The sequence below is a fragment of the Oryzias latipes genome, chromosome 12 (assembly GCF_053564925.1).
Source record: "Oryzias latipes strain Hd-rR chromosome 12, Olatipes_Hd-rR_3.1".
In the NCBI taxonomy this organism is placed as follows: domain Eukaryota; kingdom Metazoa; phylum Chordata; class Actinopteri; order Beloniformes; family Adrianichthyidae; genus Oryzias; species Oryzias latipes.
Window position 1 is genome coordinate 11,544,971 of NC_136248.1, and position 143,722 is coordinate 11,688,692.

Sequence of the window (143,722 nt, forward strand, 5' to 3'; positions counted from 1 at the left end):
AAACGCACTCAAAAAGCAAAGATCTCACCTAAAGTTCAAAAAAGAGCTGTTGTTTTTTTGTCACATTTCAAGTTCAAAAGTTAAAACAGTCAGAATTTGAGACAAAATGCTTTTTTGACACTTTTAGTACTTTTGAGTAACAAAATGATTTTTGAAACCAAAACACACTCAAAAAGCAAAGATCTCACCTAAAGTTAAAAAAAAGCTGTAGTTTTTGGTCACATTTCAAGTTCAAAAGACAAAACAGTCAGAATTTTAGCCAAAATGCTTTTTTGACACTTTTAGTACTTTTGAGTGACAAAATGATTTTTGTAACCAAAACGCACTCAAAATGCAAAGATCTCATATGTAGTTTAAAAAACTCCTTTTTTTTGGTCACATTTCAAGTTGAAGTGTCAAAACAGTCAGAATTTTAGCCAAAATGCTTTTTTGACACTTTTAATACTTTTGAGTGACAAAATGATTTTTGAAACCTAAACGCACTTAAAAAGCAAAGATCTCACCTAAAGTTCAAAAAAGAGCTGTTGTTTTTTTGTCACATTTCAAGTTCAAAAGTTAAAACAGTCAGAATTTGAGACAAAATGCTTTTTTGACACTTTTAGTACTTTTGAGTAACAAAATGATTTTTGAAACCAAAACACACTCAAAAAGCAAAGATCTCACCTAAAGTTCAAAAAAGAGCTGTTGTTTTTTTGTCACATTTCAAGTTCAAAAGTTAAAACAGTCAGAATTTGAGACAAAATGCTTTTTTGACACTTTTAGTACTTTTGAGTAACAAAATGATTTTTGAAACCAAAACACACTCAAAAAGCAAAGATCTCACCTAAAGTTCAAAAAAGAGCTGTTGTTTTTGGTCACATTTCAAGTTCAAAAGACAAAACAGTCAGAATTTGAGCCAAAATGCTTTTTTGACACTTTTAGTACTTTTGAGTAACAAAATGATTTTTGAAACCAAAACGCACTCAAAAGATAAAGATTTGATGCGTATTTCAAAAAAAGTGTTGTTTTTTGGTCACATTTCAAGTTGAAAAGTCAAAACTGTTCAAATCTGAGCCAAAAGGCAAAAATCTCACCTGTAGTTCAAAAAAGAGCTGTTTTTTGGTCACATTTTGAGTTCAAAAGTCAAAACAGTCAGAATTTGAGCCAAAATGCTTTTTTGACTCTTATACCACTTTTGAGTGACAGAATGATTTTTGAAAACAAAACGCACTCAAAGCAAAAGATCTCATATGTAGTTTCAAAAAAGTGTTGTTATTTGGTCATATTTCAGGTTGAAATGTCAAAAGAGTAAAATTTGAGTGAAAAATGCATGTTTTCCACACTTTTGGCACTTTTAAGTGACAAAAATGCTTTTTTGACAGTTTAAGCACTTTTTAGTGACAAAATGATTTTTGAACACAAAACACACTCAAAGATAAAGATTTGATGTGTAGTTCAAAAAAGTGTTGTTTTTTGGTCACATTTCAAGTTGGTCAATTAAAAACTGTTAGAATTTGAGCCAAGAGCCAAAAATCTCATTTTTTAGTTTAAAAAAGTGCTGTTTTTTGGTCACATTTCAGGTTGAAAAGTCAAAACAGTCAGAATTTGAGCCAAAATGCTTTTTTGACACTTTTAATACTTTTGAGTAACAAAATGATTTTTGAAACCAAAACGCACTCAAAAAGCAAAGATCTCACCTAAAGTTCAAAAAAGAGCTGTTGTTTTTTTGTCACATTTCAAGTTCAAAAGTTAAAACAGTCAGAATTTGAGACAAAATGCTTTTTTGACACTTTTAGTACTTTTGAGTAACAAAATGATTTTTGAAACCAAAACACACTCAAAAAGCAAAGATCTCACCTAAAGTTAAAAAAAAAAGCTGTAGTTTTTGGTCACATTTCAAGTTCAAAAGACAAAACAGTCAGAATTTGAGCCAAAATGCTTTTTTGACACTTTTAGTACTTTTGAGTAACAAAATGATTTTTGTAACCAAAACGCACTCAAAATGCAAAGATCTCATATGTAATTTAAAAAACTCCTTTTTTTTGGTCACATTTCAAGTTGAAGTGTCAAAACAGTCAGAATTTTAGCCAAAATGCTTTTTTGACACTTTTAATACTTTTGAGTGACAAAATGATTTTTGAAACCTAAACGCACTTAAAAAGCAAAGATCTCACCTAAAGTTCAAAAAAGAGCTGTTGTTTTTTTGTCACATTTCAAGTTCAAAAGTTAAAACAGTCAGAATTTGAGACAAAATGCTTTTTTGTCACTTTTAGTACTTTTGAGTAACAAAATGATTTTTGTAACCAAAACGCACTCAAAATGCAAAGATCTCATATGTAGTTTAAAAAACTCCTTTTTTTTGGTCACATTTCAAGTTGAAGTGTCAAAACAGTCAGAATTTTAGCCAAAATGCTTTTTTGACACTTTTAATACTTTTGAGTGACAAAATGATTTTTGAAACCAAAACACACTCAAAAAGCAAAGATCTCACCTAAAGTTCAAAAAAGAGCTGTTGTTTTTGGTCACATTTCAAGTTCAAAAGACAAAACAGTCAGAATTTGAGCCAAAATGCTTTTTTGACACTTTTAGTACTTTTGAGTAACAAAATGATTTTTGAAACCAAAACGCACTCAAAAGATAAAGATTTGATGCGTATTTCAAAAAAAGTGTTGTTTTTTGGTCACATTTCAAGTTGAAAAGTCAAAACTGTTCAAATTTGAGCCAAAAGGCAAAAATCTCATCTGTAGTTCAAAAAAGAGCTGTTTTTTGGTCACATTTTGAGTTCAAAAGTCAAAACAGTCAGAATTTGAGCCAAAATGCTTTTTTGACTCTTATACCACTTTTGAGTGACAGAATGATTTTTGAAAACAAAACGCACTCAAAAGCAAAAGATCTCATATGTAGTTTCAAAAAAGTGTTGTTATTTGGTCATATTTCAGGTTGAAATGTCAAAAGAGTAAAATTTGAGTGAAAAATGCATGTTTTCCACACTTTTGGCACTTTTAAGTGACAAAAATGCTTTTTTGACAGTTTAAGCACTTTTTAGTGACAAAATGATTTTTGAACACAAAACACACTCAAAGATAAAGATTTGATGTGTAGTTCAAAAAAGTGTTGTTTTTTGGTCACATTTCAAGTTGGTCAGTCAAAACTGTTAGAATTTGAGCCAAAAGCCAAAAATCTCATTTTTTTGTTTAAAAAAGTGCTGTTTTTTGGTCACATTTCAGGTTGAAAAGTCAAAACAGTCAGAATTTGAGCCAAAATGCTTTTTTGACACTTTTAATACTTTTGAGTAACATAATGATTTTTTAAACCAAAACGCACTCAAAAAGCAAAGATCTCACCTAAAGTTCAAAAAAGAGCTGTTGTTTTTTTGTCACATTTCAAGTTCAAAAGTTAAAACAGTCAGAATTTGAGACAAAATGCTTTTTTGACACTTTTAGTACTTTTGAGTAACAAAATGATTTTTGAAACCAAAACACACTCAAAAAGCAAAGATCTCACCTAAAGTTAAAAAAAAGCTGTAGTTTTTGGTCACATTTCAAGTTCAAAAGACAAAACAGTCAGAATTTGAGCAAAATGCTTTTTTGACACTTTTAGTACTTTTAAGTAACAAAATGATTTTTGAAACCAAAACGCACTCAAAAGATAAATATTTGATGTGTATTTCAAAAAAAGTGTTGTTTTTTGGTCACATTTCAAGTTGAAAAGTCAAAACTGTTCAAATTTGAACCAAAAGGCAAAAATCTCATCTGTAGTTCAAAAAAGAGCTGTTATTTGGTCACATTTCAAGTTTAAAAGTCAAAACAGTCAGAATTTTAGCCAAAATGCTTTTTTGACACTTTTAGTACTTTTGAGTGACAAAATGATTTTTGAAACCAAAACACACTCAAAAAGCAAGGATCTCACCTAAAGTTCAAAAAAGAGCTGTTGTTTTTGGTCACATTTCAAGTTCAAAAGTCAAAACAGTCAGAATTTGAGCCAAAATGCTTTTTTGACACTTTCAGTACTTTTGAGTAACAAAATGATTTTTGAAACCAAAACGCACTCAAAATGCAAAGATCTCATATGTAGTTTAAAAAACTCCTTTTTTTGGTCACATTTCAAGTTGAAGTGTCAAAACAGTCAGAATTTTAGCCAAAATGCTTTTTTGACACTTTTAATACTTTTGAGTGACAAAATGATTTTTGAAACCTAAACACACTTAAAAAGCAAAGATCTCACCTAAAGTTCAAAAAAGAGCCGTTGTTTTTGGTCACATTTCAAGTTCAAAAGTCAAAACAGTCAGAATTTGAGCCAAAATGCTTTTTTGACACTTTTAGTACTTTTGAGTAACAAAATGATTTTTGAAACCAAAACGCACTCAAAAGATAAAGATTTGATGTGTATTTCAAAAAAAGTGTTGTTTTTTGGTCACATTTCAAGTTGGTCAGTCAAAACTGTCAGAATTTGAGCCAAAAGGCAAAAATCTCATCTGTAGTTTAAAAAAGTGCTGTTTTTTGGTCACATTTCAGGTTTAGAAGTCAAAACAGTCAGAATTTGAGCCAAAATGCTTTTTTGACACTTTTAGTACTTTTGAGTAACAAAATGATTTTTGAAACCAAAACGCACTCAAAAGATAAAGATTTGATGTGTATTTCAAAAAAAGTGTTGTTTTTTGGTCACATTTCAAGTTGGTCAGTCAAAACTGTCAGAATTTGAGCCAAAAGGCAAAAATCTCATCTGTAGTTCAAAAAAGAGCTGTTTTTTGGTCACATTTTGAGTTCAAAAGTCAAAACAGTCAGAATTTGAGCCAAAATGCTTTTTTGACTCTTATACCACTTTTGAGTGACAGAATGATTTTTGAAAACAAAACGCACTCAAAGCAAAAGATCTCATATGTAGTTTCAAAAAAGTGTTGTTATTTGGTCATATTTCAGGTTGAAATGTCAAAAGAGTAAAATTTGAGTGAAAAATGCATGTTTTCCACACTTTTGGCACTTTTAAGTGACAAAAATGCTTTTTTGACAGTTTAAGCACTTTTTAGTGACAAAATGATTTTTGAACACAAAACACACTCAAAGATAAAGATTTGATGTGTAGTTCAAAAAAGTGTTGTTTTTTGGTCACATTTCAAGTTGGTCAATTAAAAACTGTTAGAATTTGAGCCAAGAGCCAAAAATCTCATTTTTTAGTTTAAAAAAGTGCTGTTTTTTGGTCACATTTCAGGTTGAAAAGTCAAAACAGTCAGAATTTGAGCCAAAATGCTTTTTTGACACTTTTAATACTTTTGAGTAACAAAATGATTTTTGAAACCAAAACACACTCAAAAAGCAAAGATCTCACCTAAAGTTCAAAAAAGAGCTGTTGTTTTTGGTCACATTTCAAGTTCAAAAGACAAAACAGTCAGAATTTGAGCCAAAATGCTTTTTTGACACTTTTAGTACTTTTGAGTAACAAAATGATTTTTGAAACCAAAACGCACTCAAAAGATAAAGATTTGATGCGTATTTCAAAAAAAGTGTTGTTTTTTGGTCACATTTCAAGTTGAAAAGTCAAAACTGTTCAAATTTGAGCCAAAAGGCAAAAATCTCATCTGTAGTTCAAAAAAGAGCTGTTTTTTGGTCACATTTTGAGTTCAAAAGTCAAAACAGTCAGAATTTGAGCCAAAATGCTTTTTTGACTCTTATACCACTTTTGAGTGACAGAATGATTTTTGAAAACAAAACGCACTCAAAAGCAAAAGATCTCATATGTAGTTTCAAAAAAGTGTTGTTATTTGGTCATATTTCAGGTTGAAATGTCAAAAGAGTAAAATTTGAGTGAAAAATGCATGTTTTCCACACTTTTGGCACTTTTAAGTGACAAAAATGCTTTTTTGACAGTTTAAGCACTTTTTAGTGACAAAATGATTTTTGAACACAAAACACACTCAAAGATAAAGATTTGATGTGTAGTTCAAAAAAGTGTTGTTTTTTGGTCACATTTCAAGTTGGTCAGTCAAAACTGTTAGAATTTGAGCCAAAAGCCAAAAATCTCATTTTTTTGTTTAAAAAAGTGCTGTTTTTTGGTCACATTTCAGGTTGAAAAGTCAAAACAGTCAGAATTTGAGCCAAAATGCTTTTTTGACACTTTTAATACTTTTGAGTAACATAATGATTTTTGAAACCAAAACGCACTCAAAAAGCAAAGATCTCACCTAAAGTTCAAAAAAGAGCTGTTGTTTTTTTGTCACATTTCAAGTTTAAAAGTCAAAACAGTCAGAATTTTAGCCAAAATGCTTTTTTGACACTTTTAGTACTTTTGAGTGACAAAATGATTTTTGAAACCAAAACACACTCAAAAAGCAAGGATCTCACCTAAAGTTCAAAAAAGAGCTGTTGTTTTTGGTCACATTTCAAGTTCAAAAGTCAAAACAGTCAGAATTTGAGCCAAAATGCTTTTTTGACACTTTCAGTACTTTTGAGTAACAAAATGATTTTTGAAACCAAAACGCACTCAAAATGCAAAGATCTCATATGTAGTTTAAAAAACTCCTTTTTTTGGTCACATTTCAAGTTGAAGTGTCAAAACAGTCAGAATTTTAGCCAAAATGCTTTTTTGACACTTTTAATACTTTTGAGTGACAAAATGATTTTTGAAACCTAAACGCACTTAAAAAGCAAAGATCTCACCTAAAGTTCAAAAAAGAGCTGTTGTTTTTGGTCACATTTCAAGTTCAAAAGTCAAAACAGTCAGAATTTGAGCCAAAATGCTTTTTTTACTCTTATAGCACTTTTGAGTGACAGAATAATTTTTGAAAACAAAACGCACTCAAAAGCAAAAGATCTCATTTGTAGTTAAAAAATGTGTTGTTATTTGGTCATATTTCAAGTTGAAATGTCAAGAGTAAAATTTGAGCCAAAATGCTTTTTCTCCACACTTTTGGCACTTTTAAGTGACAAAAATGCTTTTTTGACAGTTTTAGCACTTTTCAGTGACAAAATGATTTTTGAACACAAAACACATTCAAAGCCAAAAATCTCATTTGTAGTTTAAAAAAGTGCTGTTTTTTGGTCACATTTCAGGTTGAAAAGTCAAAACAGTCAGAATTTGAGCCAAAATGCTTTTTTGACTCTTATGGCACTTTTGAGTGACAGAATGATTTTTGAAAACAAAACGCACTCAAAAGCAAAAGATCTCATTTGTAGTTCAAAAAAGTGTTGTTATTTGGTCATATTTCAGGTTGAAATGTCAAAAGAGTAAAATTTGAGTGAAATATGCATGTTTTCCACACTTTTGGCACTTTTAAGTGACAAAAATGCTTTTTTGACAGTTTTAGCACTTTTTAGTGACAAAATGATTTTTGAACACAAAACACACTCAAAGATAAAGATTTGATGTGTAGTTCAAAAAAGTGTTGTTTTTTGGTCACATTTCAAGTTAGTCAGTCAAAACTGTTAGAATTTGAGCAAAAAGCCAAAAATCTCATTTGTAGTTTAAAAAAGTGTTGTTTTTTGGTCACATTTCAGGTTGAAAAGTCAAAACAGTCAGAATTTGAGCCAAAATGCTTTTTTGACTCTTATAGCACTTTTGAGTGAAAAAAATGTTTTTTCGACACATTTGGCCCTTTTGAGTTATAAGATGATTTTTGAGCTCAAATACACTCAAAGATAAAGATTTGATATTTAGTTCAAAAAAGTGTTGTTTTTTGGTCACATTTCAAGTTGGTCAGTCAAAACGGTTAGAATTTGAGCCAAAAATCTCATTTGTAGTTTAAAAAAGTGCTGTTTTTTGGTCACATTTTAAGCTGAAAAGTCAATACAGTCAGAATTTGAGCCAAAATGCTTTTTTGACTCTTATAGCAATTTTGAGTGAAAAAAAAGCTTTTTTGACACATTTGACACTTTTGAGTGATAAAATCCTTTTTGAGCTCGAATGCACCCAAAAGCCAAAAATCTCATTTTTTAGTTTAAAAAAGTGCTGTTTTTTGGTCACATTTCAGGTTCAAAAGTCAAAACAGTCAGAATTTGAGCCAAAATGCTTTTTTCACACTTTTAGTACTTTTGAGTAACAAAATGATTTTTGAAACCAAAACGCACTCAAAATGCAAAGATCTCATATGTAGTTTAAAAAACTGCTGTTTTTTGGTCACATTTTAAGTTGAAGTGTCAAAACAGTCAGAATTTGAGCCAAAATGCTTTTTTCACACTTTTAGTGCTTTTGAGTGACAAAATGAATTTTGAAACCAAAACACACTCAAAAAGCAAGGATCTCACCTAAAGTTCCAAAAAGAGCTGTTGTTTTTGGTCACATTTCAAGTTCAAAAGTCAAAACAGTCAGAATTTGAGCCAAAATGCTTTTTTTTACACTTTTAGCACTTTTGAGTAACAAAATGATTTTTGAAACCAAAACGCACTCAAAAGATAAAGATTTGATGTGTATTTCAAAAAAGTGTTTTTTTTTTTGTTCACATTTCAAGTTGACAGTCAAAACTGTTCAGATTTGAGCCAAAAGGCAAAAATCTCATCTGTAATTCAAAAAAGAGCTGTTTTTTGGTCACATTTCGAGTTCAAAAGTCAAAACAGTCAGAATTTGAGCCAAAATGCTTTTTTGACACTTTTAGTGTTTTTGAGTAACAAAATGATTTTTGAAACCAAAACGCACTCAAAATGCAAAGATCTCATATGTAGTTTAAAAAACTGCTGTTTTTTGGTCACATTTCAAGTTGAAGTGTCAAAACAGTAAGAATTTGAGCCAAAATGCTTTTTTGACTCTTTCAGTACTTTTGAGTGACAGAATGATTTTTGAAAACAAAACGCACTCAAAAGCAAAAGATCTCATTTGTAGTTCAAAAAAGTTTTGTTATTTGGTCATATTTCAAGTTGAAATGTCAAAAGAGTAAAATTTGAGTGAAAAATGCTTTTTTTCCTCACTTTTGGCACTTTTAAGTGACAAAAATGCTTTTTTGACAGTTTTAGCACTTTTGAGTTATAAGATGATTTTTGAGCTCAAATACACTCAAAGATAAAGATTTGATATTTAATTCAAAAAAGTGTTGTTTTTTGGTCACATTTCAAGTTGGTCAGTCAAAACGGTTAGAATTTGAGCCAAAATGTTTTTTTGACACTTTTAGTACTTTTGAGTGTCAGAATGATTTTTGAAAACAAAACGCACTCAAAAGCAAAAGGTCTCATTTGTAGTTCAAAAAATGTTGTTATTTGGTCATATTTTAAGTTGAAAAGTCAAAAGAGAAAAATTTGAGTGAAAAATGCTTTTTTCCCACACTTTTGGCACTTTTAAGTGACAAAAATGCTTTTTTGACAGTTTTAGCACTTTTCAGTGACAAAATGATTGTTGAACACAAAACACACTCAAAGATAAAGATTTGATGTGTAGTTCAAAAAAGTGTTGTTTTTTGGTCACATTTCGAGTTGGTCAGTCAAAACTGTTAGAATTTGAGCCAAAAGCCCAAAATCTCATTTGTAGTTTAAAAAAGTGTTGTTTTTTGGTCACATTTCAGGTTGAAAAGTCAAAACAGTCAGAATTTAAGCCAAAATGCTTTTTTTACTCTTATAGCACTTTTGAGTGACAGAATAATTTTTGAAAACAAAACGCACTCAAAAGCAAAAGATCTCATTTGTAGTTCAAAAAAGTGTTGTTTTTTGGTCACATTTCAAGTTGGTCAGTCAAAACTGTTAGAATTTGAGCCAAAAGCCAAAAATCTCATTTTTTAGTTTAAAAAAGTGCTGTTTTTTGGTCACATTTCAGGTTGAAAAGTCAAAACTGTCAGAATTTGAGCCAAAATGTTTTTTTTGACTCTTATAGCACTTTTGAGTGACAGAATGATTTTTGAAAACAAAACGCACTCAAAAGCAAAAGATCTCATTTATAGTTCAAAGAAGTGTTGTTATTTGGTCATATTTCAAGTTAAAATGTCAAAAGAGTAAAATTTGAGTGAAAAATGCTTTTTTTCCTCACTTTTGGCACTTTTAAGTGACAAAAATGCTTTTTTGACAGTTTTAGCACTTTTGAGTTATAAGATGATTTTTGAGCTCAAATACACTCAAAGATAAAGATTTGATATTTAGTTCAAAAAAGTGTTGTTTTTTGGTCACATTTCAAGTTGGTCAGTCAAAACGGTTAGAATTTGAGCCAAAATGTTTTTTTGACACTTTTAGTACTTTTGAGTGTCAGAATGATTTTTGAAAACAAAACGCACTCAAAAGCAAAAGATCTCATTTGTAGTTCAAAAAATGTTGTTATTTGGTCATATTTTAAGTTGAAAAGTCAAAAGAGAAAAATTTGAGTGAAAAATGCTTTTTTCCCACACTTTTGGCACTTTTAAGTGACAAAAATGCTTTTTTGACAGTTTTAGCACTTTTCAGTGACAAAATGATTGTTGAACACGAAACACACTCAAAGATAAATATTTGATGTGTAGTTCAAAAAAGTGTTGTTTTTTGGTCACATTTCGAGTTGGTCAGTCAAAACTGTTAGAATTTGAGCCAAAAGCCAAAAATCTCATTTGTAGTTTAAAAAAGTGTTGTTTTTTGGTCACATTTCAGGTTGAAAAGTCAAAACTGTCAGAATTTGAGCAAAAATGTTTTTTTGACTCTTATAGCACTTTTGAGTGACAGAATGATTTTTGAAAACAAAACGCACTCAAAAGCAAAAGATCTCATTTGTAGTTCAGAAAAGTGTTGTTATTTGGTCATATTTCAAGTTGAAATGTCAAAAGAGTAAAATATGAGTGAAAAATGCTTTTTTTCCACTTTTCTGGCACTTTTAAGTGACAAAAATGCTTTTTTGACGGTTTTAGCACTTTTCAGTGACAAAATGATTTTTGAACACAAAACACACTCAAAGATAAAGATTTGAAGTGTAGTTCAAAAAAGTGTTGTTTTTTGGTCACATTTCAAGTTGGTCAGTCAAAACTGTTAGAATTTGAGCCAAAAGCCAAAAATCTCATTTGTAGTTTAAAAAAGATCTGTTTTTTGGTCACATTTCAAGATGAAAAGTCAAAACTGTCAGAATTTAAGCCAAAATGCTTTTTTTACTCTTATAGCACTTTTGAGTGACAGAATAATTTTTGAAAACAAAACGCACTCAAAAGCAAAAGATCTCATTTGTAGTTCAAAAAAGTGTTGTTATTTGGTCATATTTCAAGTTGAAATGTCAAAAGAGTAAAATTTGAGCCAAAATGCTTTTTTTCCACACTTTTGGCACTTTTAAGTGACAAAAATGCTTTTTCTCCACACTTTTGGCACTTTTAAGTGACAAAAATGCTTTTTTGACAGTTTTAGCACTTTTCAGTGACAAAATGATTTTTGAACACAAAACACATTCAAAGCCAAAAAACTCATTTCTAGTTTAAAAAATTGCTGTTTTTTGGTCACATTTCAAGTTGGTCAGTCAAAACGGATAGAATTTGAGCCAAAAGCCAAAAATCTCATTTGTAGTTTAAAAAGTGCTGTTTTTTGGTCACATTTCAGGATGAAAAGTCAAAACAGTCAGAATTTGAGCCAAAATGTTTTTTTTGACCCTTATAGTATAGCACTTTTGAGGGAAAAAAATGCTTTTTTGACACATTTGACACTTTTGAGTGATAAAATCCTTTTTGAGCGCAAATGCACTCAAAAGGCAAAAATCTCATTTGTAGTTCAAAAAAAGAACTGGTTTCTGGTCACATTTCAAGTTGAGAAGTCAAAACAGTCAGAATTTGAGCCAAAATGTTTTTTTGGACACTTTTAGTACTTTTGAGTGACAAAATTCTTTTTTAAAACAAAACGCACTCAAAAGCAAAAGATCTCATTTGTAGTTCAAAAAAGTGTTGTTATTTGGTCATATTTCAAGTTGAAAAGTCAAAAGAGTAAAATTTCAGTGAAAAATGCTTTTTTCCCACACTTTTGGCACTTTTAAGTGATAAAAATGCTTTTTTGACAGTTTTAGCACTTTTCAGTGACAAAATGATTTTTGAACACAAAACACACTCAAAGATAAAGATTTGATGTGTAGTTCAAAAAAGTGTTGTTTTTTGGTCACATTTCAAGTTGGTCAGTCAAAACTGTTAGAATTTGAGCAAAAAGCCAAAAATCTCATTTGTAGTTTAAAAAAGTGTTGTTTTTTGGTCATATTTCAGGTTGAAATGTCAAAACAGTCAGAATTTGAGCCAAAATGCTTTTTTGACTCTTATAGCACTTTTGAGTGAAAAAAATGCTTTTTCGACACATTTGGCCCTTTTGAGTTATAAGATGATTTTTGAGCTCAAATACAATCAAAGATAAAGATTTGATATTTAGTTCAAAAAAGTGTTGTTTTTTGGTCACATTTCAAATTGGTCAGTCAAAACGGTTAGAATTTGAGCCAAAAATCTCATTTGTAGTTTAAAAAAGTGCTGTTTTTTGGTCACATTTCAGGTAGAAAAGTCAAAACAGTCAGAATTTGAGCCAAAATGCTTTTTTGACACTTATAGCACTTTTGAGTGAAATAAATGCTTTTTCGACACATTTGGCCCTTTTGAGTTATAAGACGATTTTTGAGCTCAAATACACTCAAAGATAAAGATTTGATATTTAGTTCAAAAAAGTGCTGTTTTCGGTCACATTTCAAGTTGAAAAGTCAAAACGGTTAGAATTTGAGCCAAAAATCTCATTTGTAGTTTAAAAATGTGCTGTTTTTTGGTCACATTTCAAGATGAAAAGTCAAAACAGTCAGAATTTGAGCCAAAATGTTTTTTTGACACTTTTATTACTTTTGAGTGACAAAATTATTTTTGAAAACAAAACGCACTCAAAAGCAAAAGATCTCATTTGTATTCAAAAAAGTGTTGTTATTTGGTCATATTTCAATTTGAAAGGTCAAAAGAGTAAAATTTGAGTGAAAAATGCTTTTTTTCCACACTTTTGGCACTTTTGAGTGAAAAAAATGCTTTTTTGACAGTTTTAGCACTTTTCAGTGACAAAATGATTTTTGAACACAAAACACACTCAAAGATAAAGATTTGATATTTAGTTCAAAAAAGTGTTGTTTTTTGGTCACATTTAAAGTTGGTCCATCAAAACGGTTAGAATTTGAGCCAAAAATCTCATTTGTAGTTTAAAAAAGGTCTGTTTTTTGGTCACATTTCAGGTTGAAAAGTCAAAACAGTCAGAATTTGAGCCAAAATGCTTTTTTGACTCTTATAGCACTTTTGATTGAAAAAAATGCTTTTTCGACACATTTGGCAATTTTGAGTTATAAGATGATTTTTGAGCTCAAATACACTCAAAGATAAAGATTTGATATTTAGTTCAAAAAAGTGTTGTTTTTTGGTCACATTTCAAGTTGGTCAGTCAAAACTGTTACAATTTGAGCCAAAAATCTCATTTGTAGTTTAAAAATGTGCTGTTTTTTGGTCACATTTCAAGATGAAAAGTCAAAACAGTCAGAATTTGAGCCAAAATGTTTTTTTGACACTTTTAGTACTTTTGAGTCACAAATTTATTTTTTAAAACAAAACGCACTCAAAAGCAAAAGATCTCATTTGTATTCAAAAAAGTGTTGTTATTTGGTCATATTTCAAGTTGAAAGGTCAAAAGAGTAAAATTTGAGTGAAAAATGCTTTTTTTCCACACTTTTGGCACTTTTGAGTGAAAAAAATGCTTTTTTGACAGTTTTAGCACTTTTCAGTGACAAAATGATTTTTGAACACAAAACACACTCAAAGATAAAGATTTGATATTTAGTTCAAAAAAGTGTTGTTTTTTGGTCACATTTCAAGTTGGTCCGTCAAAACGGTTAGAATTTGAGCCAAAAATCTCATTTGTAGTTTAAAAAGTGCTGTTTTTTGGTCACATTTCAGGTTGAAAAGTCAAAACAGTCAGAATTTGAGCCAAAATGCTTTTTTGACTCTTATAGCACTTTTGAGTGAAAAAAATGCTTTTCGACACATTTGGCCCTTTTGAGTTATATGATGATTTTTGAGCTCAAATACAATCAAAGATAAAGATTTGATATTTAGTTCAAAAAAGTGTAGTTTTTTGGTCACATTTCAAGTTGGTCAGTTAAAAAGGTTAGAATTTGAGCCAAAAATCTCATTTGTAGTTTAAAAAAGTGCTGTTTTTTTGGTCACATTTTAAGTTGAAAAGTCAATACAGTCAGAATTTGAGCCAAAATGCTTTTTTGACTCTTATAGCAATTTTGAGTGAAAAAAAATGCTCTTTTGACACATTTGACACTTTTGAGTGATAAAATCCTTTTGGAGCTCAAATGCACTCAAAAGGCAAAAATCTCATTTGTAGTTCAAAAAAGGTCTGGTTTCTGGTCACATTTCAATTTGAGAAGTCAAAACAGTCAGAATTTGAGCCAAAATGCATTTTGACAATTTTTGGTACTTTTGAGTGACAAAATTATTTTTGAAAACAAAACACACTCAAAAGCTAAAGATCTCATTTGTAGTTCATTAAAGTGTTGTTTTTTGGTCACATTTCAAGATGAAAAGTAAAAAACTGTCAGAATTTGAGCCAAAATGTTTTTTTGACACTTTTAGTACTTTTGAGTGACAGAATGATTTTTGAAAACAAAACGCACTCAAAAGCAAAAGATCTCATTTGTAGTTCAAAAAAGTGTTGTTATTTGGTCATATTTCAAGTTGAAAAGTCAAAAGAGTAAAATTTGAGTGAAAAATGCTTTTTTTCCACACTTTTGGCACTTTTAGGTGACAAAAATGCTTTTTTGACAGTTTTAGCACTTTTCAGTGACAAAATGATTTTTGAACAGAAAACACACTCAAAGATAAAGTTTTGATATTTAGTTCAAAAAAGTGTTGTTTTTTGGTCACATTTCAAGTTGGTCCGTCAAAACGGTTAGAATTTGAGCCAAAAATCTCATTTGTAGTTTAAAAAAGTTCTGTTTTTTGGTCACATTTCAGGTTGAAAAGTCAAAACAGTCAGAATTTGAGCCAAAATGCTTTTTTGACTCTTATAGCACTTTTGAGTGAAAAAAATGCTTTTTCGACACATTTTGTCATGATTTCACAAGGGTGAGGAACCCAGATGCTGCAACCCAGAAGGAAGACAGGTAAGTGGATGAGGAGAAAGGATTTATTGTTTTGTCCAGATGTGAAGATGGCTGGTTTGAAGAGTGTCCCGATTAGATGTGGCTGTGGCGTGGCTGGAGGGTCTTGAAGCGGTTAGCGGTTGCCGAGGGTTTCCGTTCTCCTGAGGCGTAGAATGGAAGGTCCGTGCTGCCGTCACTGGTGAGCGGTAGGATCCTGAGACAAGGAAAAAAGAATTAGTCAGAGTCAGAGCCAGAGACTTGGAACAAAGCTGTAACGAGGCTAGAACCAGAACAGTCACCATAAGTGGTAACAAACTGGCGTCGAGTAGTGGCGTTGGATCTCCTTTTGAATCCACAGAAGATGATGAGGAGAGTGATGGCAGCTGGTGGCAATCAGGAACATCAGGGCAGAGCTGGAGGGGGGAGGAGACCGCCAGGCACCATGACAGTACCCCCCCCTCAACGACCGCCTCCTGGCGGTCCGGGACACCGATCCGGGTGGGCACGGAAAAAGTCCGCAATGAGGTAACGGTCCAGGATCAGGGAACGGGAGACCCAAGAGCGTTCCTCCGGACCGTAGCCCTCCCAATCCACGAGGAACTGGTGGCCGCGACCCCGGCGGCGGACATCCAAAATCCGACTGACCGTATAAGCCGGGGCGCCGTCGATGAGCCGGGCGGGTGGAGGGGTCGCGGATGGCGGGCAAAGCGCGCTGTCAACGACAGGCTTGACCTGAGAGATGTGAAAGGTGGGATGGACTTTGAGAGCTGCCGGGAGGCGGAGGCGGACACAGGTAGGATTGATGACTTTTTCCACAGTATAGGGACCGACGAAGCGGGGGGCGAGCTTGCGGGAGGTGGCCTGAATAGGAATGTTACGGGATGACAACCAGACTTTCTGACCAGGGTGATACGTAGGACCCACCATACGATGACGGTTGGCCGTACGGCGATTGTTCTCCCTTGTCCGGAGCAGAGCAGCCTTGGTCTGATGCCAGATGCTCTGGCATCGGCGGAGATGGTCCTGAACAGAGGGGACAGCGAGGTCTAACTCGTGGGAAGGAAACAGCGGAGGTGGGAATCCCAGAGCAGCCTCGAACGGGGACAGGCCTGTGGCAGAAGAGGGGTGAGTGTTGTGCGCATATTCGGCCCAAACTAGATACCTGGACCAGTCAGAGGAGTTCCGGTCGGCGAGACAACGCAGTGATGTTTCGAGCTCTTGGTTAGCTCTTTCAGCTTGGCCGTTAGATTGGGGATGATAGCCTGAGGACAGGCTGACTGTGGCCCCCAAGGCTCCACAGAAAGCTTTCCAAACCTGGGAGACAAACTGGGGGCCCCGATCTGAGACAATGTCCACAGGAATACCATGGTGACGGAATACATGCTAGACCAGGATCTCAGTGGTTTTGGTGGCCGTGGGCAACTGTGGGAGCGGGATGAAAAGGACAAATTTAGAGAAGCGGTCTATGACCGTGAGGACGACCGTGTTTCCCTGAGAAGGAGGGAGACCGGTTACAAAGTCCAGGGCAATGTGAGACCAAGGACGCCCGGGAGTGGACAGCGGATGGAGGAGACCAGACGGTGGTGAGTTGGAGGTCTTGGAGCGGGCACAGGTGGTACAGGCAGCCACATACTCCTTAACGTCCTTAGTCATGGAGGGCCAGAAAAAACGCCGACGGAGGAGGCAGAGAGTCCTGGTGACCCCGCCGTGACAGGCAATACGTGAGGCGTGGGCCCAGGTGATGACGTCGGACCTGAGAGATCGGGGTACATAAAGTGTTCCATCAGGAGGTTCTGGGTGATCGGGTTCCTCACCTTGAGCTTGCATCACTTTATTCTCAATGTCCCAGGTAACGTTTCCAACGATGCAGGTGGAGGGAATGATGGGGGTCGTGGTGCCGTCCTGGTCATCAGAGGAGCAGTATTTCCGTGAGAGGGCGTCGGGCTTAATATTGCGGCTTCCTGGTCTGTAGGTTATGGTGAAATTGAAACGATCAAAGAACAGGCACCAGCGGGCTTGACGGGAATTCAGTCTCTTGGCGGAGCGAATGTATGAAAGGTTCCTGTGATCAGTCCAAACAATAAACGGATGAACCGCACCCTCCAGCCAGTGACGCCATTCTTCCAGCGCTAATTTAATAGCGAGAAGTTCACGGTTCCCCACATCATAGTTGCGCTCTGCAGGGGACAGTTTCTTAGAAAAGAAAGCGCAGGGCTTCAATTTGCCGGAGGACTCTTCCCTCTGAGATAATACAGCCCCGACGCCTGAGTCGGAGGCGTCAACCTCGACCACGAATTGTCTAGCTGGGTCGGGTTGTATTAGTATGGGGGCGGTAACGAAGAGGTTCTTGAGAGTGTCAAAAGCTTCTTGGGCATCCGAGTTCCATTGGTAGGCCCGAACAGTGGAAGTGAGTCGCGTAAGGGGAGCCGCGATGGAGCTGTAATTTCTAATAAACCGCCTATAGAAATTAGCGAACCCCAAAAATTGCTGAAGTTTCTTACGCGTGGTAGGGGGTTCCCACTTGGAGACAGCCTCGATTTTAGCGGGGTCGGGTCGAATGCTACCTGCCTCGAAGATGTACCCTAAGAAGGGGACGACGGTGGAATGAAACAAACATTTTTCGGCTTTGACAAAAAGCTGATTTTCAGACAATCGTTGGAGTACCTGACGAACGTGGTTACTGTGCTGATCAGGATGTTTAGAGTAGATCAGTATGTCGTCAAGGTAGACAAAACGAAGCGGTTGATAAAGTCCCGTAGGATGTCGTTTATGAGGCGCTGGAACACGGCAGGAGCGTTTGTTAACCCGAATGGCATGACGAGATACTCATAATGACCGAGAGGAGTTTTGAAAGCGGTTTTCCATTCATCACCCTCCTTGACCCATACGAGATGATAAGCATTTCGTAGGTCAAGCTTGGAAAAGATACGGGCCTCCTGAATCGAATCAAAGACAGAGCTGATGAGCGGAAGGGAATACTTGTCTTTAACCGTGATCTGATTTAGTTCTCGATAATCTATGCACGGTCAGAGGGTTTTGTCCTTCTTCTCGACAAAAAAAACCCCCGCACCGACAGGGGAGGAAGAAGGACAAATGTGCCCCGAGGAAAGTGCCTCTTGAATGTAAACCTCCATAGCGGCTTTCTCGGGGCCAGAGAGATTGAACAGCCTACTCTTAGGGAGAGGAGCGCCGTCCAATAAAGTGATTGAACAGTCGTAAGGCCGGTGGGGAGGTAAGGCACCGGCCTTAACTTTGCTGAAAACGGTGTGAAGATCGTGGTAGCAACTAGGCACGTTAGACAGATCGATCTCCTCAGGAGATTTAACGGAGGCAGAATTTGCGGGTGGAACAGCGGATTGCAAACAGTTAGCGAGGCAGAACTCGCTCCAACCAATAATGCGACGATGGACCCAATCAAATTGGGGGTTGTGGTGACGAAGCCAAGAGAACCCCAGAATAATGGGGTTCTGGGGGGTTTGAGTTACGAAGAACCGGGCGAGTTCTTTATGATTACCAGAAGTAATTAATAACACCGGTTTCGTACGGTGAGTAATAACCAAAAGGTGTTGACCCGCCAACCCAGCGGCTCTAATAGGGGAAGGAAGGGACTCTGTAGGCAGGGACAGGTGAGTAACCAGGCTGTGATCTATAAGATTCTGTTCAGCGCCGGAGTCAATCAAAGCGTGGAGATCCAGAGTTTCAGAAACATGACTTAACTTGATAGGTATGCGGAGAAAATCTTTAGAAGATGACATGACATGACCCGCCCGCGGCCTGTCCTCTAGCGGGGGGTTTTGGAGTTTAAACGCAGGCTACATTGGTGTACCTGGTGTCCTGGTTTGCCTCTCCTCTGCGGAAAGCTTGGAGTGTCCAATCTGCATGGGCTCGTCGGTCTGACTGCGAGAGGTTTCAGACTGGGTTATAGGAAAAATGTGTGCCGCCGTACCTTGTGGTGGATTAGCAGGACTTCTGCGTGGAGGCTGAGGTCTTTCATGCTGTCGTTCACGTAAGCGGGTGTCCGAACGGAGAGCCGCCGTGACGAGCTCCTCAAAAGAGTGGGTTTCTGGTTGCGAACACAGGTGGTCCTTAATGACTTCATTTAAAGACTGATAGAAGACCCCTCTTAATGCTGGATCCGTCCAGCTGGCTTCCACCGCCAGGCACCGTGACAGTATCCCCCCCTCAACCACCGCCTTGAGGCGGTGGTTGAGGTGAGGCGGTCTCCTCCCCCCTCCAGCTCTGCCCTGATGTTCCTGATTGCCACCAGCTGCCATCACTCTCCTCATCATCTTCTGTGGATTCAAAAGGAGATCCAACGCCACTACTCGACCGCCAGGCACCGTGACACATTTGGCCCTTTTGAGTCATAAGATGATTTTTGAGCTCAAATACACTCAAAGATAAAGATTTGATATTTAGTTCAAAAAAGTGTTGTTTTTGGTCACATTTCAAGTTGAAAAGTCAAAACAGTCAGAATTTGAGCCAAAATGCTTTTTTGACTCTTATAGCACTTTTGAGTGAAAAAAATGCTTTTCGACACATTTGGCCCTTTTGAGTTATATGATGATTTTTGAGCTCAAATACAATCAAAGATAAAGATTTGATATTTAGTTCAAAAAAGTGTTGTTTTTTGGTCACATTTCAAGTTGGTCAGTCAAAACGGATAGAATTTGAGCCAAAAATCTCATTTGTAGTTTAAAAAGTGCTGTTTTTTGGTCACATTTCAGGATGAAAAGTCAAAACAGTCAGAATTTGAGCCAAAATGCATTTTTACACTTTTAGTACTTTTGAGTGACAAAATTATTTTTGAAAACAAAATGCACTCAAAAGCTAAAGATCTCATTTGTAGTTATTAAAGTGTTGTTTTTTGGTCACATTTCAAGATGAAAAGTCAAAACTGTCAGAATTTGAGCCAAAATGTTTTTTTGACACTTTTAGTACTTTTGAGTGACAGAATGATTTTTGAAAACAAAACGCACTCAAAAGCAAAAGATCTCATTTGTAGTTCAAAAAAGTGTTGTTATTTGGTCATATTTCAAGTTGAAAGGTCAAAGGAATAAAATTTGAGTGAAAAATGCTTTTTTTCCACACTTTTGGCACTTTTAAGTGACAAAAATGCTTTTTTGACAGTTTTAGCACTTTCCAGTGACAAAATGATTTTTGAACACAAAACACACTCAAAGATAAAGATTTGATATTTAGTTCAAAAAAGTGTTGTTTTTTGGTCACATTTCAAGTTGGTCCGTCAAAACGGTTAGAATTTGAGCCAAAAATCTCATTTGTAGTTTAAAAAAGTGCTGTTTTTTGGTCACATTTCAAGATGAAAAGTCAAAACAGTCAGAATTTGAGCCAAAATGTTTTTTTGACACTTTTAGTACTTTTGAGTGACAGAATGATTTTTGAAAACAAATCGCACTCAAAAGCAAAAGATCTCATTTGTAGTTCAAAAAAGTGTTGTTATTTGGTCATATTTAAAGTTGAAAGGTCAAAAAAGTAAAATTTGAGTGAAAAATGCTTTTTTTCCACACTTTTGGCACTTTTAAGTGACAAAAATGCTTTTTTGACAGTTTTAGCACTTTTCAGTGACAAAATGATTTTTGAACACAAAACACACTCAAAGATAAAGATTTGATATTTAGTTCAAAAAAGTGTTGTTTTTTGGTCACATTTCAAGTTGGTCCTTCAAAACGGTTAGAATTTGAGCCAAAAATCTCATTTGTAGTTTGAAAAAGTGCTGTTTTTTGGTCACATTTCAGGTTGAAAAGTCAAAACAGTCAGAATTTGAGCCAAAATGCTTTTTTGACTCTTATAGCAATTTTGAGTGAAAAAAAATGCTTTTTTGACACATTTGACACTTTTGAGTGATAAGATGATTTTTGAGCTCAAATACACTCAAAGATAAAGATTTGATATTTAGTTAAAAAAAGTGCTGTTTTTGGTCACATTTCAAGTTGAAAAGTCAAAACAGTCAGAATTTGAGCCAAAAGCCAAAAATCTCATTTGTAGTTTAAAAATGTGCTGTTTTTTGGTCACATTTCAAGATGAAAAGTCAAAACAGTCAGAATTTGAGCCAAAATGTTTTTTTGACACTTTTAGTACTTTTCAGTGACAAAATGATTTTTGAACACAAAACACACTCAAAGATAAAGATTTGATATTTAGTTCAAAAAAGTGTTGTTTTTTGGTCACATTTCAAGTTGGTCCGTCAAAACGGTTAGAATTTGAGCCAAAAATCTCATTTGTAGTTTAAAAAAGTTCTGTTTTTTGGTCACATTTCAGGTTGAAAAGTCAAAACAGTCAGAATTTGAGCCAAAATGCTTTTTTGACTCTTATAGCACTTTTGAGTGAAAAAAATGCTTTTTCGACGCATTTGGCCCTTTTGAGTTATAAGATGATTTTTGAGCTCAAATACACTCAAAGATAAAGATTTGATATTTAGTTCAAAAAAGTGCTGTTTTTCGTCACATTTCAAGTTGAAAAGTCAAAACAGTCAGAATTTGAGCCAAAATGCTTTTTTGACTCTTATAGCACTTTTGAGTGAAAAAAATGCTTTTTCGACACATTTGAAACTTTTGAGTGATATGATGATTTTTGAGCTCAAATACACTCAAAGATAAAGTTTTGATATTTAGTTCAAAAAAGTGCTGTTTTTGTTCACATTTCAAGTTGGTCAGTCAAAACGGTTAGAATTTGAGCTAAAAATCTCATTTGTAGTTTAAAAAAGTGCTGTTTTTTGGTAACATTTCAGGTTGAAAAGTCAAAACAGTCAGAATTTGAGCCAAAATGCTTTTTTGACTCCCATAGCACTTTTGAGTAAAAAAAATGCTTTTTCGACACATTTGGCCCTTTTGAGTTATAAGATGATTTTTGAGCTCAAATACAATCAAAGATAAAGATTTGATATTTAGTTCAAAAAAGTGTTGTTTTTTGGTCACATTTCAAGTTGGTCAGTCAAAACTGTTAGATTTTGAGCCAAAAATCTCATTTTTAGTTTAAAAAAGTGCTGTTTTTTGGTCACATTTCAAGTTGAAAATTCAAAACAGCCAGAATTTGAGCTAAAATATTACTGTTCTCCTTCCATCTGTAACACCAAACATGAACACACACTGTTAGATTTCCATGAATATCACCACATGTTTTGTTTGGGAACTATTTTGTGCAGCGCAACGTTACATGTCTGTATAAACAAAGGTGGAGCCTCCTGCCCGGCGTTCTTCATGGGTATCATGCTCCATGGCCACCAGAAAGGTGACAAAGTATCTGCAGTCTGTTTATTACTGAGCAATGTTTAATATTCTGAGAAGATGTCTGTACCAGAGAGCACAGGTGAAGCCTCACATGCAGCTAGAGAGCAGAGGAATATACGCGCAACCCCAACACACGTGTGCTCCTTCCTCCTAGTCCTACACACGCAGCGCGCTCACACAGTCACAGTCAATCTACAACACCTATATAGGCTATATAGTTAGTTCATTAGTTAGATAGGTAGTAGTAGTTCAATCGATTCGGCAATATATCGCAATACGTCATTTGGCAATACTTGTATCGATTCAAAATGCTGCCAGATCGATATTTATTTAATTATTTCTGAGTGCCTTTCAGTGTCTGACTCTTGTTGTCCACTTCACCCTCCGACCGCTAGTTGGCAGCAGAGCACACGGAGCCTCTTTGAGCAGCTCTACTCTGCACAAGACCAAGGGAAGACTGCAGCCAGAGGCAGCTTGTTCTGTTGTTATGAGACATGAACTATTTAGCTTTTACTTGGAATGGATACAAAACAGAAACTCTGAGCCATGTTGCTGCCAGTAAGATATGAAAACGTGGATTTCTGTGCTTCTTAGCGGCTCAGATAAATAAGATAGACAATGACGCACGGCAGCAGCTAATAGGCTAATGCGCTTAGCATCTGCTAACATGCTAGCAAAGCGGGCTAAAGTTCTGCAGAACCTCCCTGCAATAGATTCTAGTTTAGGGACATGATGGATCAGAGGGATGTGTACAATGCTCTGAAAAAGGCTGACATTGTGGTGATCAGCGTTACTAGTTTACTTCCGTGTGTGAGAAGCATGCCTGCAAAGGTGCAACAGAGCAGATATGTAAACAAAGCCCCTTTTTTGTCACATTCAAGCAACTTTCCTTCGTTCTGTCATGCTGCTTCATCATCACACTTTCTTGTTTCCGGAAAGAATCAGTGTGTGTCCCCCACCCTTTATTTTTAAAGCACCATTCAGGCTCCTGAACTGTTTAAAAGCACTAGAGAAGCTACATTAATGCTGAAAATAAACATTTTATTTCCCCAATAGAAACTTATTGGTTAAGGCTCATTCATTCTTTGTTTTTTCTTACACTGAAAGAAAAATATATATTTTTTAAATCAGACAATGTTGACTGTTCCCTTTCTATATTTTAACTTACCAAAATAAAAGCACTATGAATTTGCTTTGGTAAACGCAACTTATTTATGAGGTACAATTGCAGTGCTCAACATTGTGATCATTAAACTGAATTTGACCATTTTATTAAAGTGGAAGACGTTAAAATTCAGGTTGAGTTTTTTCAAAGTCATATTTAAAAAAACAGAAAACATGTTTCGGTAAAATATCGGGATACGTATCGTATCGCAGGGCGCGTATCGGGATACGCATCGTATCGCCAGACTCTTGCCAATACACACCCCTATTTAACACTGTCCATATAACCTAACCTGACAGAATCAATTTTAAAAGGATTTATGCTAGAGTAACAAGCAAACAAGTGTTTTCTATTATCACTTTAAAAAGTTATAATAAATAAATCCGTTGGGTAGTTAGCTGCTGTAGGAAAATATAATCTGTCGCTTTGAGATTACTTTCCTTGTTGCATGTTCAAAAAAGTCGAGAAGGAGAAACCACGGAACTCGGCCGGATTAAAGATTAAGACATTTATTTCCCTAACAATATTTCTAAAAACAGAGTAAAACAAAATATAACAGATATCTGGTTTCCCAAAGTTTCAGAGCTTGCACAGCGCCAAATTACAAACGTCTTAACGTGTCAGCCTGTTGGGAACAGCGAAAGTTCTTCCGTCCAGCTGTTTTAACATCTCGGTTTCAGCCTCCTCCTTCGTAACAAAGCATGGCGTCCAGACTCCTCCTCTGGATGCTCGGATTGGCTGGCAGGGAGCCTGCCTACTTCTGTCAGTCCATATTAGGAGTCAGCATCTGTTTCCCGCGTCTGAAGTCACCTCCCAGACTGACATGGTCCCGCAACCAAATGGCTCCCTAGGTGGCCCCCCCATCTGGCCGGATCTTCTTAACATACAGTAGACAATACACCTTTGTTCCCCACACGGGAGCAGATGCCTGTGGCGATTCCCAGGGATGGAAATCAGTCTCAGAGTCAAAACAGCCGGCCTTAACTTTGCTGAAAACGGTGTGAAGATCGTGGTAGCAACTAGGCACGTTAGACAGATCGATCTCCTCAGGAGATTTAACGGAGGCAGAATTTGCGGGTGGAACAGCGGATTGCAAACAGTTAGCGAGGCAGAACTCGCTCCAACCAATAATGCGACGATGGACCCAATCAAATTGGGGGTTGTGGTGACGAAGCCAAGAGAACCCCAGAATAATGGGGTTCTGGGGGGTTTGAGTTACGAAGAACCGGGCGAGTTCTTTATGATTACCAGAAGTAATTAATAACACCGGTTTCGTACGGTGAGTAATAACCAAAAGGTGTTGACCCGCCAACCCAGCGGCTCTAATAGGGGAAGGAAGGGACTCTGTAGGCAGGGACAGGTGAGTAACCAGGCTGTGATCTATAAGATTCTGTTCAGCGCCGGAGTCAATCAAAGCGTGGAGATCCAGAGTTTCAGAAACATGACTTAACTTGATAGGTATGCGGAGAAAATCTTTAGAAGATGACATGACATGACCCGCCCGCGGCCTGTCCTCTAGCGGGGGGTTTTGGAGTTTAAACGCAGGCTACATTGGTGTACCTGGTGTCCTGGTTTGCCTCTCCTCTGCGGAAAGCTTGGAGTGTCCAATCTGCATGGGCTCGTCGGTCTGACTGCGAGAGGTTTCAGACTGGGTTATAGGAAAAATGTGTGCCGCCGTACCTTGTGGTGGATTAGCAGGACTTCTGCGTGGAGGCTGAGATCTTTCATGCTGTCGTTCACGTAAGCGGGTGTCCGAACGGAGAGCCGCCGTGACGAGCTCCTCAAAAGAGTGGGTTTCTGGTTGCGAACACAGGTGGTCCTTAATGACTTCATTTAAAGACTGATAGAAGACCCCTCTTAATGCTGGATCCGTCCAGCTGGCTTCCACCGCCAGGCACCGTGACAGTATCCCCCCCTCAACCACCGCCTTGAGGCGGTGGTTGAGGTGAGGCGGTCTCCTCCCCCCTCCAGCTCTGCCCTGATGTTCCTGATTGCCACCAGCTGCCATCACTCTCCTCATCATCTTCTGTGGATTCAAAAGGAGATCCAACGCCACTACTCGACCGCCAGGCACCGTGACACATTTGGCCCTTTTGAGTCATAAGATGATTTTTGAGCTCAAATACACTCAAAGATAAAGATTTGATATTTAGTTCAAAAAAGTGTTGTTTTTGGTCACATTTCAAGTTGAAAAGTCAAAACAGTCAGAATTTGAGCCAAAATGCTTTTTTGACTCTTATAGCACTTTTGAGTGAAAAAAATGCTTTTCGACACATTTGGCCCTTTTGAGTTATATGATGATTTTTGAGCTCAAATACAATCAAAGATAAAGATTTGATATTTAGTTCAAAAAAGTGTTGTTTTTTGGTCACATTTCAAGTTGGTCAGTCAAAACGGATAGAATTTGAGCCAAAAATCTCATTTGTAGTTTAAAAAGTGCTGTTTTTTGGTCACATTTCAGGATGAAAAGTCAAAACAGTCAGAATTTGAGCCAAAATGCATTTTTACACTTTTAGTACTTTTGAGTGACAAAATTATTTTTGAAAACAAAATGCACTCAAAAGCTAAAGATCTCATTTGTAGTTATTAAAGTGTTGTTTTTTGGTCACATTTCAAGATGAAAAGTCAAAACTGTCAGAATTTGAGCCAAAATGTTTTTTTGACACTTTTAGTACTTTTGAGTGACAGAATGATTTTTGAAAACAAAATGCACTCAAAAGCAAAAGATCTCATTTGTAGTTCAAAAAAGTGTTGTTATTTGGTCATATTTCAAGTTGAAAGGTCAAAGGAATAAAATTTGAGTGAAAAATGCCTTTTTTCCACACTTTTGGCACTTTTAAGTGACAAAAATGCTTTTTTGACAGTTTTAGCACTTTTTGGTGACAAAATGATTTTTGAACACAAAACACACTCAAAGATAAAGATTTGATATTTAGTTCAAAAAAGTGTTGTTTTTTGGTCACATTTCAAGTTGGTCCGTCAAAACGGTTAGAATTTGAGCCAAAAATCTCATTTGTAGTTTAAAAAAGTGCTGTTTTTTGGTCACATTTCAAGATGAAAAGTCAAAACAGTCAGAATTTGAGCCAAAATGTTTTTTTGACACTTTTAGTACTTTTGAGTGACAGAATGATTTTTGAAAACAAATCGCACTCAAAAGCAAAAGATCTCATTTGTAGTTCAAAAAAGTGTTGTTATTTGGTCATATTTAAAGTTGAAAGGTCAAAAAAGTAAAATTTGAGTGAAAAATGCTTTTTTTCCACACTTTTGGCACTTTTAAGTGACAAAAATGCTTTTTTGACAGTTTTAGCACTTTTCAGTGACAAAATGATTTTTGAACACAAAACACACTCAAAGATAAAGATTTGATATTTAGTTCAAAAAAGTGTTGTTTTTTGGTCACATTTCAAGTTGGTCCTTCAAAACGGTTAGAATTTGAGCCAAAAATCTCATTTGTAGTTTGAAAAAGTGCTGTTTTTTGGTCACATTTCAGGTTGAAAAGTCAAAACAGTCAGAATTTGAGCCAAAATGCTTTTTTGACTCTTATAGCAATTTTGAGTGAAAAAAAAATGCTTTTTTGACACATTTGACACTTTTGAGTGATAAAATCCTTTTTGAGCTCAAATGCACTCAAAAGGCAAAAATCTCATTTGTAGTTCAAAAAAGGTCTGGTTTCTGGTCACATTTCAAGTTGAGAAGTCAAAACAGTCAGAATTTGAGCCAAAATGCTTTTTTGACTCTTATAGCACTTTTGAGTGAAAAAAATGCTTTTTCGACACATTTGAAACTTTTGAGTTATAAGATGATTTTTGAGCTCAAATACACTCAAAGATAAAGATTTGATATTTAGTTAAAAAAAGTGCTGTTTTTGGTCACATTTCAAGTTGAAAAGTCAAAACAGTCAGAATTTGAGCCAAAAGCCAAAAATCTCATTTGTAGTTTAAAAATGTGCTGTTTTTTGGTCACATTTCAAGATGAAAAGTCAAAACAGTCAGAATTTGAGCCAAAATGTTTTTTTGACACTTTTAGTACTTTTCAGTGACAAAATGATTTTTGAACACAAAACACACTCAAAGATAAAGATTTGATATTTAGTTCAAAAAAGTGTTGTTTTTTGGTCACATTTCAAGTTGGTCCGTCAAAACGGTTAGAATTTGAGCCAAAAATCTCATTTGTAGTTTAAAAAAGTTCTGTTTTTTGGTCACATTTCAGGTTGAAAAGTCAAAACAGTCAGAATTTGAGCCAAAATGCTTTTTTGACTCTTATAGCACTTTTGAGTGAAAAAAATGCTTTTTCGACGCATTTGGCCCTTTTGAGTTATAAGATGATTTTTGAGCTCAAATACACTCAAAGATAAAGATTTGATATTTAGTTCAAAAAAGTGCTGTTTTTCGTCACATTTCAAGTTGAAAAGTCAAAACAGTCAGAATTTGAGCCAAAATGCTTTTTTGACTCTTATAGCACTTTTGAGTGAAAAAAATGCTTTTTCGACACATTTGAAACTTTTGAGTGATATGATGATTTTTGAGCTCAAATACACTCAAAGATAAAGTTTTGATATTTAGTTCAAAAAAGTGCTGTTTTTGTTCACATTTCAAGTTGGTCAGTCAAAACGGTTAGAATTTGAGCTAAAAATCTCATTTGTAGTTTAAAAAAGTGCTGTTTTTTGGTAACATTTCAGGTTGAAAAGTCAAAACAGTCAGAATTTGAGCCAAAATGCTTTTTTGACTCCCATAGCACTTTTGAGTAAAAAAAAATGCTTTTTCGACACATTTGGCCCTTTTGAGTTATAAGATGATTTTTGAGCTCAAATACAATCAAAGATAAAGATTTGATATTTAGTTCAAAAAAGTGTTGTTTTTTGGTCACATTTCAAGTTGGTCAGTCAAAACTGTTAGAATTTGAGCCAAAAATCTCATTTTTAGTTTAAAAAAGTGCTGTTTTTTGGTCACATTTCAAGTTGAAAATTCAAAACAGCCAGAATTTGAGCTAAAATATTACTGTTCTCCTTCCATCTGTAACACCAAACATGAACACACACTGTTAGATTTCCATGAATATCACCACATGTTTTGTTTGGGAACTATTTTGTGCAGCGCAACGTTACATGTCTGTATAAACAAAGGTGGAGCCTCCTGCCCGGCGTTCTTCATGGGTATCATGCTCCATGGCCACCAGAAAGGTGACAAAGTATCTGCAGTCTGTTTATTACTGAGCAATGTTTAATATTCTGAGAAGATGTCTGTACCAGAGAGCACAGGTGAAGCCTCACATGCAGCTAGAGAGCAGAGGAATATACGCGCAACCCCAACACACGTGTGCTCCTTCCTCCTAGTCCTACACACGCAGCGCGCTCACACAGTCACAGTCAATCTACAACACCTATATAGGCTATATAGTTAGTTCATTAGTTAGATAGGTAGTAGTAGTTCAATCGATTCGGCAATATATCGCAATACGTCATTTGGCAATACTTGTATCGATTCAAAATGCTGCCAGATCGATATTTATTTAATTATTTCTGAGTGCCTTTCAGTGTCTGACTCTTGTTGTCCACTTCACCCTCCGACCGCTAGTTGGCAGCAGAGCACACGGAGCCTCTTTGAGCAGCTCTACTCTGCACAAGACCAAGGGAAGACTGCAGCCAGAGGCAGCTTGTTCTGTTGTTATGAGACATGAACTATTTAGCTTTTACTTGGAATGGATACAAAACAGAAACTCTGAGCCATGTTGCTGCCAGTAAGATATGAAAACGTGGATTTCTGTGCTTCTTAGCGGCTCAGATAAATAAGATAGACAATGACGCACGGCAGCAGCTAATAGGCTAATGCGCTTAGCATCTGCTAACATGCTAGCAAAGCGGGCTAAAGTTCTGCAGAACCTCCCTGCAATAGATTCTAGTTTAGGGACATGATGGATCAGAGGGATGTGTACAATGCTCTGAAAAAGGCTGACATTGTGGTGATCAGCGTTACTAGTTTACTTCCGTGTGTGAGAAGCATGCCTGCAAAGGTGCAACAGAGCAGATATGTAAACAAAGCCCCTTTTTTGTCACATTCAAGCAACTTTCCTTCGTTCTGTCATGCTGCTTCATCATCACACTTTCTTGTTTCTGGAAAGAATCAGTGTGTGTCCCCCACCCTTTATTTTTAAAGCACCATTCAGGCTCCTGAACTGTTTAAAAGCACTAGAGAAGCTACATTAATGCTGAAAATAAACATTTTATTTCCCCAATAGAAACTTATTGGTTAAGGCTCATTCATTCTTTGTTTTTTCTTACACTGAAAGAAAAATATATATTTTTTAAATCAGACAATGTTGACTGTTCCCTTTCTATATTTTAACTTACCAAAATAAAAGCACTATGAATTTGCTTTGGTAAACGCAACTTATTTATGAGGTACAATTGCAGTGCTCAACATTGTGATCATTAAACTGAATTTGACCATTTTATTAAAGTGGAAGACGTTAAAATTCAGGTTGAGTTTTTTCAAAGTCATATTTAAAAAAACAGAAAACATGTTTCGGTAAAATATCGGGATACGTATCGTATCGCAGGGCGCGTATCGGGATACGCATCGTATCGCCAGACTCTTGCCAATACACACCCCTATTTAACACTGTCCATATAACCTAACCTGACAGAATCAATTTTAAAAGGATTTATGCTAGAGTAACAAGCAAACAAGTGTTTTCTATTATCACTTTAAAAAGTTATAATAAATAAATCCGTTGGGTAGTTAGCTGCTGTAGGAAAATATAATCTGTCGCTTTGAGATTACTTTCCTTGTTGCATGTTCAAAAAAGTCGAGAAGGAGAAACCACGGAACTCGGCCGGATTAAAGATTAAGACATTTATTTCCCTAACAATATTTCTAAAAACAGAGTAAAACAAAATATAACAGATATCTGGTTTCCCAAAGTTTCAGAGCTTGCACAGCGCCAAATTACAAACGTCTTAACGTGTCAGCCTGTTGGGAACAGCGAAAGTTCTTCCGTCCAGCTGTTTTAACATCTCGGTTTCAGCCTCCTCCTTCGTAACAAAGCATGGCGTCCAGACTCCTCCTCTGGATGCTCGGATTGGCTGGCAGGGAGCCTGCCTACTTCTGTCAGTCCATATTAGGAGTCAGCATCTGTTTCCCGCGTCTGAAGTCACCTCCCAGACTGACATGGTCCCGCAACCAAATGGCTCCCTAGGTGGCCCCCCCATGTGGCCGGATCTTCTTAACATACAGTAGACAATACACCTTTGTTCCCCACACGGGAGCAGATGCCTGTGGCGATTCCCAGGGATGGAAATCAGTCTCAGAGATGATTGATTTATGATCCAAGTCAGACCTACAACCAAATGGCCTCAGAAGATCAAAGACCGTTTTCTCCTGCAGGGGGTTGAGTTTGCAGCTCCAGCATCACAACCTCTTTACATATGCAATTATCAGGAAGTCCCTTTTAATTGAAATCGCTGGAACACACACACAGTAAACCTGAAAGAAAACCTTCAATGAAATAAAGATAAGATAAAAGCCTAGGAGAAATAAGGACCACAAAAAATAAATTCCTTCACTGCTCAGCCCAGTGGAAATTTCAGAATAAAAGCATTTCCATTGCAGCTTTACTTCCGTTGTGAGTTAATGTGTTGTGAGTTATTGTGTTGTATTGTGAGTTAATGTGTTGTGTTATGAGTTAATGTGTTGTGTTGTGAGATAATGTGTTGTGTTGTGAGTTATTGTGTTGTGAGTTATTGTGTTGTGTTGTGAGTTAATGTGTTGTGTTGTGAGTTATTGTGTTGTGAGTTAATGTGTTGTGTTGTGAGTTATTGTGTTGTGTTGTGAGGTGTTGTGTTGTGAGTTAATGTGTTGTGAGTTATTGTGTTGTGAGTTAATCTGTTGTGTTGTGGGTTATTGTGTTGTGAGTTAATCTGTTGTGTTTTGAGTTAATGTGTTGGGTTGTGAGTTATTGTGTTGTGAATTAATGTGTTGTGTTGTGAGTTATTGTGTTGTGTTGTGAGTTAATGTGTTGTGTTGTGAGTTATTGTGTTGTGAGTTAATGTGTTGTGTTGTGAGTTATTGTGTTGTGTTGTGAGGTGTTGTGTTGTGAGTTAATGTGTTGTGAGTTATTGTGTTGTGAGTTAATCTGTTGTGTTGTGGGTTATTGTGTTGTGAGTTAATCTGTTGTGTTGTGAGTTAATGTGTTGGGTTATGAGTTATTGTGTTGTGAATTAATGTGTTGTGTTGTGAGTTATTGTGTTGTGTTGTGAGTTAATGTGTTGTGTTGTGAGTTATTGTGTTGTGAGTTAATGTGTTGTATTGTGAGTTAATGTGTTGTGTTATGAGTTAATGTGTTGTGTTGTGAGATAATGTGTTGTGTTGTGAGTTATTGTGTTGTGAGTTATTGTGTTGTGTTGTGAGTTAATGTGTTGTGTTGTGAGTTATTGTGTTGTGAGTTAATGTGTTGTGTTGTGAGTTATTGTGTTGTGTTGTGAGGTGTTGTGTTGTGAGTTAATGTGTTGTGAGTTATTGTGTTGTGAGTTAATCTGTTGTGTTGTGGGTTATTGTGTTGTGAGTTAATCTGTTGTGTTTTGAGTTAATGTGTTGGGTTGTGAGTTATTGTGTTGTGAATTAATGTGTTGTGTTGTGAGTTATTGTGTTGTGTTGTGAGTTAATGTGTTGTGTTGTGAGTTATTGTGTTGTGAGTTAATGTGTTGTGTTGTGAGTTATTGTGTTGTGTTGTGAGGTGTTGTGTTGTGAGTTAATGTGTTGTGAGTTATTGTGTTGTGAGTTAATCTGTTGTGTTGTGGGTTATTGTGTTGTGAGTTAATCTGTTGTGTTGTGAGTTAATGTGTTGGGTTGTGAGTTATTGTGTTGTGAATTAATGTGTTGTGTTGTGAGTTATGGTGTTGTGTGGTAAGTTAATGTGTTGTGTTGTGAGTTAATGTGTTGCGTGGTTAGTTAATGTGTTGTGTTGTGAGTTAATGTGTTGCGTGGTTAGTTAATGTGTTGTGTTGTGAGTTAATGTGTTGTGTGATAAGTTAATGTGTTGTGTTGTGACCCTTCTGGGCCACCGTATAAACCTCTGTTGTAGAATGAGGACGTGTGCTTCTGAAAGCACGCACCTGTGTGTGTAAAGGGAGCCACGTGCAGCAGAGGCAGTGAGAGCGAGCGCCGACTAGAGACAGTGACAGACGCCGTGGGAGAGAAGGAGAAAACAGTCTGAGTGCGGTGATGAGGTCATCGTCACAGCCCTTCTCGCAGGCCACAGAAAATGACATGGCCTGCCACATTTCGCCCGCGGACTTGAGTTTGGCACATGTGACCTAAAAAGTCATGTAGTTTATTTGGCAGACAAATATGAAGGGTCTTTATAAATAAAAACACTAAAAATCACCAAATGACACAGTTTCGGGACTGTGACACGATATTTCTGACTTTTATTAATGTTTGTCTCTAACATTGATGAACCAATGTCTTTTTATCTTTTAGTGAACAAAACCAGCGTCCTCATGATCCTGTCAGCCAGATAGGGCTGTTTTCCACCCATTTGGGCGGTTATGGTTCTAAATTTGCGGGTAAAAATGACTTTAGGCGGGTAGGCATAATTTGGACGGTTTTAGGGTCAGTTCAGCGTTTTTTTTTTTTTCTCATGAAAATATAGTAGCGGACTAAGTTACGCTGTGTGGCTGCTGGAGTTCTATGCACTGGAGCTCCGTGAACACACCAGGAAGAGACGCTTAATGGGCTGGGGTCTGTCATATAACCTGTTGTTCAAGGGGTGCCGCCCTGCCTGCCTCTTAGAAATTGTATTTTTTGACCCAGGGGTCGGGAACCTACGGCTCGCATGCCATATATAGCTCTTTTGATGGTCACATGTGATTCGCAGACAAATCTTTAATTATAAAATATTTTTTTCATTAGACCAGTCCAGGGGTGCTCATTACGTCGATTGCGATCGACGGGTCGATCTTCAAGGACATGAGAGTGAATCGCAGGCCAGCAAAGATAAATTAAAATAAATGTACTTCTAAAAAATCCACCAGCCAATCAAAATCCTCACCGAGAAGTACGGGACTTGATTGACATCCAGAACGGCCAATCGGACATCCTCTGATACATACGTCAATGCAGACGCATGTTTAAATTCACCAAGCACACATTCTGTCATCAGAAAGTCGCTTTCTGCCCCACGGCACGTCATGTACCCGGCAGAAGACCACTCCGAACAACCAGAGTGTTTATTGAAGCCGCCCCGCATGTGTCCTCCTGCTACCGGCTCTGCACTTCTCACCCGATAAATACGAGCTCATTTAGGAAGTTGTTATTTTCTGTGGCACGCACTTCGTACGGAGCCATCAGCGCTTTGGAAATGCCATGCTCCCCCCATTGCACGGTTAACAGAGCATGACAACGATCAACGAACACCCGCATGAAGCTGAAACTCACCACGTATCAACCGGTCTAGACCATCAGCAAAACCACGCAGCACCAGAAGTCATATTAATGCTAAGAAATACTCATCATTTATTAGCAACAGCAGAGCAATGTTATTAAAAAGAATCTACAGACTTATTGTACTTTAAAAGTGTTGAAATTACATCAAATGCACACATTCACTTGTATATTTCGTTTTAAACATAATGTAGCAGACTGAGTTTAACTGGCTGGCTGTTGTTGGGTCGCGTTATAAGTTACGGAGTTCATTGAATGCATCATGCAGAGATCTGATTGGCCCTCAGTTCTGTCGCTCAGCCTGTCGATGGGGAGTTTGGACCAATGGGGTTCAGCTATGGGCCAAATAAGGGAAATGGGAGGGAGAATATAAAGTTAGGAAAAACGCTATCGTCTCGGCGGGAGAGACTGAGGAGTTGCTGAATTAATTTTACGGCGTTTGTTGCAGGTCTACAGTAACCAGAATAAAGAACCCTAAAATAGGTTAAGTCTCCGTGCCTCAGTGTGGAAAAGGGACACTACATTATTTTATGGCTCTTTCGAAATTACATTTAAAAATATGTGTTGTTTATGGCTCTCATGGCCAAAAAGGTTCCCGACCCCTGCTTTAACCCTTGTGCTATCCTATGGGGTCAATATGACCACTTACGTATTATCCCTACCATGACAAAAGTGGAGAGGATTTCATGTTATCCATGGACACCAGGGAAGATCACAAATCATTGAAGAAAAAAGTTCAAGTTCTTATGGGGACTAGATGACCCCACTCCCAATGTTAAAGTGCCAAAGATAGCACAAAAAGTTAAAGCTTGACACTGCAGCCAGGTGTAGAAAGAGCTACCAGCTAATGTTTTTAGCCTGATAGCTACACGGAGCAGTGTCTGTCTGTGTCCGTCTTACAATGCATGGAAGACACGGAGAATGTGGAGAGATCAGGTTTATTATTTTAAAGAGTTCTACATGGTATTCGTTTTTCCATGTTTGAGTTCATACGATCATCTGAGAGAAAGTCTCAGCTTCAACTCCCGCAGTGAAAGCTGCGTCTTAATCTGATGCCCGTGTTTCAATCTCTCTGACAGAGTTTGAAGCCAAAGCGGCTCCCTTGCCTATACACCCCCCAACCTGCTTTTCCTCTCTACCTGTTCACCTGTTCACACATCCTTTGCAGCAGCAAGTTTTTTCCTGCGCCCTTCAATGTATTCTACACAGAGAGCGCAAAATACGATCATCATAGCAGCGGGTTGACATGATAGTTGGGGCGCCCTAGCGCAAATATCATTAATTTTACGCGGAAACTGCTAGGGAAAAGAGAAAACATACAGAGTGGGTAAACACGCCGCTCCCTGAGTTCATCCTGCCCGCGCTCACGTTTTGATGTAAAAGCACCACAACATTCTCAGACAGAACACAGTAGTTATTTTACAAAACTACAGACAGCCGCATCACAGGGATGAGAGAGCCACATGCCCACCTGATCTAGGGTCTACCCGACTACACAGAGGAAATATTCAATACAATACTCATTTTATGATAAGTCTGAACTATCTTTTATTTTGAAAAATCGTTTACTTTATATATATATATATATATATACACATATATATATATATATATATATATATATATATATATATATATATATATATATATATATATATATATATATATATATATATATATATATATATATATATATATATATGGGGGCGTGTGTGTGCCCCCCCTCCCCCGTTTTCGGCTGGAAAACTGTGACATTATCTGGTAGCACTGCCGTCAGCCAATCAGTAGGTCGCACCTGCAGCCACTAAAAGCCCTTAGCAGCAATCAGGAGTCATCTTCTACAGAGTCCTTCAACGCTGTGCTCTGCTTAACGCTCGAACGCTTGTCTCACCAAGTCCAGGAAGTAACGCTGACCGTTTCGGATCCGCGCAAATGCAAACGAGGAACGGCAACGTGGCTGCTATGGACAAGCGGGTGGACCTGGGCTCGCTCTTCTGCATGATCGGACGGCACGGTCCCGCCGTGGCTGTGGCCGTGATGGCCGTGGTGTCCGTGCTGGCGGGGCTCATCATCTACAGGAACGTGAAGGGGAAGCGGAGGAAGGCTGCCGACGGTGACGCTGGCGGGGTCCCAGACTGTACATCGCTACGGTATCAGGAATCGAACCCGTCGGAGTCGTGCGGCCGGTCAACAGGTAAAACCCAATCTGCGGAGTTTTAAGTCAGATTTAGCATTAATCTGATTAATAAAAGGGCTAGAAGTCAAAACACCAAGTGCTATACATAATGTAGGTCAAAGCTTTCATTATGACACATGACATTTAAAGATAGTTTTCTAAATGGACATGTTTAGAAATCTAACCTGAATTCTTATCACCTTACAGAAAGTAACTGACTTGTAACTCATGTTCTCCAGTAAAATCAATAAAGGTTGACAAAGCAGGATGAATCATGACTTTATTTCAGTGGTCGTGCTATAAAGGTGACTTTGATTTTATGTTTATATATATTATATGACCTTAATACTCAAAAGGAACTTTTTTTAACTTAAATTGATTTTTTTTTTCTCCCCACTGGGATTTCTAACTTGCTTTTCATCCTTAGTGATTTTTTTTAATTTTTAATTTTTTTTTTTTTTTTTTTTTTTTTTTTTTGGCTTCAGTCCTATAAATTTTTTTTTGCCATGTTGAGATTAAACGCATAGCCTTGTTTAACTATGGCACTAATGTTCTGAAGGCATTTTTCAAATAGAATTTTTTTCCCCATAAACCATTTGCACAAAAAGTGCTAAACCCAACCCTGGGGTTGTGTGTAAATTTATTTCCCACATAGTGCATTTGCCATGTTGTAGAGCAGTCCAAATGTACAATTCAAAAGTCCAGTGCCCTAGAAATGTCCCAGAAATCTCTGCGAAAAAGCTACTTTTGAGAGGTAGACAGATGTTGGTTTGCCTCATTGTGGAAATGTTTGCAGGGGTGAAGAGTTGACTGCGCGAAAGTGTTTAGCTTTGCTGACCATTAGCAAAGGTGTGTGTGTGTGTGTTGAGCAATGAAAGGAACATTGCTCAACATTTGTATTTATTTTTTATTCAGAGCAATAGACCGACTGTCTAACGCACATTTGGAGTGTCAATCTGTGCCCTAAAACCAGGAACCTGTGCTTCCTCCATTAAGTGCGAGAGGTGTGTGGTTTTATTGTAGCATTGTTGGGCCTCCTTGAATGGTGGAAGGTGATCTATGGATGAAATGCGCGTGTGATTATGTGTATACGTATGTGTGTATGTGTATATATGTATATATAAAAACATACACACATACAACTATTGTGGTCAATGAAAAAAATAAATATAAAAAACTACAAGTAGTACATTAAAGCAGCAGAGCAAAAGATTTGGGTTTTGTAGCAAACTGTGCTTGATGTTATACTAAACATATGCCCCCCTTTCTCTATGTAGATGTCAGCAAAGAGGACTTGTCAAATTCTGAAGAAGCCCATCTGCCTGAAATCCACTGCAGCATCAGGAATCGTCGTACTGTTTGTCACAAGGAAACTTTGCTTCACCACCCGACTGAGAAGGTCTCTGCTCATGAAGAGATGCATACCTCAACACTGTCACAGAGGTTTCGCAGCATGATGGAGCCATCCTTGCAAGATTCTGACAAGACTCTAAAAGATGATTGGATGACAGCAGATGTAGCAAGTTGTGGCCATGTTGAAGATGAGCTGAGACCTTCAAAACCTATGATTGGTGGGCCTCACCAGGATCAAAGTGAGGTGCGTTAAATCCTAATAGTTTTAACTTTATTATTGCTTCTTTAACAAACAATATAAATACAGGGTCTCAGGTTTAAAAATTGAATTCCCCCCCCCCCCCCCCCCAAGTCTCATTTTGTCAAAGTTACTCTAACAATGCTTCTGCTTAATTTAAAAGAAACATTTTCTTCAATTGCATACACTTATTTCAACATTTGCCTTCTTTTGCTAATATACTTTTGCCAAACATGAAAAGTTTCAGTGGATTAGAAATTAATATTGGTGCTGCAAATCAGCCATCAACATTTTTGTTACATCGCATTTTTCTTATTAGCCTTGCACAAAACTTTATTTACTTGCCAAAATTGGACACATTTCTTTTGTCCTGTCTCTAGGTGCCAAAATCACAGGAAGATGAGATTTTGGAGATGTTTGTCTGGGATGCGGAAACCAGTCAGGAAAAAGTTCTGTCCCCTATGACGACGACCAGTTCCAGTGTCTCTGACACTGGAACCGGTCACTGTCAAAACATTGAAAAGAGTCAAGAAACTGATCAAATGTTACATGATGCCAAAACAAGCAGAGAAAGTGATTTGAAAGAGTTGGCCTGTGATGCTGATGTGGTCAACTCATGCCATCAAAGGTCAACTGAAAACGTGGCACTCTCTGGAACTGATCTCTATCCAAGCTTTGAAGAGCAGACCAATGCTGAAAACACATTATTTGATGGTGATAAAATTGCAGGAGAGATAAGGAAAGATGCTAGTAATACATCTGGGACTTGTTTGTCAATGCAACACATTAATGGCAGAGAGCAGAACGTGATGGACCAGTTTGGAGAGGGTGAAATTCTCACAATTGAGCTGAAACAAGGTGGCATTAAAAAAGTTGAAAACGGAGAGAACACTGGAGCAGTGAAAGCTAACAATGGAAAAACTGAAATTAGCATCAGGGAGGCAACTATGGACACTGAGTGGATGGTGGATGATGAGGAAGCTCATCCCTGGGTAAACCTTTCTGATCATATAGTAGTCAAACATGTACAAACTAACCACAGGTGCTGCTCTTCTCTGTCTGAAATTGAGTTATCCTCTGACAATGAAGTGAAACAAACCAACACACTCTACTTTGTGGGTGGAAATGGAGAAAAGAGTAACAAAGTTGTTGCAGTCCAGCCAATGTCCCAATTTGTCGATGTAACCTTCCACATCCACTATGTTACCCAGTCCCTGTACCAGAAAGTGGCAATCACAGGAAATCAGCAGGAGCTGGGTAACTGGAAAGGATTCGTTCCACTAGAAAAAACCAAGGATGGACACTGGGCCACAGTGGTCAGCCTGCCTGCAGAGAGCCATGTGGAGTGGAAGTTCGTGGTGGTGGATAAAGGAGAGGTGTGCCGTTGGGAGGAGTGCGGCAACCGCCTGTTGGAAACGGGCTCTGGAGATGACCTGCTTATACAAAAATGGTGGGGTTTCTTGTAAAAGCTGATTCCAAGGAAAATGCTAAAAAAAAAGCCTGAAGAAAGAGAGAAGGATGTGCAATAAGCTTTGGCACTGCATACTAGACCATGTACTAATGAATTAGGATGTGTTTATGGGATAAGGTAAAAGTGGTGGTTAATTTTTGGTAAAATTTCACAATGTGCATTACAATTTTGATAAATTTCCAAACTTCAGCAAAACCTAGTTATAGTTGTATATCAGTATTTTTATGAAATTCAGATAATTTTTACACAATTCCAATCTGAGCTGTAAAGCGTAAAAGTAGACTTCAAAAAGAAAAGAGACATTTAAATTACATATTCATGTGTTTGCCCCCCCCCCCCAAAAAAAAGAAAAAATGTTCTAACATAATTCAAATTGCCTACTTTGAGATTACATCTTAGAATCCCAAAGCCTTGATTGATGCCAATCTTATTTGGCTATGCCAGAAATTAAATGCTAAATTGCCTATAGTTGAATTTTAAAGTCTATGGAGGATAAACGCACATACTTAACTTTTTAAGCAATAATTAATGTAATAATTCTGTATACTGTATTTTTACTTCAGGTATTTTTTGACAGCAAATACTCTGAGTGCTGCTTTCTTCCTATTGGCCTGCATGCTGGACTGTCCTGTCATTACGTAAAAGGTGCCTTTTTAAACAGAATTCTGTGTAATTCAAGTTTCTAACTTTTGTCTTTACGACCATAGAAAGTTATTTGTTCTGTATAGTGTCTGTAGAACTAATTGATTTAATGTCCAAAAAATGTTCAAATAAAGTAATATTTCAAGAATTGCATTAATTCGTGCTGATAACTTTTTGTGGCAGTTATTGACGTAGCTTTCTAAATTTTGGTAATTACCATCTTGTAATGGAGTTGCACCTTTTCGGTGATGTGTAGAACCTCATGTTAGACACATTTGTGTCAGCCCGTCACAAAAAGTCAATCAAAAATATTGCGAGAAAGGGGAGGTTGCAAGGCACCAATCTAGGTGAGCGCAGTTGGAAATTTAATGCTGTGCTGACTGTGACCATGATGCCTGTGAAACGATGCATTGTGGGAAACTGTCTTGTCAGTTCTTGTAGTTGAGTGAAGAACAGAAACTGCTGGTGCTCAATGAAGAAAATCTGTATTTTGTAACTTCTTGCAAATAGTGAATCACTGATGAAAAAATGACTGGTTTCTTTAAAAAAAAAAAATCCATAATTGAAATTAACATCACTAAGATTACTTTACCATTAGAAATTATTTTACTTGAAACATTTAATCCTTTTGATTACTAATGATAATTTTAGCTTTAATGCTAAACATTAGACATATTTGCATTTATGCAACTAAAGGAATTCATATGCACAGAAATTACAAGTCACTTGTGGTTGTTTTATTGTTGCCTTTAAAAGTTAACTTCAATATTATTTATTTCTAAGGGACCGTGCACTTTTAAAGCATTACCGCAATGAGGCAGAAGTAACCCAGCAGCTATTTGTCATCTGTTGTCCCTGGACAGTTGTTAAAATTGTCTACCTACAAAGCTAAAAAGAACAATTGAATATATCAATTAAAAAGGATATATAAGAAAATACTATTATAAGACGAATATTTACGGAGCCCGTGACCCGTAGAAAAATAAATTTGTTCCCACAAAATAATATTCTGATATACATTTGTCCTGTTGAATTTTTATGAACCTTAGTGACACATTGGTTGGGATGCAATATGGGAAATGCGTCATGCATGATGGGATACGTATGCAGTGATGAAAGTCTTCCGGGAATTCTCGGAAATCCGGTTTTTTGAGCAAACCGATCGTATCTTTCGGGAAATAAAGACCTGATCTCTATGGACAAATCGCTTTCCGGATGAAAAAAATGTCTGAAATCTGCAAATTTTTGCTTTATTTTCTATATTTCTCCGTGGATCGCTTTCTCTATGGGCGCGGCTATCTTGTCTTCGTCTTCCCGGCTTATTGACCAATGACAAGATGTTTTAGTTTCTTTTGGGTGAGAAATGAACTTTCTCTCTGAACTGATGCTTTATTCAACACATCGGGACGATCAGCAATATGTATATATCGCCGAATCTTGACTGCAGCGGTGGTGCTGCGCGACGCGGACTATGTTACGTGATGTAGTCCGCTTTTTGTGAGAAAAGCGATCCAAATCGAAAAAAAAAAAAAGAATTAAGGACTAAAATCTGGTTAATATGTATTGCTTTTGTAACTGACCATGGTATAAAACATGCTTATACATTGTTTGAAATTGCCATTTATGTCAAGTCTGTGAATGGTTTGTATGTACCATTTGTAGTAGTTTGTTAAATATGGTCTGGGATCTTCATTTCTTTGATCAGTGCCCCTTTTGACCAGGAGAAACCCCCCTTGTAGATTTTCTTGATCTGACTGCAGAATAACCGACCACATTGATCAAAACTGAAACATTTGAATACATTTCTCTAATTTATTTGTATTTCCTAATTACCATGATTTAGTTCGGTTTTCCTCAAAAACATTATTAACATTAATTATAATTATAAGTATTTGGTGGTTTGGACCCACACTCCCTTAAAAGTATTGGCGTTAAAGAATTGATGTATTATGTTATAGAAAGATAGTTTAAAGCAGATCCCATATTTTGATGTACTTATAGTTTGAGAAAACAGTATTCCTAAAGCAGAAATCGTTCAAATAAATGAGGTACTTTCATAGAATATCATAGTTACTGGTGTTCTTTTTGCTATTTGGGGCTTTGATGTTCCTATATTTTAGCAATTGTATGTTTTGCAGCTTTTAGGAAAAGCTTAGATTGTAGGATTGTGTTACTTTTAGCAATTATCCAAATTCTTTTGTAGGACCAGCAAGTCCTTAATAGCAAGTTTGAAGGGTTTGAATGACAAATCATGATGCTGCAATTAGTCTTAGTTTCTTGATTAAGAAGTGAATAACTAGCTGTCAGAATGTACTAGAATTAATCTAAGACCATGTATTTTTCAAAACTTTCGCTCCGCACCCGCCATATCGCTCAAAGAAAAGTTGAGGGATTTTTTCCTTGCCTGACTTTCATCACTGCGTATGAAGCATGTAGCCTTTGGATGTAAACTGACTGCTAACGAGTATGTTAATAAAAGACACGTTACCTTAGTACGTCCTGTTCGACCCTAAAGTACAGCATGCCATTCTGCATCGGCTCTCCGTTTGCCAGCCAGCCAGCTGCCCGGGTTGCTGGATCAGAAGCAAAAGAGGCCGGGAATAGCTCGCTCAGCGGCCAGGCGCCTTTCCCTTCCCCCCCGCCTGCAGCCGCCTGGTCTTGCCCATGGTCCAGGCGAGGCGCAGCTTCATCTCAAACACGCCTAGTCTTCCCTTTTTATGTTGCAGTTCACTTTCACGGTCTTTTTTCACGGTCTGATTTTGTTAGTGTGATTATGCTGCCTTCCCCCCCCCCCCAAACAACGCACCCTGTTCTGTGGCCTGATTTGCTGGAGACCTTATCAGTTAATCTCCGTCCCCTGTCTCCTATAGATACGTGCAGCTCTCTAGATCTACATAAATATTTGATTGCGATTAGATCTTTTATTTCATTCTATAAATACTAGACTAATTTTTCTATTTGCACTTTGAGAGTTTAAACAAGAGCTAAAAATGTGAAAGTGCTGATGTCTATCTGAGAAAAGTGGATAAAGTGTGTAGATCTTCTAAAGTGTTCATCTTCTACCGTTTATTCACTTGTGACGTCATGGGGCTGCTGGAGCCTATCCTGGCCACTTGTGGGCGAAGGCTGGGGACACCCTGGACAGGTCGCCAGTCTGTTGCAGGGTCCCAATTCAGATCACATTCTGTGATTGATTTGTACATCAATTTTTGCAAAAGTTCAGATGTTGGTTGACGTCATGAAATGTGAGGCACCAACGAGGACTGAAAGCTGCTGTCTCAGAGATTGAGTCATCTTTCTTAAGGGTAGGAAAGGAGCTGCAAAAATAATTCCTATTTCATATAAAATGTCTTCTTAAGTGTGCCAAAGGTAACATCATATACATGGATATAGTGTACGCTGAAAGCCTTAAGAAAAGCATGATATAGGTTCTTTAAATGGCTTTTCAACACCCGCAAAATCATGTTTTTAACACTTTTTGGGGGCCATTTTATTCACGAGGGAGGTCAATTAAGCTTAAAATTGAATTTCTGAGTATTTCTTTATTCAGATCATTGTGAATCTGGAGCAGACGAAAAATGACATCCCAAAAAGCTTGTTGATATCTAAAAGTTACTTTTGCAAGCTCCCTGCTCCGCTCCATTCTGATCCATCCACTTGTGGACAACTAGATCCACTTTCATCTTTGTTTCCTCGACTAACTTGGCATCAAAACTGTACAGCTGAATAGCTCCAATATTGCTGCCATTTTTGTTGCATCTGTAATGTTAGGCTGGGGGAGTGAAGGGCTGTAAGATAAAGAGAGGGATGATGGGAAATAAGGGCAGGCTTACTTCCCACCAAGAACTCCCCCCACATCTCTGCGACAAATTTCTAATAAACTCACGGCGCTCTGCTGAAACCATGTCCTAGAAAATGACAGTTTTTTTTATTTTGGCAAAAATTGCATGATCATAATTAAAAGACCACTGGGACTGCAGTTACAAGAGATCAAAAGATGATCAGAGTGGAACTTCCAGTCGTTTAAGTAAGATTCAAATTAGGTTTTGCGCAATAATTACTTGTAAAGATGTATTCAGAAAAGCAATCAAGATACTTTAGAAACAGCTCTAAAGTAAATCTCTCATATTGTATTGTTTCTTCATTGTTGCATGTATAATCTGATCCCCTGTTTCTGTCTGTTGGTCCAGAACAAACGTTTGACCCTTGTTCCTGGATATTGACCCAAACAGAAATCAATCAAATGTGTTCTCAGTCATTTGACCCATTTCAGACTGTGTCAATCTAGTGTCCACGTAGGAGTCACATGATTTTTCTGCCCCCTCTTTCAAAACATGACGGTTCAAAGAACCTTTGTAAATAATAACTCTCGAACTCACTTTCCACCGATATATGGAACATGGACTACTTTCCTCCGATTATACTCTTTTCATAATTTTTTTTTCATTCCTTTTATTCCTGTAATTGTGCTTCATGTTTTATTCTTCACTTGTAAGGCGACCTTGGGTACTAAGAAAGGTGACATATAAATAAAATATATCATAGCTATTAAGAGCCAAACAAGTACATTTATAAATCATTTTGTGTGGGAATATGAATTTGGTAAATATTTTATTTATTGTTATTGTAATTGGAAATTTAGGTTGGCATTAAAAAACCTTTTTCTTTTCTCTCTCCAAATTTTGGGTCTTTTTTTGGTGGATGTGTGTTATACCATGGTCTGGGTGAATGCACGCTTCTGATTGGCTTTGTCTTTTTCTCATGCGGGAATTGGGAGTTCGACTCCATGGCATACACATCGGTTTCTTCATGTTTGGTATCTTTTTCTTTTAAAAATATCAAAACGGCCTTTTTTGGTCGCAGACAATAAAGAAAGGTTCGACGTCAAATTACCAATCACTTGATTCCAGTTTAAAAATTGTGAAAAACCCATGGATGAACAAACCTTTCATGATAATCCAATGTCTACATCCATCCCCAAGTGGATTTTATTGCTTTCCCTGTTAAGGTACAAATGCTGGCAGTTGGTACAGTGGAATGGTTAAGCCCTTACAAAGTTTTTTCTGGAAGTGACCGGAGTTTGTATCCCGCAGTTAGAGCTTTTTTTTTTTTAAATACATAGTTACATTACATTAGGCATTAAAAACAAGCTTTTTTTTCATGTGAACATCTAATTTAAAACAACAACCCTTGAGTTAATAACCAAGGGTTTTCCGATGAATAAAAATACAAGTGAAGTGTAAACTGCCATCACCACTGGAGCTCATAAGAAGTTGTAGTGTTGTTTGGTTAAGAAAGACTGCTCAGTACAGTCTGTTAAACCATTAGTTTAATAGTGTTTTAAAATAGATGTTAGATCCTAAATAGATGTAAAAGTCCCCCTCCGATGAAAATCATGTTTTGGAATTTTTGACATGCATGTGTGGCATTTTTCTTCTGAAAGAGAACAAATAAATCATTTCATTTTTGCAATTCTGAGTATTTCTCCTTTTAATTTGCTGTCAATCAAACCGTCGCAAAGATGCTCTGTTTGAATTATCGAAATTTTTGGATGTCACGACGGCTCATTAATTTTCAATATCCTCCCTGTTCTGCCCCGCCCAGCATGCACAACCTCAGGTGCGGGAGAGGAGAAGATGGCCCAATGCTTGCATTGCCTGCACGTATATAATCCTTGTGCTATCTTAGGTGACCCAAACTTGCATTGACGTGTTATCCCTACCATGACAAAGGTGGATAAAGGTGGAAAGATTTCATGTAATCCATGGACACCAGTGAGGTTCACAAATCGTGGAAGAAAAAAGGTTCAGCGCACTGTCTGGTGCACATGTGTCAAACTCAAGGCCCGCGGGCGAAATGTGGCCCGCCATGTCATTTTCTGTGGCCCGCGAGAAGGGCTGTGACGATGACCTCATCATTTTTTTTTAAGTTCTACATATGGTGCGTGATTGGAACTATAATAAACACATTAAACACATTCATCTTTGCTGATAATTTACTTTTTCTGATAGTCCTGTGTTCAGACTTTCCTTCTTTCTTTCAGACTGTTCTCTCCTTCTCTCCCACGGCGCCTGTCACTGTCTCTAGTTGACGCGCTCTCACTGCCTCTGCTGCACGTGGCACGCGGCTCCCTTTACACACACAGGCGCGCGCTTTCAGAAGCACACATCCTTATTCTACAACAGAAGTTTCCATCTCGCCAGGAAATACAACAAATGTACTGCGTTCTAATTATTAATTTCCATTGTATTCATTTCCATTACAAGCTGCGTGCGTTCTTGAGTGTGCGACACGGCCGCCCGCCCGGAAGATCTTGTGTGTGTGCGTGTGTGTGTGTGGGGGGGGGGTATTACTGTTCTCCTTCACCAAACATGAACACACACTGTTAGATTTCCATGAATATCACTACATGTTTTGTTTGGGAACTATTTTGTGCAGCGCAACGTTACTTGTCTGTATAAACAAAGGCAGAGCCTCCTGCCCGGCGTTCTTAATGGGTGTCAGGCTCAATGGCTACCAGAAAGGTGACAAAGTATCTGCAGTCTGTTTATTACTGAGCAATATATAATATTCTGAGAAGATGTCTGTACCAGAGAGCACAGGTGAAGCCTCACATGCAGCTAGAGAGCAGAAGAATATACACGCACACCCAACACACGTGTGCTCCTTCCTCCTAGTCCTACACACGCAGCGCGCTCTCACAGTCACAGTCAATCTACAACACCTATATAGGCTATACCAGTGTTTTTCAACCAGTGTGCCGCGGCACACTAGTGTGCCGTGGGAGATGGTCAAGTGTGCCGTGAGAAATTGCCCTCATTAACTGATCTAAAAGCAATTACCATCTCCAGGAAATCAGCTCTTTGTTCATCCAAACAGGCCCTGATAAAACACTGAGAAGTTAAGAATATAAAATATAACAAAATTATTTTTTCTTTGTGTTTATTTGATTCTATTAAAGACATTTTGATAAGAATAAGGGGATACCGCGATTTAGCTGCAGCTATAACTGTGTAAGGAAAGTCCCGCCCCTTTAACTGTCTCCACCAATCATTCTTGAAGGCTTAATCACATGTCATCAGTCTGACCAATCAGAAGTGGTTAAAGTATTCACTTCCTTGTTTCGATTTAGCGCAAAAAAGTCTCTCTGTTCTAACAAAAATACCAGCTAAAGCTCGTCTTTAGCGGTGTAGCTTTCCATATAATCTGGTATCAGACTGGAACAAGTGAACAAAACCATGAAGCTCAAAGACGCTGGTCTTTCTGCGGTCGGCGGATTACGGGCACTACATCTCCCATGATGCAGTAAAGTGACTGTCTTAGCGCACAATGAGTCTCTCCTCTTAACGTCTTAAAACAACGAACACACATCAAACAGTTTTTGAATCGTTAATTTTTAATACATCTTTTAGAAAAAACAGCTGCAGCTTCCAGCGTTTTCTGCAACAATTATCACAAAAATGCATGTGAGATTGCAGAGCGGCTGTAGATCAATACAGACTGAGCTTTTTCTTTTTTTTTATTTATCTATTTTTTTGGATGCTGGTGTGCCGCGGGATTTTTGTCAAGGTTAAAGTGTGCCGTGGCTCAAAAAAGGTTGAAAAACACTGGGCTATACAGTTAGTTCATTAGTTAGATAGGTAGTAGTTAGTTGTTACTGTTATTTGTTAAAAAACAATACTACGTCGTAATTGTATTCATTTCTGATGCAGCTGCCGGGGGATTTTGGGTTTTTTTTTTGGGGGGGGGGGGGGGGGGTTGCGGTTAACCGCGACACCACGCCCCCTGGTGGTTCATCACAGCGGTGAACAAAAATCCAACACCGTCACAGCTCTACCTGCGAGAGCATAAAAGTTTTTAGTTTCTTAAAATAAAAATTGGTGTGTATTTGTTCATATCTAGGGGGAATTGGACTTGAAATATGGGATTGGGCAACTATACATTAGGACTTACAGCAACACTGTCCATATAACCTAACCTGACAGAATCAATTTAAAAGGATTTATGCTAGAGTAACAAGCAAACAAATGTTTTCTATTATCACTTTAAAAAGTTATAATAAATAAATCATCAGTTATTTAACATTAAGGAGTACCGTAATTTCCGGACTATAAGCCGCTACTTTTTTCCTGCGCTTACAGCCTTGCGGCTTATTCAGTGACGCGGCTAATTTATGGATTTAATTGGCGGCCGCCATGTATGTACTTTCGAAGTCAGTGAATGGTTTGAATTCTCTATCTAACACCAAGCAACAAGACATTTATTTTTCAACACACCTCTTAGCAGCCAAACAGCATGGAGTTGACTTCAGGTCTTAGACACTTCAGTCATGGTTCAACAAAACGAAACACGCATGCCCGGCTGCATCCCGGAATCCTTTGGTGACATGCACGTGATCGCCACTACAATATGATGCAGCTTTCAAGTTAAAATTAATCGTTAAAAGCAGCGTAAAAAAATCCACCATCACCAACGGGTTTGGAAAAGCCGGTCAGCTGCGTGACGGAGAGAACAGCGCAGGCTCAGGAGTGAATTTACCTCTGAGTCATAGTGACTCGGCGGGCTGCACGTAAATATGTGGGAATAACATCAGCCTTTATTTTGTCGGGACACGACTGGAAACACAAATTGACGTGGTCGTTTTAACTGTTTCTAAGGACTGAGCGGAATTTTGCTTTGAAAAGCTCACAGCCTCCGTGTGAGCTGGAGACATCTTCTCCTGCTGCTCTTATAGAGCTGCGGGGCCGATAGCAGTCTGATGGCTCCCACATGTAACAACGCATCCGCCCCTCATACACAAAACGTACAGTATTAAGTCCGATTGCTCTGCACAGAAACGATTTGCTCCTTCCACCGGCACAATGGGGACGAAGTGCTCCTCCTTGAAGCCGCCCTGGCCAGAGGTGTCGGAGTAGATAGGAAGGGGAGACAAGGAGCGCGCGGGGCGAGCGCGGAGCGCAGAGGCGTCCGCGGAGCAACAGTGTTTGTTGTGAAAGAAAACTTCTGATGCGCGCGTATCGCGCTGAGGCGTGCGCTTTTCAGTCGCCACTGCTTTATTTTACCGGTGTGTTTTTTAACCAGCCCTGTTACTCCCATAACGCTGCCGCGACACAAGCGGAAGGAGAGCTTTTCCCGTTCACCCCTCCATGCACTGCTGATACTTGCTCATTCTTAAACACACACACCATACTGTTGAGCACACAACAGTATGGCGAGCCGGGCGTTGGCCCCGCCTTTAGCCCCTAGGACTCATGGGGAATTGCGGATGTAAATTTCCTCATCATGACTGAGGGATGTAATGTTGATTATATGGTCACTGTTTGTAATTTTATGTATGATAGCTAGATTGTCAATAAGTAAAAAAAAAAAAATGATATAAAAACACCATAACTAAGGAACTTGTGAACAGAATAGAGGTCCATGCTGTTGGGCAGTTGTTGATATACTCAAATGCATGAGCCTGAGGCAAAGCTGACTCCACCCATAGTGTGCTAATGAATCGCACTCACTCTGGGATTCAGGACGTGATCTGTCAGGATAACAATGTCGCCTAACAAATGCGCGGCTTGTACTCTGATGCGGCTTGTGTATGTTTAAAAGTAGTTAAACACGTGAAAATGGGTGGGTGCGGCTTGTAATCGGGTGCGCTTAGTAGTCCGGAATTTACGGTAGTTACATTTATTTTTCATTACATTTAGTTACATATATAAGTTACATGTGGCCCTTTGAGGACAGACACTATGCTGATGTTGCCCTCAGAGAAAATGAGTTTGACACCCCTGGTCTAGTGGGTCTAGATGATCCAACTCCCAATGTTAAAGTGACCAGGATAGCACAAGGGTTACAGTCAAACTTAGAGCCCCCATGTGTTCTCTCTCTGACCGAGTTTGAAGCTTGCTGTCTTGCATTAATCATAGAGGGTAAAGATTTGATCAGATTTGTCTTCATTTATCATTAAATGGTTAATCGTTGTCATATTGGGGTAAAGGTTTTTGTTGAAAGCGTCAGAAGAGAGGAGGAAAGAGCAAAAAGGGAGGAAGAGCGACAGGAGAATCTGATAAGCCTACTTGAGTTGAAAATATTGTTCAAAAAATGTAACGTAGTCGTTTTTGCAATTTGTTTAATAATTGCATGTACAAAAACGAATTATTTACATGTATTATTTAAATCTGAGCCATTTTTAACATTCTCAAAAGAAGTTTCATTTAAATTTCAAATGTACATATTTACAATTTCGTTATATATGTTGACATTTAGTATTATAGATGTTAACAATAATAGTGGTCTTCTAGAGTCAGTTGTGTCACAGTTGGAGCTGAAACGAAACCAAAAATTTGTCCTCGCAGACGGATGCCACTTTGCTCGTCCTGCTGGTTCCTGGTGTCGTCCTGCTGTGGCTCAGGGATACCCTGAGATGTGCCACACACCAGCCAGAAAAGGAACACCAGGGCATCAGTCTCCTGTGCTGCTCCACCTGATGCCCGATGGTCCTGCGGCTCAACCGAAAATCCAGTCCTTATGTCGGACTGTCCGTCAGCGTAAAGGGCCAGGACAGACACCTTTATGTTGGGATAGCAGTAGAGACGCGGAAGACCCTGTAAAATGGAACATTAATTGTTTAATATAGGAAATTAGATCTAACTTTTTGAATGTTTCTATTTATTCTGATGTCTTACATTTTAGTTTATCAAGTATTTTTGAATGCTGGAAAATCTCATGTTTTTTTTTCATTCATTTCATTTTTCATTGGGTTTTTGGATTTTCATATTCATTCAAAAAAATGAAAGTATTTTTGTTTAAAACAATTGATATGGGTTGACTGAATAAAAAATACAAAACTTTGAACTCGCAAGTGTTTCATGTAATTAGACTGTACAACTCATAACCCAGTGTTGAAAAAGAATGTTAAACTCTTACCCAGATTGTGTAACCTTGAGCACAATTAGTAACAATTGCTTAAGTTTAACTAAAAAAACAACAACTTTAAGTTTAACTCACAAGTTGTTCATGTCTGGTCAGGGCATCCAGAGGAAATTTTCTGAGACATCTGCTTCTCCATGCCGCCCCGTGATGATGCATATCTGCTCGTTTTCGGTTTGATCTCACGAAAAACGGTTGAATTATTGCCAACAGGAACATGGACAGATTCATATTCAGCCATTTTCAGTAAGGTGGAAGAGAAAACTACAGAAAAAATGCCTCCTCCGTAAAAGTAAAAAAGTAAAAAATAAACATTGCCATGGACTAATAACTTGGCGGTTTATTTCTGAACAAATACATTAAATCTAAACCAATGTGTTTGTGATTTTATTATTCATGAATCAGCCACGTTTTCCATGATCAGAACCCAGCAGACTTATAAATAGTCTTCGTAAAATGTTCATATTTATTAGGTTTCTATTTTGGAAAATGTGTGTCATAATCCGCGTTAAATAGAAGTAGTTCGCCTTCGGACCAGGTGGTGGCAGTAATATTGGCACTATATTGGGTTTATAGTTAGGGATTAGGGTAGGAATTCGGACACAGCCGCAGTGTTCAATTTCTCCCTTGTAGCGATCAGGGTTCCAAGGTTCTTTTACGGTTGTTCGTGTTCAGACTCCAGTTGGGTGGCTCACCATCACCATACTTCCGTTCTCTGCTGTGTGTGGGAACTTGACACTCGCGACTGTGGTAAATCACACAAAGAAAAAAACCTGACCTGTCATGCAAGTGCAATACAAAATAAAAAATATAAATATATACATACAGTTCAGTCACAGCCCTTAAATTTGGTCACGCTAACACATACTGCACATTGTGGAATGCGGCTAGTTCACACGAGGGTTAGCTTGCTAACGGCACCTCGTGGCTCATAAGCTCAGTTCATAGTCACTCAAGAAACTAAAGTCAAAATGTCATTTTTACTGCAATTATCTTACAAATAAAAAACAGTATCAAAATAATATAATAATAATAAATCACAATTTCATAATGAACAAAATGAAAAGAAAATATCGATTATATAATAATCAATTATCTGACTCACCAAATCATTTGTCAATTTAAACAAATATTTTGTTGTCTAGGTAAAAAGATAACCGTTTTGTCCAAGGAAACAGATAAAAGAACGGGGACAACTCGCTCACGCTCTCTTTCAGCAGTCTCTGAGGTCCAGATCACACAACTCACGTATCCCTCTGCGCAAGTTCTGGCTTCCCAACCTACAGCGCCCTCTGCCCTCTGAAAAAACTTCTCTTTCTAACAAGTTCTAGTAACCTGGGTTACGCATGTATTTCTAAAATTAAGTGAGAATAGTGACTTTCTTTACACCATTTCTTTTTTTTGCTGTGCAAGTGAATTCAACAATCTGCACGTGCTAGCATAAAATCATTCATGAGCCACAGCCAGTGCTGCTTACTGGTGCAATACAGCCTAAATTATATTGTAATTAAAAGAATTTTCTATGGGCTTCTCAAAGTCCTCAAGAGACTGTCATTTGTCAGGCCCTTGTGTCAAACTCTTCACTTATGCAAGACACAATGTTAGTGTCTGCTTGTTTTGGGTGTGTGTATGTGCTCATGTTATAGCTCCTGCAGAAGTCCAGGGGGGTATTCCGGGAAGCATGTTTAAACTAGCCTGACTTTAAGCCTGAACTCCGGCTGAAATCCGCCTGAACTTGCTTATTCGGGGTATGTCGGTTCCAAAAGACCGGATATGAGTTGGCGTAATTACGCTCAACTTGATAACCCTGGGTTAATGCACGTGCAAGGCATTTACATAAAGACATTCTCAATGGATCGCCGATTTCCGGAGTCACCATGGAAACGCGTGGTGAAAAGGAGCGCTATACTTTAGTGAGATGGAGTTGGACATTTTAATGACGGCGTATGAAGATTATAGGACCATCAAAAAAGTAACACTGCTGCATCAGCAAAAAGAGTTTCTGCGGGTAGAAAAAGAACAGACGAATTAAACGCACGAGTTTCTGATCTTATTTCCATTTTCCTTGTGACTCATATATATGTATATATATATATATATATATATATATATATATATATATATATATATATATATATATATATATATATATTTCCTACGTCTATAAAACTCAATAATTGTTTATACAACTCAAATTCACATATTTATCTAACTAAATGTCATATTTCCATCTTAATTAATTATAATTCTTGAACTCTCATATGTTTAAGTTTGAGCCGGCAGATATACTCATTTGTGTAACAATAAAAAGAACAAAACGACATGTATAGATTACATAATTTGAAATAGGAATTTTTCAACATTGTCATCACATTGTGGACTAGTAGAGGTACTATATAAACTCATCATCCTCTCCCTCCCTCTCACTCATGGTGCAGAGGCTTTAGCATAGTAGGACAAAATAACACGGCAAAACACAGTAAAACAGCTAAACAACTAAACTCATTTGGTCAAAAACCCACACTTACACCCAAACCCGTCCAGACAGGCAAAGGGAATGGTATCCCAGAATCCCTTGCGGTGCCGCGCTAACAGCAGCACCAAAGTTACACCTACTTAATTGAATTAATTTGAATGAAAAGAAAACAGTTGTCTGAAAACTACGTGTTATTTTTAAGCTGACTCAAAAAATTATTTATCTTAGCTGAAGCAAATAATTAAGTTAGATCAAAGTAAAAAGTTTATTTTTCCAACATCCTATAGAAAATGTATGTTTTTAGATCTTATTCTTTATTATATTGCAGTTTTGTCTTTAGTGTAAAGTGAACTCCTTTTGAACTCATCAGGACTTATTCTCCAGTGACCTTCAGTTATGCTTTATAGTTGTAGCAGCAACTAGGACTTCTTTGTGCAAATCTAGGAGTTTCCAGAGACGCAATAAATATGTCATGGACTACATTTCTACTATCTGGGTTGAACATCTTATCCTTGGGAAAGTGTTCAGATTCGTGTTCTCATGTGGAGGATGAAGCTGACCTCTGATCTCGTGCCGGTGATGGAGTATTCGTTTGGCTGGTATGATTTATTTTGGACCAGATGAGGACTCTTTTGATCGTTGGATTGTGTGCGCCGGAGAAATGCCCCCACCCCTGGAAAGGCGGAGCGGATCTGGAGTTGGCAACCTTCATCTGTTGGCCGGTGGAAGCACGAGGGATACCGGCTGACGAATCAGAGTGTTCCGGGGCGGAGATCCAGCGGCCATGATGTTTCCAGAAGGAGGAGTGTCAACACATGTTTAAAAGACTGTTTTGGACGGACTTTACAGTTCTCAGGAAAACCTGCAAGTAATTTGCATGTAACTTATGCGTCTGTAGGTCTTTTGACTTTGTGTATTTTTAATCCGGTTGAATCCTTGGTTTGCTTTACCACTCTCGACTCCAGAACACGCACGGATGGAAAGATCTAAAAGCGGAAGATTTCTTTATATAATATATAATATATTTAAAATATATATAATCTTTTTAATCCATATGTGGTCTTATCACCCTCTCACGGTGGAAAAAGTATTATCTGAGCTACTTCATCCACTAAATCATTTTCAAATGGACACGCCATGCTGCTTCACCTCTCTGAAAACAAACTAACTTTCAACTAAACCTGCTCCGGACCAGGTTATGTTCAGAGCATGAGTTTCCATGGCAACTTGACATACCCCAAAACATCCCTCCATTTCTGGAACCGAAAGCTGAGGTTATCAACTTCCTTAGCCTCAAACTTACCGTGGGAGCTAGCATAACCTGCTTTGTGGTATACTCCCCAGCTCCTACACAGCTGCTGACTCCGCCCCCTCTGCAGTGGATTGAGGCTGCTTCCAATCGCCTGGCTTGGAGGGAAGCTTTAAAAGCTCCCAGGATCCTCTGCTCCAGTGGCGGCTGGATTCCTGAGTGGGAATTCGTTCTTCAGCCTGCCCCTGCCTGGCCTTTGCTTGTGAAAGTCTCTGGTTTTTCCCCTTAGTTGATTCTGGTTTTGTCCTTTTGTTGTATTTACTCTTGTGGTCTTTTTATTTGCATTTTAAATAATTTGGGGTCTTGTATTTCTGTCTTGGTTGTCTTGCTATAAAGTCTGAGAATCTAAGTTATACCGTTGTTTATTCCCCTCTTTGGTGTCTTGCCGATTATTTTCCTTTAGTCCCATTTGATTTTTATGTGTCACAGAATAAACGGCTGTGTGGCCAACCTTAACCCTGCCTGGTTATCTTAATTTTCTTTATGTTGCACATTTCTCCCTCCTCTCTGAAGAGGGACGTAACATACAACTATCATCATCAGAAAGGGGGGAACAAGGGCGGAGGTACTCAGCTCAGCACCAACGGCCACGCTCATGTAGAAGAGATTTTGGAAACAGTGACTTCAGATAAACATGAAATATGGCTTTTTAAGACACTCAGGTTGTGAAATTTTGGTTAAAAGCTTTATCATAATTAAAACCCCACTAGGAACTTTTTGTTTTTAATTGTCATGGGGGGACTTTAAACCGTTGATCTATATTTTCACGTTTATTGTTTTGTTGGTGTGATTTGCACTTCTAGGCCACCAAATAAACTTCCAAGACCTGGTATAAAAAAATCAAATGCTTAACCTTTTAACCAGTTTACTAATCTTGTCTACAGACCTTTAGGCAATACTGGAACTTCACATTTCAACCCCCACTTCAGTCTGACACCAAAGCTGGTCCCCCATATCAGAATCTTGTTGCCTGGCAGAGGCAGCAGCATGTTATCTGTCCAAGCTGGACTGTCTTGAATGAGATTCTCCTCTTGAAGTTTAGCTGGTTGTGTCCTGTTACATAGGTCAGTCAGTGAAACCAGGCTATTCCTTTTCACCTGAAATCCGGCCTTGTGGGGGTTATGTAATCCTATCAGGAGCTCCCAGTTGCTGCTGCCGTGTTTGTCAGTATTTAGGATTTCCTTTCTATTAGTTTCTGACTTTTTTTATTGCTTTTTTTTCTTTTTGTCATCTTTTAGTCTCTTCCTGTGACATTACGCAAACATGGATTTAGAGACCATAACATTTCCTAGATTTCTTAACCTTAACCCTTGTGCTATCTTAGATGGCCCCACCCTTACTTTGACGTGTTATTCCTGCCATGACAAAGGTGGATAAAGGTGGAAAGATTTCATGTAATCCATGGACACCAGTCATTGAAGAAAAAAGGTTCAGAGCACTGTCTAGTGGGTCCAGATGCCTCAACTCCCAATGTTAAAGTGCCTAGGATAGCACAAGGGTTACAAAGATGTAAATGTGGGACATCTTGTTTTTAAGATAGTTTTAAGAGGAAAAATGGTGAGACCGCTATACATACATTATCATTAGCCTATGTTACTCATGGAGGCTATTTATACAACAGGACAGTCCCCGTTCCTGTTTCATACTGTGGGATCATGGCTGACCTTTACAAACAACTCAAGAGCGCTGATATTGCTCTCGTGTGAAAAAGGCAGTGAGTAATGTGGGGTAGGAGCTTAGTTTGACTTTTGAGATCAGATCCTGTGATAAATCTTGGTGTCAAAATCGATTCTACCCTAACATTTGATCATCATGTACGTCACCTCTCCAAAGTCTCTTTTTTCCATCTGAAAAACATTGCAAAGCTCCGCCCCTCATGCAGTCTGATGCAGAAAAACTAATCCATGCTTTTATCTCCTCCAGACTAGATTACTGCAATGCTCTCCTTGTTGGGATTCCTGGCAGGAGCCTGGAAAAGCTCCAGCACATCCAAAACTGCGCTGCTAGGGTCCTGACAAGGAGACGCAAATTTTACCACATCACTCCTGTCCTTCAGTCACTTCACTGGTTACCCATTCGTTCCAGAATTCAATACAAACTCTGTCTCCTCCCCTACCAATGTGTCCATGGAACTGCCCCTGCCTACCTCAGTGAGCTCCTTTTCCCGCAAGCCACCTCACGACTCCTCCGTTCCAATTTCACATACTGCCTTCATCAGCCAAGGACCAGGCTAACCACTATGGGAGACAGAGCCTTTCAGGCTGCTGCCCCTCGACTCTGGAACAATCTTCCACAATCCCTCAGAGCCCCACAAAGCCTTGGCACATTTAAAAAAGGCTTAAAAGGCTTCCTTTTTAATAATGCTTTTTAGTACTTTCATTGTTGTTTTATTTTTGTCTTACTTTGTTCTTATTGTAAACCACTTTTTTTTTTTTTTTTTTTTTTTTACTTGTCCTGTCCAACAGCTAGGCAGGCAGATGAGAGCTGAGGGCCTCTTGTGTTGGACATATTTTACTTTAACAAGAGGGGTTATTAATCTTCAGACAAACCAAAGGTGTGACTAAAAACCCCTTTTGTAATTGAGGCCAAACTTTATTCATTTCAACCATGATTGAAAATCTTTGGTGTTGGACCGGACGGAAAAGGAAAGAAGGGAAGAAGAGGGAGGGATGTCAGAAGGGGGGGGGGGGGGGGGGTGATAGTGAGATGGGGGGGGTGGGGTAAGACCATGAAGCAGCATAGAGCAGACAGGTTTACTGGTTGTTTATCATTACGGTACAGTTCAAATGTAGTACAAAAAGGGCGGGGCCTGTTCACACACACTCGAATATTATCAACACACCTGCTAGCTGCAAAAGATGTTCACATATCAACATGTACACAAAACAGATAGTGTTCACAAACGCATACCTATGCCTTTAAACCAACTAGTGTGAAATCTTTCATTCATTCAATCATGCAAACTATAAGTGCAAAGGTGAGCTAACACCTGTGCTCAGGTGAGTGTTTATGTTCTTCTAAAATGGATGGTGGAATGTGAAAAGAAGGAGGAGGAGCGCCCAGCCACCCCCACACCCAGACCCCCGCCGCAGCAGCAGCGGCAGCCGGAATTCCCCCAAATCCACACGGGAACAGGCAGGGAACAACCGCCCCCCGGGCGACCAAGACCGCCACCCAGGCCAGGGCCAGCAGGACCGCCGCGAGGCCCCCAGAGCCAGAGAGCAGGGAGGCGCGGAGGGAAAGAGAGCGCCGCCCCAGCCCAGCCAGGAAAGCAGCCCCCCCGCCGCGCCGGAAGAGCCCAACGCAGGGCCCCACCGGAGAAGGACGCCCACAGCCCCAGACGAGCACCCCACCACCACCCAGGAGTTCCGGGCATCCCCCCGCCCCAACCCCAGGTACGAGCCAGGACCCCCCAAGGGAGTCACGCTCCGCACTCCAGGCCACCACCCACCCGGCCCACGGTTGGTCCAGGGAGGAGCAAGGCAGGGGCCCGCCGCCCCCGCCCAGGAGGGGGGAACCCCGGGGAAAAAAGGGTGGCCCACAAGGGGTGTTATAAATATGGCCCGACCAGGCTCGGCCATGTTGGAAGTTTGGCAGGGCCCAGCGCTCAGGGGCAAGGACCAGGACCCACCCCCCAGGGACACGAACACCCCCGGCTCAGGTGTAATATGAACCCCCCCACCGTGCAGAGAGAGCACCGCAGGGCCCAGGGAGCCGGCACCCAAGGGACACGGCCGCCATCGCCAAGGGGCCCGCACCCCCCACCAGGGAAGGGGTAGGGGACAGATGGATCCAGGTCCCACCTTCCTTGCAAAATGTGTGTGCGTGTATGTGTGTTTGAGAGGGTGTGTGTGTGCATGTGTGTGTGTTTATGTTGGAATGTATATATTGAAGGGGGAGGGGTGTGTGTACTACGGGGGGTGCAGTTAAAATTGGCGAGTAGGGCACTAAGGGGACATCTCCTTATTACTCACAGTGATGTCCCCTCACCCTCCCCACCAAGGGGCCCTAAATGTCTAAGGTGCGGTTAAAATTGGCGGGTAGGGTGCCAGGAGGACATCTGCTGCTTGCTTGCAGTGATGTCCAAGCACCCCCCCTACCAAGGACCCTACATGTCTAAGGTGCAAATAAAACCGAAAGAGGGGGGGCCCACTCCATACGGCAACCATAAGAGGAGGGCCACTGCCAAGTAGCCCCCCCCCCAAGGTGCATCGCAGGCTAGACCCCCCACCCCCTCACCCTAATATGAGGTTATATGAGGAAGGGAGTAAGTTGGGGACAGCTGGTAGACTATCCCCCGGTGGTCAAACAGCTGTCCCCCAGCCCCCCCCCCCCCCAGCAAAGGGGCCAGGGCCACCCAGCCCAGGGGCCCCACCCCCGGAGGCGCCGACACCCCAGGCCCAGCACCACCCACCCCACACAGAGAGAGAGGAGCCAGAAAGCGTCGCCCCCCCCCCCGGAGCAAGCCCAGGCCCCCCACCCCCAGACGCCGGCCCCAGAGGCCACTTTTATTTCTGCCTCCATTGTAGTGCTTTGAGATTTTATCTAAAATGTAAAGCGCATTCTAAATAAAATTTATTATTATTATTATCATTAAATCAGTAAAATCACAGACACGTTTTGGTGTTAAAATACAAATCAGCACTTCTTTACTTTTATACTTGGCTCAACTCTAAGTCCTAGTGGAGCCGCAAAGACAGAAGTGACAGATAAGAACCCTCGGGTTACAAGCAAACGGGTACGATAGAATACAGAGGGGATTTTGTAGCCATGATTTTTTCTTGCAACTCTAACAGAAATTTGTTAATGTTAATATAAAAAAAACTTTAAAAAAAAAGGGGCATTAGGGCTTTTTTTAGTACTGGGCAAAAATAGGCAGATGCTCAAGCACCCCTAGGGCCTATGTGTGCACGTGCCTGGTAGCAGAAATACACCTGCCTGGAAATGCCTTCAGTCAGTGTCCTTGTACAAGGCTGGGTACGGACCTATGCATGAGCAGGGATGCTGCTAGCTTTCCTGGGGCCAATTAACAAACACTTACAGGGGTCCCAATGTTCAGCATTTTGTCTAATAAAAACATATAACATGCCATAGATGGCTCAGGCCAAACAAGATCTGCATCAGATGCTGGGGAACCAGAGCACCCTGATGGAAAGTGAGCTACTGGAACAAGACGGAAATGAACTAGATGTAAGAACAAGGTTGTGTTACAAAGCATGAAAAAAACTGTTTTTTCATGACTTTTTATGTTTAACATTAAAGGGCTTTTAAGTTTTGCAATAATCTGATGCACTCACATCAGATTTACGAAAGTCCATGGCTCTGAGACTTTCGTAAATACTGTAAATGTTAACAAAAAAGACAAAACAAATTACAACTTTGATTACTTTATTTTTTATAAAAGGCTCTCATTTGAATAAACTTAGAAAGCTATATTTTTTACCATAAAGATTAAGTTTTCAAACGAACAAAACTCTCCAATTCTATACACAAACATTTTTTTCTAAATTTTCCAGCTGAACTATCAACATGTTATCTACTAATAGCTTTAGTAATGCTAGATCAGTAAAGATTCTTTTGACTCTTGTTTATTTCATCATGTCCAGTTTTAAAAACACACAGGGCATTAGTGCTGCATTCGAGAACACGCTTATTGTGGGTTCTTGAACGCACTTTTAACTGATGGACTGTCACTGTAGTAGGAAGAGGCTTGATGTGAAATGCTCAAGGCTTTTTCTTTCACATCTCTATTCTAAAATATATGAAAGACTTGGGGTCTTATAATTCTGGAACAAACCACAAATATTAATTTCTTCACCTTGATCAGTTTTCAAATGATTGGCACTTCCATATTAAAAAAGACACCATCCATATGTCACTACCACATCCGAGTCTCTGATTGGTCAAAGTTTGACTTGGTTCAACTCTCAGCGTGCGTTCAATTTATGTAGAGCCCAAAAATGGTAACGAAAATGTAACGACGCATAAACACCAGGTTTTAAATGCCGAAGCCTGAAAAAGCGCGTTCCGTGGCCACCCATACCTAGAGCCCAAAAAAAGTCTTAAAACTTCTTAAAGCTGTGTGAATGTGACAAAGAAGCCAAAAATTATCATATGTGCGAGTTTACATAGACTTTTTACTGGAATCGGTTGCTTAAATGCTAGTTTCTGAGGCTGGTGTGAAAGTAGCATAATGTAAATTTATAGATTGATTGTTTGCAACTCAATTTTATTTAAAAATTGGTATAAAAAGAAGGTTACCAGCAGTGATTCTAACTGCATTACCTAAACATACACTTATAATGAAAAACACCATGTTAAATTGTTATAGCTGTAATCTTTGATTACATTTTGGTCTTAACTAACAACTTTGTGGCTCTTCTGGCTCCTCAGTAATTGTACGAAACAGCTGTGGCTGATTTTCTGCAAGGGGATGGTCTTTTTGGCCAAAAAGGAGAGGTCGTCTTGGGGTTTTCTTGTCCAGGAACTTTTGGGAAGTCACCAGATCACCATAGCCTTGGGAATGGGAGAAGGCATAGCTTGAGCGTTTGCTGACACGCCTGGTAGCTGGGGGGCGTAGGGAAATTGCTGGTATTTCATCCCTTCGCATCTTGTATCTCACCTTAAAGAAAGAAGAAGGACATGAGTTAAGAAAAATGCCTAAAAATTCATCGTGGTTTGTGCCAGGTGCTTTCTTGCCTTGTCATTGATTGTTGGAGAAGTTTGTATGAAAATAAATCGTAGAGCCACAATGGGAAGAATGCACAAAAGACATGTGAGGAATATGATCAGCCATGTGTTTGGCTGGTTCAAAGAGTTCCTTCCTGTGCCTGAAACAAAAACACTTTTATTGATATCTTATAAAAAAGAAAGTGCTGTATAAACTCATAATAAAAAATCGTCTATATTCTATTCTTGCATTTTAAATAAATACAAATTTAAAAATTATACATTATAAAATGATAGATACAGACAAAGGCCCGGCAACATCTGTGTATGATGATTTAGTATTTAAACCGGAGCAATTGCTGTGGATACACAGGACAGGCAAATCCTGATTCTTTGAAAAATATCTAGTGAAGTTTTTAACAGCATAAAACACCTTTTAAAGTCCCCCTCCAATAATTTTTTATTTTTTTGAAAAGTGTTCACAGTGTTCTGATTATGAGTATGCCATTTTTGGTCCAAAAAAAAAAACAAGTGTTTTCTAGGGGTGTATTCAGACTGGGAAAACCGTTTTTTCATGACTTAGTCCACTTAACCCTTGTGCTATCTTAGGTGACCCCACCCTTACATTGATGTGTTCTCCCTACCATGACAAAGGTGAATAAAGGTGGAAAGATTTCATGTAATCCATGGACACCAGTGAGCTTCACAAATCATTGGAGAAAAAAGGTTCAGCACACTGTCTAGTCCGTCTAGATGACCCCACTCCCAATGTTAAAGTACCTGGGTTTGCACAATGGTTAATCTGGTCTGGATTGAGTCCTGAACCTTGTGTCAGATCTGTATTCAGACTGCAGTCAACTGACCTTTCCTGATTCAAACCAAAGCTAGTAAACAAAACCATGTGAATAAAAATGTTTACATTGGTCAGGAATTACAAGGGCAAAGCAGAGCAACTAGAAACAGAAATTATGGAAGTCCTGTGCTTTCCAGTCTTTCTCCGGGTTGTTCATTGAAACTTTATATTTTGTTGACCAATTTTAAACGACTGTATCAACGCCAGGCACAACACTTTTTACTGCTATTTTGGTCCGGTCGTGCCATGCTGTAAGGCAGTTACTGGTAATAAGACGTCTAAGAAGGTGCAGTAATAAGTGTTTATGACATATAAATTGTGAGGTAAACAGCGGGAAGCAATGTGCATCACGTTAAAAGTTGTTTAGATGAGCCTGCATTCATCCAATCAAATTTCAATAAGTTGGTGTGTCTCATCGGTGTGGTGCTATGGCATTGCTTTGAGGATCTACAAGGCAGCTTTTAGGATTATGTCACAGAAAAGCATGTAAAAACCATTTTCAGCTGTGTTAAACTAAAAGTAACAAGTAAGGAGTTGGACTCTTTTTCTCTTTGATAATACGACAATCGTTGCTATAGATTTGTCCACGGCTCATCTATTGCTACATTCTGACTGTGTTTAGATCACGTGATCACCGGCTACGGTGGCCATTTCGGTCCAGTTGTTCTGCTCTGGGAACGGATTGTATTTCAGAGTGAACCAAAGCTCAGTCTGATAGGAAACTAACAGAGACCACCTCAAAAGATTGGTCTGAGAGCAGTTCCTGTTCCCGGACCAGGGTTTGCTTGGGTGTATTCAGACTGAAATTTGTTTCGGATTATCACGGGATACGAACTCTGGTACACTTTAAGTGAGCCAAACATGTCCAGTCAGAATACTCCTTAGAACATCATTTCTGCAGAGCGGCAGGAGTAAATTAGAAAATTGTGGCCATGACCGTTGGCATTTGTGCAGAGCAACCACCCTTTCCCTTTCCCATTGCTGAGAGGTTTTTGTTTACAAGCTCTCCCGCTACCTTACCGCCCCTCACAACCCCAACCTAACATTACCAGTGCAACAAAAATGGCGAGCAATATTGAACCTATCCATCCGTACAGTTCTAAGCCATGTGCCAACTCATATGAGGAAAACCAAGAAAGTAGGGAGCTTGTGGCACCTCATTGTAGCTTCTACATCACAGCTACAAGCTTTTTTAAACAGTGTTTGATCTGCTTCTGATTCACAAAGATTTGAATAAAGACATAATCAGAAATGCTTTTTTCAGCTTTATTTTTTTTATACATATGTCCTCTAATCATGAGAAAAATGCCACATGTTAAAAACACCAAAAACTATTTTTATCGGAGTGGGTTTTCTAAATGGATGATGAAGTACACGCTGTGGGTGAATTGAAGAACAGAAGTGGGTAAAATAAGCGTCACTGGAACATTAAAAAAACGAACTTTGTGTAAGAGTAAAATTAATAACAAAAAAAAAATCAAAGTGCACACTATTTTATTTAAATGCTTAAAAATAAAAACATTAACATGATTTGAAACATGTTTTCATGGGTTTTTCTGTGAATAAAACAGTATTTCTATGTCTGTAGTTCCACAGCATTTGTAGTTGTAATTGTTATAATCTCACATCACTCAATTGAGCAGCATACTGTTAGCCAAAACTCACCAAGGAACTGAAACATGGTGGGAAAGATGAAAAACAACCCGTTACTATTCATGGTGAATGTTAGAGCAAAGTAGGCTGCCATGCTGCCCCACAAAAAAAAGTGATTTATCCCTGTCCAGTACCAGGTGTCCAGAAAGATCTGAAAAACATTAGGATGGATAGTTTATAACAGGATGCTGCAACTTGAGGCTCCTGAGCCATGCGAGGCTCTTTTGTCACTTCATTGTGGCTCTTTGGCTTTAAAGAAAAAACAGTTTTGTCAGTTATTTGAACCAAAATGTATTTTATTTTGAAAGAATCTGTTATGTCCTTTTGTCTAAAGTAAAATAAATTAGAATTGTTATATATAGAAAAAAAAAATAATAGCTAAAAGTTAATTATTATAAATATTTAAAAGCTACAAATGAATGGCTTGGTAGTAAACAGTGAAGTGGGACTTTGCGGCTCTTATTGGGTTTTGGTTAGTAAGAAACTGGACCAAGTGGTTCTTTTGGTGTTAAAGGTTGCAGACCCCTGGTTTAATGCCTGTCCAAGTGTGAATTATCAGAACTTAATTAACGCTGTAGGAGCCTGAACCGTCTGACGCAAATAATGTCAATATCAATAAATGTAGGTTATATCATGGTCACTTACAAAAGAAATACATTTTCAATTATTCTTAAGTACTCTTTTCTTGTTATTTTTTTGGTTTACATCATTTTTTAACAAAAAGTTGACTATTTAATATTAGGTGCTGCGCGTTGTCACAGTAACATGACAACGCACCATTGCATGGTGCGTTGTCCTTTGCTGCTGCTCTCAGCTGCAGCAGCAAAGGAGAGCAATGTATATGCTGATCGTCACAATGTCACTGCTTGTTTAGTCCAGTTGATGAAGCAAACATTTGTTTCAAAGAAGCAAGCGTAATGGTACAGAACATTTGGGCTTTGTGACTAGAACTTGTTTTTAGGTGTACGTTATCACTGTGAATAATAACTTTTTAAACCACATCCAGCAGCCGATTCAAATCAAGTACTTACTTGGACCATGGTATAAACCAATACCTACTCAAAATACATGCTCATGCATATAATCTATTTATAATTTATATTATATATGGTGTAAAATCAGGTCAAATTATCATAGGAGTTTTTGATTCTTGTGTAAGTGTAAACACTTTGTGGATGTGAACTGAATTTCTCACCTGTGCATTCACCACAATGATAAGACAGGTCTGCAGCAAAATAGCAAAAGACTGATAATCTGCAATCTCTCTGCCATCCTGTCTGACTGTGTCGTGCAAGGCCGCATATGGGATAAAGAACAGGATGAGGGAGTTGTAGCAGCTTTGCATAATACAGAGCAAAAAAGATGTTCTGTTGAAATACATGTTCCGCTGGCCTGGAGTGTAGAGTTTGGGATAATAGAAGCTCCAGTGACTGTTAACATCCTGCACAAAAGGTGGTGAAGAGAGAAAAATTACAAAACAAGGACATGAAAGGAGAAACAGTTTTAGGTCAAGAGAAGTTTTTGACTGTGGATATTTTGAAGAGTTTTCCTCATTTTGCATACCTGATCAAAGAGGCTCAAGGCAAGTACAGGGAGGGCTGTGTAGACCAGGTTGTAGCAAGTACTGAACCAGTCATCATACACAGGCTACAAAAAAAATGTCAGTTGAATTGATGTCAACCATAATTAAATATTCAAAGCATTTATGGAGAAAAACCTGATGTAATTCATGCTTTATTTGTTCTTCTCTATCTGGCACTTGAACGGATGATGAACATGTTTCTTGGGAATCACTTTTTTATTATATATAAATGTATGAATGAATTCTGAAAAGATTTGACAGCAACCAGAGCACTTCCAGTTTAGAATGCCAGAAAATAGTTAGAATAATGGAAGATATTTTTTTGTTGTTGCTGGTCAGCTTTTAAACATAAAAACCAACAGCAACTCAGTATATTTAGATATTGGAGCCAGATGTGCTTGATCTTGATCTTTCTAGCTACAGTTATTCTAAGCTCAACAGAATACTGCTTTCGACAATTTGTAGATTGACCCCATTTTTTGGAGTATAAGTTGCATTTTGTATTTTTTTGCATAGTTTGGCCTACTTATACTCAGAAGCGACCTATATCGGATTTTTTTAAACATATATAGTCTCAAATAACCATTATTTTTCCACAACTACCAGAGCAGGGGTCACCAACCTTTTTGAGACTGAGGGCTATTTCATGGACACTAAGTGGTATGAAAGGCGCCACAGGACCTGTTTACTAAAAACCTCCTAGCCCCCCCCCCCCCCCCCCCCCCCACGCACACACACAAACAAAATTTGAGGACGTCCTTGTGTGTGCCCTATTTTTATTTGCTCATTTTACACATAAAAACATGCATGAATTTTCTAGACTCGTATTACAGGGGGGGTCAAACTCTGTTGCAGAGGGGGCCTGAATCCAAAACACACTTTAGGTTTTGGGCCGAAAAAGATAAACATTTATTGAACACACTAAAGCTAAACTTTTAAACCTTTAAAATTGTAACTTAACTTTAACTTTTTAAACATAAATGTGAATAAAAATAGACAAATATTATACCAGAATAATAATTATATTCTGTCAAAATTATGCAAATATGAACAAACAAAGCCAGGAAATATTAATAATTAGAAATAATAAATCAAATTATTCTGTTTTCTTTGCTCTTTTGTCATTTTCTGATAGCTCAACTCCTGACATTATTTTTAGCATTACGTTCATTTCTGCTTGGTGTGTAATGTTCTGTGTGTGTGTCTTTGGTCTTGTGTGTGTCTCTGGTCCTGTGTGTGTGTCTTTGTGAAACGTATCAGAGGGATTTGATTATTTAAAAACCTGTTATTGTGTAAATCATGTTTAGGTCTCATAAAACATTAAAAACTAAATCACAGAACTCATCACTGGGATTACTCCAGTGATGAAAAAATATTTGGCATTTTTATAATTTTGTGCAACACCAACAGTAAAAATCCTCAATACTTTCATAAACAAATGATCGCTTGTCTATTTATGGTCTGAAAGGGTGCAGCTGTTTTCCAGCCTGCATTACCTGCTGTCTTTATTTATACGTTACTATCACTAACTAAACATTCATTCATTCATTCATTCATCTTCTTAGTTTATTCCCTTTCGGGGTCACGGGGTTGCCAGAGCCTATCCCGGCCACTTGGGCGTAGGCAAGGGATACCCTGGACTGGTTGCCAGTCTGTCGCAGGGTGGAATATCCTCAATCACACATCCATTCACTCTCACACTCACACCTATGGACAATTTAGAGTTGCCAATCAACCTATGTAGCATGTTTTTGGACGGTGGGAGGAAGCCGGAGATCCCGGAGAAAACCCACGCATGCACGGGGAGAACATGCAAACTCCACACAGAAAGGTCCCCCATTGATGTTGTGTTTTTTTTTACATGTCCCCCAGCCGGGACTTGAACTGAGGGCCTTCTTGCTGTGAGGCAAGAGCGCTAACCACTGCGCCACCGTGCAACCCAACTAAACAACTAAACAACCGTAAAAAATAAATGTTTATGGAAAATACAGACAAGTATTAAAAATGTCTTCAATAGTTAGTAAATTATGACATTATTAGGATGAGCTGAGTAATTTAAGCCACCCGATGATCCAGGTGTTGCGCAATGGTCTCCGTGCTCCGTTTTACCTCGCAACCTGCACTCACTACCCCTCCCCTTTTCCTCCTCACCCACATGCGCCTCTTTCTCAAAGGCGGGAGCGCCGATTCTCAAGTTTCAGGCCGTTCCATACTCTGCCATGTATTTCATGATAGCAGAACTAAAGTGCATCAATTACTAATGGCAAGCACTGAATCGCCACCCTCTACTATCCAGGTAAGTACCGTTGCGCCGAGTCTTAATTCACTATCCTTTTACTTAGTAGCAGCTCCACTGGACATGTCCAAACCTGCTACCCGTGCCCCATGCAACGCACAACCCCGGACTGTTGAGAACAACACTCACATAAGTTAGAGGACAATCATATCTGTCCGTTTATTTTGAACACACCCACCGCCAGCCAAACAGCATTAGCATCACTTCTGCTCACAGCTTACTTATGGTGAGCGATTTAACACAACCAAGATTCCCCACTTCGAATGAGTCTTAAAAGCTGAACCCCCAGATCGCCACTATATATTGATTTGAGCACTGCTACTTTTGGAGCATTCCCGTTAAATGATATTTACCCTTCCAATCATTTTTTTACATTCTCGCTTTAACTGGGATAGTGATCTTTGTATCTTTCGTGGAAATTATGTAGAAACTGTGGAACATCTTTTCTTTGAATGTTTTCATGTATAAGAGTTGGTCTTCTTTTCATAATTGGCTCAAATCCAAAAATATCATCACCCAAAAATATCATCAGCAACCCTTTAAATTGGAATACAATTAAAATTCGATTACAATTAATTGACACAAATCTGGACTTTCTGATTAATGCACTGATTGTAATCTCAAAGCATTTTATTCATACTTGTAAATTCTTAAAGGTGAAACCTCACATTAATGGATTACTCAACCGTCTCAGCCTATTCTCTAAATCTTTACATTACATGAATCATAAGAATGCACAGACATTGTGTAATTTATTTGATCTATTTAAACTTTTGTAAGAGGCCCTTATTCTTATTGATTATTTTTTTTAAGTTATATTTGTTTTTTTGTCTACCTTTATCTCAGAATTGATATTGTTGTCATTGACAGACATGCCGTGATTGTTGAATATTTGCTTCAATTAAAAAAAAAAAGATTTGGGTGCATTCCCTGCGGGCGCCACAAGGGGTGCTCGCGGGCGCATGGGCGCCCTGCACTAGAGGGAACTGGTGGTGTGGGTATCAGTATTTGCTACCAATTGGAATCAGCGAGAGTAATTCATCAAACTGAGTCACAGAGACATAGAAGTACCGCGGAAAGTGCCGTAATTCAGAGGCTGCTCCTGCAGTACAAGGTAAAAGATCACCTTAAAAAAAGACTCAATCCAGACATGGAGACATGGAGACATGATTAACGATTATTTTGTAGAGCTCTTAAAAAAAAAAAAAAAAAAATCTGATCTATTGTCATCTGTGCATTCCGTGCAATGTAAAATGAGATATACAGTCAATGCTTCCATGTACTGATGAGGCTAAAAATTTGACAGTTGCTTCTCCCACGAGCAACAGGAGCGTCTAGTTTATGAACATGTTTTTTAAAATAACCATTGAGCATCGAATTTGATGTGCGTCAAAAGACGACATGAATTTGATGTGTGAATCACGTTTAGTTTGAACACAGCATTAAGTTGGGCTTGGCAGATTTGTTCAGAACCCTTACACTTTTCTCCCAAAGTGTTGTTATATGTAGATTTTTTCTCGTTTAATGTGTTTTTTTTTTTGCTCCTACAACTTCAACTCTGGTGCGGCTTATACGACTGAAAATACAGTACTTCAAATGTCTTCCATAAAGGCTATAATGGCTTGGCTTCTGTTAATCAGGTGTGGAACATGATACTCCATTTTTTTAGGTTTTTAGCCAGAAAGTGTGCAAACATTGGATCTGAATCCAACAAAAAAAAAAGCTGTAAAATTAAAATGCTTGCAGTTTACATGTCTATGAAGACTCTCATTCATCCAGGTTGATTCCATCATAGTAGTAGGTTTAGTAGCTGTCATCTGGACTTAGTTTTTAAGTTAGAAGACGTTTCACCTCTTATCCAAGAGGCTTTGTCAATTCAAGTCTTCTAACTTAAAAACAGAGTCCAGATGACAGCCCCTAAACCTACTACTGTGTTGCAGTTTACAATAAAACATTTACAAAGGATTTGGAGTATCTAGGAAGTCATTGTTTTTGGTGCATCCCACATACCTGTGCAGAGAAGCCACAAAAGAATGCATACCAGAAATGCACAAAGGTGAAGGTGAAGTTCTTGAGAAAAAAGTATCTGAGGAACTTGCACATCCGCAGGTAAGACCAACGACCATGCACCAGCAGGAGGCGCTGGAGGTAACGGAACTGAGCAAGTGAGAAATCACTGGAGAGAACTGCCTGCATCCCCTCCTGACCACTAATACCCACACCAATGTGAGCAGCTGGAAGAAGACAACAATGAATTAAGCAAAATATGCAAAACAGGTCAGATTTTCTGTTCATGAAAAGCAGCTATTAGTTTGTATATCAGTGGTTTGTGGTCATTAAACCTACTTTTGATCATGCTCACATCATTGGCTCCGTCTCCAATGGAAAGAGTGACTGCCTGCTTGTATTTCTTGACCGCTTTAACCACCTGGGCCTTTTGCAGAGGAGTAACCCTGCAGCAAATCACCGTCTGACACATGCATGCTGTCCTCAGCAGCTCCAGCTCCAAATCCTCCTCCAACGCAAAGGCCTGAAAATTCCGTCCAGTAAATTATATATTTTTTTCTTTTAAAACACTAGACAATAAGCAATACAATAATTCATTGTTAATATATTAGCTTCCAACTATCAATATTATATACCAAGCTGGATCCGTTAATAATCAAACCATATTCTCCATCCACTTTGTCATCCTGCAGGTATTTGGTTTTAGTGAGCCAAAAGAGGCCTCCATGAGATTTCTTCATAGAAGGCGTTGTTGCAGCTTGTGGACACATTTTCTGTCTCGCCTCTCTGAAACCAAACAAGAGGAACCTATGAAATATTTAACATATTTAGTCTTGACCACATCCACATAAAAATACTTCAGATTAATTTTGATAAGAAAATTAGATTAAATTCATTTTGTAAATATTCAACCTAAATGTTTTGCTATTACTATAAAAGAAATGTATTTTTTAGGTGATATACAGTAAAGAACTGAAAAACAGTAATTCACAGCCTGACTGTTAATGTGAAAATGAAAGTTTTGTGAAATTAAAGTATCTAGCAGTGGTTACATGATGAAACAGCAATAAAATTACAACTATGAAATCACTCATTTTTGGTTGACTTACTTTAATTCCTTTTGGACTGCTTCAGCAGTATTGCCTGTCACAACAAACACTTCGTTCATATCTTCCCTTAAAATGTTGCAGGCATAGCCGATATTTTCAGCTGTTTCTATTCAAACACAGGATTCATGAGGTTAAAATAATCACTCATATTTGCAAAAAACAACATTTAAATGGCATGAGTCAAAAACCACATACACTCGTTATTTCCAGACACATATGTCATTACCATTTGATCATTTGACAGGAATCTAAATATTTTATGGGGAGGATTCTGCAGAAAGAGTCACATTTCCATCCATGGCATACATTGTACAGTATAAAAAAACGAATCATTTATTACAAATATTACTTCCTTATCATACAAGACACTGGATAAATGTAGAAATTACACATAGACCTACATATCTTTAAACATTAAAAAAAAAATTAAACTAATAATAATAATGGATTGGATTTATCTGTGCTTTCCAGACGCTCCAAGTGCTTACAACGGCCCATTATTCATTCACATATGGTGAATGATGTAGCCACAGCTGCCCTGGGCCAGACTGACAGAGGCATGGTGCCAGTAATAATAATAAAAATAATAATAATAATAAGGGATTAGATTTATCTGCGCTTTTCCAGATGCTCAAAGCACTTACAATGTGTCCATTATTCATTCACTCCTCATTCATACTTTGTGATGACAGAGGCGTGGCTGCCAGTTTGCGCCTACTCTGACCACCATCGGGACATTCATTCACATTCACACACAGTGAAGCCACACTGGAGGCAAGGAGGGTGAAGTGTCTTGCCTTCACATTCACACACAGTGAAGCCACACTGGAGGCAAGGAGGGTGAAGTGTCTTGCCTAAGGAAACAAGGATAGTTTACTGGGGAGAGCGGGAATCGAAACCGCCGACCCTTCGATCATTGGACGCCTGAGCCACTGCCAAAAAGCAGCTAATACACTGTTACATATCTTTCTTAGCTGTTCCCACAATCAAATGCTACACTTTACCACTTTGCATCATGAACATAATCTTTCTTAAATCTATTTTTTTTATAATTTAGTGTGACTCAATCCTGTGTTTAAACTTGTAAATCTAAAGTTTTACAAAAAATCATATTTTGGTTTAAAATTTCCCAGGTTTTCCATCATTGCTGTTACCTAAAATAAAACAATTTAAAAACAGCATAATGATAAAACTTGGATTTAGGAGAAGGATAGATGGAAAGATAATAACTTTTTTTCAAGGTAAAACTAGGCAAGCTTTGGGTTTATTATGCACTGTATTATCGTGGAGCCAAGGGCAAATAGAATGATGAGTAGGAGTTACGTCTGCAATCTGAAGACTATTACTCAAAACAAAGAAACTACAGTGCAACTTCTGTTTTAAAATGTCTAAATAGTTGATAGAGTAAAAGTAGTACTGAAATAACAAATGATAATGAAGACATTGCTGTGCAAAAACAAACATATTTTCATTGCTATCATAAACTTGTTTGTTTATTAAGTTAGCTTAGCTAACTAATTTGCAGCTGAATCAAATAAACCCATATTACACGTCAGGATATTCACTAGTTGCTACTACTAAACATTTGTTCACTAAACAGGAACATGTTCAACTACCTAAACTACTACAACTACTTCTACTACTTGAGGAGACTGGTTGTCACATGCAGTTCTCACAAAGTGTCATGGTGGCCTCTGTCAGTGCTCCTCCCCTCCCCTCTCTCTGTGCACATGAAGATTGGAACCAGCTGTGGACACTCTGCTCATCACCTCTCTGCCTTCATAAGGAGATCCAGCCCAGCATTCATCGCCAGTCCGTTGCATACCTCGGTGCATGTCTGAATCTCAAGCTAAGTTCTGATTCATGTCCTGGCCTTTTACTTACCTTGCTTATCGATCCGCCTTCAGGTTTCCCATTCCACGAGTGTCCTCCTGGGAGATCTTTGTCACACTCCGCTCCAGCCTTGCCTCACGTCACGCCTCGCTCGCCACAGGCCCCAAGACATCAGGCAGTCCACGGTGATCCTTTCCGCACATCTCGCTCCGCTCCAGCCGCGCCACGCTCTCAGCCTAGCTCTCAAGACGCTACGAGCTGCTGCTACGCCGACGCACCTCCAGAGCTCCAAGCTAGCAAGAAGTAATAAACGACCTGAACTGTTTATTTCCTGCTTGGAAATTAAAGACTCTTTGCTTATCGCTACTCGCCTGAGTTTCCTTCCAGGTTTTCAGCGTTTGGATCTGCCTCGTCCAACTTACCATGACAGAACGGACTGGCCAAAACACAGACCCAGCTGACCCGGAAGGGCTCCGATTAGCCGTCACTCAACAGGGATTAGCCTTGGGACGGCAAGCCTGTCTCAGATGGCCACGGCGCAACAGGATCTTTTCCGCCGACTGGATGGCATCACTCAGACTTTAATAGAACTAACGGGCCAAGCTTCAGCAAATACCGTCGCCACAGCGTCCATTCCTCCCTCCGCCGGCTTCAGCACTTCCGGGTCAAACGCCGAAAACTTTTGCCTTCAACTAGAGACATTTCATGGTGATGTTGAAAGTGTGTGGGGGTTTTCTTCTCCAGTGTCAGTTTATTTATCAGCAAGCACCCCGTTACTATCAAGCTGACCACAGCAAAATAACATTAATAGTAAATTCCTTACGCAATAAGGCTCTACAGTTGGCTCAGGCTTATCTTGCTGCTAACCCCATTTACCAAGTTTCATTTGATAGATTCATCAGAGAATTCCGCCTGGTGTTCGACCAACCACGGAAGGAAGAGGAGGCCTCACGTCAGCTTCTCCGTTTAAAACAACATAACCGCTCTGTAAGTGACCACCTTATTGATTTCTGCATCCTGGCGGTGGAGGCTGGCTGGCCGGACGTCGCCTTAAAGGGGATTTTTTACCAGTCGTTAAATGAAACCATTAAGGACCATCTGTGTTCCCAACCAGAGACTCATACTTTTGAAGAGCTTGTTTCCGCAGCCCTGGGTTCGGACATACACATTCGGAAACAACAGAAAGAGCGTCTTCGTCAAGAGAAGAAAGTACCTCCTGATGCTAACACTCTCACCACTTTCCCGGAATCCTATCAATCACCAGATCGAAAGTCTCATATCAAGGACTCAGATGAACCCATGCAGATCGGACATTCCAAGCTTTCGCCACAGGAACGTCAACGACGTAAGGAGGAGGGAGATTGTTTCTACTGTGGACTTCCAGGACACATCGTAAGCCAATGTTCTTTACGTTTAAAAGCCAAGACCCCCCGCTGGAAGACAGGCCGCGGGCAGGTTCATCTGTTACTTCCTCTGAGAAGAATTTTCTATTTGTCCCTGTAAAGGTATGCTCCGCCAGTGGTTGTCATGATTTCAAGGCTCTAGTTGACTCTGGTGCTGAACAGAGTTTCATTGACTGTGACCTCATTTCCAAGTTAAGTCTTCCCACAGAGACCCTTGAACATCCCATAGAGACTGCCGGCCTAGGGGGTGAACTGCTTTCCCGGATCACACACCGTACCAGGCACGTACCCCTCATCACGTCGGGTAACCACCTTGAACACATTCAATTTTTTGTCACCAGAACCTTGCAAACTCCCATTGTTCTAGGTTTCTCCTGGTTGCGTACCTACAACCCTCAGTTTGACTGGGTAAACTTTTCAACTTGTCTAGGCCAGAGAAACTAGCCATGGAAAAACATATCTAGGAGGCTCTTACGGCTGAACTCATTAGACCATCCTCCTCTCCAGTTGGCGCAGGTTTTTTTTTTTTTGTCGAAAAGAAAGACAAGACCCCAAGACCAAATAACCATTAAGGACAAGTAGTCTCTCCCCCTAATCAGCTCTGCTTTTGATTCGGTTCAGGAAGCGCGCGTATTCACCAAACTCAATCTGTGTAACGCTTATCATTTAGTTCGCATTAAGGAGGGGGATGAGTGAAAGACTGCATTTAAAACTCGATTGGGCCACTTCGAGTATCTAGTCACGCCCTTTGGCCTTACTAACGCCCCCGCAGTCTTCCAACGTCTGGTAAACGAAATCCTCCGCAACTTCCTCAACTATTTTGTGTTTGTATATCTGGATGATATGTATATCTGGATGATTGGTAATTACAGTTCCATAGCTTCCCCCCTCACGCAGCTCACCTCCACCAAAAGACCCGATTTCTGGACCCCGGAGGCTCAGTGTGCATTCGATAGACTCAAAGAACTCTTTATCTCAGCGCCAATCCTCATCCAACCAGACCCCTCCAGTCGATTCATTGTAGAGGTGGACGCTTCAGACACAGGCGTAGGGGCCGTCCTTTCTCAACAGGAGAAGACCTCTAGCAAGTTGAAGCCTTGCACCTTTTTCTCCCGAAAGCTATCCCCCGGCGAGAGAAATTATGACGTGGGTAACCGGGAACTCTTGGCCATAAAACTAGCCCTATAAGAATGGCGTCATTGGCTGGAGGGAGCGCAACACCCGTTTATCGTTTGGACGGACCACAAGAACCTGGCCTACTTAAGACTCATCAGGCAGTCCGCAGTGATCCTCTCCGCACATCTCGCTCCGCTCCAGCCACGCCACGCTTTCAGCCTAACTCTCAAGACGCTACGAGCTGCTGCTACCCCGACGCACCTCCAGAGCTCCAAGCTAGCAAGAAGTAACAAACAACCTGAACTGTTTATTTCCTGCTAGGAAATTAAAGACTCTTTGCTTATCGCTACTCGCCTGAGTTTCCTTCCGGGTTTTCAGCGTCTGGGTCTGTCTCGTCCAACTTATCATGACACAAAGCTTATTTCAGACACACTACTTGGTGCTGTGGTACAGTTTGGATAACATATTAGTCTTTGATAGTTAAATCATTTGAACTTCCAAATTTTTTGAGCAGACACAAAACATTGAGGTGAGGTCACAATTTTTAATTTTCATGGGTCGGAATAAATCTTTATGTTTGTGTTGTTTTTGTGTTGAAAGCGTGTGGATCATTAGAAATTCCTAAAGAAAACAAAATTATAAGCAAAAAGTAGGAGCTTTATTTGAAGGCATCTTTTAGCTACCAATTTAAAGCCATGTAGCAGCTAGCTTACCGTGCTTGTCAAGAAGGATATTGGGGTAGGTTGGGCTGTCACATGTCACCAAACCTTTATTGTATCCTATATACTTGGATTTATCTCAACTGAATGAATCACAGTCTGTACTGTACAGGGTTCCCTGCTTTAGAGTGCTTTACAGTTTCCTACCTCACAGATGATGGTGTTCCAAGATGTTTTAAAATCCCACTTGGCATTGATGGTTGGAGGGTTCAATCCCCCCCAAAATTTTCTAGCACCACTGTTAGTGTGTCTTTAGGCCTTGTTTGGAATCTGTTATTCTTAATTTGTCAAATTAAAAGCTTTCACAATGTTTCACCCAGCTCCCTATGGTTAACAGAATGGCACCAACCTTGTTTGTCTCCAGTCAACACCCAGATTTTAATGTCAGCTTCGGCAAGTTGCTCAATAGTATGTGGAACTCCATCTTGCAACTTGTCTTCCACAGCCGTCGCGCCCAACAGCTGGAAACCATATATGACAGTTTAATAGTTTGAAATTAAATTTTCATTGACAACAGGGTAAGGAATCTGTCAAAGAAAAAATAAAGTTTTCATAAATATTTTGCCGAAAAAATGTGAAAATAACATTTAGTTTGAATTCGTAACAGGGTCACAGGCATATACAAAGAGTCCCGAAACATAGATTGTTGAAATTTCCGCATGCATATTGAAGTTTATTTATTAAACTAAACTGAAATAAAATAGAGCCTTTTATAATGGTATTGATCCCATAACAAATAAATTATGTTGTTACTACAGCTCTGTTGAAAATTTAATGAAACAGATAAAAATGCAGCAATCTCCAGCCGCATTATATCGGTGCCTGGTGACAGCAGCTGATCGTGTAAACAATGCACCAGCAGATAGTTTCAGACCCAGAAGTGGTGGAAAACAGCCCATAAAGCGGTAATAGACCTGCCACTCTACTAATAAGATGTAAAAAGGTCTGTCCAAATTGGTTGACATTTAGAAGATAAAACAAAAGCAGCTAAGCTAACTCTGAGCTAAAGAAGGCTAACTGGCAGCTGACCGTTGCTGGAGGAAAAAAAAGATTCAAATAAATAAATAAAACGTCAGTAGGATCAGAATACCCAACTTTCTATTTAACAGTTGCCACGGTCGGCCAAGAGTTAGCCTACTTTAGCTGCGAGTTTGCTTTCTTGATTTTGCTTTTTCCAACTATTTTCTTAACCCACAATATCTCTTTCTGGGTACACCTGGTGAACACAGGTGTACCTCACCAGGGGCCTGGAGTGAGCATGCCCTGTTAAGGAATAAACTGGTTGGCAAAGTGGGGAGCCGCGGCCCCGCTTCCCTGTCGCTGCCCGCCGCCTGCCGCCGGGCAGATTGGAGAGCGGTAGCAGCAGGAGAGTGGGGCTCCACCGCCTGCTTGGGTTTTTTTCATTTTGTTTCATCATTCTCTTATAATCATCTTTTTTTTCATGAACATGGACTTTTTTTTTCCTAATAAGAGGGATGTCTGCTACTCTTTTTCCCCACCACTTTCGGGTCCAGTGCATTGTTTAGCTGTTCCGGCAGCAAAAATGTGGCAGGACACACATGCTCACTTAGTTGAATCATTGTTCCGGGACTGTCTGTGTATGACTATGACCCTGAGACGTATTTTTGACAGTTTTCTAACAGGGGAAATTTCAAGCAAGAGTCGTATTCAAAACAAAGAAAAATCCTATTCAAAACAGACATGTCAAACATACATCTTATTGTCAGGAGCCGGAGCCAGGGCGGGTTTGGTGGGTGTTTTCTCACTTCCGGTTTTGGGCTTTTATTTTGTTACTTCCTTTCAGGGCTCACTGTTTCACTAGGTAACTTCACCAGTCATCACCGGCACCTGTCTGCTCACCTGTTTGTCATTCCCATTTGTGTATTTAAACCCTGGTCTGTTTGTTTCTTGTCACTGGGTCGTTTTGTAAGTTCGCTTCAGTCATTTCAAGTACTATTGTGATTAAACCTTGTTTGCTTTTGAAGCTCTTTTCGCTGTCCTGCATTTGTGTCCCGACTCAACCTTGACATTACGACCCAGTCACCATGGACACAGCAGACGCGGAGAGCGCACGAGCCCAGAGCAGTGACCGGGATTGGATCATCAGTCAGCAGGAGGAGCAGCTGAACTGCCTTCGACGAGGGATGTTGGAGATGTCGGGGCGCCAGGAGCAGCAGCTGAGCTTAATCGGCAACCGCCTTGATGCCTTGGCTAGACAGATCCAGCAGCCGCTTCCATCTCATCCATCCCCTCCTGTGCCCGCCCCGGTGGTTCCGGTCCAGACGTCTTCCAGTTCGGGGATTCGACTGGCACGTCCTGAGAGATTTTCTGGCGACTCCGGGGACTGTCGAGCGTTCGTCACCCAGTGTGAACTTCACTTCGAGTTGCAGGCTGCTAACTTTCCCACGGACCGCTCCAAAGTGGCGTTCATCATCTCTCACCTCTCCGACAGAGCCGGAGCGTGGGCCACTGCGGAGTGGCAACGTGGGGGGGAGACCTGCTCATCACTCCCTGCCTTTCTAGAGGCATTTTCCCTGGTTTTTCAACATACGAAACCCGGCAGGGAGGCGGCGCGGGCGCTGATGCGGCTGACTCAGGGGGACCGCCGGGTGGCAGAGTATGCCATCGAGTTCCGGACTCTCGCTGCTGAGAGCGGGTGGAACCCCGCAGCGCTCACAGACGCGTTTTTGGAGGGATTATCGGAGGAGTTAAAGGACCATTTGGCTCCTTTGGAGTTGCCCTCTTCTCTGGAGCCGCTCATTGCTTTGGCCATTCGTATTGACAATCGGCTGCAGGACCGTCGGCGAGGTCGCCGCGAGGCGGGTGCCTCGTACAGGGTGTCCCCAGTTGACCATGGTCGTATTACCACTCACTCATCTTCTGTCACCTCCACAGCCGTTCCGGCAGCACCATCGGAGGAGCCCATGCAGCTAGGGCGTGGTCGGTTATCTCCCACTGAACGCAGACGGCGGATGGCGGCGGGTGAGTGTCTTTACTGTGGTCGGCGGGGTCATTTCTGTAAGGATTGCCCAAAAGCCTCTGCTCGTCCTTAAGAGTGGGCACATTGACGAGCGGGGGTCAAGCGCCCACTAGTGTTACATCCACTTCCTGTATTTTGAAGGGGCAAATTTTTTCTGAGGGTAAGGGGTTTTCCATTCAGGCGTTATTAGATTCTGGGTCCGAACGGAACCTTATGGATGCAGAGCTGGCCAGACAGATCGGTCTCAGGACCAGGTCCCTTTCCCATCCATTGAAGGTCATTTCCCTTAATGGTGAGTCAGTTGCTACTGTTAACCAAATTACTGAGCCCGTTCACCTCATTTTGTCTGGAAATCATCACGAGCACACAGAATTCTATCTTTTCGAGTCCTCCCATAATCCTGTAGTGTTAGGTTTTTCTTGGCTCCTTCTCCATAATCCCCATATAGATTGGCCTACTAACCGTATTGTGAGTTGGAGTGATGACTGTCATGGAGTCTGTCTGCGTTCAGCTCGGTATCCAGGGGCTGACTCCGCCGACCCGGTAGGGCAGCCGCCCTCACCTGACCTCTCCAGTGTTCCGCCTAAATACCGCGATCTGAGAGAGGTATTTTCTAAGTCGCGAGCTCTTTCCTTACCCCCACACAGGCCTTACGACTGCGCTATTGAACTGTTGCCTGGAGCCGCCCTTCCCAGGAGTCATCTCTACAGTCTATCTAAACCTGAGAGAGGGGCCATGGACCGGTACATCACTGACTCTCTCCGGGCGGGCCTCATAAGACCCTCCTCATCGCCTGTTGGAGCAGGTTTCTTTTTCGTGGGCAAGAAGGACGGGACGCTGCGTCCTTGTATTGATTTTCGGGGGCTCAACGCCATAACTATTAAAGACAGGTATCCCCTGCCTCTTATGAACTCCGCGTTCGAGTCTCTGCAGATGGCGCGGGTGTTCACCAAGTTGGACCTGCGAAATGCATACCATTTGGTGCGCATAAGGAAAGGCGATGAGTGGAAGACCGCTTTCACCACTCCCCTGGGACATTATGAATACCTAGTAATGCCTTTTGGACTTTCTAATGCTCCGGCGGTATTCCAGAGACTCATAAATGACGTGCTCCGAGATTACATACATCATTTTGTGTTTGTTTACCTTGACGACATTCTTGTTTTCTCCAGGAACCTCAACGAACATAGGCGGCATGTTCGCCTGGTCCTCCAGCGGCTCCTGGAGAACAAGTTGTTTGTCAAGGCTGAAAAATGTGAGTTCCACTCCCCCAGCGTGTCGTTTTTGGGCTTTGTGATTGCTGAGGGGGAGGTTCGTCCGGAACCCGCCAAGATTAGTGCTGTGGTCAACTGGCCTACTCCAGAGTCCCGTAAGCAGTTACAGAGGTTCCTGGGGTTCGCCAATTACTTACGTCGCTTCATCCGTCATTATAGTTCAGTTGCGGCTCCACTTACTGGCTTGACCTCTACCTCATCCCCGTTTCGCTGGACTGAAGCCGCTGAGGCCGCTTTTTGTAAACTTAAACACCTGTTCACTACGGCGCCGGTGCTCGTTCAGCCGGATCCCTCCGTCCAATTTATTGTGGAGGTCGACGCCTCAGACGTGGGGGTTGGTGCGGTATTGTCCCAGCTACATAAGGAGGACAACAAACTGCACCCCTGTGCTTTTTTTTTCCCGCAGGCTTACTCCTGCGGAGATGGGGTATGACGTCGGGGATAAAGAACTTTTGGCCATTAAACTGGCGCTGGAGGAGTGGAGGCATTGGTTAGAGGGGGCGGGTCAGCCTTTTGTGGTCTGGACGGATCATAAAAACTTGTCTTATATCCGGACCGCAAAACGGCTGAACCCAAGACAGGCACGGTGGTCACTTTTCTTTGCTCGTTTTGATTTTGTGGTGTCCTATCGCCCTGGCTCCAAGAACGTGAAACCTGATGCCCTTTCCCGACAGTCGGAGCCCTTGGTTGAGGTTCAGACCCCTCAGACGATAATACCCACCGCTTGTGTTCTGGGTGCTCTCTCCTGGCGGTTAGAGAAGGACATTAAGGACGCCCAGAACCACGAGCCAGACCCTGGGGGGGGTCCTCCTAACAGACTTTATGTCCCAAGGGCCATGAGGAGCCAGGCCCTCCAGTGGGCCCATGCTACACGGTTCACCTGTCATCCCGGAGTGCACAGGACTATCACCTTCTTGCGTCGCAGTTTCTGGTGGCCCGGTTTGGCTAGGGATGCCAAGGAATTTGTTTCGGCCTGTATGATCTGCGCCCAAAATAAGGTCAGCACTCAACCACCACCTGGGTTGTTACATCCCTTACCTGTCCCGAGTCGTCCTTGGTCACATGTAGCGTTGGATTTCGTCACGGGACTGCCTCCGTCCGCTGGCAAGACGGTGGTTATGACGGTGGTGGATCGTTTCTCTAAGGCAGCCCACTTCGTGCCTCTGAGGAAACTGCCGTCTGCCTCTGAAACAGCCAGGCTCATTGTCGTACATGTGTTCAGACTACATGGAATACCAGTGGACATTGTTTCTGACCGTGGGCCACAGTTTGTGTCACAGGTTTGGAAGGCTTTCTGTGCGGCCTTTGGTCCCTCGGCCAGTCTCTCCTCAGGCTTCCATCCCCAGACTAACGGGCAGGCGGAGAGGACTAACCAGGACCTTGAGGTGGCCCTCCGGTGCGTCTGCTCCCGTCACCAGTCGTCATGGAGCACCCTCCTGCCCTGGGTGGAGTATGCCCATAATGCCTTGACGTCATCAGCTTCGGGTATGTCCCCGTTTGAGGGTTCCCTGGGCTACCAACCACCATTATTCCCTGAGCAGGAGAGGGAGGTGGCCGTGCCTTCGGTGCAACACCTTTACCGACGCTGTCGACGCATCTGGAGGGAGGCTCGTGCAGCACTCCTACGCTCGTCTGCAGCAAACAAGAGACTGGCTGATCGGCACCGGCTACCGGCACCCACCTACACGCCGGGTCAGTCGGTTCTCCTGTCCACCTCCAACATCAAGCTGCGGACGGAGTCAAGGAAACTCGCGCCCAAGTTCATCGGGCCATTTGTGGTGGAGAAGGTCATCAACCCTGTGGCAGTCCGCTTGCGTCTGCCACGAACCATGCGAGTGCATCCTGTGTTTCATGTTTCCCAGGTCAAGCCTTACATCACGAGTCCTCTCCAGCCCGCGCCCGCCCAACCACCACCACCCCGCATCATCGACGGTTTGCCCGCTTGGACGATCAAGCGCATTATGGACGTCAGACGTCGAGGTCGGGGCCTTCAATACCTGGTGGATTGGAAGGGTTATGGACCTGAGGAGAGGTCCTGGGAGCCTACGTCAAGGATCTTGGATAAGGGCATGCTTAAGGACTTCCACAAGCGGCACCCTGACAAGCCTGGTGGTGCGCCCAGAGGCGCCCCTTGAGGGAAGGGTATTGTCAGGAGCCGGAGCCAGGGCGGGTTTGGTGGGTGTTTTCTCACTTCCGGTTTTGGGCTTTTATTTTGTTACTTCCTTTCAGGGCTCACTGTTTCACTAGGTAACTTCACCAGTCATCACCGGCACCTGTCTGCTCACCTGTTTGTCATTCCCATTTGTGTATTTAAACCCTGGTCTGTTTGTTTCTTGTCACTGGGTCGTTTTGTAAGTTCGCTTCAGTCATTTCAAGTACTATTGTGATTAAACCTTGTTTGCTTTTGAAGCTCTTTTCGCTGTCCTGCATTTGTGTCCCGACTCAACCTTGACACTTATATCCATAAATCTTGTGTTCATATTTTTTATTTATTTATTTTTGTATTTGTGTATACGTTTCTTGTTGACAATTATCCTATCCCATAATGGACGCTCATTTAAAGGAACATTTTGTAAATATTTTGAAAGTGAGAAAAAAGTATAATTAATGAGTAAAGAAGTCAAGGAATGGGACTAAAATTAGGAGATATGAGAGTAGCTATTGGCATACAAATAACGGAGCATTTAAGGCGTGATTTCATTAAAAGATTTTGTGAATTAGAGACACATTTAACTGGTGAACTAACAGTCATGTCTTTTTCAATCTCTTCATAAAGTTCATCCAGTCTCTCCTCTCTTTCCTCCATGGCGATGCTGGCCTCATGGTGTCTCTTTCTCCACTCCTCTAAGTAGCTCTCATCCAAATCCTTGTAGGCTAGAACCAGTGTGCGGAGGCCGTCCCCTGCATATTCCTGTTTTAATTGTAATAAAAAAAACTTTTTAGTGTTAGCCAGTATGTTGAAATTGCATGAATATAAACATCTAGTTGCATGTCTCACATTGAGATGTTTCATAGTAGCTTCCATTAGTTTGTCACTGGAGGGGTGCAGCCTCTCAAAGACAACAATGTCTGCTCCTTTGCAGAATAGGGTAATCTTGCCTTCAGGGCTGCGCACTTTTTGTTAGTTAAAAAGGTTAGTAAAAGGGCCAATTAGTGACATCATGCATGCACAAAGGTAGATACCGGTATGCTCACATCCTTAATTTAGTCAAAATTTTACAACTGCTTGTAGTTAAAAGTTAATAAATCTCAGTTATTGAGGATTTGAATTCATGCAAGGACGCACCGGCGAGTTCTAGGGATTCGTTTGCATATACAGTCATTGTTTGCACTTCATCTCAATGAAGCACAAAATTCCAAGGAAAACTCAAACACTTTGTCAATTGAAACACTTTAAAGGATGAAAAACCATGCTTGCTAAGTTTATTTTGCAGTGAAATATAGCATTAAAAACTTGGTTTATTTTTCTGCATCAATGTTTTATTTAAGTTTTTCTGTTATTAGTTGTTCTCACCTATAATGGACATCCTCTTACGCACATTGCTGAAGTCCAGGACAGCTACAAGCTCATACACGACGTTTCTCCCCATCTCCATGACTGTGATGGTCTCTGGTGTGCGACAGTGGAACACAAAACCAAAATTCCTCGCTGCAGTTACCAGAGCGCTCTCATCAGGAGACTGAGCCTGGTAGTTAAGCTCCCCTGCCAAAGGAGAAAAAATACTATTAGTTTTATTTCCCTAAGCCAACCAAATGTCTTAGCCATGGAAGTTTCTGCTTCTTATACTACGTTCACACACTCAGCAACGCGCTTTAAATTGACCACTTCCAATGTAAAGTCGATGCAAATGTACATAAATGTGCATTTTGGTCTTTCGTGTTCAAAACTCTCGTGGTCACGCCTCACTATGCAAGTTTTTACGTTTCTCCTTACCTCACCACTTGCGGGGGCATTTAGAGATGTAGAGGTGTCCGAACTTGTTTCTTTTTTAAAGGGGTGTGCTCTGGATCACAAACTATTTTGTTTAAATTTAAGTAATGACTTTTTGTTTTTGCCTGACTAGATAAAACCGATGTTATGTATTTTCTAAGCACTGGCAGCTACGCTCTAACGTAGCTTACTGGCGACTGTTCAGGGCGTCATTTAGGGGTGTGTCCCTGAATTTGAACACTATTTAATTACTCCTTGTGCTATCCTAGGCACTTTAACATTGGGAGTTGGGTCATCTAGACCCACTAGACAGTGCGCTAAACCTTTTTTCTTCAATGATTTGTGAACCTCACTGGTGTCCATGGATTACATGAAATCTTTCCACCTTTATCCACCTTTGTTATGGTAGGGAAAACACATCAATGTAAGGGTGGGGTCATCTAAGATAGCACAAGGGTTACACAAATTTCCCATAACTCTCCGCTTGGAGGGCTAAATGTAGGGCTAAGAAGAAGCTTGAGGAGTAGGGGAAGAATTCCCCCCAAGTCTCATCCAACTTTAAGTGGTGGACATGGTCTAGTATTGGGTGAACACCATGGGCCAGTTGTTCAAAAAGTTTAATCTGGATCAAAATTATCCGGATTTGGAAATCACATTTTCTCCTATGCAGGATCAGGTAATCCGTCTTACTTTTATGCCGGTTTTTCAAAGCAACATTGGACTGGATCACCCTGATCAAGGTACACAGTTTTCAAGATTACCAAATCCAGATTACCTGTGCTCTAAATGGGACAACATATCACAACACGGGCTACCAGCTGTGTAAAGAACAGGTAGAAGAGCCAACATGGGGTCACTGTGAGAGTTTGTTATTTTGAGACAAAACACAAAAATAACAAACATCCACTTCCATTCATAATTTCTTTTATGACCCCACATCTGAGTCACAAAAAATAAAAAAACAAATATACATTAACAAATACATTGTGGATATTTTGAAAACGTCTTAAATAAAATGGCTAAATGTCCAATAGTTAACAAAATAAAGAATGTTCAGGGAGTTGTTTTATCTGAGGAGGAGAGACGAGCATTTCCAAGCTCTGCTTTTAGGAGGTGGATCTGCAGTTTAGCTTTTGGTTTGCTGCAGTTTGGTCAGCTTTATTTTTTCCTCTGCCAGGAGTATCTGTGCTTCTGCTCTTTCAGTCTCTCGTTTTAGAAGTAATTCATAGGCATCATCATTATTTTCCGGCAAATGATGCTTCAAGCGTCTTTTCTGAGCTCCTGTGACTGCTGGCTCTACCAGTGAGGGTCCAGGTTGAATTTCAATAATAGGGCTGAGATCCAGAATGAATGTTTCCTCTGCATTAGGAGGAACAGGCTCACTTTCCTCTACCTCTACAAGCCTACCCACTCCTACCATGGCTGATGACTCCTTTTCTTGCAGCATCCACACCAGCGCAGGCACGCTTCAACACTGCTCATTGCAAAACAAAATGTGCAGTTGAGTGTTTAAATGGAGTTCTACAGAGGCGCTTTGCATGCCTTAACTACTTGCGAGTGGAACCACAGGGAGCATGCAACATAATTCTAACATGTATCGTCCTGCACAACATTGCTACCAGGCGCAATGTCCCTCTCTGTGATGACGTTTATGATGCACCTGAGCCATTTGAAGAACAAGACCAACCTCTGGCATTCTGTCAGAATGAGGGACTGAGTGGACGTATAGTTAGGGATGCAATTGTTGGACATTATTTTTGACAGGCTCATCTTTGATGATTTTTTCTTTAAAATTAATATACGGTGATGAATTGAATATATTATTTTTTTTGTTATTGAAATCTGTTTTGGGGATTATTTCATAGTTTTTACTTTACTGAATAGCTTAATTGGTAGCCTATGTCTACTATATCTACTTTATCACTGTTACAACGGTTACACAAGTCAAGTGCAAAATATGAATAAAAGTATAAACACTAAATGTAACAAATGTATCATTTGACCAATTTTAAAGTTTTTCTACATTTTCCTCCTGGAATCCACCTTTAAATCCTACCCCCTGTTGGGATCAGGATAATCCAGTTTTTTTGGATCAAAGTTATCCAAATCCTACTGACAAGTTTTGAACAACACAAACTGAAGGTTTGTTCCAGATTAGAACTAGGATTGGATTCTGTGATCTAATCTGATTTCAGATTCCTCCTTTCCCTTTTGAACAACCCATTTTCAAGATTTGATCCAATCCGATCACCAAAATCCCATCAGCTTACCTTTGAACAACTGGCCCCATATGCTCAAAGTGCTATCAAGAACCTGCTTTCAGTCAGTTTTTCAATCAGTTCTTGAAGACAAATGACATGCCCCGTGTGTACGTACCATTAGATGTTGTTTCTGAAAAAATGTCCCAGAACGAAACTGTTAGGTTTCTTAATATGAAAAGTAAACAAAACAAGGTAATCAACAAAAAAATACATATGCAAAATAATTTTTCAAATTAGGTTTAAAAACTCAATGATCTGCACTTCACTTCTCACGTCCATTCATTTTCTTAACTTGCTATCCCTTTCAGGTTCACCGGGTTGCCAGAGTCTGTCCCAGCCACTGCTGGGCATAGGCGACGTACCTCCTTGACAGGTTGCCAGCCTGTTGCAGGGCACACAATCACGCCCACACACACTCACACATGCACACCTAGGGAACACTTTAGAGTAGGGCTGGGCGATAAATGTATTTTAGCGATTAATTCAAATTTGTTGAGTTTGGATTTTGACTGTTTGAGGTTGTGTACAGGTGATTTTTATATATCGTAATTTCCGGATTATAAGCCGATACTTTTGTCACACGCTTTCAACCCTGCGGCTTGTTCAAGGATGCGGCTGATTTATGCAATTTTTCTAACGACCCATAGGGGCACTCGAGCAGAAAAGGTAAGCGTGAGACAGGGGGAAGACACAAGTTTCATGTAAATTCCCACTTTGAGAATGAATAGCATGAATAGATAGTCACAGAAAATAAAAAAGAAAAGCAGATGGTTCTTGTTGTCAGTCATCTGAGCCATCAGTCATGCAATTGACTGCAATGGAAAACTATCTGTGAACCATACACCTCTTGACTGCATACAGTTTAAAGAGGAGGCTATGGGAGAAGCTATCTGCCTACTCTCATTTCCAGCATCAAGCTCATTTGTTTTGACATTCCCTCTAATGGCCAAACATAATGGACGCCACTTCTGCTCTTAGACCCCTCAGTCATGGTGCAACAAAAAGAAACACCCATGCTCAGCCCTATTTTGGCCGCATCCTACAATCCCTTGCTGCTATCACACACAACGTGCAAGTGAACGCCACTACAATACAATACAGCTTTCAAGTTAAAAGCAATCGTTAAAAGTAGTGTGAAAAAATCCACCATCACCAACGGGTTTGCTGTGTGGACAGCACAAGCTCAGGAGTGAATTTGCCTCTGGATGAGAGTGACAAAATGAAAACAACAGCAAAGGAGAGAATGAGAGAGTGTGTGGTGAAGAATGTCTGACGCTATTCCAATCCGACACTGAGGAGGAAGACTTCCATGGTTTCAGTGCACAGGAGGAAGATGAAAAAAGCTCTCACTGACTTTTATGGGCACGCGCTGCGCAGCGCTTTCCTCTGCGCGCGCGCCTATAAGTTACTGCTGCTCTAGGTTACTGCCGTGTTTACAGGCACTTTTTGGAAAGAAAAGCTCAGGCATATTATTAAAACTTGGAAAACTCTTTCTGTGTACCGTTTTTCTTTGTAAATATATCATTTGTTGAACCTTTCCTGCGATTACTTTTTTTCCTTTTTTCCTCTCCGCCGAAGGCGGTTCTTCTTTCGGTTTTTCACTTCCCTGTTTGGACCCCCAGAGCTTCCAGAGTGGGTTAATAAAGAATCATTCATCATTCTTCTGGGGGAAACCTTCTTTTATTACAGTTCTCTTTCACTCTGTATAACAAACATAAACACACACCCCCAACACACTTTCGCTGCACGCATGTTCTCCCCTCCTTCCACTGCACACACTTCCTCTTCCTTCTTCACACGTGCGCGGTTTCAGCAAATTCACATCCTCAATCTACAACAGAGCGTGGCGACCTGCGGGTTAGCCCTGCCTTCAGCCCCTAAGACTTATAGGAAGTGGGGAATCGTGGGCGTAAAGTTTCTCACCATGACTAAGGTGGCTGTGAGCAGAAGTGACATCCATGGTGTTTGTCTGTTTGTGAGTGTGGTCTAATTAACAGGCTATAGTGCTGGAAAGGAGTATACGCAACCTGCATTTATTTCTCCCTCTATGAGACTGTTGGAGGTGTGCAGCAAACATTATGTTTCAATGTGTGTGCATGCAGCTAATATCCAGGTGCAGCTTGTGTGAGTATGAAATAGTTGACCCTTTAAAAATGTAAGAGGTGCAGCTTGTAATCAGGTGCGTTCTATGGCTTGGAATTTATGGTAGATAACAAGTTCAAACAGGTACCATTAAAACTGGTAACAGGTGCAGGACAAAAGATCTTCTTACAGAAGAAGTTACAGGTCTATGAGAGCCAAAAATCCGGCTTGTTTTTAGGTGACCAAATACTTATTTTCCACCATGATTTACAAATAAGGTCTTTAAAAATCAGACAATGTGATTTTCTGGATTTTTTCCCCTCATTTTGTCTCTCATAGTTGAAGTATACTACTACTGTGCCTTGCGAAAGTGAGGCCCCCTTGAACTTTTTGACCTTTTGCCACATTTCAGGCTTCAAATATAAAGATACAAAACTGTAACTTTTTGTGAAGATTCAACAAGTGGGACACAATTATGAAGTGGAACGAAATTCATTGGATATTTCAAACTTTTCAAACAAATAAAAAACTGAAATATTGGGCGTGCAAAATTATTCAGCCCTTTTACTTCCAGTGCAGCAAACTCTCTCCAGATGTTCAGTGAGGATCTCTGAATGATCCAATGTTTACCTAAATGACTAATGAATAGAGATCTACAGCTGAGGTGGGAGAGTTTGTCCATTGGACAACAGTCAGTCGTATTCTATTGTACTCTATTTTATTTTATATTAATCTTTTTTACCTGTATTTATTTCACTTAATTTTATTATTCATCTTATTTTATTCTAGGATTTTTCTCTTTTGCACTGTCTTGCTAGTGAGAAACAACATCTCGTCTCACCCGTGTACTTCCTTGCAAATACTGTGTGTGTAATGACAATAAAAATCTATCTATCTATCTATCTATCTATCTATCTATCTATCTATCTATCTATCTATCTATCTATCTATCTATCTATCTATCTATCTATCTATCTATCTATCTATCTATCTATCTATCTATCTATCTATCTATCTATCTATCTATCTATCTATCTATCTATCTATCTATCTATCTATCTATCTAATGCACAAATCTGGCCTTTATGGAAGAGCTGCAAGAATGCCATTTCTTAATGATATCCATAAAAATGGTTGTTAAAAGTTTTACACAAGCCACCTGGGAGACACAACAAACATGTTGAAGAAGGTGCTCCGGACAGATAAAACCAATATCGAATTTTTGGCAACAATGCAAAACATAATGTTTGGCATAACAGCAACACAGCTCATCACCTTGAACACACTATCCCCACAGTCAAACATGGTGGTGGCAGCATCATGGTTTAGTCCTGCTTTCCTCGTCAGGGAAAGGGAGGATGGTTAGAATTGATGGGAAAATGGATGGAGCCCATTACAGGACTATTCTGGAAGAAATCCTGATGGAGTCTGCAAAAGACCTAAGACTGGGGCAGAGATTTGCCTTCCAACAAGACAATGATCCAAAACATAAAGCAAAATCTACAATGGTATGGTTCATAAATAAAAATATACAGGTGTTAGAATGGCCAAGTCAAAGTCCAGACCTGAATCAAATTGAGAATCTGTGGAAAGAACTGAAAACTGCTGTTCACAAATGCTCTCCATCCAACATCACTGAACTCGAGCTGTTTTGCAAGGAGGAATGGGCAAAAATTTCAGTCTCTCTATGTGCAAAACTGATAGAAAACATACCCCAAGCACCTTACAGCTGTAATCACAGCAAAAAGCGGTGCTACAAAGTGTTAAGTTTAGGGGCTGAATAATTTTGCACACCCAATTTTTTAGTCTTGTATTTGTTTAAAAAGTTTGAAATTGGTTCCACTTCATGATTGTGTCCCACTTGTTGTTGATTCTTCACCAAAAACTACAGTTTTATATCTTTATGTTTGAAGCCTGAAATGTGGCAAAAGGTTGAAAAGTTTAAAGGGGCCTTACTTTCGCAAGGCACTGTATGATGAAAATTGCAGGCCTTTCTCATCTTTTTAAGGAGTACAACTTGCACAATTGGTGGCTGTCTATATACTTGTTTGCCCCACTGTACGTCAGACTACATTGGACTGCCTGAAATGTAACCCTCCATCATGGGGTGTTTTTAAGCAAGAAAACAGAAACAACTCATTTGTGATTGAAATAAACATTTCATTGACAGTGTGGAAACGGCAAAAGCAGAGAACAAAAATTGATTTGAAATTTATATTACAAGCCCCTCAGAAAAATAACTGTTATTTTTATCTGATATTTTCAATATGACTTCTTCTTTGTTTGCATTCAACAGAATACAATTTTATAAAATAACACCTATGATTTTTCTTTGCAAATTAATGGAAAAATTCTGCCAGTTGACTTTTTAAGCTACCAGCCAACTTGGCTGATGAGTCAAAAATAATACTTGGTCACTGCGGTTGTGACTTCAAACTTGGAGCATCAAATCACGCACAGCAAAATCAGTTTCAAGGCTGTTGCTACAAATATTGTTCTGCCAACTCTGTTCTGGTATTTTTATTTATGAGAGCTCAAGCCTTAGGTAGCTCACAAAACATCTGCTGTATTGTTCTACATTAACTTTTACAGCTTGAATTTAGTTACACTTTGTGTTTGAGACAGTTTCCAAAGGAGATGTTAAAATAAAATAGTTTTTGTTAAATATAGTTAATCATTTGTAATTCTTGTTAAGGAAAGCAAAAACAGGAAGAAAGAAAAATCAATTAAAATAGAATAATCGATTTTGTTCTTTGGCCATATCACCCGGCCCTACTTTAGAGTAAAAAATTCACCTATGAAGCATGTTTTTGGACTGTGGGAGGAAACCGGAGTGCCTAGAGAAAAGCCACGCATGCACAGGGAGAACACACAAACTCCACACAGAAAACTCCCAATCAGGATTTTTACTGTGAGGTGAGAGCGCTAACCACTGTTCCACCGTACAATCAAATATTTTTAAATAATGTTTTTTGTAGGGTCTCACCTTCCTTTTTTTCTTCTGGCATGACAGTGTGACACAAAGCCAGCAAGCGGAAGAAAGCGTGAGCCTCTGAGTTTCCTTCCCTGACTGTCTCCACCAGACTGTGATCGTGAAAAATGAACTTTGGATCTGCAAGCTTATTCCAGCTGAAGTCCACTCTCTCCATTTTCTTTAGGGAAAATTAGGGAAAAGAAGACAGCATTAATATTGTTTACGGTAAAACGAATCATAAAAGTTTTGTGGACATATAAGGCTTTTACCTCTAATATTTTCACCTTATGTCCAGAAAAGTCATACAGCTCCCCTGAACCAAAGAAATGATGACATCATGCCCTTCTTTAGAACTAAGTACATATAATTTTGTTATATTCATACAGTTTTATTTTTACATTTGAATCCAGTTGCTCACCATAGGGTTTTCCATTAATGGAGCATTTGTTGAAGGTCATGATGTTCTGCGTCAGGGTTCCAGTTTTGTCACTGAAGATGTATTTAATCTGGCCGAGCTCCTCATTGAGCGTGGTGGTTCTTGCCTGAGCAGGAGTATCTTTCTTAGGATAATACATCTTTCTGTCCCAGTCTATGAAGAAACTGTTTCCTAGACGGATGATCTCCACGCTGAAAGTCAAGCATGCAAAAAGTGGTCAAACTTTACCAACATAAACTTAAAATACCAGACAGAGACTTTTCTTTGGAAAATGTACCTCACGTAGAGAGAAATGGGCACCACCGTGTTAAGGACTATGATGTAAGACCAAAAGATGAAAAAGGATGAGAGCTCAACACTGATGTCTGGTAAATGAGGAAGAAACACTGTGAACGCAGAGCCCTCATTCGTCTCCCAGATGGAATTAGCGATGGAGAGAATGACACATATTGTCACAAGGAAACCACAGATCTGATGAAACAGATTAAAATTTGTTGTTAACATATTTTTGCAAGTTTTTTATTTTATTTCAGAAAAATTCCCATTGATTTTAAACTGTCAATAACAGCATCAATGATGATTAATGCATCATGCAGATTTCTAATGTGAATGCAGTTGTTGAATTGGCTTGAAGAAGGTTTTTGTGGAGTTTGCATTTGAGTGAACATAAACTCACACATAACACCAGGATATTCATCATACGGTCAATTCTTGTCCGTTTGAATTTTGACTGTCCACTGTTCTGCATGAGTTTAGTGTCTGGACCTGAAGAAATGCAAAGGAATAACTTACATTTATCCACAGCTTTGAAAAAAAAAGTAATAAAAACAGGTATATTATTAAATCCTTTCCAGCATTTTTAACGCATTGAAGATGGGATAAAATGTACTATCTATACAGTACGGGTGCACACAAGAGCATTTGATGAAAAAACTAAAGTTATATTGAGAAATAAAAAGCTATAACTCATTCATTCTATTTGACAAAACAACCATTCTTGATCTGCAAACATTTTTCAACATGTTGCAAATAATTTTTTTATATTTTTTTGTAGTACAAATTATTCAAGTTATAAACTAGCTAACCGGATACTTCAATAAAAGTACATTTACATTAACACAATTCGTTCAACCTGCTTTCAAGTAATACGTTTTCAACAAGCTCACTCCTGATTGCCGAGAATGGTTGCCATAAAAATGAGGACTCGGACTGATTCAGACCAATCACAGACTACTGACAACTTCTGACTCAGACATGATGGCATCTCTATTGCGAATGAATTGACTTCATGTCATTGGAGCCAGAATTGTAGGCCATTTTTAATGGGTGAAAATTTGTTCCATAAACGTTACGACCCCTGGTAGTTGTCTGCTTGTCTTGTGTGTGCGTGTGTGTATGCATATGTGTTCTCATCTCCTGTAGAAGTCCAGCTCCTGCACAGCTGCTGACTCCACCCCTCTGCAGAGCTGATTGAGGCTGCTACCTATCGCCTGGCTTGGAGGGAAGCTTAAAAGCTCCGAGGATCGGAGCTTTCCTGAGTGGGAATTTGTTCTTCAGCCTGCCCCTGCTGTCTGCCTGGCCTTAGCTTGAGAAAGCCTCTGGTTTCCCCCTTAGCTTTGATTCTGGTTTTGTCCTTTTGTTACATTTACTCTTGTGGTCTTTTGTTTGCATTTTGAGTAATTTGGTGCCTTGCTTTAAAGCCTGGGAATTTAAGTTATCCCATTATTTATTGCACCTTTGGTGTTGAGTTGATTATTTCTCTTTTAGTCCCCTATGAGTGTTATTTGTCACTGAATAAACGGCTGTGTGGCCAACTTTAACCCCGCCCGGTTATCATAATTTTCTTTATGTTACACATTTCTCCATCCTCTCTGAAGAGGGACGTAACATAGGTGGGGGCTCGTCCGGGATTATTTAAATTTAAGGGGTTCAAGTGTCAGCTGTCACCAGCTTTTACCTTTGTTTGTGTGACACCTGCAGCGTTGTTGTGCTGACGTTTCCTTTCCTCCTGTTTGTGTGCCAACGCCTGTGTTTCAAAAAGGGGAAAACCATGGCATCCGGCTTTAGTTTGGAGCACTTCATTGCTCACGCAACCTTTGAACAATTGGAAACGTGCCGCAAAAGCGATTTGATGCAAATAGCGAATCACTTCCTCGTCAATTATCCCAAACCCATCCTCAAACAGGATCTGAAGGATCTGCTGGTGAGTAGCTTGGTGGAAATGGGTGTGGTTTGTCTGCCTGTCACTGTCACTGATGTGCCTGTGTTGTCCGCGGACGGCGCCTCTGGGAGAGGTAGCCGCGAGCGTGACGGCGGCGCCCCGCGCGTGGGTGGCCGCGTGCACACGGAGACACTGCCCGTGCTAGGAGCACCTGTCAGAGAGAGCGCTGAGAGGCTCGAACAGGGAAAACCGCCCTTCAGCCTCCCTCGATATGATCCGTTCTCTCCAGGCAGCGGTGGGTCACGGGATGAGGCCCGTCTGAAAGTTCGGCTCGCCCGTCTGCAGCTTGAAGCGCAGGAAAAGGCGCAGACCCGCCAGATGCAGCTGGAGATCAAACGAATGGAGATCGAGGCCGAGACAGCTGTCAGAATCAGACAGCTGGATTTGGAGGCAAAAGCTCACATTCCTGTAAACTCCGATGACGGCACAAACCCTACTTTCCCCGGTTTACCCACTACCTCACTTGACCTCAGTAAATTGATTTGTCTCGTTCCCGCTTTCAGGGAAGCGGAGATGGATTCCTATTTCGCATCTTTTGAAAGAATCGCTGGTACTCTGAAGTGTCCCCGTGAAATGTGGCCTTTGTTGCTCCACTGTAAATTGAGTGGAAAGGCCCAAGAGGTTGTAGCGTCGCTCCCTCTTGAGGATTCATTAAATTATGATTTGGTTAAAACAGCTGTTTTGCAGGCATATGAACTCGTGCCTGAAGCTTATCGCCAAAGGTTCAGACAGCAGATAAAAAGTCCGTCGCAAACTCATGTGGAGTTTGCCCGCGAAAAGAGCATTCTCTTTGATAAATGGTGTTTGGCATCCAAAGCTGATGATTTTGTTTCTCTTCGGGAACTTATATTGTTGGAGGAGTTCAAACGAAGTTTGCCCGAGAGTCTAGTTGTTTATTTAAATGAGCAAAAAGTGAACTCTGTGACGTCAGCAGAGGTGCTGGCTGATGAATATGTGTTAACTCACAAAACATCCTTCCTCGTGCCAAACAACCACCCGAGAGCTGCTGCTGTACCTCAGCCGACTCGCAACAAACCACGTGCATCCAGAGAAACATGCGAGTGTTTTTATTGTCACAAAACTGGACATGTCATCGCTGACTGCGTTCTCCTCCAAACGAGATCTGAAAATGCCCAACAGAGTCCTTCTAGTCCAAAAGGGGTTGGAATCATCTTAAAGTCAGGTAAAAGGAAGAAACACTCAGCCTCCTGCTTTAAACCTTTTGTCTTTGAAGGTCTTATCTCGCTGAGCGGCAAACGCACGGATGAGCGCTCAGTGCGCATTTTGAGGGACACAGGTGGTTCCCAGTTCGTTATTTTGGATAATGCATTATCATTTTCAGATTCATCCTCCTGTGGATATACCTGCCTTCTTCGTGGGATTGGCATGGAGTATTCTCCTCGCCCCGTTCACCTCGTGCATCTAAAATCTGAATTAATTTCAGGTATTTTTCCCATGGCAGTTTGTCCGGAACTGCCCATACAAGGTGTTACAGTTTTGCTGGGAAATGATGTGGCTGGCGAAAAGATTGTGCCACATCTCGAGGTACCCCCGAAAACCACCTTAGCGCCGAAACGTCAGCGCCGAACAGCCATGCACAGGCCATACCCAGCCTGCGCCATTACGCGCGCGCAGCCGCGAGATGACTTGTCTGACGGTTTATCTATGCATTTTCTTTCAGGAACTAACCGTGTCACGACGTCGTGTAAATCTGACAGTTTTTCTCAAAGACAGGAGACCATGAGAAAAGGTCACACGTCTGATTTGGAGCACTCTGGGAAGTCCGCGCCCCCCGTATGCGCACAGCGACGTGCCACACGGAGAGCTGATCCACTTTTACGCACGGCTTGTTTTTGTTGGATGTCCTGCATGTGACCCAGTGGAAGGGGCACTAGTTTTTAGACCGGGAAAATTAGGCAGCATTCACACCTCGCAACGTTCCACTCAGGCCTTAGGCATGAGTTCCAGCCCGGAACTCCTAACCAGCGCCTCCGGCGCTCGGTTTTGCTGGAGAGGAGAACCGGTTAGGTGATGACATGTCCAGTTTGGATTCACGTTCTCCCTCAGAGTAAGTTGTGCATCACACACTTAATTTCGTTTTGGTTGGTTTGCTTGCAAATCTTTATATTTAAAGGTTTGCAGCTTAAGGGGAGGGGTGTTACGACCCCTGGTAGTTGTCTGCTTGTCTTGTGTGTGCGTGTGTGTATGCATATGTGTTCTCAGCTCCTGTAGAAGTCCAGCTCCTGCACAGCTGCTGACTCCGCCCCTCTGCAGAGCTGATTGAGGCTGCTACCTATCGCCTGGCTTGGAGGGAAGCTTAAAAGCTCCGAGGATCCTCTGCTCCAGGGGCGGCTGCATTCCTGAGTGGGAATTTGTTCTTCAGTCTGCCCCTGCTGTCTGCCTGGCCTTAGCTTGAGAAAGCCTCTGGTTTCCCCCTTAGCTTTGATTCTGGTTTTGTCCTTTTGTTACATTTACTCTTGTGGTCTTTTGTTTGCATTTTGAGTAATTTGGTGCCTTGCTTTAAAGCCTGAGAATTTAAGTTATCCCATTATTTGTTGCACCTTTGCTGTTGAGTTGATTATTTCTCTTTTAGTCCCCTATGAGTGTTATTTGTCACTGAATAAACGGCTGTGTGGCCAACTTTAACCCCGCCCGGTTATCATAATTTTCTTTATGTTACACATTTCTCCCTCCTCTCTGAAGAGGGACGTAACAATAAACTTTTTTTCTTTTGGATTTTTTTTTTTAAACAAATAGCCACTTTGACTCCTGGGGTCAACATCTGCTCTGGAATAAAGCCAAGAATACAAAGTTGGTAAACAAGAATTTTACAACTTTGTGTTGGGTTTTATTTGAACACTACACTTTGAAGCCAACAAGTTAGCGATATTCCTGAAAAAATAGCTACTATTTTGAGTGGGAATTTTTCAGTCAATTGCATTAATTCAGTTTCTCTAACATGTGAAGGAAGTGTCTCAGCCCTTTTCTTTTTGAAAGTTCTGTTAACTTTAATTCTTAGAAGATTTCAAGGGGCATCTTATTGAGCATGTGTGTTATTGTTGCCAAACTATCAGTGTTAGCCAACTTAGAAGAACCTCATTTAGTACAGTTTGATAGTTTTCAGTTCACAGAAGCAACAAAAAAAGAGTTTACCGCCAAATATGACCAGGCCAAAGCACCATTCTGTGTTCCTCAGGGTACATCCTCTCAACAGCACTTTGTCATTGTCCAATCCATGAGTTTGTCCTTTCACAGTCAGGGTTCCTTTGAACTTGTCTAAACGGTTGTTGGGGTGTTCACATCTCACTTCACCTGAGAAGCAATAGTGTGTAGTGCAAGGATGACAAACCAAAGTATTACATTCAAGATGTCAACAACCTGTTATTCCAGTTTCTTATGAAGAATACACAACATATTTAGAGAAACCTTTGTCAAAGTTTGACTCAATCATGCAACTATTATTTAACTACTGTGACTGCTACTGAGATTTTAAGGAATAAGCTTTATTATTACAGACTCAAGGTCCATTTGCAACAATAAACACAAAGCAAATAAAAGACTTTGGAATAAAATAAAAACATTTATACAAGTATAAAAACAATAACGTAAAAGTATAAAAACAATCACATACAGGTATAAACACAACACTATAAAATAACCAAGAATCATAAACTAAAAAAAAAAAAAAGATTAAAACTACTGCTGACTAAAAAAGGTAAAACCAAAACTTCCAAATAGGGGACTGGGTATCTAAATCTCTGTACCTTAAATTGGTGAGAGTGAAATAAGCAGTGTCAATATGTTTACTGTCAGCATACTCAAACAGCAAATATACTGCAAACAGGATCCTTCTGTTTTGCCAAATCATCTCTAGAGCTCATCACTGTTTGGAGGTGTGATGAGGGCAATGTTGACTTTTCTCCATGGCTGATGTTTTAAACTCTCACCTGTAAATGTAGAATATGCTTCAATGTCGTTTCCCAACTCTCCGGTCACAGTAAGAGCCTGTTTCACTTTCAGATTGGTTTCACTGATGAACAAACAGCAAGGCAAAAGTAATTTAATTTGAAAGGCAAAATTTGAACACACAGGCAATTCTTTTCATAGCTGAAAAGTTTTTAAAAAAATTTTAATTAAGTAAATTTTAATTAAGAAAAATTATAAAACGATATAATATGAAACAAAATGAAAATATTAGTATGGTTTGTCAGAGTTGGTTCCATCTGTGCACACAGTGGAACCAGCAGAATTTCTAAAAGCAACGTCATCCCATTTGGTTCTGTCTTTGATAATGTTGATTGTTTTTTAGGTGACGATCCAATTCATCAAATAAGATCAAGGATTCACACGATTCCTACCATTTGATATATCATGTTTGAATGATTGTTATATCTATGTCTTTTTCTGAATTTATAAAAATTAAAAGCATTTGTATTTTATTACAATCACTTGTACTTTTATTTAAAATACATCCAAAATCCAAAAAACATAATAGGTAAAACATAAAGCTTTTATAAAATTCATTTTCAAACTCCCAGACTTTAGATGAAGATTTTACAGACCCATTCCAGTACGGCTTCTCCACCATGCTTGCAGGCAGTCATAAATTGTCGAGGATTTTTCAAACAAAACTGTTTTTTTTTAAACATACTCAACATAAACTGAATTTCATTCTCAACTTAGATCATCAGTCTGTTGCAGGGCCCACTTGATGGGTTTACTTCGAAAATGAGAACTTTTGCTGACACTTTACTTTGAAGATTTATTTACTTTCAGTAACAGTGATGCATACGTTTAGTTTATATACCTAAAGTCCAAAATTATTCTGCAATTTCGATCGATAATGGCATTGCCTGAAGTGTATACTTTATTTATAAATATCCATAAACTGTGATCTCAGAACCATTCATATTAAAAAAAATTGATCAGATTACAAATCTCTTCGCATTTGGATATTCATTATAGCCCTAGTCCTCACGCTAGGTTCTATTATACCATGGTCCGGGTGAATACTCGATTCTGATTGGCTGCTGAGTGTGCATGAAAACCTGATAACCGCACGGTGAAAAAAGAAGTTCCGGTCACCTAGCTTAAATGTTTTGTATCACTGCGCCGGCTTCTTTAAAACAATCTTTTGTTTCATCATTTGGACAAAAACAAGCGGTAAGAGGTGAACTTTCTCTCTGAACTGATGCTTCATTCAACCCATCAGAAAGATCAGCACATATTTATCGCCGAATCTTGACTGCAGCGGTGGTGCGGCACGACGCTGACTATTTGATACGCCGCATCACGTAACAAATAGTCCGCTTTTGTGATAAAAGCGATCCAAATCGGAAAAAAACAAGAATTAAGGACTAAAAACTGGTTAATATGTATTGCTTTTGTAAGTGACCATGGTATAAACCGGTTATTGACCTTTGAAGTGTGCGTTATTACTTTTTAACGAACGCCGCGGAAGCAACCGTCCTCTGCTTCGTGTTGGACGGTTCAGGCTTACACGGCGTGCGTTAAAAAGTAATAACGCACACTTCGTCTGCCATTAACCCTTACATAACAGATCGCCTACTGATGATTTTAGACCTATACTGGGTTTCTGCATTACAGGTAGATATTAGACTTATTTGGATCCACACCATTCAAACCTTTTTAAACTAGCAGGGTTTTAAAATACATTTTAACGTTAGCCTAAGAACTTGAGAAAGGGAGGATTTGGTCAGTTCTCTTGTATGGCAGGAGCAGTCTAAATAACTTGTAGCTTTTCCGGTCTTTTTTTAATCTTAGAAAAGCAAACAGAAGATTTGAAGAGTAGTCTGCAGGAGATGAAATCATAAACCAGCTTCTTCAAATTTTCTCTATAAACAAGATATGACTCTTATGTAGATGTTTTTTTTGTTTTTGTTTTAATTTAACTGTGACACCAACATTTAACCAAGAATTTGACTTACAGTCTTTGATTCATCAAATCTAGCTCTTTATATTTGTTTTTTTTAAATTAATTTTTATGAACATACATGGTCTGAGCCAGAGGAAGCAGATACAAATTAAACAACAGAGCTATTGGAATTGACCCCTGAGGCACTCCTAGATTTAAGATGACCAACTAGTCCATATCTTTTTTTTGCTTGTCCTGTCCAACAGCTGAGCAAACAGATGAGCGCTGAAAGCCTCTTGTGTTAGACAATTTTCTGTTACAACAGGGGTTATGAATCTTTTGAAGCTCCAGGTGTAACTAACCCCTTTTAAAATGTAGGCAACTAGTCCATATCTGATAACCTCACTTGCTTTTTCCAGTCTGTCAAGGTAAAAAAAAAATTGGTTGAAAAAGTTCAACCAGGACTAAAATTGACTTTTGACATGGTAATGTTCTGTATCAGTAATGCAATTTAAGAGGCGATAAAGAGGCAACAAAATAAGATTAGTAGTTCTTTTAACTCACCCATCTAATTCAGCTGTTTCCACATAGACCAAATTCAGAGGCTCACTGCTGGACAGCAGCAGAAGATCTGCCTGAAATGTCAGCACAGAAAGTCAGAATGCTAAGGAAGAGGTGAATAACATCTGTTATTTGTAGGTTTTTGATTTTTTGTTACTTGTAAGGTTGTAAGATTAATCTACTTAATCGTTGGACCACGTGTGTGGCAGCAAGTAATTTTAGTTCTTCTATTTGCGTTTTTTTAATCTTTTCTTCCACCTTATTTGTGTTTTTTGTTTTTTATATAAATCAATATGGAGTTCTGCAACAAAGGACGTAAACTTAATTACTTTTGCATTTTGTTTTATTTATTTATTTATTTAACTTTTTGAGCTGGCCTCGGGGGGATCCTTCAGGATGCAGTTCCCTTGGTTACTCTTGAGATCAGCTGTTAGCTCTTAGCCAAGCCGAGTTTCTCCTCGCTGGAAGGCCAGTGGTTCTAGCCGAGAGAGGGAGAAATTGACGAGGCCACAGAGAGGGAGTTAAATGCCGGGAGAGAGGACAGAGTTCTTATTATGGGAAGCGTCCGCTCTCAAACAAGCTGGACGAGCTAACGGTGCTAACGATTTTGCAGCGTGTATACTGGGAGACCAGCCTGCTGTGCTTCACCGAGACGTTGCTCAACCAGGACACAACACACTCCCTGGTCTCTGTAAACAGATTTACACTGGTGTGGAGCATGGCGCGGAGCGGAAAGAAGAAAGGTCGTGGACTTGCAGTGTCCGTGAACGAAAGGTGGTGTAACCCGAACCACATCGCTATTAAAGAACAACACTGTAGTAGGGACATTGAACTGGTGGCAGTTAGCGTTCGGCCGTACTACCTTCCACGGGAGTTCATCCATGTACTGGCAATCTCCGTTTACATTCCTCCATCGGCCAACACCACTGTTGCTTGTGACTGCGTGCACAGCACCGTGTTCCACCTGCAGACACACCCGCAGGCCCTGATTCTGATCTCTGGGGACTTTAACCATGCCTGCACCCCCCCTGCCACCTTCTCGAACTTCACCCAGTATGTAAACTGTCAACAAATAAAGCTTTGGACCTTCTACATTCTAATGACAAGAATGCATACACTTCTGCCCCCCTCCCCCCTTTAGGACGCTCTGACCACAACCTGGTTTATCTCTCCCTTGCTTACACTCCAGTGTTAAAACAGCAGACCCCACAGGTTGAAACGGTGAAGATCTAGGCTGAAGAGGCAACAGAGCAACTAAAGGACTGTTTCAACACCACAGACTGGGACATTCTCTGCAGTCCACATGGGGAGGACATTGGCAGTCTCACACACTGCATCACAGACTATGTACATTTTTGTGTGGAAAACACAGTGCCAATAAAGACAATGGGGTGTTTCTCGAACGATAAGCCGTGGGTCCCTCCTGAGCTGAAGGCCCTACTAAATGAGAAGAAGAGGGCTTTTCTCTCTGGGGACAAGGAGGAACTGCGCAGAGTTCAGAGGGACCTTAAATACAAAATCAGAAGGTAAAAAGACAGCCACTGGAAGAAGTTAAAGCATCACCTGTAACATAACAACGTCTGTGATGTCTGGAGAGGTTTAGAACACATCTCAGGCCACGGTGAGGCCGGAAATGGTCGTGTCAGGTGACAGGTGACCAAGTCTGGGAAAATAAACTGAATCTGTTCTTTAACAGATTTGATTTTGCCCAGCCCCCAGTCTTCATCCACACAGCCCTCTCTTTCCACCTTTCCAGTCCAGGCGTCTCCTCCCAGCCGCAGCTATTCACACCTCAGCACCAAGCAGTCCACTCTGCCCTCCAACCGCAACAAACGCACCCCCCCAAAAACCCACAGCTTCAGACCAGCCACTGCCCACCCCCCTCTGCATCACTCAGAACTAAGTTAGGAGGTTAGGAGGGAGTTAAGGAGGACAAATGCACTGGACCCGCTGCAGTTTGCATATTGACCAGGCATCAGGGTGGATGACGTCATCATCTACCTGCAGCATCTGGGCCTGTCTCACCTGGAGTCCCCTGGGAGCGCTGTGAGGGTCATGTTTTTTATTTCTCCAGTGCTTTCAACACCATCCATTCATCATTCACTGTTGATATCTGTAGGTGGCAGGCGTGGACCAACATCTGGCTGCTTGGACTGTTAATTACCTCACAGAAAGGCCACAGTTTGAGGGGTAGCGTGATTGTGTGTCTGATGTGGTATTCTGCATCACGTGGGCACCTCAAGGGACTGTGCTCTCCCCATTCCGGTTCACACTGTACACATCAGACTTTAAATACAACTCCCACCACTGTCACTTACAAAGGTTCTCAGATGACAGTGCCATTGTTGGCTGTGTATGAGGGGGAGATGAGCAGGAGTACAGGGGTGTCAGCTCTGACTTTGTGGGCTGGTGTGAAAATAACCACTTGCTAAACACCAGCAAGACAAAGGAGCTGGTCTTTTGGGTGTGTGCAGATAGCTGCAAAGGGCTTTTTATGACACTGTGGTGGTCCAGTATGGAGTTGTGTGGTGGGCAGGGGGCAGTACAGACAGAGACAGGCAGAGACTTAAACTGGTCCTGGGTTGTACACTGGAGTCCATCGAGGAGGTGGCGGACAGGAAGATTTTGGCTAAGCTTACATCCATCATGGATAACCCCTCTCAAGCCCTGCACCAAGCTGCAGAGGCACTGACCAGCTCCTTCAGCACGAGACTGTTACACCCACAGTGCAAGAAGAAGCGCTACCGCAGGTCATTCCTCCCCACAGCCATCAGACTATGCAATACAGTACTAAGGTGACACACTATGTACCTACACTGTGTATTTCATTTGTTTTTGCTGTTGTTGTTTCTGTCATTTTTATTGTTCTTACCACATGTAAGAACAAGGTAAGTACAAATAAAGTACCTTGACCGTTAGGTCTGCACCCGCTGCATGTTTCATGGTATTTACCATGAATTTACCACAGAAACTACCCCTTAAGTACAATGAAACTGTACTGTAAAAGAAAGTCAGCCCTATTTCCACTCAACTACATGGTACTTTCATTACTAATTACCGGGTATGTTCACTTGAATATTACTAGGTACTTACCCCTTAAGTACAATGAAACTGTACTGTAAAAGAAAGTCAGCCCTATTTCCACTCTATTACATGGTACTTGCAGTAGTAAATGCTGGATTTGTACACGTATTACCTTTCTGTGCAGTGTACATACACACTTGGGCTTCTGACCTCACGAAATGAGACAATGCTAACTTGTTGGTAAGGGTAAAGTAACTGCATTGTAAAAACATGTTCTGGCCTGATTACTTCGTGAGACAAGTTTAAAGAGAAAAAAGACAGCAGTGAAAACAACAATCTTTAATATGATACATGTCTTCAGCATACAAAGTGTCATCACAATGAAATATGTCCATCCATCCATCCATCTTCCTCCGCTTATCCGGGACCGGGTCGCGGGGGCAGCAGACTGAGCAGAGATGCCCAGACTTCCCTCACCCCAGCCACTTCCTCCAGCTCCTCTGGGGGGACCCCGAGGCGTTCCCAGGCCAGCCGAGAGACGTAGCGTGTCCTGGGTATTCCTCGGGGCCTCCGCCCAGTGGGACATGCCCGGAACACCTCTCCAGGGAGGCGTCCAGGGGGCATCCGGACTAGATGCCCGAGCCACCTCAGCTGGCTCCTTTCGATGTGGAGGAGAAGCGGTTCTACTCCGAGCTCCCCGCGGGTGGCCGAGCTTCTCACCCAATCTCTAAGGGAGCGCCCAGCCACCCTACGGAGGAAGCTCATTTCAGCCGCTTGAATTCGGGACCTCGTTCTTTCGGTCATGACCCATAGCTCATGACCATAGGTGAGTACTGGAACGTAGATCGACCGGTAAATTGAGAGCTTTGCTTTTCGGCTCAGCTCTCTCTTCACCACGACGGACCGATAGAGCGACCGCATAACTACGGACGCCGCTCCGATCCGCCTGTCAATCTCACGCTCCGATCTTCCCTCACTCGTGAACAAGACCCCGAGGTATTTAAACTCCTCCACCTGGGGCAAGGACACTCCACCCACCGAGAGATGGCAAGCTACCTTTCTCCGGTCAATGAAATATGTTTTAAGTACAAAACAAAGGAGCATTCCAAAAAACACATTATTGGCCTGAGGGTCGTGCTTTTTGTCCGTCAAAATTCCTTCAGCAGAGTTTAGTGATGGTACAGGACTTATTCAGGGTTTGTAACTGCAAGAAAATTCACAATAAAAGCTCAAATGAAAATAAAAAGCATAACGACTTTGATGAAATACAAAATAAATGTTACTTATTTAATCATTTCTGTAATGAGTTTGATAAATCTCTGTGTATTCTATATCGCTTTGACTGTAATGCTTGAAATTAATCAATTATCCTCATTTATAAACATGATAATAAATTATTCAAAACTTAACTTTTTTTAAATATTGTTCTAAAAATGAACTTGTTTTAATATATAACGTCAGGAAAATATGCAAAACAACAAGGCTAAATATTTACTTTTAATACTAAAAACACCCCGACTGTGTGTTTTTGTTAAGTAGGTCGGGGCGAGTAATGTTGCAAATTCCCAGCGCACTTGAATGCAGCACAACTACCCCCAAAGTAAACATGCATTAATCCAGAGAGCCTCGAGGCGCGCGCAACAGTTTGAATTTCTCTTCATCTGGCAGGTAAGCCAGTGTTTTTGTTTTTTTAAATATTGGATAAATCAGTGTTTTTCAACCAGTGTGCCGCGGCACACTAGTGTGCCGTGGGAGATGGTCAAGTGCGCCGTGGAGAAATTGCCCTCATTCACTGATCTAAAAACATTTTCCATCTCCAGGATTTCAGCTCTGTGTTCATCCAAACAGGCCCTGATAAAACACTGAGTAGTTAGGAATATAAAAGATCTTAAAATGACTTTTTCTTTGTGTTTATTTAATTCTATTAAAGACATTTTGATAAGAATCACGGTACCGCGATTTAGCTGCAGCTATAACTGTGAAGGAAAAGTCCCGCCCCTTTAACTGTCTCCGCCAATCATTCTTGAAGGCTTAATCACATGTCATCAGTCTGACCAATCAGAACCCTCCTACCCCCCTTTCTCTACCCTCCTACCCCCCCTTCTCTCTAACGTCCCTCTCTCTTCTTCCCCTCTTTCCTTTTCCGTCCGGTCCAACACCAAAGATTTTCAAACATGATTGAAATTAATAAAGTTTGGCCTCAATTACAAAAGGGGTTTATTCAGACATACCTTTGGTTTGTCTGGAGATTAATAACCCCTCTTGTTAAAGTAAAATATGTCCAACACAAGAGGCCCTCAGCACTCATCTGTCTGCCCAGCTGTTGGACAGGACAAGTAAAAAAAAAAAAAAAAAAAAAAAGAAGTGGTTAAAGTCTTCACTTCCTTGTTCTTAATTCTGCTGATAAAGTCGCTCAGTTCTAACAAAAATACCAGCTAAAGCTCGTCTTTAGCTTGTGGTTCATCTCTTAGAAAAAAACAGCCGCAACTTCCTGCTTTTTCTGCCACAATTATCACAAAAATCCACTTGAGAAATGCTTAAATTTTCAAAGTTTGTAATGAAAATCTACAAACATTGTTGTTACTTACCAGGAGAGAGGCACCTGTAAAACAAGCACGTAGCCTAAATGACAAAGTCTGTTGTTCTGTGCTTGTTTGACTGAGCTCACGTCTTTCTAGGAAAATCAAAGAAAGGCGTTTATTTAAAATAATGATGACGTACTTCCGTCTTTTTACCGCTTTAGATCTGCTATGGTGAAGAAGACATCCCAGACGAATCCGTGAAGCCACAGGAGAGTAAGCAAAAGTAAGTTAATTCCTCCAAGTGGACATATTATTTACATTAATGAAGAGTTTAACTGCATTTTCTTTTCTTTCTCCGTTTTTATTTTATTTTTATCTATTTATTTATTTTCAAATATGATAGAGACAACAATACCACCCAAAAGTGAATGTAACTGTTTGAAAATTAAAACATATTTTTGTGAATAACTGCGTTGATTTTGAAATTGCCTATTTATTTCTTTTTTCTTTTTCTTTTACACTGCCATGTTTTTCATGCTAATGCAAATTGTAGGTGCGAATAATATTTATAAAGAAGAAATTAATACAGCAATTGGCAATTAAAAGATTACTTTTTTCATTCTTTGTCTAAACAAATTAGATTTTTTTTATGGCAGTTTTGATTTTTTTTTTCTTTGATTTCTTTTTTGTTCTTGTTTATATAACTAAAATTTAAAGTTGTGAATAATCTATCATGTTTATAAATGAGGATAATTGATTAATTTCAAGCATTACAGCCAAAGCGATAAAGAATACACAGAGATTTATCAAACTCATTACAGAAATGATTGAATAAGTAAAATTTATTTTGTATTTCATCAAAGTCGTAATGCTTTTTATTTTCATTTGAGCTTTTATTGTGAATTTTCTTGCAGTTATAAACCCTGAAGAAGTCCTGCACTGTTACCAAACTCTGCCGAAAGAATTTTGACGGACAAAAAGCACGACCCTCAGGCTAATAATGTGTTTTTTGGAATGCTCCTTTGTACTGTTTTGTACTTAAAACATATTTCATTGTGATGACACTTTGTATGCTGCAGACATGTATCATATTAAAGATTGTTGTTTTCACTGCTGTCTTGGTTTCCTTTAAATTTGCCTCATGTTACAAGAAGTAGGAATATGTTTTTACAATGCAGTTATTTGACCTTTACCAACAAGTTGGCATTGTCTCATTTGGTGAGGTCAGAAGACCAAGTGTGTATGTACACTGCACAGGAAGGTAATACGTGTACATACCCAGCATTTACTACTGAAAGTACCATGTAGTTGAGTGGAAATAGGGCTGACTTTCTTTTACAGTACAGTTTCATTGTACTTAAGGGGTAAGTACCAAGTAATATTCAAGTGAACATACCCAGTATTTAGTAATGAAAGTACCATGTACTTGAGTGGAAATAGGGCTGACTTTCTTTTACAGTACAGTTTCAGTGTACTTAAGGGGTAGTTTCTGTGGTAAATTCATTGTAAATACCATGAAACATGCAGCGAGTGCAGAACTAAAGGTCAAGGTACTTTATTTGTACTTACCTTGTTCTTACATGTGGTAAGTACCATAAAAGACATCTTTGCACAACATGTAAATACCCAGTAAGAATATTATAAATACCCAGTTTGTACCACATAGGTATGAACCAAATAGTACCATATAAATACACAGTAAGTACCATGTAAGTACAGAGTAGACACAAAAAGTACCATGAAAGTACCCAGTAAAGTTCCATAGAAAGTTCCATGTAAACACACTGTAAGTACCCAGTAAATTCCATAAAAAGTACCATGTAAGTACCCTGAAAGCACCCAGTAGTTACACAATAAGTACCATGTAAATACCACTTAAGTACACTGTAAGTACTGTACTGTAAAAGAAAGCGTTACCAAATATTCTTCTGTTCCTTTATACTGTTGCACTGTGTAACCTTTGCGCTGTCCTAGGCACTTTAACATTGGGAGTTGGGTCATCTAGACCAGTGTTTTTCAACCAGTGTGCCGAGGCACACTAGTGTGCCGTGGGAGATGGTCAAGTGTGCCGTGGAAAATTGCCCTCATTAACTGATCTAAAAGCATTTCCCATCTCCAGGAAATCAGCTCTTTGTTCATCCAAACAGGTCCTGATAAAACACTGAGTAGTTAGGAATATAAACGATCATAAAATCCTTTTTTCTTTGTGTTTATTTGATTCTATTAAAGACATTTTGATAAGAATGACGGTAACGTGAAATAGCTGCAGCTATAACTGTGTAAGGAAAAGTCCCGCAGCTTTTACTGTCTCCACGACTCCACCAATCATTCTTGAAGGCTTAATCACATGTCATCAGTCTGACCAATCAGAAGTGGTTAAAGTCTCCACTTCCTTGTTCCAATTTAGCTCATAACTCAGTCAGTTCCGACAAAAACACCAGCTAAAGCTCGTCTTTAGCGGTGTAGCTTTCCACAGAATCCGGTATCAGACCGTGGAACAAGTGAACAAAACCATGAAGCTCAGAGACGCAAGTCTTTCTGCCGTTTTCTCGCAGTTTTCACACTACATCTCCCATGATGCATTGGCTTAAAGGGACAGCGTCTTGAAAACACAACGAACATACAGTTTGTATGTAACTTAACTTTTATTACATCTTTTAGAAAAACATCTGCAACTTCCTGCTTTTTCTGCCACAATTATCACAAAAATGCACGTCAGATTGCCGGGGGGGGGGGGGGGGGGGGGGCTGTATATCAAAACAGACTATGAGTTTCTGCTTTTTTTTTTTTTTTGGGATGCTGGTGTGCCGCGGGATTTTTGTCAAGGTTAAAGTGTGCCGTGGCTCAATAAAGGTTGAAAAACACTGATCTAGACCGACTAGACAGTGCTCTGACCAATTTTTCTTCAATGATTTGTGATCTTCACTGGTGTCCATGGATTACATGAAATCTTTCCACCTTTATCCACCTTTGTCATGGTAGGAATAACACAACAAAGTAAGGGTGGGGTCATCTAAGATAGCACAAGGGTTTTAATGTCACTATACTGCTGCAGATAAAAGAATTTCCGCATTGTGGAATCAAAGTCTTATCTTATCTAAACACAAATTGTTTCATAAAGTTTCATAAGCTCTATTAAACTAAAATGTGAATGGATGTACCATTTATTCTTGCTTACTTGCTTGTTTGTACACATATTCAATTTGCTCTTGATTGTCTTGCAAGAAATACAAGGAATTTGAAAACTTCACTTGCACTGTTCTGTTTCCAGGTATTTATCTCTGAGTCCCGCTGATGGAATTTTTGGCTAAAGATGTCCTGCATTAATTTTAGAACAGTGACTCGGATCAAATTGGAGCATTCAAAATGAACCAATATCAACTATGAATTGTATCAGCTACCACAAATAATGATATGAAGAGAATCATTTTTAAAAATGATTTTTATTTGAAGAGAAAGCATTTTTCATTTTAATTTTTGATGGTCTGTACTTACTGGGACAAAATGATTATTCTGCAGTTTAAGTATGTCTCCAACTTGGACATTCTTCCATCTTTCCTCTTTCAATCTAAAGAGCAAAACACGTACGGTCAATAAAATCACTGTACTGCCCACACAATACTTTGCATTAATTTGTTTGTTTATTTGATCAGCTTTTGACAATTTTTATGAAGCAACTCACTTTCCATCAACGAGGACTTCCACAGTGCGATTATTCACCTGCCTGTCAGATTTATGTCTGTTCTAATCAGATGATAGGAAAAAGAATGTCATCTGTTATGTCAATTCTTGTACTCTCATTTTGATTAAGTAAGCTTCATCTTACTATGTCATCATTGGCATCTTTGACTCCTGTTATTGACAGCACAATCACCAATGGTACAGCGGTGGTGAACCAGGGAAGAGAGGAAATTTCTGGTATTAGCTGCCAACAAACACATGTAGAAGCTCAAGTCGTTAAATCATCACAAAAACATTAATATTGCTTTGAATAATAAATGAAATGCATCTACCTGAAGAATAAGAAGCAACAGAAAGTAAACATTAGCAAGCCTGGTGAACTGCACATACAGATTAAGAGGCAGGAAGGTGATGATGTTATATTTGGATGTCTTGATTTCATTTTTCTAAGGAAAAGAAGAGGAACATAACGTTGACATCGAAAGAAAAAACAAACATATAAACTGGGATTCACATTGGGGGGGAGGTGCCACTTAGCAGTGGTCACCCTCCCATGGTTGCCATAAGGAAACGGGACCCTCCCTTCTAGGTTTTAATTGTACCTTAGACATGTGGGACCCTTGGTAGGGGGGGGGGGGTTGCTTGGACATCACTGCCAGCTAGCAAATGTCCTCTCAGTGCCCTGCCTGCCAATTTTTGCTGCGCCCTTTAGTAAACACACCCTTTACCCCACAAGAATGTACACTCCAACACACAAAGCCCATACGCACACACACACATGCTCACAAACACACATACATTATACAAGGAAGGAGGGACCTCTGGTCTTCTGGGGGTTCTCTCCTGGGGCGGGGGCCCCCTGTTGGGCCCACTATCCTGTGGCGGTCCTGCTGGCCCCGGCCTGGGTGGCGGATGTGATTACCCCGCAGCCGTTTTTTCTCTATTTGCTATACTGTGCTGGTGTTGGGGAGGGGGGAGGGATATGTTGCCTCCAATAAATCTAAACATCTAAACCTGACAGTAATGATTATAAACATCACACATCTTGCTGCTTTATGATGCTTTATGATTTAACCTCCCCTTATAATCACCCTCCTATCACCCCCTCTCCAACATCCCTCTCTCTTCATCCCTCCTTTTCTTTTCCATCCAGTCCAACTGTTACAAATATGATTTAACAAATAAAGTTTAGTAAAAATTACAAAAGGGATTATTCAAATATACATCTGGTGTGTCTGAAGAGTCATAACCCAACAGTAAAATATGTTCAACACAGGACTCCTTCAGCCCTCATCTGCTTGCTCAGCTGTTGGACAGGACAAGTTAAAATAAAAAAATAAATAATTGAATGAATAAATAAATACAAAAATACATAACTATATACATAAATAAATAGAAGATAAAACAAGCATCATGTTCTGTAACCACCATCAGAGTGATGACAGAAATTATGTAATAAGGCATTAACTTACAGCATAGTGAAATGACAGGTTAAAAGATCTGTCATTTGCCCGCAAGAGACGCTCCTTCTCTGAAAAAAATATGCAACAAAAAGGAAGGCATGTTTCAAAAGAGAATGTGAATGACATCCTTCCTGCAAAGCGCAATACATGTTTTGTTTATAACATTATCGGTTTACATGATGACACACAATATCAGCTGCTAAAGTCTCAATATGAGGGGTTTTTTTTCAGAAGAACTCACCTTCTTTGTTCCCCCTTAGGCTGTTCCAATAGTACATTAGTGGTTTCATCTTTAACAGAAGTTCTTTGTATTTTCAACACCTGAAACATGTTTGTTTGAAGGAGATAATGAGAACATTTAAATTTTTCCTTACTTATTGTAAGAAAAAAACTTTTATATTTACTAAAACTCTGTTACTTCAAACATTTCTTGCCCTACATTTTTTTGCTTAAAGAACAACTTTAATGAAAATGGTGTTTTTAAAAACTTCAAACTTTATTAATTTGTTTGCCTTTCATTTTGTTTAAAAACACAAAGCACTTTACATAAAAGCAGATAAAATAGTCATATTATATGAAAATTATTTAAAACAGAAAACACAGGACAATCACACACAGATGGGACCCCTCCCTCACCAGATCCCTCCCTCCACCCACCCAGTTTCCCCCAGTAGAACCCTGAACAAAAACGGAGAAGTGCAGCATAAAGAAAAGGTCTGGCTTGGTACTGCTGTGAGGAAATGATACAATGGGGATCCATTTATTCCAAGGCCCAGCCCGACAACGGGGGTCATTACCACAGCGCCCGCCCAACACAGAGCAGCCCAGGGCCCACTCCATGGCTATTAGACCACTGAGGGGACTTCAGCCGGCCCAATAAGAACGAGCACTACAGCAACAGCACCCCCTGCAGGCGGAGTGCTCCAGTACAATGGATCCCCAAGAGGAAACACTGGATTATGAAACATAAAAATAAAAATGATGATAAAATACCAATAACACAAATAATATAGGCTATATCAATATTAATAATTGAAAATAAATAAATAAAATACGTAAAATGATTAAAATGTAACCTTAAATATCATAAATATAATAACAATAAAAAAGGTAGTATATTAAAAACTTAAAAATCATGATAATAGTCCTTATAAAATTAAAAAATCAATAATGCAAGAAATGTATTAAGTAGAGAAAATAGATAAATCAATAAATCGATAATGACTAAAATAATTGAGCATTTTCCAAAGTCATGTAAAAGCCAGATTTAACCCTTGTGCTATCTTAGATGACCCCACCCTTGCATTGACATGTTATTCCTACCATGACAAAGGGGGATAAAGGTGGAAAGATTTCATGTAATCCATGGAGACCAGTGAAGATCACAAATCACTGAAGAAAAAAGGTTCAGAGCACTGTCTAGTGCAGGGGTGCTCACACTTTTTTGGCATGTGAGCTACTTTCGAATCGACAATGTCTTGAAGATTTACCTATAAAAATATATATATATATATATATATATATATATATATATATATATATATATATATATATATATATATATATATATATATATATATATATATAAATATATATATATATATATTTTAGTTCAGGGCAATTAACATCACCCACCGCCTACCTCACAACATGAGAGACAATGAACCACATGTCATGCCGGCTGAGCGAGGCAGCAACTGACCTGAAAGACAAGATCATGTCTACAATGAACACTAGGCAACCCCGTCACCAGCTACAACGGTTAAGTGATGTACCACCTGAAAGTGTAACTGTGAATGAAGCATTGAGGGCAATTCCTACCACAACCATCACAGAAACCAATGAACTGGTTTACACTTCAGCAGCAGTGATCCTTGAGATGCTTGGCTATAAGAGCAACCATGGAAGAAAACAGTACCCACCATGGAAGCACCGGTTAGAGGCCAAAATCAAGGCAACTCGGAAGGATGTGAGTAAGCTGACAGAGGCTCAAAGAGGTACAATGAGAAAGCAAGTACCTAAGAGATACAGCCAGATGTCCATACCTGAAGCACTGGAAACTGCCAAACAAAGGCTCCTAGCCTTGAGCCGCCGCCTAAAGAGATACACAAGAGACAATGAAGCCAGACGAATAAACAGGCTCTTCGCAACTCAACCTGCAAAAGTGTACGCTCAGTGGCAGGGTCAAAACAGCCGAGCAGACCCACCAAGGCTAGAAACTGAACAGTACTGGAAAAGTATATGGGAGAAAGAGACAGCACATAACAGCAATGCCCAGTGGCTGGTCTCTCTGAGAAAAGAACATAGCAACCTCCCTGAACAGAATCCAGTAACCATCACAGTGGCAGACATCCAAGAAAGAGTCTCAGGTATGAAGAACTGGACAGCACCGGGCCCTGACATGATACATGCCTACTGGCTAAAGAAGCGTACCGCACGCTCCACGAGCGCCTGGCAGCACAAATGAACCAGCTGCTAAGAGATGGGACTCACCCCGAATGGCTAACAGAAGGGCGAACAATCCTGATCCAGAAGGATCCCTCAAAGGGTGCAATCCCATCCAACTACCGGCCAATAACCTGTCTCTCCACAACATGGAAGCTCATGTCAGGCATCATTGCAACCAAGATAAATAGGCACATGGATCAATTCATGAGTAACACACAGAAGGGCATTGGTAGAGACTCCAGAGGAGCCAAACACCAACTCCTGGTCGACAGAACAGTCGCCCAAGACTGCAAGTCACGACACACCAACCTGTGCACAGCCTGGATTGATTACAAGAAGGCCTATGACTCAATGCCACACACATGGATCACTGAATGCTTGGAGCTGTACAACATCAACAGGACTCTAAGAGACTTCATAGGAAACTCAATGAAGCTGTGTAAAACCACCCTTGAAGCCAATGGGAAGCCACTTGCACAAGTGTCCATCAAATGTGGGATAAACCAAGGTGATGCTCTGTCCCCACTGCTGTTCTGCATAGGTCTGAACCCCCCCAGCCAAATAATCAACAATACTAGCTATGGATACCGACTCAGAAATGGGGCCAACATCAGTCACCTCCTATACATGGATGACATCAAGCTATATGCCAAGAGCGAGCGTGACATTGACTCCCTGATCCACACCACCAGGATCTACAGTATTGACATTGGGATGTCATTCGGGCTCGAGAAATGCAGCTGGATGGTGACAAAGAGAGGCAAGGTAGTCCACACAGGAGGGGTCTCACTCTCAGAAGGAACAATAGCAGACATCGAGGACAGTTACAATTACCTTGGAATTCCACAGGCAAATGGCAACCTGGAGCAGGCAACAAGGAAAGCTGCAACAGCTAAATACCTCCAACGAGTAAGGCAAGTCCTGAGAAGCCAGCTCAATGGCAAAAATAAGACCCGGGCAATAAACAGCTACGCACTGCCCGTTATCAGATACCCTGCAGGAAAAAATAAGATGGCCAAAGGAAGAGATACAGACCACGGATGTTAAAACACGAAAGCTCCTCACCATGCATGGAGGGTTCCATCCCAAATCCAGCACCCTGAGACTGTATGCTAGCCGCAAGGAAGGAGGCCGAGGACTAGTGAGCGTAGAAGCCACTATCCAGGATGAAACATCCAAGATCCATGAATACATCAAGCTCAAGGCCCCAACTGACAGTGTGCTCAGTGAATGTCTCAGGCAATGGAGAGCAGAGGATACAGTGCTGGAGGACAGATCCTCATGGGAGGACAAACCCCTGCATGGGATGTACCACCGGACCATAACTGAAGTGGCTGATATCAAGAAGTCCTACCAATGGCTAGAAAGGGCTGGCCTACAGGACAGCACCGAAGCGCTCATCCTGGCAGCCCAGGAACAAGCCCTGAGCACCAGAGCAATAGAGGCTCAGATCTACCACACCAGACAAGACCCAAGGTGTAGGCTGTGCAAAGGAGCGCCTGAAACAATCCAGCACATAACTGCAGGGTGTAAGATGCTGGCAGGGAAAGCATACATGGAGCGCCACAATCAAGTGGCTGGAATAATATACAGGAACATGTGTGCAGAATATGAACTGGAAACCCCAAGGTCAAAATGGGAAACACCTCCGAAGGTGGTAGAGAATGAGAAGGCAAAGATCCTGTGGGACTTCCAGATCCAGACTGCTAGGATGGTAATGGCGAACCAACCAGACATTGTAGTGGTGGATAAAGAACAGAAAAGCCGTTGTGGTGGATGTGGCAGTGCCAAGCGATGGGAACATCAGGAAGAAGGAACATGAGAAACTGGAGAAATACCAGGGACTCAGAGAAGAACTGGAGAAAGCATGGAAAGTGAAGGTGACAGTGGTGCCAGTGGTAATTGGAGCACTCGGGGCAGTAACCCCCAAGCTGGAGGAGTGGCTACAACAGATACCTGGAAAGACCTCAGACCTCTCAGTCCAGAAAAGCGCAGTGCTAGGAACAGCTAAGATACTGCGCAGGACCCTCAAGCTCCCAGGCCTCTGGTAGAGGACCCGAGCTTGGAGGTGAAACCACCCGCGGAGGGTGAGAGGGGCGTTTATATATATATATATATATATATATATATATATATATATATATATATATATATATATATATATAAAATATTATTAGTAAATGTTTGTTAGTTATGTTTATTAGAAACATTATTATTTATGTACTGATGATTAAAAACTACACAGTAAGATTACACAAAGATACTTTTGTATTAACAGATGAGGCGTTTTATTACAAAGACAGAAAGCAGCAACCATCGTATGTCATGCTCTGCTGTAAACCCTGCAATGGGGGAGCATCATGGCGTTTCAAAGGTGCTGCTGGCTCCGTACGAAACGCGCGCCTCGGACAGCTTCCTTATGAGCTCGTATTTATCGGGCGAGAACTGCAGAGCTGATAGCAGGAGGACACATGCGGGGCAGCTTCAATAAACACTTGGTTGTCCGGAGTGATCTTCTGCCGGGGATTTGACGTGCTGCGGGGCAGAGAGCAACTCTCTGATGACAGAGAGTTTGCGCCAGTGTTGTCAGATAGAATCACAGTTTTCCAGCCCAAAAGTCATCTGAAAACCGCCAGACCCAGCCAAAAACCACCCAACACAGCTTTTGTTGATGTTTTTTTCGTACTGGACTGATTTAGCAAAATAAAAGATAAATAAAAGATTTTTCCTAATAAAACATAGTTCAGACTAATAATAAAATGTGTACACTATTGAATATTTCTTCAGCGGGCCGCCTTCTTCCATTCATTTGCTTAACCCGCTCTAACCCCGCTATAACCTGCGTCCGGCCCTTTCATCCTTGTGCTGCGCTAGAGCGCCCTGACTATCGTGTAACCTATAATGACCGTATTTTGCGCTCTCTGTGTAGGACACACTGAGGAGCGCGGGGGAAACAACTCTCAGCTGCGGAGGATGTGAACAGGTGAACAGGTAGAGAGGTGGGGGAGGGGTTTTGGCTTCAAACTCTGTCAGAGAGATGCAAACACGGGCGTCAGATTCAGACGCAGCTTTCCCTGCGGGAGTGGAAGCAGAGACTTTCCCTGGGATGATTTTATGAACTCAAACATGGAAACATGATTACCATGTAGAACTCTTCAAAATAATAAACCTGATCTCTCCACATCCTTCGTTTCTACCATGCATTGACAAACACATCGCTCCATGCAGCGATCAGACCATAACTTCAGCTGGTAGCTCCTCTCACACGCGGCCGCTGTATCATCCTTTAAAGAACACAATGTGCATTTGCAGTGATGTATGTTTCAGAGGATGTCCGCTTGGCCAATCTACATGTCAATCAAGTCCCGTACTTCTCAGTGAGGATTTTGATTGGCTGAAGTACTTTTTTTTTTTTTTAAATCTTTTCTGGCCCCGATATACACTCATGTCCTTGAAGATCGACCGGTCGATCGCGATCGACGGAATGAGCACCCTTGAATAATATATACATGCATAATATATATAATGATGTCAAAACGGGTTCTGGCTCCGGGTGCTTTCTTTTCATTAGGGGCGGTCCCAAATGGCTCCTTGAGTAAAAAAGGTTGCCGACCCCTGGTCTAGATGACCCAACTCCCAATGGTAAAGTGCCTAGGATAGCACAAGGGTCACAAGGTGGGCCTTGAGCCTCTTCTTAAAAACCTCTATAGACTCTGCGGCCCTGAGGTTCTTCGGCAGGCTGTTCCACAGACGAGGACCGTAATGGTGGAATGAGGCCTCACCGTGTGTCTTGGTCCTCACCTTAGGAACAACTAAGAGGACCAGAGGACCTCAGGGTCCGCGAGGGCTCATACTTTAAGATAACATAATTTAAATAAGAAGGCCCAAGACCATTAATACATTATAAACCATTAAAAGAATCTTAAAATCAATCCCTAAACGCATAGGGAGCCAATGCAGCCATTTTAAAATGGGTGTAATGTGTCCCCGCCCCCTGATCCTCATCAGAACTCGTGCTGCTGAGTTCTGTAGACGTAAGTTTGAAAGCGACTTTTTTGGTAAGACAGAGAGCAGGGCATCACAATAATCTAAACGACTAAAAATAAAAGCATGCATTAGCACCTCTGTGCTGGCAAGAGAGAGGAATGGGCAGACTCTGGCAATGTTTTTAAGATTATAAAATCCTTTTTTAACAGCGTTTCTGATGTGAGAAATAAAAATCAGTTCAGAGTCAAAAGGTACACCGAGTTTCTCACACATTGAGACGGTTTAAAATTCATAAGTTTGGGTAAAATTATCTCTCTATTGTTGTCAGGACCAATGATTAAAACTTCAGTTTTGTCCTGGTTGAGCTGCAAGAAGTTTTCTGTCATCCACAACTTTATGTCTAAAATGCATTTTAAAAGAGTGGTTATAGGTTCAAGGTCATCAGGAGACACGGCGATGTAAAACTGTGTAACATCAGCATAGCTGTGAAAGTCAACGGCGTGTCTCCTGATAACATCCCCAAGAGGTAAAAAAATGTATATTAAAAAATATTGGACCCAAAATTGACCCCTGGGGAGCCCAACAACTTATTTCATGTATTCTTGAGGACTGAGTATCCATACTTACAGAAAAATTGTCGATCTGTGAGATAGGAATGAAACCAGTTAAAAGCAATTCCTGAGAGGCCAACCCGACTCCTAAGTCTGTCTAATAAAATCTGGTGGGCTACCGTATCAAAGTAAGTACCATTAAGATCCAGCAGCACAAGAACAGAAAGTTTCTGCGAGTCAGAAGTATTTCTGAGATCATTAAAAGCGTCGTCTCAGTACTGTGATTTGTCCTAAAACCAGACTGACATTTTTTTAAGAACATTATGTTCATTTAAAAAATCATACAATTGAGTAAAAGTAATGTACATTGGATACAGGTCTGTAATTGTCCATAATATTTGGATCCAAGTTACTCTTCTTCAGAAGGTGCCTCAGACAACCGTCTGAAGAGAGCAGTTTACTATGTTTGAAATCTCTGACTCAAAGAATCCATATAATATTTTAAAAAGTGAAGTGGTAATGGGATCTTAAAGGCAGGTTGTAGGGTTTGCTTGGGAAAAAACTTGACCTGCTAGGATTAGTGCTATGTACCGGTTGAAAATCAGGAGCGGAATTAAAAAAAAAAAAAAAAAAAGCTTTTTGTGTCGTAGAAAATACACAGGGTGGGCCACAAGCTTCCTGCTCCACTCTGCAACAGGGAGGGGGGAGGGGGATGATTTACTGTGACTCATTGTCAGATGAAATCAAAAAACAATATTAATTTAAAAAAAAATGACATTGGATGCTCAGAAAATAGTATTCCTTTTAGGGGTTCATGTACTGCAAGTTTAATTTCTCACAGATCAAGAATAGAGTTTTGGTTTATGCAACTCCTTGAGAAATGGCTTATATATATATATTTTAATCAAACACTATGTCAGGTAACATTTACAAATCTCTCCAGTTGGAGTCTTTAGCTGTAAACACATTGGCATTAGCTCTGAAAATTATATCTGCTTGAGATACAACAGTTGGATACGTGCAGATAATTAATGTGCCATAATAATCCCTTTGAACAAAATTAAACATGTAAACATAAATTAGACACTTTTAGATATTTCAGATTATTTATGTTTCTAATTACAACGTTTTAAAGCTCAAAGGCAACTTCGTAAACATTTTAATAAATTGGCTACCAAAATTAGAATAAGCAATCGAAGAAGATAACTTACATTGAACTAGATTTCTTTAGATCCTGAATGCACAACTCTGTGTTTAAGACAAATTTCAGTGTATGTTACTCATCCTTTGCTTCCATTTTGGATTCTGATGATCTGTATTTCCAGGACCTTTTATTATCCAGTCCAGTTGGGTGAAATGTTTTGAAGTGATGAAGGAACCTTAAGAAAAAGTTTTAGCTTCTTTTAAGAATCTCCCTGCTCCGAACTACTCAGGGAATTGGCAAACATTTCATTGATCTTTGGACTCGGATGGTGAGTCAGCGCAGGCCTGATGGGCTGTAAAACAACAGTAAAGGTGAGGGGACACAGCCAATCACTCTCTACCTCTGAAACTTAACTCACCCTTTGATCGGGCTGAGCTCAAAGTTATCACATTATCACGTTTTCCAACTCCGTCAGTTCATAGTGCAGTTCCTCACCACTCACTACAGCAGGGGTGGGCAATTCCAGGCCTCGAGGGCCGGTGTGTCTGCATGATTTCCAGATAGTCTTGCCCTACTCATGGCTGATTACCTAGTTCAGGTGTGTCCAGCCAACAATCTTGCCCTACTCGTGGCTGATTACCTGGTTCAGGTGTGTCCAGCCAATCAGAACATGCCAGAGCAGGGTATGCTGGAAAACATGCAGGAATGCGGCCCTCAGTGCCCACCTCTGCACTACAGAACCTCAAAAGCCAAGTACACGTGTTGACTTTACAGTATGTTCCAAATTATTATTCAAATTGTGTTTAAGTGTCAAGAAGAAAAAAATCTTTGGTTTTCAATTTAACTCATGGAAGATAGCGTGTCTTGGGGCTCTTTGGATCACTGACATTAATCTCAGACACCTGTGGTAATTAGTTAGCCAGGTGAGTTTAATTAAAAGGAAAAACTATTAAAGAAGGGCGTTCCACATTATTAAGCAGACCAACATTTTCAAAAATATTTTGGAAAGAAAAAGGATTACACATTACACCTTTTTTAAAATCGCTGCATTGGCTCCCTGTGCGCTTCAGGACGGATTTTAAAGTTCTTTTATTGGTTTAAAAAATGTTTTTATGGTCTCCGGCCTTCATATTTATCTGATACAGGCCCTTTGCGTTTGCAGGCAGAGGTGGGAGCTTTGTTACGGAGGAAGCTTCGGGTCGCAGTCATTAGTCGAAAGGGCCCCGAAACACGGCCTGCGACTAATGATGACGTCACACTATTTAATTGGGTGTACGTTGGTCTGATGACAAGTAAGATAGTGATTTGGTCTGGATAAATGACGGTATGATAGAAGAAGAATAAATTGTAGTACCGTTGTACACAAAACTCCGACATAAAGCGAGATTATCTTTTAAATAGGCTTTAATATTGTTATGATTATTACTAAGTGTGCGTTCGCTTATAGTTATTTAAATCCATGGAGCCAGTGCATTTTTCTTGGCCAAACTGACCTGGAAGAAGGGTTAGGATTAGGTTAATACGTGCTACCAACAATTAGCCGTGGGTGAACTTACACTCGAAGTACATTAGCCTTTATTTTGTCTGGACCCGACTGGTAACACAAATACACTTGATTGTTTGCATGGTTTCTCAGGACTGTTCATTCTGCCCATCTCAAAGCCGCTCCTCTGCTTGGAGATACAAATCTCCTGGGAGACATGGTTCTCCTGAATCCGGCAGCTCGCTCATGCAGAACAGCCGGACAGACAGCTGTCCAAAGCCGCTTCCGTTGCGCACACCGTAACAAAGCCCCCTCCCCTGACTGCAAACACGAGTCTAGCTGCTCTGCTAAGAGACATGCAAATGAACTTGTAGCGCTACCCCTTGAAGAGACACTCATGTCAGGTCCATTAATCCAGTGGTCCCCAACCCCCGACCCACGGACAGGTCATTTGGTACCAGGCCGTACAGAAAGAAAAAATAACTTGCATTATTTCAGTTTTATTTTTTTCGGAATCTGAAAGATTTTTTATTTTGAAAAATTTTCCGATTCTCTGTTACATCCATCTATGTCTCTTTTGACGCAGGCCAATGCGCTCTTCTCGGTCACTTGATAGGTGACTACTAAAATAAAACTAGCAAAATGAGTAAAAAACAAACGTCTTTGGAAAGTTTCTTTGCCAAGGGGAAAGACAGGACACAGAAGAGGAGCCATTGACTTCCAAAAAAAAAAGTACATACAGTACTTCTTTTTAGCACCATGAGTGTGGGAAGGGGAGAGGATTATGACACCTGTGCGATGGACAATGTTATGCGTGTCAAAATTAAAGCTTAGTTTTCGTTTTGTTACAACGCTGTGCCTTCTACATAGTAGAGTAGGGACAATACACATTCACCTACATCTTAAAGACTGATCCGTAAAAGTTTTCTGTGACGTCATACCAGTCTGTGGCGTTGAAAAGGGTTGGGGACCACTCCAGTAATCAACGTCATCCAGGTTGCCATCCAGGTTTAAGAAGGAAAAGTGGCTGACATCTTGAAAAATCAGGTATGCATATCAGGTAATAAACTGTTAATCAACAGAGCAATGACAATTTAAAATGGGATGTTTTCTGAGTACCCCGAAAAAGTCTACAAACCCTCTTCATCTAAAACATTTGACAATTAGTATATCAAATTCTATATTTTTGCACAATGTTTGTGTCAGATTAAAACTGCAGTTTTGATCTACTTTGCCTCTACATCACATTCTGTGTCTGTTTAGATATTCGACCTGCTGAGCTGAGGGGGCCCTTCACATGGACACACATTGATCTGCATGCACTCTAAAATACATTTCAAGGGTTGTAAATGTGACAGAAAAATGTGGGTATGAGTTCATAATATAATTGGTTAATATTATTGTGAAGACTATAGGTTCACTGCAACAAATTTTGTAAGTACTAATCCAACATGATAATTTATGTAAAATGTACATGTTAAAAATAAGTAGATGTATTCAAAATAAATAAATGTTCCAGTAAAAAAAGAAATCTTTTAAATATGTATTCATTTTAAATATAATTTTCATCAACTTTTTTCAGAATGAATTGCAAACCTAAATTAGCTTGAATATTTGCAATTATTAAAGAATTTAAATGAATTCCATCCATCCATCCATCTTCCTCCGCTTATCCGGGACTGGGTCGCGGGGGCAGCAGTCTAAGCAGAGATGCCCATACTTCCCTCGCCCCAGCCACTTCTTCCAGCTCCTCTGGGGGAACCCCGAGGCGTTCCAAGGCCAGCCGAGAGACGTAGTCACTCCAGCGTGTCCTGGGTCTTCCCCGGGGCCTCCGCCCAGTGGGACATGCCCGGAACACCTCTCCACGGAGGCGTCCAGGAGGCATCCGGACTAAATGCCCGAGCCACCTCAACTGGCTCCTTTCGATGTGGAGGAGAAGCGGTTCTACTCCGAGCTCTCCGCGGGTGGATCTCTAAGGGAGCGCCCCGCCACCCTACGGAGGAAGCTCATTTCAGCCGCTTGTATTCGGGACCTTGTTCTTTTGGTCATGACCCATAGCTCATGACCATAGGTGAGTACTGGAATGAAGATCGACCGGTAAATTGAGAGCTTTGCTTTTAGGCTCAGCTCTCTCTTCACCACAACGGACCGATACAGCAACCGCATAACTACGGACGCCGCTCCGATCCGTCTGTCAATCTCACGCTCCGGCCTTCCCTCACTCGTGAACAAGACCCCCAGATTTAAACTCCTCCACCTGGGGTAAGGATACTCCACCCACCGAGAGATGGCAAGCTACCTTTCTCCGGTCAGGGGTTCTCCGGTTCAGAACCCCCTGATGACGAGCAAAAACAAGAACCCAATTACGTTGCCCGGATTGGAGTCACCGGGGCCCCACTCTGGAGCCAGGCCCAGAGTCCCGGTCGGGCACAGCCCGAAAGAGCGACGTGGGACCACTCTCCCATGGGCCCACCACCCGTAGGAGACCCCAAAAGGGGCCGGTGCATTGTGGTTTGGGTGGCAGTCGAGGGCGGGTGCCTCGGCTGCCCAAACCCCGGTCATGGAACTTGGCTTTTGGGACAATTTAAATGAATTATATTATAAAATCCTTAACTTAAATAATTGTTAACACTTTATATTAAGATTCCTTAACAAGATTTGTTAACACATTAACAAGCATTATAATAGAATTTTTAGGGTCTTAGTAAGAAATTTATTAGTGCAATAAGTCTAATTAGGTTTATTAAATTACTTAGTTAACACATTTATAAGCGTTATTGTTAGGATGTTTTAAAGATGCTTATGATATGTTTATTGGCATTAGAGATGCCTAACGAATGTGTCAGTGTTAATAAGCTTAATATGATTTATTAACAACCTTTGCTAAAAAATTAAGAAGTATTATTATTGTTTGGGGTTTTAGTAAGACATTTAATAGCATTATAGATGCCTCACACAAGCCCAAGTGTTAATAAGCTTATAAGTTTGATGAACTAACTTAACAAATAATGTGTAAGATGCTAGTAAGATATTTATTAGCATTATAGATGTCTTACAAATATCAGAAAGTTTTAATAAGATTCATTAATATCTAGAGTCAGATCATTGTCTTCAAGGTCCATATTACTAAACTCCATAAAACTTTTACAAATGTATCAATAAGCTTTGTTAACAGTTTATTAATTGTTTTGCAGCACCTCATCTAAACAGAGGACGTTTTTTTTTTTTTTTTAACTTGTCCTGTCCAACAGCTAGGCAGGCAGATGAGAGCTGAGGGCCTCTTGTGTTGGACATATTTTACTTTAACAAGAGGGGTTATTAATCTTCAGACAAACCAAAGGTGTGACTGAACAAACCCCTTTTGTAATTGAGGCCAAACTTTATTCATTTCAACCATGATTGAAGATCTTTGGTGTTGGACCGGACGGAAAAGGAAAGAACGGAAGAAGAGGGAGGGATGTCGGGGGGGGGGGGGGGGGGGTAAGACCATGAAGCAGCATAGAGCAGACAGGTTTACTGGTTGTTTATCGTTACGGTACAGTTCAAATGTAGTACAAAAAGGGCGGGGCCTGTTCACACACACTCAAATATTATCAACACACCTGCTAGCTGCAAAAAATGTTCACATGTCAACATGTACACAAAACAGATAGTGTTCACACATATAGTGTGATAGTGTGCTTGGTGACATGAGTGCCATCGATATAGAAGAAGGATTAGCATCTATCATTTTCATAACTCTTTGTATTGCCAAAAAAACTATTTTAATAAATTGGAAAAACAAGAAAAATATAAACATAAGTCAACACAGAAATCTGCTGTTTGATCATATCAGCTTGGAAAAAATGTCAGCCCAAAGCTCAAGTAACTTTGAAAGAATTCAGTCTCTCTGGTCTCCTGTGGTTGACTCCATGACTTAGGGGGTGGAGGGCCTGGTCGTCGCTGCTCCTTGCCCTTCTGCCGTGGTTTGGGGTGGGGGTCGGGGCTTCCGGTGCCTGGCGGGGGCGGTGGGGGGCTCCGTTGGTCGGGGGGTCGGGTCCGGTGCCTGGGTGGGGCGGGCTGGGGCGCTGCGTGGTCCTCTGGGCTTGGGTGTGGGGGTGCGTGGTGGGGGGGTGGGGTGGTGGTCTGGCTTGGCTTGGGGGGGTGGTCCCTTTGCCTGTGCTGGGGGGGGTTGGCGGGGGGCCCTGCTCGGGTGGGGGGGGCCCAGCGGCGCAGGATGGGCTGCCCATCTGCACCTGGGGCTGGGATCGGCCCTTCCCTGGCTCTGGGACGGGACGGGACAACCCTCTCGGGGCCCCCGGTCGCTCTGGGTGTCACCCGCTTCGGCTGCGGGGTCTGGGGTGGGGTGGGGTGGGGGGCTTGTCGGCCCTGTCCTGTGGGGGGGCGTTCTGGGGGGGAGGGGGGGCCCATTATTAGTACGGGTCGGGGGGGCTAGCGGGTCGGGGTCTCCGCTGAGGCAATCAGTGGTTGCCTCGGCCGGTTGGCCTCCTCGGTCCCGTCGAGGCCTGACCAGAGCTCTTCTAGGGCCGGCGTCTGGGGGTGGGGGCCTGGGCTTGCTCCGGGGGGGGGCGACGCTTTCTGGCTCCTCTCTCTCTGTGTGGGGTGGGTGGTGCCGGGCCTGGGGTGTCGGCGCCTCCGGGGGTGGGCCCCTGGGCTGGGTGGCCCTGGCCCCTTTGCTGGGGGTGGGCTGGGGGACGGCTGTTTGACCACCGGGGGACAGTCTACCAGCTGTCCCCAACTTACCCCCTTCCTTATATAACCTGATATTAGGGTGAGGGGGTGGGGGGTTTAGCCTGCGATGCGCCTTGGGGGGGGGCTACTTGGGAGTGGCCCCCCTCCTATGGTTGCCGTATGGAGTGGGCCCCCCCTCTTTCGGTTTTATTTGCACCTTAGACACGTAGGGTCCTTGGTAGGGGGGGTGCTTGGACATCACTGCCAGCAAGCAGCAGATGTCCTCCTGGCACCCTACCCGCCAATTTTAACCGCACCTTAGACATTTAGGGCCCCTTGGTGTGGAGGGTGAGGGGACATCACTGTGAGTAATCAGGAGATGTCCCCTTAGTGCCCTACTCGCCAATTTTAACTGCACCCCCCTTAGTACACACACCCCTCCCCCTTCAATATATACATTCAAACATAAACACACACACATGCACACAAACACCCTCTCAAACACCCATACACGCACACACATTTTACAAGGAAGGTGGGACCTGGGTCCATCTGTCCCCTACCCCGTCCCTGGTGGGGGGTGTGGGCCCCTTGGCGATGGCGGCCGTGTCCCTTGGGTGCCGGCTCCCTGGGCCCGGCGGTGCTCTCTCCGCACGGTGGGGGGGTTCATATTACACCTGAGCCGGGGGTGTTCGTGTCCCTGGGGGGTGGGTCCTGGTCCTTGCCCCTGGGCGCTGGGCCCCGCCAAACTTCCAACATGGCCGAGCCTGGTCGGGCCATATTTATAACATCCCTTATGGGCCGCCCTTTTTTCCCCGGGGTTCCCCCCTCCTGGGCGGGGGCGGCGGGCCCCTGCCTTGCTCCTACCTGGACCAACCGTGGGCCGGGTGGGTGGCTGCCTGGAGTGCGGAGCGGGTCTCCCTTGGGGGGTCCTGGCTCGTACCTGGGGTCGGGGCGGGGGGATGCCCGGAACTCCTGGGTGGTGGTGGGGTGCTCGTCTGGGGCTGTGGGCGTCCCTCTCCGGTGGGGCCCTGCGTTGGGCTCTTCTGGCGCGGCGGGGGGCTGCTTTCCTGGCTGGGCTGGGGCGGCGCTCTCTTTCCCTCTGCGCCTCCCTGCTCTCTGGCTCTGGGGGCCTCGCGGCGGTCCTGCTGGCCCTGGCCTGGGTGGCGGTCTTGGTCGCCCGGGGGGCGGTTGTTCCCTGCCTGTTCCCGTGTGGCGCTGGGGGAATTCCGGCTGCCGCTGCTGCTGCGGCGGGGGTATGGGTGTGGGGGTGGCTGGGCGCTCCTCCTCCTTCTTTTCACATTCCACCATCCATTTTAGAAGAACATAAACACTCACCTGAGCACAGGTGTTAGCTCACCTTTGCACTAATAGTTTGCATGATTGAATGAATGAAAGATTTCACACTAGTTGGTTTAAAGGCATAAGTATGCGTTCGTGAACACTATCTGTTTTGTGTGCATGTTGACATGTGGACATTTCTGCGGCTAGCAGGTGTGTTGATAATATTTGAGTGTGTGTGAACAGGCCCCGCCCTTTTTGTACTACATTTGAACCGTACCGTAACGATAAACAACCAGTAAACCTGCCTGCTCTATGCTGCTTCATGGTCTTACCCCCCTTCCCCTCCTATTATCACCCTCCTACCCCCCCCTCTCTCTAACGTCCCTCTCTCTTGTTCCCCTCTTTCCTTTTCCGTCCGGTCCAACACCAAAGATCTTCAAACATGATTGAAATTAATAAAGTTTGGCCTCAATTACAAAAGGGGTTTATTCAGACATACCTTTGGTTTGTCTGAAGATGAATAACCCCTCTTGTTAGAATAAAATATGTCCAACACAAGAGGCCCTCAGCTCTCATCTGTTTGCCTAGCTGTTGGACAGGACAAGTTAAAAAAAAAAAAAAAAAAAAAAAAAAAAAAGATAGTGTTCACACACGCATACTTATGCTTTTAAACCAACTAGTGTGAAATCTTTCATTCATTCAATCATGCAAACTATAAGTGCAAAGGTGAGCTAACACCTGTGCTCAGGTGAGTGTTTATGTTCTTCTAAAATGGATGGTGGAATGTGAAAAGAAGGAGGAGGAGCGCCCAGCCACCCCCAACACCACACGGGAACAGGCAGGGAACAACCGCCCCCCGGGCGACCAAGACCGCCACCCAGGCCAGGGCCAGCAGGACCGCCCCGAGGCCCCCAGAGCCAGAGAGCAGGGAGGCGCGGAGGGAAAGAGAGTGCCGCCCCAGCCCAGCCAGGAAAGCAGCCCCCCCGCCGCGCCGGAAGAGCCCAACGCAGGGCCCCACCGGAGAAGGACGCCCACAGCCCCAGACGAGCACCCCACCACCACCCAGGACTTCCGGGCATCCTCCCGCCCCAAACCCAGGTACGAGCCAGGACCCCCCAAGGGAGACCCGCTCCGCACTCCAGGCAGCCACCCACCCGGCCCACGGTTGGTCCAGGGAGGAGCAAGGCAGGGGCCCGCCGCCCCCGCCCAGGAGGGGGGAACCCCGGGGAAAAAAGGGTGGCCCACAAGGGGTGTTATAAATATGGCCCGACCAGGCTCGGCCATGTTGGAAGTTTGGCGGGGCCCAGCGCTCAGGGGCAAGGACCAGGACCCACCCCCCAGGGACACGAACACCCCCGGCTCAGGTGTAATATGAACCCCCCCACCGTGCGGAGAGAGCACCGCCGGGCCCAGGGAGCCGGCACCCAAGGGACACGGCCACCATCGCCAAGGGGCCCGTACCCCCCACCAGGGAAGGGGTAGGGGACAGATGGACCCAGGTCCCCCCTTCCTTGCAAAATGTGTGTGCGTGTATGTGTGTTTAAGAGGGTGTGTGTGTGCATGTGTGTGTGTTTATGTTGGAATGTATATATTGAAGGGGGAGGGGTGTGTGTACTAAGGGGGGTGCAGTTAAAATTGGCGAGTAGGGCACTAAGGGGACATCTCCTGATTACTCACAGTGATGTCCCCTCACCCTCCCCACCAAGGGGCCCTAAATGTCTAAGGTGCGGTTAAAATTGGCGGGTAGGGTGCCAGGAGGACATCTGCTGCTTGCTTGCAGTGATGTCCAAGCACCCCCCCTACCAAGGACCCTACATGTCTAAGGTGCAAATAAAACCGAAAGAGGGGGGGCCCACTCCATACGGCAACCATAAGTAGCCCCCCCCCAAGGCGCATCGCAGGCTAGCCGCCCACCCCACACAGAGAGAGAGGAGCCAGAAAGCGTCGCCCCCCCCGGAGCAAGCCCAGGCTCCCACCCCCAGACGCCGGCCCTAGAGGAGCTCTGGTCAGGCCTTGACGGGACCGAGGAGGCCAACCGGCCGAGGGAACCACTGATTGCCTCAGCGGAGACCCCGACCCGTTAGCCCCCCCGACCCGTACCCATAATGGGCCTCCCCCTCCCCCCCAGAACGCCCCCCCACAGGACAGGGCCGACAAGCCCCCCACCCCACACCACCCCAGACCCCGCAGCCGAAGCGGATGACACCCAGAGCGACCGGGGGCCCCGAAAGGGTTGTCCCGTCCCGTCCCAGAGCCAGGGAAGGGCCGATCCCAGATGGGCAGCCCATCCGGCGCCACTGCCCCCCCCCCCCCCCCCCCCCCGAGCAGGGCCCCCCGCCAACCCCCCCCAGCGCAGGCAAAGGGACAAACTACAGGCATATGCATGAATACCATAATTCCATAGCTTATGAAGAAATTTTTTACTATGTAAACAACTTTCCCCAGTGGACAATTAGTACGTCTGTCCGTCCGTCCACACGCCCGCACCTATATCTGCTCCGCCAGACGGACACACTGACGAGAATATCAGTTTTTTACATTATTATTTTTTTCATTATTACATTATCGTTCTGTTAACTTTATTATTTATGAGGATGAATTGCACTACATGTCAATATTGTAGAACATATATAACTTTTCTTTTTCCAAATATGTGTTCATTTGAATTTCTGTTGTAATTTTCGTTTGATTTTTTTTGTTTGTTTCACTGCTGATCGATCAAACGGGTGTTCGTGTAGCTGTTAATTTTAAGACTTGCTTTGTGAAGTCTTCATGTTATTTATGAGAGGCAGTATTGTTATTTTCACTTTCACGTGTTTCTTTCATCTGCCGACGGCGTCGCCGTTTCTCATTTCACCCGTTTTTGTGCGTACGCCTGGGTCAGAGCTTGCGTGGAGGACCGCACATTTTCCCGTCAAGTTTGCTTTTTATAAATCTCAACTATTGCGTAGAGAGTGGCGTACGCCTTCTTTTGTGCGTACGCAACGTTTATAAATGAGGCCCCTGGAGTCGGAGTCTATGTCACACTGAATTGCTTTATGATTCATTATTCCAGACTGTGAGGGGCAGTTCTACAGATTGCTAGGGCAAGACTGACAGCAGGGTCTACGGGAGAGACTGTCAGCATTTTTTGTGCAAGCAACCTGGGTGATGAATGATCTCGAAGTCATACTCAGCTAGCTTCTCCAGTCACTGGGCTAGCTTGCTTCCTGGTTCTTTCATTCGTGTTAGCCAACGTAGACTGCTGTGTTCAGTTCGTACCTTGAACAGCCGCCCAAGGAGATACTGCCGGAAATGTGACGTGAACTCAACAATTGCCAGGAGCTCCCTTCTGGTTGTGCAGTAGTTCTGTACAGTTTTAGCTTTTGTTTTAGCCATAGGCCAACACACGTTCAGCACCATTCTAGACTTGTGAACGGATTGCCCCGTTGCCGGTGTCGCTGGCATCTGTATTGGTGATCCTCTCACCATTATCTAGTGGGTAACCCAAGAGAGGAGCAGTGGTCAATCTGTGTTTGAGTGTTTCGAAAGAAGCTTGGTGCTCAGCCTGCCAGTGAAAACGTGCATTCTCCCTTGTCAGGTTGTGTAATGGCTCAGCGATAGCAGCAAAATCCTTTACAAATCTGCGATAGTATGAGGCAAGGCCAATAAAACGTCTAATGTCACGAATAGATGTAGGAGTGGGCCATGCCCGCACCTTACAGACTTTGTCAGGGTCGGTGGCCACCCCGTGCTCTGACACAATATGACCCAGGTAGGCAACTTGATGGCAAAAAGGCAGCATTTGGTGGGTTTAAGCTTTAGATTTGCTTACTTAAGTCTTTGAAACACTTGACCCAGCCTCTGTAGCATCTCAGGGACATCTTTTGCTATTACAATGACATCATTGAGATAAACAAGACAGGTCTCCCAATGCATGCCAGCCAGGTCATGGTCCATTAAACGCTGGAATGTTGCGGGTGCGTTGGACAACCCAAAAGGCATTGCATTGGATTCAAAAAGATCATTTCAAGTGCAAAAGGCAGCAGCATGGCGGGCTCGTGATGAGAGTTCAACTTGCCATTATCCAGAGGCGAAATCAAAGGTGCTGAACCACTTTGCAGTGGCAAGCGTGTCCAGGGTGTATTGAATGCATGGCAGTGGGTATGCATCCTTGATGGTGCAGTTGTTGAGTCCCCTGTAATCAACACACAAACAATAACTTCTATCTTTCTTACGCACCATTTCTCTTGCCACCCACAGCCACAGCAGCATCAAACTTTGTAGACTCTCTCTGATCTGTTGGTCCGCACACTGTTATTTCTCATCAGCCATTCGACGAGGAGGTTGTTTCACTGGAGCACCAGGCCGCGTTATGATGTCATGCTGAACAAGGCTGGTGCGGCGCAAGTCATCCGGCCCCCTGGAAAAAACACTTCCATTTACACAATAACAAGGTAACTTTGGGCATAAAGCTCCTGGAGATGCTCTGGGACTGCAGGCACTCCCAAGCAAGTGGTTGTGGGCAGGTTGACTTCGGAAGCTGCAAGGCCACTGGATGGAGGAACAGTCTCCGCTGGCTGGAGAAGGCCAACAATGGCACCTCCTTTAATAGTCACAGGTTTGTTGCCAGGGTTAAAGAGGCACAGCAGCACAACTTTGGTGGACTGGGCATCAACCAGGACTCTGGCAAGGAGAACTTTATGCTTTTCGACAAAGCCTCCAAACTTTACAGTCCCCTTGACCAGCGGTCCCCAACATTTATTGCGCCACGGACCGGTTTGATGTCTGGCAAAATTCTCACGGACCGGTATGTTATATGTGGCTGACACACGCTGCAGCAACACTGCAGTAAAGGCAGAGACACGTGATAAGACATACTCTGCACTTTTATTTTGACACGCTAAACATTGTACATCGCATAGGTGTTATCATCCCCTCCCCTTCCGATAATCATGGTGCTAAAAAGAAGTAAACACAACAGGAAGAAATAACTAAGGGTGAAACAACAGAACTGCCAGATGAAAGGACCCGTAGGCAAAAATAAACACCCGTGCTCAACCCTATTTTGACCAAAGCAGGCAAAGGGGATTGATTCCTATAATTCTCTGTGATGCCAGCTCCGACAGTAACCCCTGCAGTCTGCGGAACTCCGACAGCAGACCAAGCGTGCACGTGACCGACACTACAATACAACAAAATAATATGACTTGCATGAAAACTTTGGTATTTTCTAAACATAACAATAAACACGAGTTATGACATGAGCAACGTCCTCTCTGCCCGCAATACTCTCTGGTCGCTAATCGCTATTATAGCGTTTAAACATGCCTTCAAAATAAGTGCATGGAAATCCGACTCATCACAACGCTGAATGATGCGTGGGAATCTTCTGTTGGGATAAACCCGTATTTTAAGTAGGACTCCTGATACTGTCTATTAAATTAAGCTTTCTTTTTTTGGAAGTCGAAGGCTCGTCTTCTTTGTCCTGGCTGGGCCTTCCTTCTCCACTTGTCAAAGAAACTTTCCAAAGACGTTAATTTTTTAGTCATTTGCTAGTTCCAGGGTTTTATTTTAGCGGTACCCTATCACATCAACGGGAAGAGTGAATTGGCCTGTGCCAGCTATGTCTGCAACAAAGAAGTTTACTTCCACTTGACGGTGGTTGATGTTGACAGGAAGCTGGGTCTCACCTATCACTGGCACGTCCCAAGGTCCCACCCCAAGTAAAGTCTCTACAACAGATGGACTCAGTGGAGGCCTCACATCAGATTGAATGGTGTTAAAATGTGTAGAGGTAACATGCTTCTCCGAGCTCCACTGTTCAAAACTGCACACACCTCCAGTCCATACATGCTAATGTGAACAGCCATTTCACCACCTTGGGCATTGAGATGGACGACTGCGGGCTTTGACCTTTCACCTGGAGCACTTGGGCGTGACTGTATTAGTCTTTCTTGGAGAAGACGAGCACTGACGTTGTTTGTGGCCCCACCCACCACAATTATGACAACGGATATTTCCCTTTCTTTTTTTTTTTTCTCCCTTTCTCCCTTTCTAAGGTTGTTGCGCTGCCTTGGTGTGCCAGCCGGAGCAAAGGGAAAACCCGGAGTAGGTGAGGGGTTTGGTGGAGGTGAAAATGGAGCAGGAACAGTCTCGCTTTTCTCCCTGACGACAGCGGTGCGGGGTCTATGTTCGGGGATGTTACGAGCCCCTTGCTGCATTAGGGCTGTGACGTAGGAAGCAGCCCTTTTTGTGATCTCATGATGATGAGCTATCTCATCAGCTCTAGCTAAGGTGGGTGGGCTGTTTTCCTAAAGGTTTCTGGATTATATGAGCATCACCCAGACCATTGGTGAAAACTTCCACAGTTATGCGATCTTGTTCGGCCTCTGATCGGTCACCATAAGCTACAGCTACTTTCCCATGAATGTAATCCCTGAACATGTGAAGAGGCTCATCAGCCCTGCGAACTCTCTGCCTCAGTTCCACTGCTGCCGCTGCAACATGATCTGAAGAAGGTCCATAAGCAGTTTCCAGTTCGTCCAGCAGGCGGAGATAATCCCACCTGGCTGAGCTCGGGTTTAGGTGGATGATGGCTCCTGTTGCTCCAACCAGGCAGAACTTAAGCTGGGCTGCCATTGTCTTTTCAGACCAGTGATTAGTCTCTGCGCAGGTTCGAAACTCTCTCATAGGTGTGCTGCCATCATAGGTGACTGGGTGCAGTGTAGGAACTTTCTCTCTTGAATCGCAGTCCTCCTTGCTGTCCAAAGGAGAAGGTTTCACCCCAGACATAAAGCAGCTCTCTGATAAGTGTTCATTTTCAATGGTTTCATGTGAATGGAGGCGAAGATGCTGCATGGGGAGTGTGCATGTAGTCTGTTTGGACTGGGCTGGTGTGCTACGCATAAACTTTTCTATGTGGCAGGAGGGAAATGGGTTTGAAGGAGGACACTGTTATTCAAATTTCATAGTGGGAGCTGAACGCCAAGCACCCAGACCCTATAATTTTGACTGTTAGCCTCGACAAAGGGGTTTGTGCTCGCAGACTGAGCTGGGCCGTTGGGCAGGGCAAATAGTTCTCCTCCCTTAGTTAGTGAGCTAGCATTTGCAGTGCAGCTTTCATCATAGAAACAGGGGTTATTCACATCTAGCCTGAGCTTTGCTTTTATCCCTTGTGCTATCCTAGGCACTTTAGCATTGGAAGTTGGGTCATCTAAACCCACTAGACAGTGCGCTGAACCTTATTTCTTCAAAGATTTGTGAACCTCACTGGTGTCCATGGATAACATGAAATCTTTCCACCTTTATCCACCTTTGTCATGGTAGGGAGAACACGTCAATGTAAGGGTGGGGTCATGTAAGATAGCACAAGGGTTACGGGTATACAATGTCCCATGTTCCTCCTCTTGAACATTGGTTAGTGACATAAATGGACTGGAATACGTAGTTTTATTATCCCTGTTGGCATCGTGGGACTTGCAAACGGCCGCCATTTTAATTCGTCGTTTTCCAGTAATAAGAGTTCGGCTACAGTCACTTTGTTTCAAAAGTTTATGATCCTCTTGTTTTATTGTCTTGACTCTTAATGCTCTCCACTCTGCTAACAACTGAGAGTTGCTTCGTGGTCGCCAGTGTTGAACCTTTCCTTCAATGACTCTTTTTCCTTTCTGACAGTGGTTGAAGTACAAGGACAAGTGGTTGAAGTACAAGGCTGATAGCGGGTCTGTGTAATTATTAATGCCTGTTCAAACAACGTTGGTCGTCCTGACTTATCTATATTACAAAGATTTACATGATTCCCTGTTATGTGACAGAATTGTGAGTGGCATAACGAAAGACCAAGAAAGAGGCAGATTACTCAGAGAAGCAGATCTCACACTAGAAAAGGTCATTAATATCTGCCGTGCCAGTGAAATAATTACCAGCCAAGTGAAAGCTCTCACTGAAGAAGCAGAAGTGAGTAGATTGATGACAAAAAAAAATAAAGGAACATTTAATCCAGTGAAAGCAGAGCTGAAAGAAATACACTGTAACAGATGTGGACTCAAGCAAACAGTTAAAAAATGTACTGCATTTGGACAATCATGCAACTGCAAGAAAAAGAATAATTTGACTAAAATGTGCAGATCACAAGTCCAAAGGAAGCAGCAAGGAAAGAGAGTGTATGGAGCAGTGAGAAAGTGAAAATGATGTGTTTCTGGGAGCAGTAAAAACAAAGGAAAAAGTAATTGCTGTGATGAATTCTGGAGATACAAACACTGAGATTTGTATGGTGGCCGAGAACCGCCATTGCAGCAACAACAAAGAAAGTGCTGCAAAAAAAAAAGTTACAGCAAACATAAAAAAATACAACTGCAAAAACAAAAAAGTACCTGCAATTACCAAAAAACCGCTGCAAATAACCGCCATCACAAAAAAAGTACTGTAAATGTTGCAAAAAAGTTGCCTCAACATCAAAAACACTGTAAACATAAAAAACGTCTAAGGGAAGTGAATTTTGAAAACAGAAGTGACGTCACGACTGATCGGAGATCAGTTTGCAGATTTATACACCAGAAGTGCATTGCTTTTTGCTATATTCCCTGTTGCGACAAGGAGGAAAACAGGAGTACGAATCAGAAAACGGACGAGAGAGTGAGGTAAGTGAAAATATTAGTGTTCATTGTTACTATATGTGTACTTTTGATGTTATTGATTAGGCCAGGTAGCCTCAGGTTTTATGTTGGTTTATTGTTAGCTTCGGCTAACGCTCAGACAACAGTGTACAGAACAACCACTAATCATTCTGCGTTCACGCCAAACGCGATTCACGGGGCAAATTTGCGTTTGGCGCCTGTCCTTTGCTGCGCGTCGAAGTCTCTGTCCAAAAATGTGTTTCTGTGCTTGATAATACGACCGCATATGGGAGGAGCTTTCAGCTAAAAACATAGCTGAAAGCTAAAAAACATTAGCTTTCAGCTAATGTTTAACATTAGCTCAAAGCTAGCTCATTAGCTAATTACCCCTTAGCCCGACACGCGCCAGTGGGTAATGGTAGCGGTCCCGAACCTTTTACAGGAGTTTTACTAGTAGTTACTAAAATCCTTAATTTTTTATAATAATAATAATGTAAAATAACAGCATTACCATCCATAGGAACCAAATTAAGAGATTTTTTTTTTATAGATTCAACATACTTTTTAAATTTCACAGTTTGCAGGCATGATGATGGGTTTGTTATCGGTGTATTCTCATTTAAATGTAATATTTGGCCAGAATGAAAATGAAATTGAGTAAATAAATACAATGTCTTTTTTGTGTTAAAAAATCAACAAAAAACAAGAAGTAATGGCTAAAATGTTAATGTAAATTAAGTCCAAAGCAATCTAATTATACTTTTTTGTTTTTGCAGATCACAATGTATTGTCCTTTTTGTGGACACCAGCAGCATTCTAAGCCAATGTTTTGCTGTTCGTGTGGAAAGAGCATTAAATTCCTTTGTGATGTTGATGATGACAAGCCTGGCACAAGTAAGTTTAAAGTTTCTTTCTGTCTTAAAATTAGGCTTATATACTTTACACTCTGTATACTTTATGAGTATAGTTGAGCACACTGTGTTTCTCTGTCATTTCTTATTGACAATTGGACCTTTATTTGAAGGTGAAGCTACTGGAAAAAGTATGTTTGAGTCATTTCAGACTTTCCGGAGTCTGAAGGAGAAAGAAAGACGAGGATCTTTCAAAAATAAGAAAAGATCACTAAACGACAACCTTAAGCTTGTGAAGGTAACTGTTTTTGCTGATATAAACTAATAACTTGTTGACAGTCTATAGTATCATGTATTTATAGCGTCACTGATCTAGTTAACGGTCAGTATTTCAATTTTTCCCTGTAGATTTCAGTAGGTCTTATGCGGCTACAAGATGGTGGACTGAAGACTGTAAGAGGATCAGTACTTCCCCTTTTGGTGCAACCAGAGGTGGATGCAACCGCATTGCAGAGAGCAGCTGAGCAAAAGCTGAAGGCCTTCCACTGCTCTACCCTAACGGTACAAAGATTTGTAATGTACCGGGAACAGAAGTACCTTTCACTCTAAAAGAGTACAAGGAGGCATTGGGGAAGGCCTACCAAAGGATCACACTCTACATTTGTACAGCTGAAGATTTCTTTACCTCTTGTAAGTAATTGTGAAATAATTGCCAACCAATAAGAGATTTTTAAAGTAATTTGTTTTTTCAAGAAAAATTGTCTGTCGTTTTAAGTAGTCTAAATTCCTCTTATACTGTTCTTGTACTTCACAGCTCAGGAAACCAACCATGAATCTGACTCATCAGATTCAGAAGTGATCATCAGGAGTCAGAGGTCTAAAGAATTCAATACAGCTGATACATTAGTGAGTGGTACTTTTGTTGTTACAGTTGCAATACTTTAAATTCTAACTTAAAGAGAAAATGCTTCTAAATCTTACATGGAAGCCATAATTTTGCGATAAAACATACAAAAATGTCATTTAAATTATGGAAAGATGTTGCAGTGTCCTGGCCTACACATATTTTACGAACTTAAGAAAACAACTTTTTGGGAGAAATTATACTATGAGAATGATCATTCCTCCTGTGTTAAATCACTCATAATAATATAACCCAAAAAATGTTGTTCCAATTTGTTCAGCTCTATATCTATTAATCAGATCTGAAGCACTCACTGATGTATATTAATATATACCGGTAATTTTTTTTTCACTTCCAGCTATGGGAACCTGCAGATGGAGAACCAGGCACTGATTCAACAGCTCCTGTAATTGTGGCTTCTAAAGACAGTCTATGGTTCACACTTTGCCTTGTCTGAAAAGGCTGTCACACAATCAGTGTCTTCAACTACATAAAATTATGTGTCACACTGACCTACAGATCCATGTTTGTGTAAAGTAGAATAGTCTTTTCTTTCTAAATCTGTCCTATTTTAGCTACAACTTAAAACACTTAATCTTCTGTAACCTAACCTTGTTATATTTGTTATTCATATCTTACTTTCTGACTTACAGGAGGTCCCAGGAACGTCATCAGGCACAATGGAAACTACATACTATAGGTATTAAATTTTAATTTCTATAATTTCATGATTAAAACATCAACAAAATAAATTTGTGTTTCAATTTCTTAGTAAATATACTGAGCTTTATGCGCCCATTGTAATTGAGGATGACGATGACTCAGACAGGGTTGAGAGCAACCATGATATTTCAGAAGATGAAGGGTAAGAAACTATGCGCTAAATTCAACTGTAGTTATTATTTTTCCTTGTCTAAAATGTCTGCTATCCTGTACCATGTAATATAGTCATGATTTATCTAATGACAGGATGGACAAACCATCTATATCTGAGATAACGGCAAACCTGGCCCTTGAGATCGACCATCGAGCTGTCAGCAGATTTAACATCTGTCGCTCTGACATTTGGAATGGAGCAGTCAGAGGATTTAAAAGGGCAACATTTTCAGAGAAAAAAGACATCTTAGTGAAATTCTTTGACAATGAAGGGATTCTTGAGGAAGGTATGATACTGGTGGTCCCAAGAGAGAATTCCTCTCCCTTCTGATGAAGGAGCTGAAGAAACGGCCCATATTTGATGGACCCATGGAGAGCCGCTATCTGGTCTACAACTCAACAGGTTTTGTTTTGTACAATGTCTTAAAGGGAAAAACAAACACATTTCAGTCATGCAGTGTTTTTTAATATGGAAACTGATGCAATACTTTTAACTCTGAATTTTCTTGGACAGCTATCCTAGAGGATGAATACTATTTAGCAGGCAAGATGATTGCTGTGTCCATTGTACACGGCGGACCGGGTCCAAATTTCCTCTCAAAGAACCTTATCAGTTACATCTCAGGGCAGGACAGTTTCAAGCCATCTGTACGAGAGATAACAGATGAGGAGATAGGGAAAGTCCTAAAAGAGGTATGAGGATACTTGATAGAAGAGTGTGAAATTCTAAATATGAGTAAGGAGCGTTATGTCCACTTACACCATTCTTTCAAATGATCCATATGGCACCACCGCTTTTATAATTTTATTCATATTTGAAATGTGAAGTACTCTTTTGTCTCTGCTTTTAGATTCAGAATGCACCTTCAGTGCAAATTCTGCAGGACTTGATGGTGCAGAACAGTGCCATGTTGCAGACTGCTGGTTGCTTCAGGCATGTTGGGTCATGTGAGGAAAAAACACGGCTAGTAGAGGAGTATCTGAAGTGGTACATCATCCACAGGAACAGCACAGCAATCGAGAGGTAGGTTTTCAACATAAAAAATTTGTTGTCCCATTTTCTTGCTTGTTTACTTGCACATGATGCACTGTAACTTCATGTCCATATTATATTTATATTTCAGATTCAAGGCTGGACTTGAAACGCTCCAGTTCCTGACAGCTCTGAAGGGGCATCCAACAGTTTTGACTCCTGCTCTCTGTCACACTGAGGTGAAGCTGTCTGCTGGACAGGTAGAAAATCTGTTCCAGCCAGTACTCAGTCCACAAGGCAGCAACATGAGGACTCAGGAAGACAAAGCCAGGACTTACTGGGCAGACTATCTTCTTGATTGTGAAGGTAACAGAATGTACTTTTTTTGTTTTTATACAAACAAATTATTTAAATGTTTCGGTGCCTATATTAAGCTCTTCTAACCCTTGCAGAGTAAACCATCTCTATATATATGATTATGTATTACCTTTAGCACATTGATAAGCTTGCAGGAATGAGGATGACTTGATTTCTGAGACTCACACTTACTCTCTGTGTGGGTGTCGCAAAATTCATGACATAATCCTGGAGTTGGCCTAGTCAGGGTGCCTGCATTTCACCCACGAAAACTAACAACATCCAAACTTTTGCAAAGATGGATGTGCATATTATTCTTAGTAAAGGAAAGAATGTAATCGAGCAAAGAGCAGGTTTTTAGAAAATTTCTTAAAAATGCGTGACTGGTTAACATACCACTTTGAGTTGTTTTTCGTGAAAAGTTATTATAAATACACTCAAAAGTCCTTTCTCATTTTCTTTCCTATGCTCTAATTTTAGAAGATAACAGCGCTGTGACCTTGGAGGAGGTGTTAATGTTTGCTGCAGGTGTGCCCTGTGTGCCTCCTGCTGGTATGAGTCCTCTGCCACGCTTTCACTTCATGTCTCCCTCAACTTCTAAATTCCCAATGGCGAATACCTGTGGCAACATTTTAAAGATTCCTCTTTTGGACTCCTATACTGCCTTTAAAGCCAACATGGACTTCGGAATAAAGAATTCCCCTGGCTTTGGGTGCTTTTAGAGCAATGGATTTGTTGTAAAAGCTATTGTTGCCACACCTGTTTAGTTTTGTTTCATGGCACAATGTTATATTTTCTCTTGCAGTTTATAAAACACAAGTTGCACTGAAAAAAATTGCATTTTTATTTATTGCATTTTTATGTTTTGTACGCTTGTTTGTATAATAAAAATACTGTACTACTGTTTTTCAGACACAGAAAACTTTATTTGACAAATGGAATGACAGAGAAAATAACGACATAGCCAATACTATGCATTAAAAGGTTGTATTTGTTTAGTTCTGGGTGCCCAAATCCAGTTCTCGACAGTCTGCCTCCTGCTGGTTTTCAAGAAATCCTGCCTTAAGTTTTACAGACCAGCCATGGTTTTTAGGGTGATGTAGTTTTCTACAGCTGATTCCCACTGCACAGGAGCTCTTAGACCACTCTCTTGTTGTAGTTCTCCAAATAGAGTTTCATGCTCATCCCCACCTGGAGTTGCTGGCACTGGCATGATGCTGGTGATGTGGTTTAAGGTTTGGGCAGATGCTGGGAAACCGCAATTACTTCCATCAAATCTACAAGCAAATACAGAAAAGTGTTAATACTGAGCAACACATCAAAAAAGTTGAGCCTTCCTGTTATATTTTTTGTTTTGTTTTATGGTCATTCTAATTATCTTCACAGAACAAGAATGCAGAGACACGCATTGATCTTAGGCCGAACTAAGTATCAAATATTTGAGAAAGTACTACAAAACTGGAAAAGTGTATTTTAAAGTTTACGTTTTATAATCAAAATTATATTTTTATAATCAAAATTACTAAATCCATGAGTGCCAGCATCTGGGGAAGGTGGTGGAGAAAAATACTCAACCTAAAATAACCTATAATACTTAAATTAAAACAAGTGACTTCAGGAGTTGAAATCCTTACAAAGGACCTAATTATACCACAAGCCCCACCCCCAATACACCTGACAATGTTTTGTTCTTATTAGTAAATTGGAACAAAGACCAAAATACTATAAAGAAAACTGTTAATTCTCACCTTTGAGGTAAATAATACATTGCCTCTGGTTTACCAGATGGGCACCGGGATTGGCGAACAGGACGAATTTTATTTATTTATTTTATTATTTTATTTTATTTTTATTTTTCCACAATGCATCGAAAGCAACAAATCTCACAATACAGAATGTGGAAAAAATGGACATCCCAGAAGCAGCTGCTTATTATTAGGGGTCCAGCATTTTAGACAAGCATAAAAATACAAAAGATAAGTGGCGGAAGGAAAAGAAAAGAAAAGAAAATAATTTCATAAATAAAATATACTAATAGAATGCAAGAAATGATGGTGATATAGTGGAAAGTGTTAGACAAAAGGGACAATGAATTTGAACAACATAAACTCTGGCGTGTGGCCATATAAGTGTCAACAGACAGAAAGAAATCACAAACACGTTAATAGATGGTTTCGGTTGGAGCAGCATTTTCACAGTATGTTGACAATAATAACAATTTCAGTTTCCTTTTAAACATGTACATTGTTGCAGACTGTTTAACGTCATTTTCTAAAATATTCCAAGTTTGTGGACCTCTAATACAGACAGAGAAGCTTGTACATTTTAATTTTCTGTTTTTGCCTTTTAGCATATGCTTTCCCCTGGTGTCATGGTGATAAGAGGGCAAAAAAAGTGGTATGAGGTCACACAAACGACTATTTAATTTATTAACAATGGTGAATGGTGTGCGTATTCCAATAATGCTTGTATTCATCCAGTTCTTTCTGCAGAACTCCCAGGAAGCAGTATCGCACAAAATTTGTATGTGCAGGGCTGCCATTGAAAAGATGTCGCTCCCTCAAGTCACTGAGAAGATCCATCCAAAATTGGCTCCTGCATAGAGAAAAATATTTGTTACACATATGAAGGTGAATAAGTAGAATTATGTTTTAATTGAATAAAGTATGCTTTTGATATGTGCCAAAGAACTTGGCAGAATAATAATTAAATATAATTCAATTATAATAAAGAATTATGCTAACAGAAAAACATGATGTGGATGCATTTGGAGAATGCATATTTATTAGCCTACATGCATACAGCAAATACAATAATCAAATAAAACAAATAAATTGAAAGCAAGAAAAACCTTTGTTTCCGGAAGTAGGACCACCAGCTTTCAATCCGCTGGTTTGATGTTGAAGTTCCATACATGTGGCTTTTAGCACCTGCAAACTCATCTGTATGCTCTGATCTCAGGGTACAGTGAAGGGCGGCCATTGTGCCATTTTCAGTGCCACAATCTGTGCGGAGCCGCTTTGGAAAAACTCCATGCTCAACTACACAGTTGACATAGTATTGAGCAATTACTGAAGGGTCGTTGTTGGTCTTTCCGCAATTCAGCCACATAATTTTTCTGGAGAAGCCATCAATGCAGCCATTTATTGCAATTCCAAAAGGTTTTAATTTATCATACCCATCAACGTGCCAGGTTTCGTTTGGTCCCATTGAATGATATGCCCTTCGAACAAATCTACGTCTGCTGCGATTCTCTGTTCCAGATGAATCCAGCTCTGCCATGAGGTGCATCACATCATCTCGTCTGACGACAAAAGAGTGTTTTTGTTTCAATATCTGCCACATCGCTCTATATCCTAAAAGATGGCCTGATCCCTTTAGCTCCTCAGAAATAGCTGTCCTCAGAGTAGCAATTGGAGTGTAGTTCAGTCTTCTGGTCAGGCCTGCATCTTTTAATCTTCGTTCTAGATTGCGAAGACTGACTGATATGTTGTGTTTTGATTTCAGTAAGTCGACTATTATTTCATAACTATGGCCCTCTGTGAAATATTTTTGGATAAGTCCATCCAGTGAAGTAGCTTCATGACCTGAGGGTTTAAAAGGAGGATACTATATTAGAGGCTTCTTAATGACTAAGCTAGGGAGTAGCTAATTATTTATTGTTACATTATAATTCAAAGATGTAAAGTAAAATGGATGCATATTCATATGATTCATATGATTAACAGTCAGAAAAAAATGTACCTTCATCTTGAAGACTCAATAGGAACCTTACATTTCTGTAGCATGAGCTACAGTATACCAGGATGCATGGAAGGTTCACCCCACAGAAAGGACAAAACATGACCTGTTAAATGATAAAGCAGAGAAAGTAAAGTTTAAAATTCACTCAGGTACTTTCTCAAAAATCCCTGTCTTTAAATACATATTCATTTAATAAAATGCACAATATATAAACCCAACCTATTCATTAAACAGTATCATATTTGGCAAAAACAAATAAGAAGAAATTCGCATCAACAAAAATATTTCACTTACCGGTAACCTCCCTCCCGATTAAAAAAATATTTACAGACAAATTCCACAACACCTGCGTCTTCCATGCGTTGTAAGTGAGATAAACAGACATGCTAAATGAAGGGATCAGGCTAAAAACATTAGCTGAAAAAGGCAGCATCTCTCCGTCTGCCAGTCAGCGGCGGCGCTGGCGGAGCTCGCTCGTTCGCCCATGAACCCTGAATGGAGACGTGATTACTGATGTTTCTGTAGAACTTTTAATAATAAATGAATCTGATCTCTCAACATCACCTGCGTCTTCCATGCGTTGTAAGTGGGATAAATAGACACTGCTCAATGAAAGGATCAGGCTAAAAACATTAGCTGATAGCTAAAAACATTACCTTACAGCTAATGCATACGGCCGCAGCATCAAGCACAGGGACGCATTTTAGGCAAGCAGCCATCAGAGACTTCGCCGCGGCAAATGAGAGGCGGCAGACGCAAATTTGCCCCATGAATCGCGTTTGATGTGAACGCAGCTTGATTAGTGATCTTTCTGTATAGAGTCTCAGCGTTAGCCGAAGCTAACAATAAACCAACATAAAACCTGAGGCTACCTGGCCTAATCAATAACATCAAAAGTACACATATAGTAACAAT

The 143,722-nt window shown here is 40.9% G+C and overlaps 3 protein-coding genes and 1 long non-coding RNA gene across 12 annotated transcripts in view; 2 read left to right on the forward strand and 2 right to left on the reverse strand.

Annotated features, from left to right (window-relative positions):
* Window positions 1-35,552: 35,552 nt before the first annotated feature.
* Window positions 35,553-39,860, forward strand: stbd1 (starch binding domain 1). The gene is made up of 3 exons (XM_011493736.4): window positions 35,553-36,021; window positions 37,281-37,600; window positions 37,975-39,860. The coding sequence occupies exons 1-3, from the start codon at window positions 35,760-35,762 to the stop codon at window positions 39,058-39,060; spliced, it is 1,668 nt and encodes a 555-aa protein (XP_011492038.1). The 5' UTR covers window positions 35,553-35,759; the 3' UTR covers window positions 39,061-39,860.
* A 19,923-nt stretch (window positions 39,861-59,783) lies between these two features.
* On the reverse strand, window positions 59,784-119,377 carry LOC101164988 (phospholipid-transporting ATPase ID). 9 transcript variants are annotated; one of them, XR_002874275.2, is made up of 30 exons: window positions 119,135-119,377; window positions 111,179-111,258; window positions 110,947-111,005; window positions 109,807-109,920; window positions 109,620-109,718; window positions 109,476-109,537; window positions 109,289-109,361; window positions 101,110-101,211; window positions 100,251-100,321; window positions 97,759-97,841; window positions 96,965-97,123; window positions 92,267-92,355; window positions 91,868-92,061; window positions 91,573-91,781; window positions 91,424-91,467; window positions 91,167-91,332; window positions 83,421-83,609; window positions 82,905-83,020; window positions 82,653-82,817; window positions 76,002-76,113; window positions 70,582-70,687; window positions 70,108-70,279; window positions 69,812-69,995; window positions 69,476-69,699; window positions 65,151-65,234; window positions 64,967-65,028; window positions 64,783-64,868; window positions 63,600-63,738; window positions 61,112-61,242; window positions 59,784-61,034 (listed from the first exon to the last, which is right to left on the reverse strand). XR_002874275.2 is itself a non-coding variant. In XM_023960688.2 (29 exons), the coding sequence occupies exons 2-29, from the start codon at window positions 111,225-111,227 to the stop codon at window positions 60,774-60,776; spliced, it is 3,681 nt and encodes a 1,226-aa protein (XP_023816456.1). In that variant the 5' UTR covers window positions 111,228-111,258; window positions 119,135-119,377; the 3' UTR covers window positions 59,784-60,773. The 9 variants fall into 9 exon arrangements, 7 of the variants coding, with proteins under 7 accessions (XP_023816456.1, XP_023816455.1, XP_078812248.1 ...); XM_023960688.2 differs by having other exon boundaries at window positions 64,783-65,028; window positions 70,108-70,258; XM_023960687.2 differs by having other exon boundaries at window positions 64,783-65,028.
* A 16,320-nt stretch (window positions 119,378-135,697) lies between these two features.
* Window positions 135,698-139,912, forward strand: LOC111948365 (G2/M phase-specific E3 ubiquitin-protein ligase-like). Its single transcript, XM_078955885.1, has 11 exons — window positions 135,698-135,996; window positions 136,127-136,251; window positions 136,362-136,643; window positions 136,768-136,859; window positions 137,216-137,263; window positions 137,511-137,722; window positions 137,827-138,136; window positions 138,248-138,426; window positions 138,585-138,757; window positions 138,858-139,072; window positions 139,544-139,912. Exons 7-11 carry the CDS (start codon window positions 138,064-138,066, stop codon window positions 139,783-139,785), a joined length of 882 nt encoding a protein of 293 aa, XP_078812011.1. The 5' UTR covers window positions 135,698-135,996; window positions 136,127-136,251; window positions 136,362-136,643; window positions 136,768-136,859; window positions 137,216-137,263; window positions 137,511-137,722; window positions 137,827-138,063; the 3' UTR covers window positions 139,786-139,912.
* Window positions 139,913-141,151: 1,239 nt separating this feature from the next.
* The window catches only part of LOC111948321 (uncharacterized), a 2,929-nt gene continuing 358 nt past the window's right edge, over window positions 141,152-143,722 (reverse strand). Inside the window, exons 2-4 of the long non-coding RNA XR_013659380.1 lie at window positions 142,808-142,910; window positions 141,915-142,650; window positions 141,152-141,658 (exon numbers count right to left, since the gene is read on the reverse strand). This is a non-coding gene — a long non-coding RNA (uncharacterized LOC111948321). The remainder of the gene's footprint in view (window positions 141,659-141,914; window positions 142,651-142,807; window positions 142,911-143,722) is intronic.

Excerpts from the sequence above, each read along its gene's own strand:
- LOC101164988 (XM_023960687.2), bottom strand. The coding sequence starts at position 111,227 with ATGAAACCACTAATGTACTATTGGAACAGCCTAAGGGGGAACAAAGAA. Across the intron at positions 83,021-83,420 it reads TAAGAGGATGTCCATTATAG|TGCGCAGCCCTGAAGGCAAG; the intron begins GTGAGAACAACT and ends ACTAACAAAAAG. Across the intron at positions 76,114-82,652 it reads AGATTGAAAAAGACATGACT|CTGTTGGGCGCGACGGCTGT; the intron begins GTTAGTTCACCA and ends TATGGTTTCCAG.
- stbd1 (XM_011493736.4), top strand. The coding sequence starts at position 35,760 with ATGCAAACGAGGAACGGCAACGTGGCTGCTATGGACAAGCGGGTGGAC. Across the intron at positions 36,022-37,280 it reads GTCGTGCGGCCGGTCAACAG|ATGTCAGCAAAGAGGACTTG; the intron begins GTAAAACCCAAT and ends TTCTCTATGTAG. Across the intron at positions 37,601-37,974 it reads CTCACCAGGATCAAAGTGAG|GTGCCAAAATCACAGGAAGA; the intron begins GTGCGTTAAATC and ends TCCTGTCTCTAG.
- LOC111948365 (XM_078955885.1), top strand. The coding sequence starts at position 138,064 with ATGAAGGAGCTGAAGAAACGGCCCATATTTGATGGACCCATGGAGAGC. Across the intron at positions 138,427-138,584 it reads TAGGGAAAGTCCTAAAAGAG|ATTCAGAATGCACCTTCAGT; the intron begins GTATGAGGATAC and ends CTCTGCTTTTAG. Across the intron at positions 139,073-139,543 it reads CTATCTTCTTGATTGTGAAG|AAGATAACAGCGCTGTGACC; the intron begins GTAACAGAATGT and ends CTCTAATTTTAG.